The 136,163-nt window shown below is 42.8% G+C and overlaps 3 protein-coding genes and 1 long non-coding RNA gene across 11 annotated transcripts; 2 read left to right on the plus strand and 2 right to left on the minus strand.

The window, feature by feature from the left end:
- Positions 1–4,254: 4,254 nt before the first annotated feature.
- NDC1 (NDC1 transmembrane nucleoporin) lies at positions 4,255–51,713 on the minus strand. 2 transcript variants are annotated; one of them, XM_082688509.1, is made up of 18 exons: positions 51,111–51,713; positions 49,437–49,557; positions 47,046–47,147; positions 44,678–44,852; positions 42,416–42,554; positions 38,207–38,315; positions 35,776–35,827; positions 33,281–33,416; positions 32,436–32,528; positions 30,624–30,705; positions 28,435–28,590; positions 25,396–25,641; positions 25,180–25,295; positions 22,831–22,881; positions 21,039–21,102; positions 20,156–20,256; positions 9,553–9,713; positions 4,255–6,900 (listed from the first exon to the last, which is right to left on the minus strand). In XM_082688509.1, exons 1-18 carry the CDS (start codon positions 51,471–51,473, stop codon positions 6,837–6,839), a joined length of 2,331 nt encoding a protein of 776 aa, XP_082544635.1. In that variant the 5' UTR covers positions 51,474–51,713; the 3' UTR covers positions 4,255–6,836. The 2 variants fall into 2 exon arrangements, with proteins under 2 accessions (XP_082544635.1, XP_082544636.1); XM_082688510.1 differs by lacking the exon at positions 51,111–51,713 and adding an exon at positions 50,727–51,011.
- Positions 51,714–58,531: 6,818 nt separating this feature from the next.
- On the minus strand, positions 58,532–97,588 carry YIPF1 (Yip1 domain family member 1). 6 transcript variants are annotated; one of them, XM_082688513.1, is made up of 11 exons: positions 97,467–97,588; positions 97,110–97,181; positions 96,653–96,732; positions 91,453–91,613; positions 87,602–87,682; positions 87,273–87,360; positions 81,366–81,482; positions 78,020–78,186; positions 77,480–77,662; positions 72,010–72,105; positions 58,532–59,061 (listed from the first exon to the last, which is right to left on the minus strand). In XM_082688513.1, the coding sequence occupies exons 3-10, from the start codon at positions 96,681–96,683 to the stop codon at positions 72,022–72,024; spliced, it is 912 nt and encodes a 303-aa protein (XP_082544639.1). In that variant the 5' UTR covers positions 96,684–96,732; positions 97,110–97,181; positions 97,467–97,588; the 3' UTR covers positions 58,532–59,061; positions 72,010–72,021. The 6 variants fall into 6 exon arrangements, with proteins under 6 accessions (XP_082544639.1, XP_082544640.1, XP_082544644.1 ...); XM_082688516.1 differs by having other exon boundaries at positions 58,894–59,081; XM_082688515.1 differs by lacking the exon at positions 58,532–59,061 and adding an exon at positions 68,862–71,421.
- A 26-nt stretch (positions 97,589–97,614) lies between these two features.
- LOC309843174 lies at positions 97,615–102,334 on the plus strand. Its single transcript, XR_014299986.1, has 4 exons — positions 97,615–97,738; positions 99,198–99,450; positions 100,817–100,951; positions 102,108–102,334. It is a non-coding gene; the product is annotated as an uncharacterized lncRNA (long non-coding RNA).
- Positions 102,335–114,049: 11,715 nt separating this feature from the next.
- On the plus strand, positions 114,050–129,523 carry DIO1 (iodothyronine deiodinase 1). 2 transcript variants are annotated; one of them, XM_082688520.1, is made up of 4 exons: positions 114,053–114,429; positions 122,499–122,642; positions 126,398–126,597; positions 128,715–129,523. In XM_082688520.1, the coding sequence occupies exons 1-4, from the start codon at positions 114,108–114,110 to the stop codon at positions 128,805–128,807; spliced, it is 759 nt and encodes a 252-aa protein (XP_082544646.1). In that variant the 5' UTR covers positions 114,053–114,107; the 3' UTR covers positions 128,808–129,523. The 2 variants fall into 2 exon arrangements, with proteins under 2 accessions (XP_082544645.1, XP_082544646.1); XM_082688519.1 differs by lacking the exon at positions 122,499–122,642 and having other exon boundaries at positions 114,050–114,429.
- The last annotated feature ends 6,640 nt before the right edge of the window (positions 129,524–136,163 follow it).

Genomic DNA, 136,163 nt, shown 5'->3' on the forward strand with positions numbered 1-136,163 from the left:
ATAAACAAAGGTAAGCTTGCAGAAGCTATGTTGGCACTGTGAGACCTTTTCCCTCAAGCTTAATTAGACCCTTGAATACTTGACCCATTTGGGTTAATTTCTTTCAATGTGGAATGTGGTTGGCCTTCAGAAATGGCCAGTCTCCATTATATGAACTCAGGAGCTAGAGGGCAGCTGGAGCGAGTGGTAGGCAGCCAGTAGACAGGCAGACAGAATAAAGCACTGAAGCAGAAAGAAGCATAGAAGAACCATTTAGAGATCCTTAAAACTCTCCCGGTTCTTCATGGGACAGAAGCATATCTCTACTTGCGCTCACCAAGACTTTCCCCACACCCTTAGGATCAACTCCCCTTTTTACACTTATGCTAAAGTGGGGGTTGTGTCCTTGCAGCTAAGGGCCACAATGTTAGGGAAGGACTGGTGTTTCATACATACATATTTAAGATTTATGTATTTGAGAGAGAGAGAGAGAGAGAGCGTGAGGAAGAGGGGCAGGGAGGAGAATGAATTTCAAGCCCCGGGCTCAAGGCGATCCCACGACCCTGAGATCACAGTGCAAGCCAAAACTAAGAGTCAGATGCTTAACCAAGTGGGCCACCCAGCAACCCTAGTGTTTTATATTTTGTCAAGACTATAGAATACTAGGAGCGCCTGGGTGGCTCAGTGGGTTGAGGCCTCTGCCTTCGGCTTGGGTCATGGTCCCAGGGTTCTGGAATCGAGCCCCACGTTGGACTCTGCTTGGCAGGGAGCCTGCTTCTACCCGTCTCTCTCTGCCTACTTGTGGTCTGTCTGTCAAATAAATAAATAAAATCTTTTTTAAAAAAAGACTATAGGCTGGGGCACCTGGGTGGCTCAGTGGGTTAAGCTGCTGCCTTCGGCTCAGGTCATGATCTCAGGGTCCTGGGATCGAATCCTGCATCGGACTCTCTGCTCAGCAGGGAGCCTGCTTCCCTCTCTCTCTCTCTGCCTGCCTCTCTGTCTACTGTGATCTCTCTCTGTCAAATAAATAAATAAAATCTTTAAAAAAAAAAAAAGACTATAGGCTACTGTTACTAATAAGTTGAGAGACAAATCAAGAGTCGACATATCTTTGAAAGACTTTCAAGGTAAAGGCCTGTGATTTCAAGGCCACTTTCTAATGTTTTTCTGCCAGGGACATCCCATAGGTCTTCCAGAACTGCTTTACCACCAGGATCACTTGCAAGGCACAGTCAACCGTATCTGATAAGATATGTGCGTGTAGGTAGACTATGAGCAGTTGGAGGCAAGGCACAGCCACACAGCTCCTGCAAAATAATGCAAGCAGTGAAGTGGGCTAACACCAGGACACTGAGAAGATGCTGCATTTAGTGCCGAAAGGGTCCATAAAGGAGGTGGGCATGAATGCTAGCAATAACTATTGCTTGGAATAGGCTAGGAGCAGAACAGGTGCTCAATCAACCACAGCAATAGCAAGACACATCAGTTGTGTAAATACAGTTTTTTGCAAACAAGGGTTGCCTCCATTTACTTCTCCCACACAGGGTGGTGAACCCTCTGAGGACAAGGTCTATGACTTTGTACAGTCAATGCCCATCACAGGGTCTGATATACAGTAGGCAGTGAGTGAATGCTGAATGAGTGCACGGAAGAATTAACAGCATTTTACAAGAACCGGTCTACAACACCTTGTCTTAAATTCCTGAGGCCATACGTTTCAGAATAAAGAACTTTTCAGATGTGAGAAAGGTAACAATGATACATATTACATAACACTCTCATGGGGTCTGGGGCAGCACTTCATAGTCAAATATGCTACGACTATAAGCAGAGTCATAGTACATGGAATAAATTAAATATACAAATAGCCCCACATCCATTCAGGTCAGGTTTTGCTGCCAAATACATTTTGTCACCAAACTTAATCAATAAAAAAAAATGCTCTAGATTCCAGAATTATAAAGATCTGCTAAAAATGAAAACTCAAGGAAACCTAGAAAGGACCGCTAATTTTCACTTTTGTATTGGGAAACTATGGTTAGCGGCACTCATAGCCTACATGAGTTCACAGGTAAGTTTAGCTGCTGATTAGACCTGGTTAAAGAAAATGAAAGGTCAGGGGCGCCTGGGTGGTTCAGTCAGTTAAGCAGCTGCCTTTGGCTCAGGTCATGATTTCAGGATCCTGGGATCCGTGGAGAGTCTGTTTCTCCCTCTCTCTCTGCCCTTCCACCTGTTTGTTTTTCTCTCTCAAAATAAATAAATCTTAAAAAAAAAAAAAAAAAAAAAAAGGTGGGGGTAGGGCACCTGGGTGGCTCAGTGAGTTAAGCCTCTGCCTTCAGCTCAGGTCATGATCCCAGGGTCCTGGGATCGAGCCCCGCATCAGGCTCTCTGCTCAGCAGGGAGCCTGCTTCCTCCTCTCTCTCTGCCTGCCTCTCTGCTTGCTTATGATCTCTGTCTGTCAAATAAATAAATAAAATCTTAAAAAAAAAAAAGGGTCAGAAGGAACTATCCAGAATAAAGCTTAGAAAGTCAAAAATATTAAAATAGAGAGACAAGATGCAGACAAGACTGGAAGGAGAAGGAGTTCATAGTCTACAAGAGGACACGAATTTGTAATCGGTTAAGGTCCAAAGAGGGATGACAAAGCACTGAAAAAAACACATGGAAATCTATGTGAGAGGATCTGGAAAGGCTAAGCTCATTGTGAAGGATGGGAAGCGTGCCAAGACAGACATTCAGGCAAGGGAACATGAGCACAAGCACATAAAGGCATGGCAGGGCGACTCATGATCTATCACCTGCTCCGATTTCAAGGTAGGTCTATGAAACCTGACTATTTCTCAGCATTCCAACCTTACCTATGAGGTCTAACCATATTCAAGCTTTCCAATAAGTGCATCGGATGGCAGAAGTCTAACCTAGAGCAAAGGATAGTTCATGTGCTTCAGACACTCATCTGAGAGCCCCATGTGAAAGAGAAAATCCACCTGAGCTGCAGTGCAGTCTCCTAACTTGCAGCATTAGCCACTTGGCACTTGCTGGAAATACAAACTCTTGGGTCCACCCCAAACCTACTGAATCCGAAACTCTGGAGGTGGGGCCCAGCAATCCATGTTAATAAACTTTCCCAAGGTTCTGAAGCATGCTAAGTTTTGATTAACTCCTGATCTAAAGTATACCTTTCTCCCAGTACGATTCAGACCACTGCTTAGAATTTGTTACAAACATCTCTTGGGAAGCAGTCCAGACCTTCTGAAGCCACTGTGCTGCAGGGGAGCCCAGCCTCCACAGCTCCAACAGGGACTCCCTGTGAATTTCGTGCGTCTGATTCCAAGTTTCCAATGTTACTGCATTAGATAATCAACTTCTCAAGGGCAAGAACTGTCTTGTTCACAGTTCAGTTTCTTTCTAATAGTGGGGTGATAACAGACACTCAGTGACTGTTTTTAAATGATTAGCTAGCTCTGGATCAACAGGCACATTATTACGGCAATGTCAAGGTACCATGACTGGGAACTACGGGGGTATGTGCTTATCTGACCTTGTCTTATTTCCCGTAACACACAAAAAAGTTCAGCTGATTTTAAAATGGTGGTCAGCAGCTTGTTAAGAATAGCTGGATTGCTGGGGTGCCTGGGTGGCTCAGTGGGTTAAGCCTCTGCCTTCGGCTCAGGTCATGATCTCAGGGTCCTGGGATTGAGCCCCACATCAGACTCTCTGCTCGGTGGGGGGCCTGCTTCTCCCTCTCTGCCTGCCTCTCTACTTGTGCCTGTTCTATCAAATAAATAAATAAAAGAAATCTTAAAAAAAAAAAATAGGTGGATTGTTAACTGTGGAATTAAAGCTATTTTTGTTTTAAGCTCTTTGGTTTTAAAGAGGACTATAGGTTGGGAGAGCAAAAAAGGGAGTTGAGGGCCTTCGTGCAACACCTCAGCTACGTTGAGGTGAAGTTCAGACTAATTAGAGTAAAGCTGATAGACATAACTGTTAGCCTGGGGGAATATGATCCACTCAGAAACACTACTCCGGCCCGAAAAGAGATGGCTTTCAGCACCGCATCCTTTGTTTAGATTTGGAAGAAAGAGACCCTCAGAATTCAGGCTCCTTAGTTCTTACTGAACACAGGTCACCCACCATATCAGTTCAGTTAGAGGCAAGAGCTCCGCATTTCTCAAGAAGTTAAACCTGTTTTATAACCAACTGAGACTGAACTGAAATGGCTCAAGAAACACACACACTCCAGAAATTAAATAATTGAACTCGAGGATACACGTATTTTAAGTAATAGTCCCGTTCAGAAAAACTGTCAATTTATTTTTCTACCCAATTCAGTGTCAGTGATATACAAAAATATAAACAAATTACCATATTTACAGGAAGATATACAAAACAATCACCAAGGAACAAATCCGGCAAAGTGTCGAATTGTTGCTTATCCACAGCCACTCAACTGTATGTGGTTTATTGTAGGACAGTTGCCCAGTTCCCCGGGAAAGATGCTATGTGAATTCATACCTTCCATAAGCTCAAGCAAACACTACAAGAGCTGATAGAACCATGCTTAGCACTGACAGTCAGAGAAAAGCTTTTAAAGAACATGCTCTAATTTTCAGGCCAATGTTATAGCATCAGCGGGCTCACAGGCAGGATGTGGCTTCATCAAAGGAAATGCTTCCCTTCTCTTGGCCTTCCTAAGATCCTCTTCCTTGTATACAGGAGAAGCTCTCTTCGGTAACAGGTGATTGAGCAACACCCTACCCAGCAGATAGTGTGTAGATTATCAACACAATGGGGAAAAGGAACAGACTCTCTTCTCAACTAAATACAATCCAGATTTGGGGAGGCAATTTCCAAATCTCCAGCAGGCGGACATTATGTGACTTGTATTTTGTACACAGCACATTCCCTTGAGAGAAAATAGGATTGAGCACCTCAGAAGTGTTCCTATTGCTCATCAAATATATCTTTTCCCAAAGTATATGGGGAATGCAAAACCCTAAACCGAGCCAGATATTAAAGGAATCATCCCATCGTCATTCTCAGGAATCCAATGGGTCACATAGCACAATTCTTCTTTATTGGAAGCAGAAGGTTAAGAGTCCTTTTCTCCCAAAATGCCTCAGCCAGGGGCAGCACAAAGAGTGGAACACAAAAAGCTCAACAACATGGAACGCAACAGTTTTCAGTCAACCTCGCCACAATCTTCTGGTCATCTCCAAGACACTACCACATTCAAAATTCAAGTTCATATTCAAAAAAGAGAGCACTCTACTTCAGATGACAAGAAAGAGAAAGAGGGAGAGAAAGAGAAGGAGGGAGGAAGAAAGAGAAGGAGAGAGAGAAAGAAAGAGGGGGGGAAGGAAGAAAGAAAGAAAGCAAGAGAGAGGAAGAGAGGGAGGAAGAAGAGAAAGCAGAGAAAGAAACAAAGGAACGGCAATTAGCCCAACTACTCCAAATGCCGGACAACCGGGGAACTGCCTCCTGAAGACACTCAAGGCCAGCAGGATTCATTTATAATTTGGCATGTGCTGGCTGAAGGGGCAACAAACAAAAAGAATAAAGATATAATGCATCAAGTAATCAGACAAATGGTAGACATACATACCACATTAAAGATTCATATACAATACTGTGCTGATTTTAAAGAAGAAATTGGGGGAGAGGGGAGGGAACAGACAATAGGAAAAGAATTACAAGGGAGCGTTTCAGCCCAATGCCAGTCCAGTGAATACTTACCAAAGAAGTTGATCTGGTCAATTATAAAATTACCTTCTCACTTTTGGGACATACAACATACTCCCAAGTACAGTAAGCCCTCCGACATTTTGGTTTCACTCGCTATTTGATGACTAAGTTGTTTCTGGTTGTAAAGATTTTCCTAATATATTTTTATTAGCCAGTTAACACAGTAAAGGCTGCTCCCTCTGTGAGGCCAAGCAAGCTTCACCAAATAATTTGATCTAATGAAGATGAAGGGTGGGGGCTGGGGGGATGGAGAGGAAAAAGGGAAAGTTTCCTGGTTTTAGTTGCAAAACTTCTTCTCTCACTTGAAAACCTCTGCAATCACTTAATGTTTTGCTCCAGAAAAAGAAAGCAAAACTACTTGGGAAAATACCCATATACTTATTGTTTACTAGCATGATACAAAACAAATTCATAGTTGTCAGTCAATCTTCTTTTGAAAACCAAATGTGAATGTTTAATCTTGTAACTTAAGAACTGAATTTTCCCACATTCCTTTATATAGAGTTAGCATCTGTAAATTGAGATCTTTTTTGGACAATCATGCAAATTTAATTTGTCCCTGGAAAGAAAAACACAACCTACCAGATTAACAAAATATGTCCTTTAAACAATAATTTTTCTGCGAATTTTTCTGCACTGTTACCACTTTTATCCTTCAGTAAACAGAAACTACTCTTAAAAGGCTTATGGATTTCAAGTGTACAGAGAGTTAAAACTCTGAGTTAGGAAGAGTGAATCAAGTCAACCTATTTTACCTTCTGAGCGGGTTCTACTCAGTTCAAAAGTAAATTCTAAAAATTTTCCAGCTATTATTATTAAGCTAGAGAAGCTAGAGACATTTTTACTGCCATCGAGGCTTCTGTAAAATTGAATAAAGATTTTATTATACCACACACACAAAAAGCAATCGGTACAGAAAAGGCAGTTTTCGGTTATTCTGTTGAGAATTTCTTTCCATGATTTCTCCCATTAAAGTATAGTTTTCAAAGCAACCACCACGACAAAGGAAGCATCTAATTAGTCCATTTTCTTCTGATCCAAGAATGCTGAACATTTACTGTCCCATCTGTAGCTGTATCAGCAGTGTAATGAACACAGTTTATATTACTGAGCTATTCTTTGAACTCCAAGAACTGTTGAAGTCTTTTCTGATGTTCTGCAGATGCTTGCACAGCACTAAATGAAACATAAATTCAAAGCATAAGCTTTATTTTACATTAAGCATATTAAGTGAACCACAGAGCACAGAGTCAATATTTTTCAAAACAATTAAAAACAAATAGAAATCTTCACTTATTGAGTACTTCTGAGAAAGCTGGATGAAAACCCTCCTTAATCTAATGAGGAGGAGGGCTTGCATTCAGTAACGGCATGCTTCTACCTTCTAAAAGACCAAAGCAAATTAAGACTGACAAGGGAAAGCATCGATTTGAACCTGCTCTGCTGTGGAACCTGCTGTGCAGAGTTCCAGGCCTGGCAGCAGATTTTCTGGATTTTATTATTTTATTTAAACCAGATTCCAACATTATCTTTGAGTTGTGGAGTATTTGAATTGCCTTTAATATAAAATCCTTTAAACTAAAATGTTTGGTTAAAACACAATGGACTCCACTAATCGTTTTCAAAGGTAACAGCTTGGTGGTTTAGATTTAGTTCTCCCTTTGAACGTAGTCGTGTCTCAGATGGGGAAATGGAGTTCTCTCCCCACACTCGCCCCCACTAACGTACACTACCTTGATGAAATTAGAGCAAATATATCCCAAAACTAGTATATAACTTCCTTCTAAACTTTTGGGCAAAAACCGAATACAGTCAAAGATTCTCGTTTTCTGGCTGTTGAAGACGTATTATTAAATGATAAAATTCCAGATTACAGAGAGTCACCACTTTTAAAAGTGCCCCAAGAAAGTCTTATTATAGTAATTTCACTACAAATCATCCCCCAATTGCCTTACAAATACACATCTCTGCTAGATTCAACCTTGCAGCTGCCTCCCATTGAACCATTTCAAGTACTTTACTGTGTGGACTGGTGAAGCCGGATGACACACCTCTTCCACAGGAGGGTTAACAGAGGTAAATAGACCTTTTGTGAAAAAGCCAGAGGTCGAGACAACACTGCCTAGTAGTATAGTACAGACACCAGTGGACAGGCTCTGGGGTCAGAAGGATTTTAGTCTGACTTCTGATTCTGCATAATCACTGGGAAGTTAAACCATTTGGTAACTTGACCACAACCACAGATAGTTAATGATGTAACTAGACATAAATCAAAATGTTTTAACTCCACATCTTTTTTTCCCACCATACCGTACTGTCCCAGACGTACAAAATAGTCTCTGCTGACCTCATCAAATTTAAAACATGGCTCTTCCATGTTTTAGAGAAAAGAAACAAAGGCAGAATTTCATCCTCCTAATTTTTTTTTTTATCAGTCATTTATTCCCCTTTTGTATCTAAAACTCTCTGCGCCCCCTCTCCCTGTTCAGTACACATATTCCAGGTTCCACAGCCATCCAGCATCCCCCACCTGACATCTTAGAGGCAGTCCTGGGCACAGGAAGGAAAAGAGGTGTTTTAAGAGTAGGAAGATCGGATTTCAGGTTCCCGTTCTAACACCAACTAGATGGGGCTATTAGGCAAGTCCTTCATCTTCTTGAGCCTCAGTCTCTGCATCTGTGTGGTTATGATAACCTCTATACTTCAAAGACTCTTTAAGGAAATGAAACGAACATGGATAAAGTGCTCAGTTGTATTGTCCAGAACAGTGCTGTCGCAATAAACTTCCTGTAATGACAAAAATGTTCTAGACCTGAGCCGTCTAGTACAGCAGCCACAAGCCATATGTAGTTATGGAGGACTTAAAATATGGCCAGTGTGACTGACCCACTGACTTTTTAGTTAATTTAAATTTAAACTGCCATATGCAGCTATCATATTGGAGAACACAGATCTAGAAGACACTCAATAAAATTTTGTCTGTTTTTAAACAAGTGAATAAACCTTTCAGGGCTCTTTACATTCCCACACAGAACCAAGTGTTCCATAAAAACCTACTATTTCTGCTGTGTATTACAGAAGTAAAAGGAAATATCCTGCTGTTTCTAAAATCAGGCAGTTTGAGGAAGCTCTGAACTATTTATTGATAGTTCTGCATACAGGAAAAGCAATCTCTTGTGTCTTCTAAAGTTCATTTATAATTGTGATAAACACAGTTAATAAACTTGTATCCCTTACCCTGCCTAACTAGATTGTTTCATGAGAAGAAAGGAGTAAACATCAATGAAACTAAATATAAACAGGTCTGGCATTTGTGGTTTTCTCTCCGGTTCCGCTTCCGAAGGTGTTATGATCTGTCACTATTTTTCCAGTATGATTCACAAAGCACCAAGGACTCGTTTATGGAACACTCTGCTCACCCCAAGTCTTAACTAGCTAACCAAGATGTAATATCAGAAGTATTTTTAATGTGCTTTTCTGTAAAGGTACTCCATTTTTTGCCTTTTTTCTCTCATAAGGGTGTTTTGGTAATTTAAAAAAATTATATAATTCATAATTATATAGAATATAATGAAATTACATTTACTGCTTTTATTAACTTTCTATATCCTCTTTTTTGTCTGTATGAAAGAAGGCCCCAAAGCTTGTATGACAGGCCCAATTTTAAAATATAAATATTACTAAATCCAAACTGTTAATTCCCAGTAGGAATCATGAAAGCCCCAAAAGAACATGTTCAACATGTGAGCCTTTATAATTCTTGTATCTATTTCTCAAGGGAACTCCCGAAAGTGGATTCTTATCATGGATTAAAACAGGTAAACTTACTTCAGATGTTCACCAAATGTAGTAGTTATTCGATAGATGGCAGTTTTTAGTGATGCTCTAAATGCAAATCTTAATGTTTTATAAGAAGTGTCCACAAGACTTCCGGAAATCCGAGGTGGTTTACTGGAAGCGTGAGGAAGCTTGAAGTACTTGTCCACTGCCTAGATCAAAAAAGAAAGAAAGAAAATAGTTCAGAATATCAAGGAAGCCATTAGTCCAAAGGATTAAGGAGATTTTATTTAAAATAGATGGACAGAGATACACACATCATACAGACATACTAGACAACATTTATTCTGGATCACAATCAGAAGTTGGGGGGGGCAAAAAAAGAACAGTCTGAGATACAACACAATGGAGGTTCAGCCCCAACAGCAGTTTGCAGAGAAAAGTCCAGACCCATCCTCTAAAAAGGAGCTATACTCCAATGGCCTTGAAAAAGCAAAGCTGAGAAGTGAAACACAGATATCCTACTCCGCTTACGATGTGTGACCACTAAGAATACTTCTATTATAGATCTCAGTAAAAAGAGAGACAAGACCAAAACTATACGTAAATCAAGTTATTTACTAAACTAGCTTATTTTCCTTTTCATTTCTAGATGATAAAGCATCTATGAGCAAGAACAGGTGGGGAGGGCGCCTGGGTGGCTCAGTGGGTTAAGCTGCTGCCTTCAGCTCAGGTCATGATCTCAGTGTCCTGGGATCGAGTCCCGCATCGGGCTCTCTGCTCAGCAGGGAGCCTGCTTCCATCTCTCTCTCTCTCTCTCTCTCTCTCTACCTGCCTCTCCATCTACTTGTGATCTCTATCAAATAAATAAATAAAATCTTAAAAAAAAAAAAAAAAAAAAAAGAACAGGTGGGGAGAACTGACTTTATTTGTCCTTGATAAAGAGATTTAAGTATATCTTTTAAAGGTCCAAGGTAAACAATATAATTTCTATATAACTACATTTAAAAAAGGGAAAACTGAAGAAACAAAAGTTTAAGTGGATTAATCTAGTATAGCAAGATCATTTCTACAGGGAGAAGAAATAATAGTAAAAGCCTATTCTTTATACTTACGGATATAATCCCCAAAAGAACTAAAAACATTTAAAATGATTTCTGCCATCAAGTTTTTTTTGTTTGTTTGTGTTTGTTTGTTTTTAAACTCATTTGACAAAGAAAGAGACACAGCAAGAGGGAACAGAAGCAGGGGGAGTGAGAGAGGGAGAAGTAGGCTTCCCACCGAGCAGGGAGTCCGATGCAGGGCTCAATCCCAGGACCCTGTGATCATGACCTGAGCTGAAGGCAGACCCTAATGACTGAGCCACCCAGACACCCCTGCCATCAAGTTTTTAATTTCAAGAACACTTTTGTATCATCTGAGTGATCCTGTTTATTTTAGCATCCTAGTTTTAAGGACGCAACATCTATTTCTGAGGATTTTGATGATTTTTGTTGTTTTGGTTTTTTGATTTTGGTTCTTTCTTCCCTTCCTTTGCTTCTTTGGTCTCTATCTTCTGCGTTAGAGATTCTACTCAGAAATCTAGTGATCCCTGGCTCGAGACTGAGGGTGGGACCTCTTAAAAAAGCTGACCCAAGGCTGAGTACACAGAGATTACCGACAACAGGCTTCACAACAGGTGATCTGCATGGGTTTTTTTTTAGGGTGGGTGCCCAGCTCAGTCAACTTTTTCTTCTTGGATTAGTCAGAGTTCCCAGAGAAGAGTTTTCCAGTACACTGTCTGGAGGGCCTGTGCCCTATGCTTTTCAAACAAGACCCACAAATGTGTCTCTGTTGTTATCTACTCACAACGCTGCCAGCCCAGAGCCCCCGGTGTTCTACCCTCTCTGAAGGATAAACCTCAACTGCTGGAGGGAGAAGCACCAGTAGCAGAGAACCTAGGGATCTAACCGATTTTCAAACAGCTCTCAGCTATCCTTATTCTGGTACCTGTCCCTTCACCCTCGGTTCCAGAGGCACTTGGTGCCTGTCCCACTACTGATTTCAGATTTGCCTCTGAGATCTGTTAAGTTAGTTATCTCAACCATCTGCTCTCCAGCTTTGAAGACTCTGTTGCTGTTGTCTCCTCTCCTGTTTATGGATTTATGTCTTTTTAAAAGTCCTTTTACTGTAGTTTAGCAGAGCTTTGCGGGGAAGGAACAAGATTTAATGCGTGTGTTCAGTTTGCAATGACAAGTTCAAGTCCAATTATTTATTCTTTCAGTAGTAACTTATAAGAGTATTTCCCAAGACTGGGACATATTTGAGATCATTTTAGACAGTATGGGAGGTGGTATTCAGTGACACACTTAAGCAACATTAGATAACACTTATTCATAATGGATAAAGTTACTTCCTTTTCAATTTTTCTTGTAAACTTTCTGGCAAACCCTCATCAGACAAGGAAAAATAGTCATCATCATTTACCACCTGGGTCCAATAGATCATTTTTATAATTTAAGGTTATCTTATAAAAAATTTACCAGAAGAATGATATCATCAAAATGCAATATTTTAAAAAACTTTTGACAGGGGTGCCTGAGTGGCTCAGTGGGTTAAAGCCTCTGCCTTCGGCTCAGGTCATGATCCCAGGGTCCTGGGATTGAGCCCTGCATCGGGCTCTCTTCTCATCAGGGAGCCTGCTTCCCCCCTCTCTCTGCCTGCCTCTCTACCTACTTGTCACCTCTGTCTGTCAAATAAAGAAATAAAATCTTTTTTAAAAATTTAAATAAAAAATAAATAAAAACTTTTGACAGCTCATAATTTTGTTGAAGAAAGACTAGCCATTTTCCTTGTACCATAACCGGAAAACTTTTCATCCTTAGGTTTATAAAGAAAAATTCAATGACCAATCCAGTGAGTTTTTTCATTTCAATATCATTTATTTCCTTCCAATTACCTTTGTATACACCTTTGTATACCTTTAGCACTTATCCACTTATAAACCATATAAAGTAAATTTTGGTGTAACATATCACAAAAAATGAAACAATACTATCACATGTACTTTCGACCAAGTGGGATGATTCACAGGTTCTTATTATAAAATATTGTCAGACAAGTCTTTCCTCTTGAATGACTTACTGGATGGGAATATTTCCTTTTTCTCCTAAAAAATACATTGTTCTGTCATTTATACTGGAGTTTGAGGAAATATACCTAGAATATTATCATCTGAAGATTCATAGTCTGAAATTCCTCTTACATGATCACCATTAAAATCTAGAGCAGTGCTATACAGTATAGTAGCCACTGAGATACATGTAGCTACTAAGCACTTGAAATGTGGCAGCTCTCAACTGAGATATGCTTTTAAGTGAAAAATACATATCAGACCTTGAAGACTTAGGTGTTAAAAAATATGTAGATTATCTCATTAGTAATTGTGTATTGATTACATGATAAATTAAAATACTGTAGATTTACTGAATTAAATAAAATATATCATTAAAATTAACCTCATCTGTATTTTTTTTTAAAGATTTTATTTACTTATTTGAGAGAGAGAGAGAGACAGAGAGAGACGGAACAGAAGCAAGGGGAGTGGGAAAGGGAGAAGCAGGCTTCCCGCTGAGCAGGGAGCCCCATGCGGGGCTCGATCCCAGGACTCTGGGATCATGACCTGAGCTGAAGGCAGACGCCTAACAACTGAGCCACCCAGATGCCCTCATCTGTATTTTTTTAATGTAACTCCTAGAAAAGTTTAAAGTTACACAAATGTATTGTATTATATTTTGATTTGACAGGGCTGTCTAGAGTTCTATTTGCATTGTTCTGATTTACCTAAATAATTACTGAACATACTGGCAATTGTCTTCCCATTACCAGTGTGAACAAAAGATTTTAAGATTCTGAATTAGCAACCATATTCAATGAAAGCTTAAAATTTAAAAAAAAACTATAAAAATGTGTATCTAGGCCTTTTCTTGAAAGATGACGTAATACTATGTGATTTCATCATTCTCCTGTTTTCTCGTTGGTCTTTTTACCACAGTTGGAAATAACTGATGAGTAATGATGAAATAATTTCCTAGGATGATCAAAGAGTAAACTGTCTCAAGATACTGGAAATGGAAAATCACTAAGATTCCAAAATACATCTTAGATTTTAAAAGGGTCCTAAGGGTAAATGCAAAAGAATGAATTTTATTGAGTTGTTTCTTCTCTTTGTTCAAAAGACCTCTAGGAATAAAAGTCACAAGATATCAGCTCCTACAAATAGTTAGAACAGCTCAAACAAGAAATGCCAAAAAAAAATGAGTAAGGAACAACAGACCCTAAGGATACAGAGTTAAATGAGGAAGAAAAAGTCTGAGTCTGGAGCTGGTATGCTGGTATGTCCACAACGCATCTTTCATCCTCCTTAATCTCCTTTTTTTTTTTTTTAAAGATTTTATTTATTTATTTGACAGAGAGAAATCACAAGTAGATGGAGAGGCAGGCAGAGAGAGAGAGAGTGGGAAGCAGGCTCCCTGCTGAGCAGAGAGCCCGATGCGGGACTCGATCCCAGGACCCTGAGATCATGACCTGAGCCGAAGGCAGCAGCTTAACCCACTGAGCCACCCAGGCGCCCCTTAATCTCCTTTTACGACAAAGGATAAACAGGTTTCAGGTTCAGGGACTTCAGCAAACAGCAGTATCAACTAGCTAGAGCTTTCACTTACTGTCTTTTCTCACTTTGTCTTATCCTTAATAATGAAATCCAAAAAAGTCCTGAAAACAAAAACTTCTGTACTGTTTTGGTGGCAAAAGCTGACCTGACCTCATCGAGCAGTAAAGCCTGACCTGAGCTGACACGGGCTGTTTAGTCTTTATTTCACTTAATTTCACTTACTATGAATACTCAGATATTTCACTGGTGAAAATATTAATGTATTAAAGGGACTCTACCCCAGATTCTAGTAGGAGTATTATGTAATATATAGTATATATACAATGTTATATTCTTAAAATTTTTAAAATCTGAATTTTGAAATATTTCCTAGGGTATGAGATAAGGAACAGTACACCTATATTCTATTTGTAGCAACTCAAGTTAGTTGTCCTTTTACAAAAGTGATATAAAATTTCCTTTTAAATAAATTTAAGTTAAAAATGAACGACTTAAGGGGCACCTGGGTGGCTCAGTTGGTTAAGCCACTGCCTTCAGCTCAAGGTCATGATCCCAGGGTCCTGGGATCGAGTCCCACATCGGGCTCCTTACTTAGCAGTGAGCCTGCTTCTTTCTCTGCCTCTGCCTACTATTCTGCCTGCTTGTGCGTGCGCTCGTTCTCTCTCTCTCTCTCTGACAAATAAATAAATAAATGAAATCTTAAAAAAAAAAAAAAAAGACTTGGGGCACCTGGGTGGCTCAGTGGGTTAAAGCCTCTGCCTTCAGCTCAGGTCATGATCTCAGGGTCTTGGGATTGAGCCCCACATCAGGCTCTCTGCTTAGCAGGGAATCTGCTTCCTCCTCTCTCTCTGCCTGCCTCTCTGCCTACTTGTCATCTCTGTCTGTCAAATAAAAAATAAAATCTTTAAAAAAAAAAAAAGACTTAAAGTACTAAGAAAATAATAGTTCAGGTGGCATATGACTAAAATTATAATAATATATGGTTAGTAAACAGTTACAGCAAAAACTATGAAAGTCTTAAATGAATAACTTAAATCTAAGAAACATCAGTTTGTAATACTTAATGATGTGCCCCATGGTCAGAACTGAAGTACTCAATTAGCTGTGAGTTTAAACAAGTATCTCTGAGCACTCATTTTATGCGCCACACATGGTTCCTGGCCTGAGGACTCAGATCACATCACTGGTATCTCAAATACCTAGTTAAGGATTAACCCCAAATAATTAAAAGGGTAAGTGGTGAGTACAGTATACTACTGAACAATACACTCCTCAGGAAAAGTTAAAAATTCCAAGAAGGCCTTACCTTAGCCCTTACAGAAGCCTAAAAAAGGGCTATCCTATGAAAATGGACACTTTGGGCCCATTTGGATTTATATGCAGTACTAAATACGCAAAAGCCAAATGAAGATAAAACCGCAGTTGCTATTCTTTGAGTATTTATCTGTCAGTGTCATTAACAAATGTCCACTGTACAGAGCTTTCAAATTTCCTGGTCTCAAGGATCCTACTTATAACCCAGTTAAAACAATGGCTTATTCCACTAAAGCCAGAATCCCAAACAATTGGCAAGGATAACAGCTTTGTTATGGAATTTCCTTAATGGAAATCATGACTGCAGAGCAGAGTTTCTCAATCTCAGTACTACTGACATTTTGGACTGGGTGATTCTCTGTTGTGGCAGCTGCTCTGCACATTACAGGCCATTTAGCAGCATCCATGGTCTCCACACAACAGATGCCAGTAGCCCTCCCTTTCTCTGTGCCCATCACAATGTCTCCAGACGTTGCCCAAAGTCTCCTGGGAAGCAAAACCACCCCTGGCAAGAACCACAGCTACAAAATAATAAAAATATTAGATGACGATGCTGATAGCTACATTTACTGATTGCGGTTACTGTGTGCCAGAAACCGAGTTAACTGCTTTATGTATGTAATTTCATTTAAATAGTAAAATAATTTGCTAACAAAGCCATCATGCAAACATCACAACCATTCCATTTAATGAGATGTTTTTATAATATTAGCATCTGCTATGTATGCATACCTCTCTTAGGTTCTCTGATCATCCTGCATTTCTGTACATTGTGGTACTTATTATAATTGTAGTTAATTATTCCTTTTTGTCAATAATCTGTTTTATACTCTGTAAGCTCCTAAAGGGCAGGAACCAGGTCTGTCTTTTTCTATTCTGTATCTTAGCACATGGTAACCATTAGATAATTGCCAGGCAGCTGATAACTTGGCCAGACACCACTCCAGGCTTTTTACAGATATTATCTCTAACCTTCATAATAACCCTGCAAGGTGCTACATTTTAAAGATGAAGACACAAAAGGGTGCCTGGGTGGCTCAGTGGGTTAAAGCCTCTGCCTTCAGGTCAGGTCATGCTCCCAGGGTCCTGGGATCGAGCCCAACATCGGGCTCTCTGCTCAGCGGGGAGCCTGCTTCCCTTTCTCTCTCTCTGTCTGCCTCTCTGCCTGCTTATAATCTCTGTCTGTCAAATAAATAAATAAAATCTTTAAAGATGAAGACACTGATCTAAAAGATATTTCATAAGTTACCCTAGGTTACTAAGAAAGTACTGAAGGCTGGACTTGAACTGGGCAGCTGCTCGACACTGTGTCTCTTGGAATGCTTGCTTACAGTAGTTTTTTTACTTGAATTTAAATTTGTTCACTAACATATAGTGCAATATTGGTTTCCGGAGTAGATGTTAGTGGTTCATTGCTTACATTCAACACCCAGTGCTCAAGTGTGCTTACAGTACTGACTGTAATACTTTTTTTAAATCTTGAAAGACCTTTTCTCCTGTACACTATAAGAACAGTGTTGTACAACATGGTAATAATAACAAAGTAATAAAACCTTATATTTGCTGGCACTTAATATGGGACAGGTACCTTGGGTGCTTTACAGAGATGATCTCATTCAGAATTCACATCCCTGTTGTCAGGGATGAGGTAAGTACTGTTATCACTCCCTCCAATTTCCAAATACAAATGCTGACATTTAGAGATTCCTGTATTTATTGGTTATATAACATACTCCCCCCCCCCATTTTATAATTTCCGAGTTGGAGCTGTATCTTCTAATTAATGATATCCTGGACTCAATGAAATATGATAAACATTTTTCCAAGGTTGCAGAGCTAGGGAATAGTAGGAACCAGGATGTAGACACAAGTAGAACTGACTGTAGCTCTGTCTCTGGTCCTTCTGACACACTGCCATTCCATCTTAGGAAAGGAGGTTAAGAAATGCATACCTCTCCAAGCCCTCACAGAGGCAAAGGACTTGGGGTCTGAAAGCCTAGTTTTGTTTTTTTTAAAGATTTATTTATTTGACAGAAATCACAAGGAGGCAGAGAGGCAGGCAGAGAGAGAGGAGGAAGCAAGCTCCCTGCTGAACAGAGAGCCCCATGTGGGACTCGATCCCAGGACCCTGAGATCATGACCTGAGCCGAAGGCAGCGGCTTAACCCACTGAGCCACCCAGGCGCCCTGAAAGCCTAGTTTTCAAATCTGCCTCTACCATTTACTGAGCATGATCCTGGATAAGGCATATCAATAGATATAGACTTTTTGAGACAGACACAATCCTATAGTACGTTAGGTAGAGCAGCACACGAATCTAGCGGAACAAAGAATGAACTATGACATATAAGAGAAGATTGGTCAAGGGTCTCGGAGCCTTCAAACCCAAGGTTCTCCACTGCTAATGCCCTGCAAACAGCTCAGGGTCAAATCCTAGCTCTGCCATCTACGAGACTTGTATGTGAGACCTGAGGTATGTCACCATGCTCCCAAGCTTCCCTCATCTGTAAAACAGGCCTAAATATCTCCGTCCTACTTCCTTTACAAGACAGTTATGAGGATAAAAAAAAAACAAAAACAAAAAAACAACCAAGAATGGTATGAGTGAAATCATATAGCATTTGTCTTCCTCTGAATGTCATTTAGCATAATACTCTCTAGATCTATCCATGTTGTTCCAAATGACAAGATCTCATTCTTTTTTATAGCTGAGTGATATTCCTGTGTGTGGGTGTGAATGTGTGTTTGTGTCCCCACATCTTCTTTAACCATTCATCTATGGACAGAAACTTAGGTTGCTTCCGTATTTTGGCTGTTGTAAATAATACAATATACATAGGGGTGCATATACCTTTTCAAATTAGTGTTTTCATTTTCTTTGAGTGAATACCCAGTAGTGGAATTACTGCATCATATGGTCATTCTATTTTTAATGTTTTGAGGTACCTCCATACTGTTTTCCAGAGTGGCTGCACCAGTTTGTATTCCCATCAACAGTGCACAAGGGCTTCTTTTTTTCCAAATTCTCGCTAACACTTGTTACTTCTTGTGCTTGTCATTTTAGCCATTTGGACAAGAGTGAGGTCAGATTTGAGAAACAAAACAAACAAGGGGTGCCCGGATGGCTTAGTTAAGCATCTGCCTTCAGCTCAGGTCCTGGGATCAAGCCTGGAGTCAGGTTCCCAACTCTGGGCAGAGTCTGTTTCTTCCTGTCCCTCTGCCCCTCCCACTGCTCTCTTTTCTCTCTCTCTCTCTCTCTCTCTCTCTCTAATAAATAAATAAGATCTTAAAAAAAAAAAGAATAAAACAAAGAAAAAAGAGACAAACAAAAAACCCCAACAGACTCTTAGCTATGGAGAACAAACTGGTGGTTGCCAGAGGGAGGCTGGTGAAGGAATTGGTGAAACAGATGAAGGGAATTAAGAGTACACATATTATATGAGCAATGAGCAATGTATAGAACTCTTGGATCATTATATTGTAAACCTTAAACTAATAACACTGTATGTTAATTATACTTGAATTTAAAAAGTTTAATAAAATTTAAAAAATAAAAAATCCCAGAAGTTTGGTATTTAGAGAATTTAAAATTAAATCTTCCTAATTTAAAAAATAAAATAAAATAAAATATAAGAAGAAATCAGTCCATAGACTATAAACTACTGTCCTATTATTATTTTATTATAAACTACACTGGCAGCATGATGAAAAACAAACTCTGCTATGAATGTCAAAGATACACCCAAAGCCTGGGAGCCCGACAGTGTGGTTAGGCAAGGCGATTGTTAGGTGGTGTGCAAAATACTAGGAAATTCTTTCATTACAGAAAGGTAGCTGTGTAAGAGTATGAATAATAAAACTATTCACGTGTTCCCACATGTCTTAAAAAGGTACATGAAAAAGTGAGCGCAGAAAGAATTCAAAGGGGGAAAAACACAAATCACTGGCTTTGATGGGTAAAACTTTCTAAGAGGTAAAATAAATTGAGAGTTGAAGAAAGGAACAGCAAAACATGTTTTCTTTTCAGGCTTCCCAAGACCCAGAGATGCACCAACTGCCCTCCTTTCAACCTACTTCAACACCACTGCCCCAGAAAAATAGTGTGCAGCCCAGCTCCCACCTCAAGATGCTTCCGGCACACAGTGTTCCTATTTCTCATCTGACTTACAGCTACAGTGATGAGGCACCCAACATGAAGTCAGGAAAGGCAGCCTGTTCAAAGGCAAGAAACAGGTTTTCTCTGTTTTTAGATCTAGGACTAAAAGGATCTACCACTTTAAAACTGTGCACCCAGTCTGGCAGCAGGGATCCACCAGGCTCAGCTCTATCCTTCTGAGCCTCTGGCCAATAGGTAACATTTATCTGCATAGATAACTACAGGTCACTTTTAGTAGCTGTAAGTTGTGTAAGGAACCAAATTTATATCACTGAACAGAATCCTAATATCCTAAATAATCTTATTAATACCAGAGGGTTAGTAACTTCCTTTTTCTATTCTATAAAATTATTATTAACAAAGGAATTAGTTTCTCTTCCTGGTCTTTCTTAGATTGTTGATTTCCCAAGGGTGAGAACAGTACCATATTTAACTTCTAACATATGCTTCGTAAACATGAGCTATAAGAAACAAACCAGAAAACCTAGGAAGGAGAGAAAGACACAACCTCTCCCAAACCCAAATACTGCTTACCTCTTGCAGCGTCAACAAGGTATTAAGAATAGCTGGTAGTGTAGTCTGGACAACTCCAAATCTGTCTTCGGTAAACGATGCTGCTACTAAGTGAGACAGACCTCAAGAGGAGAAGAAAAAAAAAATTTAAAGGAAATCCAAATTAGGCACATCTATTTGCATCAGCTGAGAAACTATTACCATCCTGAATATGTAAAGAGCTTAAAATATTGGATGGGAGGGGAGTACAATAGAAAAATGGGCAAAAGACTGGAATAGGCACTGGAGAGGTGCTCAACTATATGGGGTCAGGAATAAGATGACAGTCTGCATTCTAGCACGAAAAAAAGCTTTTAAATAATATTGTGTTTGGTAGTGATGAGTGGTAGAAAGAAAACAAAGCAGAATAAGGGAAAAGAGTGACAGCTGTGAGGACACTTTTCACAGGGGGTCAGGAAAGGGCTCTCTGAGGAAGTATCATTTTAAGCACTCAGAAGGCAGGATCTAGGAGATGGAAAAAAAAAAACTCACTTCTTTAACAAATAAGTTTTTATATTCAAGCTAAGTTAAAAATGTTATGTCAATATAAGTTGACAGTTGAAAACATTCTATTAATTGCAGTTTTTTGAAGTAGAAAAAGACAAGCAAGAATCCCAGGCTCAGTTTCTCTGCTTGTAAACAAGGATAATTTCTCCCCAAATTAAAGTATATTTAAATATCTAAGGAAATTGATCCATATAAAACAAAGACATAAAAATTGTATCTAAAAATTCAAAGACTGAGGTCAAGATCCAGACCTGACTTTTCATGGATATACTTCAGTAAATTTTTTTTTTGGAGATGCTTCAGTATTTAACTGATAATTAAAATCAGAGTTGTATTGTAGTTCACTGTGATTGCTTACCTTCTAATGCCCAAATATGCATTTGGGCATCTGAAAAAACAGCCTGAATAGAGGCCTCTGGGTGCTACAAATACAACAGAAACATTTAAGTTCAGCTGGGCATTAACTCTGTTATTTCATCTAATCAACTAGGGAGCCTATAACAATAAAAAATTCTCGGCAGCCTCTTAAGAATTAAAATGTGAAATTCTTATATAATAGGATTTAACTGCAATAAAGCATTCTGCCACCAACTTATTGTGTGACCCTTGCCCAATCTCTAAATCTGTCTCAGTTTCTCATTTAAAATAAGAGTTACACACACTCAACTCACCTCAGATTAGTATACAGATCACCTCAGAGAATGGCTACAATGCTTTTTTTTAAAATCCCAGAACTGCCTAAATACATATTACCTCTCTTAATTGTCTACCCTCAGCCCCACTCAAAAGAAACACCATCCAACCTTCTTTAAGATAGCAAGGTCGAAGAGTAGGGAGCACTAATTGGTCCATTTAAACAAATGCTGATTTTGTGATGCACCCAACGAAGCCTATTAAGTACATCGGCATGTTAACATTTCTCAACACCAAACAGCAGCGTGTACAGCTCCTTATCATAAAATAGGTCCACTTGCAAAACTAGAATCAAAGGCAGCCATTCACTTCCACGGAAAAAGCAGATCTTGTTCAGCATCTGCTCTGCCACTTATTGGCTCCGTGCCCTTAGACTAGTTACTTGACCTTTCTGAGCCTCAGGTTTCTTTATCTGTAAAATGAGGACAGAGAGATATCTCAGAGGAATGCTGTTAGAATTAAATGAGGGAACTTAAGAGGAAACAACACAGTGTACATAAGACACAAGGATGAGTCCTCTTCCTATCCTCTGAAGTAAAACTTCGGACAACCCCTCTTCCTCTTGGTGGAAGACAAGACCCCTTCCTCAGGGGGGTGATGGTTGTCCCAAAGCTCTAATGGAGAGCCTAAAGTAGATTCTTTTTGGTAAACATCATTGCTAGGTGGGTAGATCTCCTCTGCCACCAAAGTGAGAAAACAGTTTCAAGCCCTTGAAATGATTCTTTGTTCTGTGTACCTATATTCTGTCAGAGTCACTCTTAGATCTCTCTCCCCACAGAGTAAAAATTAATGATGCATGCCAGTGCCCTTGGAGTACAGTATTAGCTAATACTGTAATATCTTCAGAACGAAAGAAGCCAGACTAAAGTAACTAAAACAAAACAAAAATTCTTTCCCCTACATATGGGCAAAGGTTTTGCTCATCAAAGGATTAACATACAACAGCTGTAGTGAGTGAAAAAGGAAGGATTCTTTAGCTTCTGCCATTCAGTTACTCTCCTGTGACAGCTGGAGCAGCTGACACACAAGATGGAAAGTCATTTAGTTTGTGGCCTGAATTACAACTTTTTATCCCACACAAGCTTAACATCTGCAACTTAATCCAGTCATCTCTCTTCTGAACACCAAACTGGCCACAAAGATTGTAGCAAGACAATGAGCCATGAGGGACTGCCATGGATTTGACCATTTTGCAGGAAGGGGTTGCCCACCCCCACAAAGCTGCCTGCAACCAGGAGACTCAGAAGTCCAAAAGAGTCAAGCCACAGGAAGTCCCTGGGATGAGATGGGGGTCTAGGGCAGCTCTTACTCACACAGAGGTACAGTGAAGCACTCTGCAAAGCTGTCTGGCTTGCTAGGATTGAGCTCAATATTTAGAAGTCAAATCCAGTCTGGTACTTCCTTTCTTCTCTCATTTCCTCTCCCCCCATTCCCAACACTGAACTATATATTCTTACCTTACTGAAAAAATACATTATCAGCACCCGTTTTGATAAGAAATTCTTAACCTGAGTTGGAGAAAAGGAAGAATGAACACATTTAAAGTTTTCAGTTCTATTCAAATATAATGTTAACACATTCCCATGTACTTGCTGACACTAAATTAAATGAAACGCTTCATATCTTACAGAGAAAGGACAGTATTTGCAGTAAACCATATAAGTAAATACCTTTCGTACGTAAGTTGGATAACCAAGATGGATCGTCTAACCTAAACTGACTTTCCATGTACACATGCTAACCCCCAAATTAGAGTTCTATGATAAAAGGAATTCAAAGTGGTTCCAGGGATATTTTCTTACTCACTTCTTGACAACTGTCTTGACCTTTAGCCTCTTAATACCAAAAAAGTGTGTGTTTCCCTTACCAAAAAAATAAATAAATAAAATAAAGAATCTTAAGATAGGAAATGGTTTTCTACTAGTTGACATTTACATGGAAAACAATTTTCTTAGTATTAAACTGAAAGCTACATAACCCAACTGACTTGAAAGTGAATTCATGATATGGCAGGATTTATGATATGTAAGGCAAATGGGATCCCGAAGTCTGTGAAATGCCCGCAGTGCCTCTATTAATCAATCATTCCATCAGCAAAGATGTTGTCATTCCTCCCATCTTAAAACATAAAACCCTTCCTTGACCCCTCAACTCCCTCCAGCTATTAATTACCCCTTTTCTTTGCACCCCTAATAGCAAAACTCCTTGAAAAATCCAGCTTTCCTTGTGGCCGGATTCCTCCCCCAATCTCTCCTGGCCCCATCCAATACGCATTAGTCCCATCTGCTCCACCCAGAAGCTCATCAAGGACTCAATGACCTCCACATTCCACCCCCCCACCCACCCCCCCACACAGATCAGTTCATCCTAGAGCTGCTCTCAGGCTACCCATCAGCAACATGTGGCACCACTCACTTCTCCTCTTCAGTTTTCTTCCCACCTCCACAGTCACTTGGTCCCCTCTGCCATTCCTCCTCACCACCCAGACCTGGAATCGCTAGAGGATCCCATTCTTGCTTCTTTCTTCTTCTGTAACAATCCCAAAGAATTTTCATGGAGTCTCATGGCTTTAAATACTGCCTGTATGCTGATGACTTCCAAATTACCATTTCTAACCCAAACTTTTCCCTATGCTCTAGATATATGTCTCAGTTCTTAGTATTTTCAATTGGTTGTCTAATAAGTATCTCAAAAGAACATAAACCGATCTCATCATTTCCCTACCTCACCTCTATCAAATCTCCTCTTCCAGAATAATCAGCTAATTGCAACTATACTATATCAGAATATACTCAGGCCAAAAATCCGAAAATCAACATTAACTCTTTTACGTCACAACCAGACCATAAGCAAATCCTATTAGGCCTGCTTTCAAAATATACCCAGACCTTGATTACATCTTGCAGTCCCCACCACAACCATCGATACCATCATCTCCCACTAGATTACCTCAACAGCTTTACAACTGTCTCTCTGCTTCTATTCCTGCCCTCCGAGAATCTTACCTCAACACGACAGCTAAAGCAGCATTTTCAAAATGTAAGGTTACATCACATCATTCTCATGAACAAAACCATCCTGTGCCTTTCCGTCTCACTCAGAGAAAATGTGAGTCTTCAAAACAACTAATGCGCCTGATAAACTCTGGGTGCTGCTACCTCTCTGACTTCCCCAACACCTACTGGTGTCCACACTATCCCTCACCCAAACCAAGCCCACTCCCACCTAAGACCTTTGCATTTTGCTGCTCTCCGCCTTCCGTTCAGGTCTCTAATCAGGTGTCACCCAAGCAACAAGACCTCTCGTAACTGCTCTATTCTTCTGTACAGCACTTAAGACATCAAATTTCTTCCCTTTTAAAACACATATTGTTCATAATTTGAATATAACGTATTGGGATCCATCTTATAATCAATAGCATAACATGATTGAACTGGAAAATTTTTCCTAACAGTACCCAAAGTAAGTCTTACCGTTAGTAGAATTTTTTAATACTGAAAGAGATACAGTTTAATACATTTGCTTCTTCATCTATTTCCCTTCACTGGAATGTAAACAAATAGTCAGGGGCTTTAGTTCAGTATTTTCCCAGTGCCTAAAACCACACTCTGCATATTTAAAGAACTCAGCAAATATTTCTTAGGTGAAAGAATTCACAGAGCAAAGGCATCGCATTAGGTGAAGTCATATGAAGTTGCAACTTATACAGCTCCAAACCAGTCAAATACCAGCAACTTCATATGAGTCAATCCTGGATGCTCTCAATGATACATGAGAATATAAATCCTACAACTCTATCACCCTACCTGCTCACGTTTATTCTGAATCCATGAATAAATCATACTGGGCTGTCTCGCTGTCTTACCCTCAGCACTAAGAGAGGTACATGGAGAAGGATTAGAAAATTCAGTCATTTGCTGATCTAAAGAAAACAAAAAACAAAACAAAAAACCAAGAAGGTGAAAACTCGGGTTATAAGTCTCTGTAACTACATTTCAAATTCTAGAAAACAGTCCCCTTACCAGAAGCAGAAGTCCACAATCTTGGCCCTCTTCTTATGAGCTGAGAACTCTGAGGGGACCCATAGCAGGTATTTACATCAAAAATTCCAGCCATCCGATTCACCACACTAGAGCCAAACGGGCTTCCAAGGGGACTGGCAACATCAGGCGTAGACAATTTGGAGGAAAACAGTGACATCTTAACTAATGGTGGCACTGAAGGCCGAGGCATCTGGCTGGATTTTGGGGTCTGAAAAGTAGCTTCTTCTGTAAAAGAACAGATCCAGTGCTTAAGAGGCAGCCCGAACAAACTGCACCCACCTCAGGTTTTGGTTTCATGCATTTACCCAAGGCTCAGGAGCAGGTTTCCTTTGGGTTTACATCCTCAACATCCAGCTTTCACTGCTGCAGCTCAGTGACCGCTCGTGGAGCACTCTGCACCCCCTTCTGTTAGATTGGTGCAGCCCCGCTTGTTTTCTCCCCGCAGAGAATATCTTCAGCTTCAAGGACAGTTTCTCTAAATCTAAGCTGTGTTGAATGAACTTACCAATTTATATTTCACTTTCAAACGGCAACTTCAATTACCGCACTGGAATATGCCCAGTGCTACCCCAAGTTCCTACTGCAGCTATCATGTGACTAAAGCAAACCTGTACTGTAAAAGTGTACTGATACAGGTGTTGCACACTTATCCATTTTCTACAGCATTTTTTTGAGTTAACAAAAGTCACACCAGAGATGAATTTGCCCAGAATCATCTACAAATATGATCTGTAAACACCTTGCTCAACAATTATCTTATAACCACCAATTTATAGATTCTGTTGTATAAAAACAAAGGAATATTTTTCCAGCCACTTCAGTACAAGGCACAAAGACAAATAAATTACACTAGTATTCTATCTTCTTAATAACACTGCCATAAGGAGTGCCTGGGTGGCTCAGTGGGTTGAGCATCTCAGTGGGTTGAGCATCGGCTCAGGTCATGATCCCAGGGTCCTGGGATCCAGCCCACGTTGGGCTCCCTGCTTATTGGGGAGCCTCCTTCTCCCTCTCCTTCTGCCCCTCCCCCTGCTTGTGCTCATGCTCATACTCTCTCTCCCTCTAATAAATAAATAAAATCTTAAAATATATACATACATATATAGGTATGTATGTATATATACATATATGTATATATAAAACCACCATAAAACATCAAATATTTAAAGTGCCCAAATTTGGAAATATTTGAAGAATCAATTTAAAAATTAAGACGGGGGCACCTGGGTGGGTCAGTGGGTCAAAGCCTCTGCCTTCCGCTCAGGTTATGATCTCAGGGTCCTGGGATCAAGCCCCACATCGGGCTCTCTGCTCAGCGGGGAGCCTGCTTCCTCCTCTCTCTCTCTGCCTGCCTCTCTGCCTACTTGTGATCTTTGTCAAGTAAATAAATAAATAAAATCTTTTAAAAAAATTAAGACAGAAGTTTTTACGTTTTACAAAATTAGAAACAAATTTTGACTGAGCAATGGAACGTGACAGCAACTTAAAGTAACGCACAATTCCTGTTTGATCAGACCCCTGACTCTCCCCACTAACCCAGGGTTACAATGATTTAACATGCTAATGTGATATAACTAGCCTATTTAAAATTCACTAATGGCACCCTATCCCTACAAAATACAAACTCCTACCTGGACACACAAGGCCGCCTTCTAATATCTACCATTATCTTACCCATTCAGACTCCTTTTTGACAGACATCTTTTTAGCAGTTACACTGTCTTCTCATTATTTATGTGCCTCCCACCAGAAGTAAGTTCTAAGAGTGTTTTTTCATCTTTGAATCTCTTGCTTCTAGCACATTGCTTGGTATATAGTAAGCATTCAATAAAATTTGTTGAAAAAAAGAAATGGTAATCCGAATGTTGAGAACAGAGACACTCTACAATCTTTTACAATCTGACATTCATGGTCTTACTTAAATCATTTTTCATTTGTAATCTTTTGTTTTTGGTCAATGGCCCCTCCAGAGTAATGATGCTTGCTATGACCCACACAGGGATTTTTTTTTTTTAAGATTTTTTATTTATTTATTTGACAGACAGAGATCACAAGTAGGTAGAGAGGCAGGCAGAGAGAGAGAGAGGAGGAAGCAGGCTCCCCGCTGAGCAGAGAGCCTGATGAGGGACTCAATCCCAGGACCTTGGGACCATGACCTGAGCCAAAGGCAGCGGCTTTAACCCACTGAGACACCCAGGTGCCCCCATACAGGGATTTTTTAAAGTATCAAGATCAATTGCCAATATTTAAAAAGTGGAAAATTTTACCCACAGTATTTTTAGCTTTCAGGCTTCACCTAATGGCAGGGAGGGGGGATGCGGCACAGAACACCAGGTCCAAATTCCCACAGGGGAACAGTGGACCGAAGCTTACCCTTTCCCCGTTGGGTGAAGCCAGGGCTCTCAAGTTTACCACATTCCTCACCCAGCCAGTTTTGCTCATTTTCATTCAAGGCCTGCCTCCAAAAGGCATGTGGACGTTAAGACCTTTCATCAGTCTAACATTCCTAGGTTTCTTCTACTTAAGGAATTTGGTCAAATAGCCTCTGTCCCTCCACCGTGCTTCTCAGCTTCCATCTTTCAAATATCCTATGAAGCTATCTTAAAACAATGAATGTGATGGCCCCATGGCGAGATTGCTCAGTCACTGCAGGTGCTCTCCTCTGGGCATTGTCCAACAACTACCTGTCTCAGGGATACTGCGAAAAGGACAGCAACCCAGTATGACATATAATGTTTCACCTGGCTCTGCACTTGAGGAAGCTAAAGGCTTCTATCAGATGGGCCACAGTTTGTTAACCTTTCTAACACCACGGACACAAAAGACCTTATTTCTTCAATCTATAGTGATACCCAGGCCTTTTTCTTGGTTCAGTATAATATTCTATGTATTAGATCAATTTTCCCTAAAAATAAATCCCTCACAGTCATGTATACATATCCTGAGATTAACTACTGCCATGTATCTTAGGGAAAAAAATGTACATGCTTTGCCTTCTCACAGTAATATAGGAACTACCTGGAGAATTTGATTTCTTGGGTTCCACGGAGTAAGAGGACACCATTCTCCCATTTGTAGCAGCAGCTTCTTGGTAGAGAACCAGTTTCTGAGTCATATCGTTTAAAAGATTCAAACACTCCCTTGAAATGGCTGTCCAGTTGTGGGGATGTCCACCTAGGAGGTCCAAATACCAGCTTTTAAAATGTACATAATCTTACAGTCACCTTCTCAAAGTGAGGAGAAAATTCAATAAGAAACGCTACATGACAGGGGCACCTGGGTGGCTTAGTTGTTTGGGTATCTGCCTTCGGCTCAGGTAATTATCTTGGGGTCCTGGGATGGAGCCCTGGGTCAGGCTCCCTGCTCAGTGGGAGTCTGCTTCTATGAACTCTGCCTCTCCCCCCTCCACTCATGTGCAAGTGCGCTCTCTAATAAATAAATAAAATCTTAAAAAAAAAAAATGCTATGACACTTTGCATCAGGGCCCACTTTACTTGGCTAAGCTACTATTTATACTCCTGTCATCTAGTACACAGCAGGAGTTCAATAAATATTTGGGCAAAATAATTTTCCAAAGACTCTACAAGCAAAAGCTTGCTATTTTAGCATAAAACAAAACCAAACCAAACAAAAAACTCTAATACTGGCTGCTAAAAATAAACCCACTTGATAACATGATAACAATCATACTTTACACTTAGAGAATTTACATTCTTTATTATTTAGTAAACTACTGCAATCCAAAATCTTGTAAAAATTCCCTTCCTTCTCATTATCTTTTCATTTTCTAAGACCTTATCACCTATAGCTGCCATGTAAAAATCAACCAACTAATCAATCTTTTTATGTTAAGAATAGCTGAGGAGTCCACTGAAAACTGGTTTCCCCAGCCTGGGTCACAAATAATGCTCCTCCCCTCACTTAGATCCCTCCCTAAACACTGTCCCCATTTACAGCTCAAGAGGAACACAACTTAACCTGCATGCAAACAAAGTACTCCATCAATAAGTTTCAAAAGGTTTTGTACTGCTCTTAACTCAGGACCACTAAAGAACTATGTAATGCTTGAGTTAAATTTTAATAATACGCCCTAGAATGTAAGTTCTCTGTCAGAGAACATGTCACCCTACTACAGTTTACTGGAATAACTGGTGAAAATATTTAATGCATAGAGCATTCCCTGGTGAACCTAAGTTTGACAGAAAAGACTTGGTTAATTTTCCACAGCATCAGCTCTGGATGTTTCATGCTACTAAAAAGAGAGTGGCTCAATCATTTATACTTTCATGTAACTGAATTTCATTTCCATGTAACACTTAACTATAGAGGTTTCTTTTAGAATGTGGGAATTGGCAAGTATAGTCAAATAATGAAAAGCTGATTACAGAGATGAAAAGCTACCTAGGTTCCCTATTCTCCATTGGTGACTGGGCTGAGATGCTTGCCATCCAGGAACAAGGGAGAGCACTGGCATAGTTGTAACAAGGAGTTTGTAACAAGTAAAAATGGAGAAGTCTTTCAGAGTTGCCAAGAGCATCCTTGGGTCACTATCAAATCTAGTACTCTTTTACTTTTTTTTAAAGGGAGGCAAAGTACATTGGGGAAGGTATGTGCTATGGTGAGTGCTGTGAAGTGTGTAAACCTGGTGATTCACAGACCTGTACCACTGGGGCTAATAATACATTATATGTCAATAAAAAATATATAAATAAAAATAAAAAAATAAAGGGAGGCAAGGTAGCATGGCAGAAGGAAGGAGCTCTGTACTTGGGAGTCAAAGGACAAAATTTCTTACTCTAGGACATTAACTTTATGTAAGACACTTAATCTCTCTGAGACTTAGATCCCCCATCTAGGGATTAGACCACCTGATTTTCAAGACCCTTTGTAGCATTAAAACTTTGAGGATTCTTAAACTGTACTCTTCTGCCCTAAAATTGTCAACCTACCTCATAATTTTTTCAGGTTAAGGGAATGAGGCTGCTGAGGAAGATAACATATAAGAGTTTAAAAATACTTTTCTGGAAATATAACTTCTACCCATAGCAGTAGTGGTTAGAATCTTACTTACATAAGATTTAAATCAATACTTCACTTAATGGACTCACAGCTGTGGGATATTGTATTAAACACATCTCTCTCACCAAAAACTTTAAGTGGAACACTTTCTGCACACACATGCCTGCGTCTGTTACTTTTAGCAATACCTGGCTGGCTAAGGCTAAAAACTTCTTGTCTTCGTGAAGGAGAATACTGAGAAAGCAACATCAGGTCCTGCAATGCCAAATACTAAAAAGAAAAAAAAAATACACATTACTTAATTTTTTTAACTTCTATATAAAAATCTTATTTATGAATTGGGCTCAGCATTATATATGTAAGGGGAAATTAGTTGAAATTTTTCATGAAGGAAATACTCTTCCACTTTCTAGACTCCCAGAACTTTCCTGCCTCTACCTTCTGTAGGCTGCCCCACTCACTGGCGGCTCCATCTACGGATCTCTTTGTGTCTTTTTTCCCACTTCTACGGTGGGAAACTTAAAACATCACTTCCTCCTGGAACTTCCCAGGTCCCCCCAGACAAACATATACTCACACAGCTCTCAACTATTGCACTAACATAATTTATTGTAACTGCCTGTTTCCTTGTCTCATGTGGTTCCACCCACTAAACTGTGAGGCAGGGATAGCATTTTACTTGCTACCACATCCAAAGGCAGTGCCTGGCACACAGCAGACACACAACATATGTTGTACTTTTTTACCAAAGATCGTCATTTTGCCTCCTGGCAAACCCCTTCACTCATCATTCAAGACAACATAACTTCTGTGAAGGTTTCTTGTTTTGGTTCTAAGCAGAATAAGTGGTTCCCACTGCACTTACCACAGTAAATTTTCATTAGTTTGTATATCTGCCTTTTCCATTAGGCTGTGCTACATCTAATTCATTATTATGCCTTAAGCAACTAGCAGTGACTGACATCTACCAAGTGAATACAGATTTGTTAAGTAACACAATGAGTACCTGATATATTTGTTTTATCTAATAAATTAGTCATAATTGATGTTTAAAGATAATCAGAACCTCAGTGGGTCATTTTCTTATCAATTTACAACTTTTCTAGAGTGTATTCCAAACTCTGGGTTCCATTTTCTTCAAATTCTTTTTTAAGCACTATGATCTCTTAACAGGATTACATATATTACAGATCTACTTGAAAATTTCAAAATGCAATTTAAATCCAAACAAGTTATTCTCACTTAGGTTTAATTTGTGAACTTACTACAGCTTCTTTAAACTCTTCTCATTAAAATTGATTTTAGGGGGTACCTGGGTGGCTCAGTGGGTTAAAGCCTCTGCCTCTGGCTCGGGTCATGATCCCAGGGATCGAGCCCCGAGTCGGGCTCTCTGCTTGGCAGGGAGCCTGCTTCCTCCTCTCTCTCTCTGCCTGCCTCTCTGCCTACTTGTGATGTCAAATAAATAAATTAAATCTTTAAAAAAAATAAAATTAAAAAAATAAAATTGATTTTAGGATCATTATGATTATCTATTTTGAGTTCACTGTGTGTGTACATCTACCTTTGATCATAACAGCCAACAATACTACATGAGTACAAATACATCTTGACTCATGATAAAAACAACAGCAACAGCAACAAAACAAACAAACGAAAGACGGTATTTTGTTTTGCTACCATAAGGAGTTTGTGAAAAGCAAACGCACATGGTTGTATATCATGGTATTTCATGGTTGGAACTATTTTTATATCTATCCTAAATACAGTTTAGTTTAGCTTGTACAAATACACTGAAATATATTCTTGCATTTTAGTCACTTGGAATAAAAACTGAAAAAGTAAACAGCACTCAATGTAGCATGTACTTGATTTTTTACAATATTGGTACTAGAATATTCTAGGCCCTCAAAAAATGTATCAAATACACTGCATATTAAGTCCATTCCATAAGACAAGTTAGAGGTGACTGTATGAAGACACAAAATGTACAGTTCAGGTACCTTAACGATAAGGGGAGGATTGCTGTTTAAAACCTTTGGGAGGCATTCATCTGACTCTTCGGAAAATGGTGGCTGAACAGGAAACAGATGAGCCTATCAAATATAATCAAATATAAAGACTATGAAATGATGATTTTCTTGACTTTATTACATTCAGTAATTTCACACTGACGGTAATTTATTACAACAGGAGATAACACAACAAATTAGTATCTTCAGTATTTTAATAACAGGTTGCATTAAAATTAAACATACCCAAATACACTACTTTCTAAAATGTTACTTTCCCAATTTTATTAGATCTCTGACTGCCAAAAATAGAAACAAATATTCTCTACAAACCTACAGAGATGGTAAAATGAAACATTCATTTTCTAAGACAAACACTTGGATGACAAAGACCATGGAAATCCCATTTATTTAAAACCATTTCAATATAAAATTTAAAACTTTCTCTCAAAGAACAATTATTGTCTTACATTAAATATTTTAATAGTAGTAATATCAATAGCACAGAAAACGGATTTAAAACTCACGCATTTAGTATGTGCTCAATAGAGAAAGGGAAACTTTCAGAATAGAATTACACTATAGATAAAACAAAGTAAGCTCCACTAGCAGTTCAGTTTAGTTGCCAAAAATCAAGAACAGTAACACTGTTTCTTACAGACAGACAGACAGCAGACACACAAATGATACATCCCTAACAAAGTCTTAGAAAAGAAACGGAAACCCAACTTACTCATAATGGCTCTGGGCACAAGAGCATACTGCTCAGTGCTCTCCTATAAATAAGTCTGTGCACTCCCAAACACAAAAGCATTAACAAAAAATTCATTACAAACCTCTGTGGCAAAGATTTTGAAGAGTATCCATGAGATATACCAAGTCATCAGAAGAAAGACACCACACAGCCAGACATGGTAGAGTAATGAGAGATTGAGGAGGCCACGCACAGTGTCAAGAGGCCTGTGAAAGTGCCTATGAAAGCAGAAATTACTGTTTAATCCTATGAGGAAAATACAATCTAAGCATTTAATAGACTTGGGCCTCATAATGAAAAACAAATAAATCTTACTTCTAAATAATAATGGTGATATAGATGCCTTTCCTTTTGCACCCCATAAAATTCTCTCCCTGATACCTTTTTATGAACTACATAAGGGAGCCTTAAAGGAAGAACAGACCTAAATTTGTGCTCAGTTTCTTCTGTTCCAAATCTTCACTGTCATTTACTATGAAGGAAGAATGAGTCAAGCCTATAAACCAACCCCTAGAGGCTGGGTAAAATTTTACTATTGTTACTTTGTAATTTGATACATAACCATTCAACAGGACTAGCACCTCTCCTGGGTCAGATTTCAGCTCTATCTGTACACCCTAAAAACAGTTCCACAATAGTTAACAGGACATGGCACTATCTAAAAATCACAATCTTTACTTTTAAAATAATTTAAGAAACTGTTAGAAGGCTAAAAGAAGGGGCACTTGGGTAGCTCATTTTGTTGAGGATCTGATTTCAGCTCAGGTCATGATCTTGGGGTCCTGGGATCAGCCCCATGGGGCTCTGTGCTCAGCGGACAGTCCACTCATCTCTCTTACTCTGCCCCTCCCCATACCGTACATGCACTCTCTGTCTCTCTCTCAAATACAATCTTAAAAAAAAAAAGCTAAATAAAGTGAACACTCACTGTTTTACCAAAACACTGAATAGATCAATAGGCAAAGTCCTCATAGTCCTACAACCACACAACTAGCAATTTTTTAAAAAGATATTATTTATTAATTTGACAGAGAGAGAGATCACAAATAGGCAGAGAGGCAGGCAGAGAGAGAAGGGAGCAGGCTCCCTGATGAGCAGAGAGCTCGATGTGGGGCTTGATCCCAGCACCCTGGGATCATCACCTGAGCCAAAGGCAGAGGCTTCCCACTGAGCCACCGAGGCACCCACAACTAGCAATTTTAAAAACAGGATTAGAACCTCTGGCTCTGCCATTTATCAGTGCTGTAATTATGTTAACTGGTTGACCTAACCCACCTCAACTTCTTCTTCCATATAATAGTGGCATATAATCTCTTTCTACCTCTTATGGCTATTAAGAGATTTGAAACACCTTATATTAGGAGTGCCCAGCATAGTACTTAACATTTCCTGGGAAGAAGCAAGTTATTTTTAGATTTTTAGTAAATTTTTTTAAGGTTTTTAAAAAATTATTTGACAGACAGAGACCACAGTAGGTAGAGAGGCAGGCAGAGAGAGAGGGAAGCAGACTCCCTGATGAACAGAGAGCCCGATGCAGGGCTCAATCCCAGGACCCTGGTACCATGACATGAGCCGAAGGCAGAGGCTTTAACCCACTGAGCCACCTAGGCGCCCCTTTAATAAATCTTTATTGAGGGCCCACCATGTATTAAGGACAGTATATTAGGCACTGCCATATGAACAAAATACATTTTAAGTGAAAGAAAGAAAAAAGTACTATATTAAATTATAATCAAATTATTATTGTTTTTCTTTTTCTGTTTGACCCAATGTAAAATTCGGATTAACATAATAAATGACCCATGCATTTAGTTTCATATCGAGCAATTAAGCAGAAGACAAAACTAAATTTTACCTAGGAATTTTTAAAGTTAGAAATTGAAATTCACAAAGTAGGAACCATAATATCTTAAGCACCCACAAATATAAGTATCTTCACTCCCAAAAAATGGTAGTAGTTAAATCCATATACGATGCAGAAAAAAACCTCACAGTAGAATAATCAATAACTAAAAGAACAAATACTACTAGAGAAATTTACACTTACTTGCCAAGTAAAGATTAAAGCTTTAACTATGGGCAAAGTACATTGGGAATAACTAGAGCAATACACCAGAGTGCTACCCCCTTGATTGACACTTAATGACCTTCAACTGGTCCCACGACCCTGCTCAATTATGGCTTCCTTAGAGGCAAAATTAGAATAATACCATAGCACTGTGCTCGCCTACTCCAACATAGCAGAGAATGATGACTGAGGAGTAAAGCAAAAGAGTGCAACTCAAGAAGCTCACATTTTCATAATATAAAAGCTGTATCTAATGAAGAACAAATTATCATTGCTGACTTCCAGGTAGAGGAACTGGATGACTACAGAGATTGGAGCAAAAGGATTCTTTTTAACTGTATAACCTGTTTTATGGCACTGGAATTTTAAATTATGCGAGCCAGGTATATTCCAAAATGAACACAATTATTTAAAGGCTAAATCTGAACACCACCATCTGGAAGTGGCAAACACCTAAAAAGGATGGAAACTAGCAGTGTTAAAAATCAGACTTTTCACCTGTCACTTACTCATCTATCTGAAGATCCATCGCAGTGCTAATCCAAGCTTTGGGAATATGGCCTGAAAGGAAAAAAATACCATGCTATGAATATAAAAAGTTAATACAGCAAATCTTAACCATGCTTTAGTATGAGGTTGATGAGATGACCACGCAGACACAAAGACCTTGGTCAGAATGCTACATTGTCTGATTATGAGTGGGCAGAAGGAGTGCCTAAAAGGCGCCATCAGTTAGGCATTCAATTCTTGATTTCAGCACAGGTCATGCTCTCAGCCCTTGGCTGTGAGATCAAGAAGCCTGACTTTCTGTGCTCAGCAGGGAGTCTGCTTGAGATTCTCTCTCCTTCTGCTCCCTAAGACTCCCACTCTCTCTAAAATAAAAAAATAAATCTTTTTTTTAAAATGGTCAGGAAAAGAGAATAATTTCTAAATACAGAAGTCCTTGCTTTGCATGGGTCAGATTACGTACATATTTCAGTCATATTTCAGTGGCAGTTAAGTTAAATCACAACAGTCCCCCAACAACACAATTCAAATTTCAGTTACCACAGTATATTTACTGTGAGCAACTGAACATAGTACTTCTAGCTTTTCAGTACACAAATCAGTATGTAGATAATGGATACACACCATAATTTGTGACTAATCACATCCCTTCTTACTAAGTCTGTTGGTGACCGGTCATTCAGTTAAGGCACAGACAGCAAAACGTGTAATTGTGCTGCCTCTTTGTCTCCCTGAAAAGCCCACACAACATTTTACAAAAACGAGTAACTGAAAGAGGACACTGGCCAAAAAGACCAAAGTGCAACAAAAAAAAAAATGAAAAGTGGAAACACTTGAAATGAAACCTGAATGGAACGTAAGTGGGTTATAGAAGATACAGCTGACCACGGAAATGCTGATTGGCTGCTACGTCAGCCCAATTGTACAATACAATTGTAGGAAACATCCAGACTCATGGTAGCAGGTTAATACAAAACAACCAAATGTTAACATTAAATGACAATTATAAGGGCAATGTAGAAAAATGGGTTATATAAACTACAAGTGAAGGAAGGAGACAACAGAATGGCCTATGCCCAGTGAGAACAACTCTAAAATTATTCCATAGGAAAAAGTAGGAGCAGAAAGTTATATAGGTATCCCCTGCTTTTCCAGTTTGTGTTATGTCACTTCACTTTTATGAAAGGCCTATGCTAGCACCTGTTTTCACCAACTGAAAGAAATCCAAATTTACAAATAAGGCACAAAAGGGAAAACAGCATTCAGCACTTGTTTTGTCCCAAGCCAGAGCTGTCACTGCACAGAAGCAGGGCATCCTGAATGGTGAGAGGGGTGCAGCCAAGTTCCTAACCTGCGAAGTACACTCAGCATCTCAGCATCAAGCCTCCAGAGCTTTCAACTGTGTCTGTGAGCTTCTGTGCTTTATCCCCATTTGCTCTGTGCATCAGTTAGCAAGATGTGTCCAAAGGCATTAGAAAAGCCTAAGAGAGGTTATTTTGGGGGTTTGAGATACTCAAAGATCTTTCCATATAAATTAAAGCTTATTGCTTCTTCACTTTGTGCCATTTGGCTTACAGAAGGCTTCATAGGAACTCTCTACTTTCAGATGGTGGGGGAAACCTATAGTCTGAAAAGAGTATTTTAGGATGTTGAATTTTGTTTATATATTATTATGTGTTGCTATTGAGCTTAATGTTTTCCACTCAACTTGAACTGTTCATCATATTAAATAAGTACATCAATTTTTGTACTTAGAATTCATGTTAACAAATTCTATAAGGTCTCCTCAGCAGCAGGATATTTCTAATATATTAGTACCAAGTTATAAAAAGCTATAAAAAGGAGTAGGTTATTTACAGAATATACAATATTTTTTAAAAGCATTTTTTATTGTAGTAAAAACCACATAACAAAATTTATCATCTTAACCTTAAGTGTACACACACTATATGCAATTTGTGCAATGGATCCGTGAACTTTTTTCTCTTGAAAATCTGAAACTCTCTACCCGCCAAGCAACAATCCTCCTTTCCCCTGCCCACACAGCCCTGCCAAGCACAATTCTACTTTCTGTTTCTAAGAGTCTGGCTACTCAAATAATACCTCAGATAAGTAGAATCATGCAGTATTTGTCTTTTTGCAACTGGGTTATTTCACTTAGTATGTCCTCAAGGTTCATCCATGTTGTAGCTTGTGACAGCATTGCCTTCCTTTTTTAAGGTTGAATTATATCCCATTGTATATACCAAATTTTCTTTAACAATATTGTTAACTAAGTAAATACTCTATGAAAATCTAAACAATGAATCAGTTGGACTAATCACATACCTACAATTAAGAAACATACAAATACAATAAAAAATGGCTTTGCAATTGACATTTTCTGAGCAATGAGATAACACATACACTGTATCAAAAAACAGAAATTCTTACCAAGAAAATAATAAAGGATGCAAAAATTCCTAACCAGGAACAGTGATTCCACACAACTATGCTTAACTAACAAGAGCAGAGATCTCCTGAAGCGTAAGAATTTGTATTGCTATGAAAAAAGAAGAAAAACAGAATCAAATGACACATCCAAGTAGAGGTTCAATTTTATTTTAAAGCAAGCACATAACTAAAACAGTCCACATATAAAAAGCATAACCACTGTATAAAAAGACAAAGTTTATTCCAGAGGTTAAAAAATCAGTAATTACTGATGATAAAATATTTAATATTTACATTATACAACATCTCATTGATACGAGAGCAGATATGACATAATTAACAATACTGATCTATACTTACACTAAGGACTACAGAGACGGAGTAAGCACAAAAAAACATATGACCAGAACAACAGCAGTTAACATTCTTTGGTTCTTTAGCATGTACCAGGTACTATTCTAAGCACAACCCTATAGAGAAGGTTCCATTATTATCTGCATCTTATTTATGAGAAAACCAAGGCATACTGAACCAATTTACCAGCTAGCAAAAGGAAAACCTGACATTTTAATCCAGGCAGGCCAGTTTCAGAGAATGTAATCTTAAATATAAGGTACACACTGCCTCTACACTGTTTTTAAATGCTATCTTCAAGAAAAACAGGAGGCAAGACACTAGACTGAGTCAGGAGACCTGAGTTCTAATGCTTCTCTCTACAGCACTGAGCAAGGCATGTCTCCAATTATGTGTGCAGTAAGAAGGCTGACCCAGCTGAACAGTGCACTAATGAGTAGTACCTTCAATTCTAACTATCTAAGAAAGAAATATCAATTAAGAAAAAATGTGAAATGCTTTTTTCCTGGTAAAACTAAGCTTTTGTGAAATAAAGAGTATTTGCCCCCCCTCCCATTCCTGCCCCAAAAATACCAATGGAAAAAAATATTTTTAAATTATTGGAAAGAACCTAAGGAAATTTAATGCAGCAAAGATGAATTTCCCAAATTCTAGTCTTCTTTTATGCTTCTATTATGACTGATCCTTCTTTAAGGAAATTCAGAAGCTAAAGAAGAGCAAATAATTACAGTACACAGGTCAAAGTTTTATCTTCATACCATGTCTGTGAACTCCTACAGTATCTTTGCCAAAAGCAGCCCATATGAATACTTGGTTACTAACCACACAGCTTCAAGAATCCTGGTTTATTTGGATATATTCAAAGTCTGAGATAAGGAACTGCACAATTCCATGCAGCCACTGGATGCTAACCTTCTTATTTGACACCACCGCCACCCCCTCACCCAGTAAAAAGAGTATAGTTCCTATACTATTTCCACTGAGGCTCTCACCTCAACCATTACTCACAGGGTCCAAAGAGGAGAGGGAAGCAGGTAGGCATTTCAGTAGATATGCAGAGAATAGCTAATATACCCTCTTATTGCTTCCCAGCTGAAGTGTTTTTCAATTCCCTTTTTGGGTTTCTTCTGTTATTTAGCTAGAAACTACCCTCTACTGAGGATTTACTACATGCCAGGCTCTATAAATCTTATCTCATCTAATACTTTCAGTCTTGTTGGCCTCGAACTTGCCAAGCCCTGTCTTGTTGTTCATCCACTTCTTTGTCCTCTCCTCCTCGCTAATGTTCTGCTTTTCCCTATCAGTCTGTCATTAAGAGTTTGATAAATGGAATTGGCTTTAGAACTACAGGCTAGTTTAAAGAAAAATTAATAAGCTAATGGTAAACTGGTTAGAATTAGATCTCCAAAAAGACATAATCTTTCAGAGGTACGTGAAAACAGTGGTTACTGAATAATAGGAATAATATAAAACTGTTTATGGAAGCTCCACCTGACAAGATACATAATGCTGGAGGCATTCTATACGTAAATGTACAGGAAAGGGTCTATACTAAACTGGTCACAATTATCTCTGAGGTAAAGACTGAGATTGGCCCCAGAATGGCCAAAGGAATTTTCATTTTATCTATACTATTTGAATATTTTTTAATTGAAATGTTACCGCTATACTCTTAGGAAGTAATCTGACATCACAAAAGATGATGATGATGCTAATAATAATGGTTGTTACTGTTTGTAAAAAAATAATAAAAAATAATTTTTTTTTAAGGTCTAACATTCCCTGGTCAGCTTGTCCAGTTAAAGAAAAAAAGTAAATGGCTATTGCCATCATATCACTTTATGGAGGTTCAGAAGAAGAAATAGGTCTGATCTTACACTGAGCTTACAATTTCCTGAAAAATCAATCCTGCTTTCCTTAGCAACTTAAAGTACATAAGGGAAGGTTATATAACGTAGATCAGGCTCTGGTATGCTGGAAAGCTAAGGTATGGTGTCCTTCTTCCCCCTCAATCTTCTGAGGAGGCAAATATATCCAGCTGGGCAAAGGCAGTTACAAACGTGACAGATGAGAAGCTATGATCCTAGGCACAAAGATTCATCATTTCAACTGCTCCTGCCAAAATCCTGACCTCCCTTATTCTACTGCACCCACCCAACAAAACCCCTATCCCGGGGCACCTGGGTGGCTCAGTGGGTTAAGCCTCTGCCTTCAGCTCAGGTCATGATCTCAGGGTCCTGGGATCAAGCCCCACATCAGGCTCTCTGCTCAACAGGGAGCCTGCTTCCCTCTATCTCTGTCTCTGCCTGCCTCTCTGCCTACTTGTGATCTCTGTCAAATAAATAAATAAAATCTTAAAAAAAAAAAAAAAAAAACCCTATTCCAACCATCCCCAGGCTGGAGAGAGCACCCAGCTGGGCAGACCAAATAGCACTATACACTTATGGTTCCAAGAGATGCCCCCAAAACATATTTTGGCCAAATAGTGAATGACCAAATGTTAGAAGCTAAGCTTCTGCCAGAGTTGAACCTGAAGTCAAAGCTAAATATTACCATCAGAAGAGAAACTTCTGGGATACAAGAATAAAATTTAGCCAAACGAAATTACAAAAAATTTAGTAGGCAAATGTGACATTGCATAGTAGGAGCAATTTATTTGTACTGTCAATTACTGGCCTGCCCCTACATTTACTCTACTGCCTATATGTGAAGTTAAACAAATGGTCACTTTCAACTGAGGTTCAGGAAGGAGCAAGGTATTTGGGGATATTTCATTTTTCTCTAACATTTTTCTTCTTCATATTCCTAATTATATTATTAAAAAATGATTTAGCATGAATATTTCTGTACAGAATTTCAGGGGTTTTCTTCCTTATAAAATTTTAAAGTGGTAAAGCTGATACTCCGCTTTTAATTCATGTTCTCAAAATGTGAAGAATTTCTAACTGGGACTCTTTCTTCATACACTCACGGTCTGCAGGGAGGGAAGGGCCAGCTCCTTTTCTGTGAGCACTCCCTCCTGCAGTATGTGGATTTTCAACAGACTGCTCTTCAGGGAAACCAGGAGAAGCCTAATTTAAACACACTCCCTTACTCTCACATTGTTCACACATCACTCCCTCCCCACCAGACTGGGTCCTAATGGGAAGGGGCTGGTTCTAAGACTTTTGCTCCAAGGCCCAGTCCTCGGCCTGCCACAGGACAGGAATGAAGCAACTAAGAACACAGCCAGGAAGAGTGGGAACAGCCTGGGGAGAACCCTGACCCCTTAGGAGAAATCTTAACTGATACTTCTTTCTCCTGCTTTAGAAGGTAGTCGTAGTTGCACAGAAGGCTCCTACCAGATTAGATTTTTAAAAACCTAACTGAAAGAGAGTTCCAACTGTCCTAGTCAAAACTGTTTTATTTATTTATACACATCATGCCTTGTTCTAGAAAAGATCTGAGGCAGTAACTGACATTCTATACTTACTTGCATATCGTCAAGCCCATGAGTTCTTAGGTTCAAAAAGAAGCTGGCAGCTGCATAGAGGTACACTGCATGAATGTCATCATCATCCTCCCCCAGCCCTGCTAGGTCACAGCCACTGCCATTACCTAGCAGGGAGGGAAAGAGTGGGCCAAAGCAGTATTCTCAGAGCGGCAGTGGCAAGGGCAGTGATAGCTCTCACACATATGCTAAAATCTCATGAAGACAAGTCTCTCCTCTCCAAATGGCATTTTGATGATCTCAGTCCTAAGTTTTACTGACCACATGTTGAGTTAATCAGATGAGGCCAGTTATATATATATACATCAAGGCAAGTTTACATCTGCCAAATTCTGACATAAGGTAACACCCAAATGCTATCTTACCTGTATGATGGGAAATGGCAGATAATTCATGTTGTTAATAAAATACAGGAGACTATAGCTGTAGCCCATAAATGCTCCAGCCAGTAGAAAAAAAAGGTGATACTCATTTAAGCAGGTCTGTGCAGCAGGGCTGTTTAAACTGGAGAGAAACAGGTTATTAATTCGACAGTCAGGGACACATATCACTTCTTTAGGCTCAAACTTTGACTTAATCATTTATTAAATGTCCCAAATTCTAACAAAATAGTTCATTTCAGGTTCAATGCGGGCAAGAGATGAACAAAACCATCTCCCTGATGCATGAGAATTTGACCTCTCTAAAGGTTAACATGTTAGCTCTTCCTCTGGAAATCTGAAAAGGGTATGAATGTCCCCAACGCTGCTTACAGGTAGGTATGCTGTATCTAGACAGAGAGGAACTAGAACTGAACGTTATGGACCTGCTAGAGATGCCATCACTTTGGGCTTCTCTCTGTGTTGTCTCTTATAACTGGGCAATCCTTCACAGGGACCCTTCTCACTAAAGAAAACTTGAGTGCTAACTTGAGTGCTAGCTTGAGTGTCCTAACTTGAGTGATAGCCACGGTGACAAGAAACGTGTGGGGAATAAACAGGCATCATGGAAAAAAAAAAAAAATGGGGCGCCTGGGTGGCTCAGTGGGTTAAGCCTCTGCCTTCGGCTCAGGTCATGGTCCCAGGGTCCTGGGATCGAGCCCCGCATCAGGCTCTCTGCTGAGCAGGGAGCCTGTTTCCCCCTCTCTCTCTGCCTGCCTCTCTGCCTACTTGTGATCTCTGTCTGTTAAATAAATAAATAAATAAAAATTTTTAATTAAAAAAAAAAAAAAAAAAAACCTTATGACCCAGCCATTCTACTCCTATGTACTTGCCTCAGAGAAAAGGGAATGTGTATTCATGTAAAGGCTTATTAAAAAAAAAAAAACACATTAGGAGAAAAAAAAAAAACCCTGCCTTATGTAATAGTAATTGAGGGACAAAAAGAAATTAAATATTCATTAGTATAGGGGCGCCTGGCTGGCTCAGTCAGTTAAGTGTCTGCCTTCAGCATCAGATCATGATTCTGGGGTCCTAGGATAGAGGGCTATCCTAGGACTCTATCCAAGATGGGCTCCCTGCTCAGTGTGGAGTCTGGTTCTCCCCCTCCCTCTACCGCTCCATCCTACACTCATGCTCTCTCTCAAATAAATAAAATCTAAAAAATGAAGAAGAAGAAGAAGAAAGAAAATTGGGAACTTAAGATTACTACCGTAATCTTTTTTTTTTTTTTTTAACTTACCTATTTGACAGAGAGAGAGAGATCACAAGTAGGCAGAGAGAGAGGGGGCAAGCAGGTTCCCCACTGAGCAGAGAGCCCAGTGTGGGGCTCGATCCCAGGACCCTGAGATCACGATCCGAGATGAAGGCAGAGGCTTAACCCACTGAGACACCCAGATAACCCTACCGTAATCTTTATTGATTTTTAAAGTTAGAATATCAACCTGAAATTGGTATTAATGTCATGTGTTCAAGAACTGTTAACAGTTTATGGGGTGCCTGGGTGGCTCAGTGAGCTGAGCAACCAACTCTTGATTTCGGCTCACGCCATGATCTCAGGGTCATATGATCAAGCTCCACTGGGCTCCGTGTCGGGTGTGAAGCCTGCTCAAGATTCTCTAAGATTCTCTCTCTCCTTTCTCTTTCCCTGACCTATGTGTGTGCTCTTTGCCCAAAGAACTGTATCAGTTTCAAAATTATACAAGTACTCTACTGAAGAAGGTAGTTGTCATTATTTTAAAGTTTTTTTCTTCATTCTTCCCATACAATCCTTCCTTAAACTCCCAACCTAAATGCCACCTCCTCCAAGAAGCCAGGGATCTTCCCTGCCTCCCAAACTGCCACAGGTTTACGTGCACATCTCACTTTCTTATTACAGCCCATGTCACAGAAGTTCCTATTTCTCTCCTATCACACCCATTTGTGTCCATGGCTTAATTCCCCTCCTGTTCATAAATCTCAAGCACCTTATAGTTTATGCATGAATCCCTCTCATAAATCCAACAGCACCTACCACAGCGCCTTGCAGAGATTATGTCTTAAAAAACCTGTTGAATTCAGCAAACATAAATATCAAAAACATTTGATATTAAATATAAAAGCACCTTCCATAAAAGTCTCGAAAGCAAAGAATGTCCATAAACTATTTATCTGTGCAGGTCACCTTAGTAACTAAACAAGGTTCCATAAAAAGAATATATTTACTATTACCTCTCAGTACCAGTGCAGGGAACCACAAGGAAACGGTATTGACCCTTGGTTATCACCACAGCACACCAAGCCACCAGCATTCCCATTGCAGCATGGACAAAAGAATGCATGAGCTGCTGAGGGTGAATGATCTTCCCTATCAGTGCCAGTCTGGAGCAGGGAATGGAAGGCACAACTGTAAACAAAGCACATTACAATGGCTTTAGGCTGCAGCAAATGAAGTCAGAGGACCTGAACTATTACTCCCTCTCATACTTGCACAAATATTCCAAAGGGGAGGAAGAAACAGAGAGTCAATGTAAAGTACAGAAAAATTCTAAGTTAAATATTTGAACCTAAAAGATTTTGAAAAGGTTGAATACACAAAGATGTACACAAAAAAGAAAAATCAAAGATTCTGAGAGATGAAGCCTAAGGATAGCATGATTAACATTTTTCAGTTCTTTTTAAATAAAATTTCCTGACAGTTCAAATAGTGTCTACTCTGCCACTCTCTTAGGTGCCAGAAAAGAAATAATCATAATTTTTAAAAGACAGTGCTTGACCTCTGACAAGTTATTTTTACTTCAGCATTTGAACTGGTCAATATATAGTCCAACTGTGAAAAAATAAACCACAAAATACATAAATAATGACAATACTGAATACCAAAATAAATGTTTGTATAGGAATTTCTAATGCCTCTCAGATAATCAAAATAAGTTTTCTGGGTGTATTCGGGTAGGTGAGTGTGGGTTGGAGGGATGTTGACCCTTGAAAACAGCTAGTAGAGGGTTTCCTGATCTAACCATATACATATCCTTCTTTTAATATATTCCAAGTAAAGAGACTGTAGAGAGATGGAAAATTCATGTGAAGGGAGAGGGCTTAGGTGCTTTACACTTTGAGAAAGAGGCTGCTATCACCTCTCCTTCCCCCCAAGAAATGCCCATTAGACCTACTGAGTGTGCAACTGGCTTATAATGCTCTGAACATACCAAATCTTCTCGTGTGTCTAAGCCTTTTTATGTGCTATCCTTTTCCCTGGATCATCATCTTCCTTCTCAAATTAATACAATTCATCCTTTTAGCATCACCTCCTCCAGGAAACTTCCCAGGCTGGGTAAATGGTGCTCCTATATTATATATTCCCATACTATCCAGTGTATTGTAATTAAATATATTTGATGTTTAGTCTGTCTCTCTATTAATTGTGATCCTCTCAGGATAACTGGGACCATAACACTTATATCTTATCCCCACACAATGCACAGCACATAGAATGCTTGTTGAAGGAATGAGCCAAAGTGACTAATCAGACTTTAAGAATGACAAGGCAGAGAGCCCTAGTGTGGCATCTACATCAAGAAGACCTAAGTATGTGGGACCATGTAAAAGAGCACGTGCTATAAGCCAAGGAGATCTGTATATGGCTTGAATAGAAAAAGATATCCAGCAGTTAGGAGTGAGGGACGAGGAAAGCAAAGGAAAAGGGTATGTGTTATAACCCCCAGAGTAAGATTGGAAATTTTATACCAGCTCTAAGAAGCAACTACTGAAGAGCTAAAAAGAGGAATGATGTTATACTCGAATAAGAAGCTTCTCACTGTACCGTAAGTACAGACACAGGAATCAGAAAAGGCACAAAAAGCAAAAAGAAAAACAGGAAATAAAAAGCTCTGGAATCTAGCAGGTGATTCTCCCAAGGCAAAACATACAACTGGGTTTTTTTAAACTATAGAATTATAGACTTTTATATTTGAAAAGGACCTTAGAAATCATCTGGTCCTGATCTCCTACCCTATAAAGGAGTTATTTTTATAATACATCTGCTGAGTCACAGCTTTAACAGCAGCTGTTAACTATTAAAAGGTCTAAATTTTTTTTATTGTGGTAAAACACACATAAGTAAAGTTTGCCATGTTAACCATTTTTTTTTTCCATTTTAACCATTTTTAAGCATGTAGTTCTGCGGCATACATACACTCACACTGTTGTGTAACCATTGCCACTATGCACCTCAGGACTTTCCCCCCAACCTCAACCACAACTGTGCCCAGCAAACAGCTCCCCAATCCCTCCTCCCCCAGCCTGTGGCAACCACCATTCTACTTTCTGTCTTTAAGAATCTGACGACTCTAGAACCTCCTATGTAAGTAAAATCATACAATGTTTGTCCTAAGAGCTCTAAATATTCTTCAAACAGAAACGAACCTTCACATAAATTTTTAGTTAAAACATTCAAAGCAGATGATTCTGTATGTACACTTTAGGCTGACACAAAACAAGCCTGTTACACACATCCACATACTAAACACGCTGAGCCTGCCATTAATAATAATAATATAAATTCACATACTTTTAAGATGATTAACATCTGAAAACTCACCTGCATAGAACTCCACATTAAAAATACTTATTATTACTACTACCACTGCCAGCAGCAGGAGGTAAAAGATTACATAGGAGCTATACAGATCACTGAAAGAATCTAAAACACAAGAGAGATGAATTAGTAAGTTCATTCAGTCATAGTCATGATCAGTATATTGCAACAGGAAACGGGTTTGAACCACAACTGTAACTTTCCTTTTAAAAGTTATCTTTTCTTCAAGAATTCACTCATCCACTGTTGACAGGTCCCACAGGACATCAGCTCAAGAACTACAGTGTGAGTTATTTGGACCAAGCTCTGGGTCCTTTAAAATTATACTAGAATTTCTTTTAGATGACCCAGATGTTAACATCAGAAAAATACTACCATATGCAAATGTCTTTACTCATGTGAAACAGAGAAATACCACATTTAGTAATATACCAACAAGGCTTCTTTTTACAATATAAATAATATTTTTCAGATCTCTTCTTAACAAATGCAATTAACTTCTATTATGAAAAAAGTAACATTTCTGGAAATAGCATAATCCATAAATCATTCAAATGCTGAATTAAAAAAAAAATCATGATATCTTTGTAAAAATACTAATATATTCACATTTTAGAGTAGTTCAACAAGCAATATTTCATTTAAAAAATCTGGCCAAGTTTAAAACATATATACATATATGTGTGTGTATACATGTATACACATATATATATAAAACAAAACAAAACATAAATAAAAATAAAAACATAAATAAGAGAAATAAAAACAGCAAGGAACTACATTTGCTGAATAGACTAAAACTTAATGAAATCAATAACTTTTAAGAGAATAATTTATTGACCTAAACTAATAAGAATATTTATTAAGGATTCACAATTAAACCCCAACATTATACTGAGCTAAGAGAATGAAAGAACTGATTCATGTGACTGGAAATAAGTAAGGGAAGAGTACAATTTCTCTAAAAAGACTTTGTGAAGCAAAAGTTGAAAGAGATGAGTAACATTTGATGAGAAAAATGGCATAAATCAAATCTCATCTCCAGATAAAGTATTATTAGGATTAAAAATCCCTGGCCCATGAAATGGCAAAAAGTTTTTTCTTGAGTGCCAAATCTGAACAATGGGTAATGGTTCTAGATTTTAGGACTGAATATTCCAAGCTTGTGACCAGACCGCTGAGATCAATGAGGGATCCAGGCTCAGAGAAGGTGGTTACAGAAATACCTGGCATTCCTGTGCTGGCTCATGGCTTAATTTTATCTGCCCTATAGGTCCCATGCAAGAAGTGATTGAGACCTTTCAACAAGAACGTAACACTACTATGATTCTTTAGCAGCAATAGCTCCAAAGACCACAAGGTAAAGCTGCTAACTCCTTGAAAATTAGCACTTTTTTTCTGAAAATTAAATTAACAACACACTTTCCACTTCTCTAGGCAAAAGGAATTTGTTATTGTTGTGGAGAGGGAAATAAAAAGAATTTTGAGAGTATTTGTGCTTTTTAGCCTTAGGCAAGACTTTTTAAAAGAGTTCAAAACCTACTCTGGCAACACTTCTCTCCAATTCCAGTTGGCATAGTGGAAAAACAGGCTTTGAAGTCAGAGACCAAGGTTCAAATCCTGGTTCCGTTACTCACTGACTGTATGTCTACACAGACTTCTATAATCTTAGTCTCAGCTTCTTCATTTATAAAGCAGAGATAATATCTCTTTATTATATAGGGTTGTAGGAAGAATAACAATATACTTAAGATGCTTAGTACGGTACGTGGCATGCAGTACATGGCAATAATTGGAGGTTATTATTAATTAACATGATCATAATAAATTTAGTAATTTTACTTTGATCGCCACATTTAATCTGCTCCAAGCTTTTCTTCCTCATCAGTCTTTGTATTCACCTCCACGCTTCTAAGTCTGTACCTCCTTCCTCCTGTTCTCTCTTCTCATCTTTTTATTAGCCACAATACAGAAATGAAGTAGTCTTATTTTTAGGCAGGCTTTTTAAAAAGATAAATGTCATTATTTTCTACTCAAAATATTTAAGTAGACAAAGGAAACAGTCCTGGTCCTTAAAAATGAAAACATCAAAAAAGCAGTCAAAAAAGACAAAGACATAAAAAAATTAAGCTAAGTTTTCAGTTATGCAGTCTTCTAATAATCTTTTTGCTCATGTGATAATACAGATCTCTGACCGATTTACTAATCTTATAATTACACAGTGAAAAGGTGATCTATAAAGGGAATGCCTTAAGGTCACCTCCAAGGGGAATGTTTTGCCATGTCCATCAATACGGGCAGTGATTAAAAACAAATGATCTAAAACATAACACAACTTTTATGTTGAGAAATAGGTCCTGTAAATTTGATTTTCCCAAACTGAGCACCACTTACCAGACAGCCACTGAATAGGATGAAATAAATCAATGCTGCTGAAGATGATAAATACTGTGGTACAGACGGGTAGAAGCAGCACTGACCAGATAATACTCGCAACTATCCTCCAGCCCAAAACCTATAATTAAACAAACAAAATCCCTCAATCATGAAGTCAAGCTACTTCAGTTATTTCAGTTATGCAAATCCTATCTTTTCATATGGGAAGTCAATCACTAGTATTTACACTAGATCATAGCCCAGGCAGCTATAAGCTCCAGTGGTTACTCCTATTAATAACATGACATACAACTCCCGAATCTTATAAGATCAGGGAACTGATGCTTGCGTTTAGACCAGAGTCAGACGCTACATTGAACATCACAGTCTGAGGGAGGAGAGGAATTGTCTTAGTTTTATAACTGTATTTTACAACAACTTATACTTGTCTCTCTCTCTCTTTTTAAGATTTATTAATTTATTTGACAGACAGAGATCACAAGTAGGCAGAGAGACAGGCAGAGAGAGAGGGAGAGGCAGGCTCCCGGCTGAGCAGAGAGCCTGATGCGGGGCTCAATCCCAAGACCTCGGGATCATGACCCCAGCCAAAGGCAGAGGCTTTAACCCACTGAGCCACCCAGGCGTCCCAGCCTTATACTTGTCTCTTTAGGTTTAATTGATTGATATATCAATATCTAAAAGCTGTACACATTTTATAGGGATCATCTGCATACTGTAATTGTGTTTACAATTATTAGCTATGGCAGTTATTGGACAATTAGCACAATGTATTCATGTGTGAATCACCAGAGCCTACCACTTAAGAGATACAAGATACGCTACTGAATAAGTGAGTAAAGAAGAGATACTGAGGGGTCTGAAGCATGAAAGACTTTACTTTAATCGGATTTACATTTTGGAAGGTAAAATACTCTTGGGTTTGGAAGGTGCTTATGATGAAGGTGGGTCAGAGGGGGCAAGACCCACACAAGAGACAACTAGGAGGCAGTCTACTACATGTGCCCAAAGCCAAAGTTCTCAGTGTACAAAGGAAGGCAGTGGCAATGGGAAAGAAAGGAGAAAAAAAAAAAAAAAAAACTACAGTCATATTTTCTGAAGTACATCTATAGAAAATCAGTAATTGATAATATAGGTGGTAAAGAATAGGCAAGACTTAAGGACTCAAAATTTTAGCTTGGGATACAGCCTCTGCTGAGGCCACATCATATTCTTTCTAATTCTAGATATTCCTACCCCAAATAAGACACTTCTTACCTCAAGTGATCAAATTATTCATTTTGCACCTACCAGATACTCCATCCTTGCATAAAACTCTTGACAATCCCTCCCCCAGTTCCCATGCAGGTCATCCCTGTCATTCTAAACAGCTTCCACTCAGGACTCCTCTCCCACCCCATGACAAGTCTGCACTCAGGACGTCCCGCCACTGCACACTAGTAACCAGCTTTCCCTAGCCCGCCCCGCCCACCCCACAACCAGACTCCACTCGGGACACCCCCCCACATCCCTGTAATCACTCCCTCTGGCCGCCCCCTCCCCACGCGCTCCCCATGCTACACAGAAGCCGGTCCCTTCCCCGCCCGGCGCGCACGCGCGCTGAGAGCGCGTCCGCCCGCCAGGCCCGACTCCAGCTGCGGGCCGAGCGCACGCCACAGAGCGCGCAGCACTCACGCGCCACAAGATGTCCCGCGACCCGCCGGCGTAGGGCCGACTCGCAGCCGTGGCCATGGTGATGGCGGTCCCGGTTCTGAGGGGTGCAGGAGACAGTGCGCCCGCCCGCCACCGCTGTTCAAAGGGAGAAAGGCCCCAGGAGGACCCTGTTGGGGCTGCCTCAAACGCCGCCTGAGAGAAGCCCGGGCCAGGACCCAACCAGTCCCTTCGAGGCTTCGTCTGGACAGGCCTAGCGCGCCAGAAGTGGCCCCCGGACACGTCCCCCAGAGGGGGCTGGGATTTCAGGACCCGCCCGCTGGAGACCAAAAGGTCTCTCCGAAGCAGGGTCCAGCGGGACGCCAGAAACCAGGGGCGACGCTGCATGCTGGGAACTGTAGTCTCGATGGCGCTCTGGGCGCAAGGGAGCGTTGCATTCTGGGACTCAGAATTCCAAAGTACAGCATGCTGGGAGTGGAAGTTTTCCCAGAGGTACCTTGTGACGTGCTGGGAATCGTAGTCTTTTATAAAGCCCCTAAGAGTTAACAGTGTCCATTGGCCGGATTTTACACTTAGATCTGGCAAAATGACTCGCGCTTATTTCTCCCTATTTTCTTTATCGACTGCCTGAAAGTGAAATCAAACAATGTTGTGACCCTCTCCAGAGAGGTACTCACTGATTTTACTGAAATGGAAAATAATCTATATGAAAGTGAATCTGGGGGCTTCTGGGTGACTCAGGTCAAGATCCCAGGGTGCTGGGATCAAGGCCCGCAACCGGCTCCCTGCTTCCCTGGAACGCTGCTTCTCCCTCTCCCACTCACCTTGCTTCTGTTCCCTCTCTCACTGTGTGTCTCTCTCTGTCAAATAAATAAATAAAATATATTTTTTTTTAAAGTGTATTTGGTTTCCTAAGATCTGGTTCCTAGTTCCGTCTCTGCCACTTGCTAAATGGAATGTCTTGATCCTATCTGAGACTCCATTTCTTAATCTAGAAAAAAAGGATAAAAATAAAGATGGTATCCATCGATGTTGTGAAAATATGAAAATGCTACTACAAATACAGATTATCCTTAATTTCCTGCCAGTAAGGAAAAAGATTTCTACCGATCCAAGTCCCACTTAATGAAGTCTTCTCTGATTGCATTAGCCCTCAGTTAGATCCCTGGAGGTATACTGCTAACACCTTTTAATACCCAATTATATACCACAGTCAACATTCAGTACTCTGTAAAGACAGAGAGATTTAGTGATTTACTGATTCTGGAGAAACTCAGTCTAGTGAGAGAAATTGACATCAAACACAGTGCTCTGTAATGTTTGCTATACTGTTGCTTTAAGATTATATTCATTTCCGGGGCGCCTGGGTGGCTCAGTGGTTTGGGCTGTTGCCTTCGGCTCGGGTCATGATCTCAGGGTCCTGGGATTGAGCCCCGCATCAGGCTCCCTGCTCCGCAGGAAGCCTGCTTGCTTCCCTCTCTCTCTCTCTCTCTGCCTACTTGTGATCTCTGTCTGTCAAATAAATAAATAAAATCTTTAAAAAAAAAAAGATTATATTCATTTTCAAAAACATGTTAATATCAATCATGTCTGAAGCCCTGCAGAATAAACTGGGAATACAAAGGTAGATCAAGTCTCTGCCAAGAAGAAACCTCCTTTCTGGTGATGGGAAAAGATAATCATTCTAAATGAGTGTCATTAAACACAGACAAGGTCACTTGCTGTCAGTTTACTTTGTTTAGTTCCTTTAGTACCTGGTTCAGACTACTAGTTGTCTACCCCAGCATTCTTTCTCCTCTACTTCTTAGAAATAGAATCCCTGATTTTTAACTGGGCATGTGGCTACATTTCCTAGTCTCCCTGGCCGCTAGGTGGAGCCAGGTGACTGATGAGTTCAGGCCAATAAAATATAATCAAACTATTGCATGGTAGTTTCCCAGAAACTCCCCTTAAAAGAGAGCTAGCCATGTCCTTTGCCACCTTATTAATCCCTTCCTGCATCCAGCTGCATAGAATTTGGATGTGTCACACTCTAGGCAAAATCAAGTACTGAGCTCAAAGTAAACCTGATTACTGAAGCAACCATACCAATCCTAGCTACCTGCCCTTACCTCCTGACTTCATTTACACAACAGAGACAATTATTTATTGTTTGTGCCACTTTTATTTTTAGAGCAACTAATCATATTCTGAAATCATCGTGTGTAACTACCTATTTATTGTCTGAATTCTAACTAGCACATAAGTGTCCCATGGGCAGAGACTTTGTCTATCTTGTTTATCATTGTTTCCAAAATGCTATACAGGAGAAGGTAGTCAATAAATGTTTGCTAAATGAACAGAAGAATGAATGGAAGGAACTGCAGCAGAAAGTGTCTATTCAGGACAACAAACTTTGTTACCTAATTCAAAGAGGAACGGAACCCAGGGTATAGATAATAAAAGTGTTCAAAGGGCTGAAAGGGCATAGGGGAGAAAGAATAGGGCTGTAGTAGCAAAGGGAGAAGGGAGTTATCCAAATATCATGAAGGTGCTACTCCTTCTACATTAGAGCCCACCAGCACACTCATGATGTGGGGCTGCTGGGGGGAACGCCAGTACTGCTGTTACAACTACACCACTGCTGTTGAGCAGGAACTTGTATTATTTCCTTAATTTGCTTTAGTTTATTTTGAAATCTTACGTTACAGTTTTCATCTGGTTTTGTGGGCATGTCTTTCCAGAATGTTTTCATATCATTAGGGATATTATTCAGCTCCATGTTTTCACTTTTCCTATAATAACTTCATTATGAGGTTTGATTGCAGTCCTTTCTGCTGCTCATTTTTATATGAAATTCGTTTTCCTGCACATTTAGGAAGGAGGGGTGAGTTAGGACAGCTTTGCTAAATTTGAGACTCTATCACTTCTTTCTCTGTTTCCAGGAAGTGTTCAAAAATATGGCTTCAAACTTTCTGGATCTTCTGGCTCTGTTCCCTTCCCCCACTTTCATCTGATTTCCCTTTTCTTTGCCCCAAATATCCCTGGCCTACTCTATCTGTATTCTAGACCCTGAAGTTTCTACTCTGATGTCCTGGAAAGATACTTTGGCTGGTTTCCAGAGCCCAACTTCTTCAGATCCTTCTTCAGACCCCTTGCACTCATCAGCTGAAAACTGGGTGGTACCAAACTGCCCCCAAATCTAGCTGCTTTTCTCCTATTGGTCCACGGTACTTTTTAGGGAGTACCTCTTGGCTATTTTGGGGTTTTCTTATTTTTAGATTTCTCAGACACCCAGCTGCTTCCTTTGCCTCTTTCCACAAAAATGCTGATACCATGCAAGTCTTTGAGTGGCTAGTGGTTTACATCTGCTTGAATTTTGGGGTATGTGGTGATATCTTGTCACCCAAGTTTGTTATTGATATTGTCCACAGGTTTTTGGTTTTGCTATCCCAGATACTCTATTTTTATGGAGGAATTTGGGGAAATTCAAAAAATGTCACTGCCATCTTTCCAGAATTCTTTTCTCTTAAATCCTTTTTTTTTTTTTTTCCTTTTTTAGGTAGGCTCCATGCCCACTGTGTAGCCCATGAGGGGCTTGAACTCATGACTGTAAGATCAACCCCTGAGCTGAGAACAAGAATCAGATGCTTAAATGACAGAGTCACACAGGTGCCTCTTAAATCTTTATACACAAACCAGTGAAATCAAACTGACAATGGAAAAACCACCATCCATTAACTTTTCTAAAAGCAGGGTTTCCACGATGTAACAGTTATGTGTTTCAAACACATTCTGGCTTCATTCAGGGTGGCAGTGTGCCCAGCTAAAGAGCATTTCCCAGCCTCCCTTGCAGCTAGGGATGACCATGTGATACATTTCTAACCAATAAGATAGAAGTATAAGGCATTAGATGGGGTTTGGGAGAAAGCTCATTAAAAGCCAGGTCAATTCAACTGGTCAACGCTCTTTGCCCTTTCTCTTCTTCCTGCCTGTCAAAAGTGGAACTGAGCTGGAGAGAGCTGAGCTGCCACTGCTCAGCTGTTCACTGTTCACCTGTTCACTGTCTGAGCAGTGAAAGTGAAAAGTTACAGTCAAGTCTTTAATCAGTTACTGTGATGTTATAAGCAAGATATGAAATGGGAAAAGCATTGGTTCCCCTTATGTTCCATTTTTCTCCATGGCACAGTGCCACACAAGGGTCAGGTGGGTTGGTGCAGATGTGGGCACACGTCTTACTGCCTAAACAAAAAACTCCTGCCATTTTATAGTTTAGGAGGCAGAAGGAGGAAGCGGGGAGGGGCGGTGGGTGGAAGAGTACTGAATACTGGGTCAGAGTGGAAAAGACATCTTTAAGGACCCCCAGTCTCGGCAAAGGCACCTGAGAGAGGCCATGGCTAGGGCCCTCACCCCTTAGCTCCATTAGGCCTCCAGAAGAAGGAAGCTGGGCTAGAGATGGTAGATTTGCCTAAGAACAAGTTTGGGGTGATGGTAAGGTGAGGCCAAAACCACTGACCACAACTCCCCACAGAGGGTGCTGTGCTCAGGCTGTGCACCTAGTCTGGTGTGTGTAGGGGGCTTTCCCAGGAGGCCTGTCAGGAGGTAAAAACCTTCAGGTCCATAGCCCCTAACTGCCCACGATCAGGCCTGAAAGATCACACATAGGGTTCTGGCTTGGAGCCAGACTCTTCATTGCCTATACTTTGCCAGAAAGCAGCACACGTCTTGGGATCAGATGATGGCAAATTCACACTAAGGACTGCTGAGCGGAAGAAAAATTTTAAAAAGCCAGAATCCTTAATGACATCATGGAGTAGCTGTATTCATCTGGGTGGGGCTAGCTCTAAACTTCTATTTCCATGCGAAAAGTACAAGTGCTGATTTGTTTAAGCTACTGCTTTCAAGAGTTCTCTTATGGTTGAATACGATTCCTAAGTGCTTCAAGGGGATCCCGAGTAGGGGCTCCTAAAGGGTGGTGCTGGCTGGTTCGTGAAATTTTCACTGGTCTTTGGTAGGTGAGAAAAAAATGAGCAAAATAGTCAGCTTTCCAGAAAGCTCAATTTATTCAAGTTTTTAGTACTGACATTATATCCTTCCAGATTATTTGAGATTATGATAGCCTCTCTTTTTATAAGATGATGGTTCTAATTTATGATACTGATTGTGTCTGGAATCCTTACTTTAAAAATCCTGACCTCTGTATTAAAGAATCTCTAAACATTTTTTAAAATATTTTATTTATTTATTTGACAGACAGATCACAAGCAGGCAGAGAGAGAGGAAGGGAAGCTGGCTCCCTGCTGAGCAGAAAGCAGGCTCCCTGCTAAGCAGAGAGCCTGATGCAGGGCTCAAATCTAGGACTGTGAGGTCATGACCCTAGCCGAAGGCAGAGGCTTTAACCCACTGAGCCACCCAGGTGCCCCAAAAATCTCTAAACATTTTGGGGAGAAAACTTTACCAGTTACACCACATAAATACTCAGTAGTAACTAAATTCCTTCTCAAATATCCTTCCCAGGATATTTACATGTGCCTGGGAAAAACTCACTGCTTTCCTTTCCTTTAGCACTTACAACACTTCCGTGACCAGATATGTGGATCTTCCACACCAAGCAATTCTCACACTACCTGCCTGGAGGTAGTGCAGAGCCCAGAGGGTAAGGGCACAGTCCCCCAAGACTGCCCCCTTGCTTCAGTTGTCAATTGCAAGCAGTGGGTCCCCAGATTACCCATGAGTTCTGTCCAACTTGGCTACAAATTAAGAGGCTCCCAAGGCCCCCTCCCTAGGTTTGGTAATTTGTTCCCAGGACCCAGAAAAAGTTTACTCACTATTGCTCATTTATTACAAAGGATGTTTTAAAGGATATAAATGAATAGCCCGGTGGAGAGATACATGGGGCGAGGTCTGGAAGGGTCCTAGGTGCAGGAGCTTCTGTCTCTCTCGGAGCTGGGGATGCACTACCCTCCTGGCAGGTGGATGTATTCACCTACCTGAAAGCTCTCCAAACCCCGTTCTTTTGGTATTTTTATGAAGGCTTCATCATACGGGCCTGATCGATTATTACCTCCATTTCCAGCCCCTCACCTCTCTCCAGAAAATGGGGAGTGGAGCTGAAAGTTCCCAGCTTCCAGTCATGGCTCGGTCTTCCTGGTGACCAGCCCCATCCAGATCCCACCACCCCAAGAGTCCCCTCTTTAGAAAAAAAAATGCTCCACCAGGAAATTCCAAGAAATTTGGGAGCTCTGTCAGACACTCTATCACGTAGGAAATAGCAAGGCTCTTAGCAGCTCTGTCGAAACCGTAGCAGAGGCATATATATATACATATATATGTATATATATATATAATTTCATAGTATCCTTCCATTCTTTAGTGGAGAAAAATACTACCACTTTTGGTGAGACACAGGAAGGGGAGGTTGCAGAGGGCAGGTACCAGCTCACAGGGCCCACATGCGTAAGAATCACTGCCCTGGGCAGCAGGAGTTAGGTGTTAATGAAAGAACACCAGGGTACCAGCTCAGAGAGGGTCGGGAAGGTAGAGACACCAAGTTTTCCGAAGCGTCCCTGAAGACAGAATAAACACTGAGCTGGTGGGGGGTGGGGGGGAGGAGGACAGAACAGCTGCTTTCAAACATCTGAAGTCAACAAAGGGAAGAAAGCTCAGACTAGATCTGAGAGGCCCAGGGGAAGAGCTCAGACCAAGTGGCAAAAGCTGCAGAGATGCGCGCACAAGGACTTGTTCCAGGAGGAGACAGCGACCTTGAAGAGGCTGAGGCTGGCAACCCCCCAGACATGATCGTGTTGCCCGCAGGATCCCTGGGATCAGGGACCTGGTCTTTTCTGTTCACTGCTCCAGCCCCATCACCTAGAATGCTGACCACATATGAGCACTACCTGCATTTGTGAAGTAAATTCATGGAGGGGAGGGTACCCTGTGTTTGACGGGAGGTTTGCCAACTTGACCTTAAGCTCATGGTGGCCTGAATTTGTGTGCCTCTTCCTTTTTCGGTGTGACCAGCCTTTTAAGTCCACGTGTGTCTTTGTAGCTGTCTCAGAAATACACTGGAAATTCCTGGCCTGAAGAGGACAACAGAAACAGTAGGGGATCGGCAATGCTGACCCGGCAGAAGCCCAGCCTCCCAGATGGCACACATTTTGAATAAAAAAATAAAATAAAGTAACTGAACTGTCACTTGTTTCTCCCTTTTAATGCACTATAGCCAGGAGTCATGCCACCATGAAGAGGTGCTCAAAGTGCCCTAGAAATTTTTTTCTAAAATCTCTGTGTTGAAATATGTTATAAGGGAGCAAGTTCTTTCAACCCTCTGTTCCATACTTACAGGAAGAAAAATTCTGATGTCCACTTTAATCCCCACATCTCATTAAATAAATCCAGATTTACAGCAGCTTCCAGCATGCTAAAGATAAAACATCAAGGAAGAACTCGAGGTCAAAGTCATGAAATGCAGACAGACATTCTATGAGGTATTTATTTTGCAACAATCAGGTTCAGTTGCCCAGTGTCAAGTCACCACAGACAAATTGTCCGGGCTCCCAATGAATCCAAACCAAAGTTCATACAGTTCGGTCAGTTTATGATGGCAAGCACTGGAGAAAAGAGGATCACCTTAGAGGATCATCTCTATACAATTCCGAAGAAAGTCATCAGACATTAGGATGGATCCATTTCACGTGTTAAGGGCATCCTAGGACAGCGAGAGGCAGATGGCAGGCACACCTACCACGTTCCCTTGTATTTTGTCCTAAATCGGTGCATAGTTACAACGATAACAGACAGGTGAGAAAGAAGAGCCGAAAGACACATGGACTGAACAACATTTAGTTACTATTTGTTAAATTGGGTGATGAGACTTCAGCGTGGCACCTTACAGCTGCCGGAGGGTGGGCCATGCCATCAGTTTTCCCACGGGCTTGCTTCCCTGCAGTAGATGCCATGTCCCAAAGAACAACACTTCAAAAAGCAGAAAAGAGAACTGAAAAACAAAAAGAGTCACTTTTAAGAAAAAGTGTAATATCCCATTGGATATTATAATGGACTATTACTCAGCCATCAGAAAGGATGAATACCCACCATTTGCATTGACATGGATGGGACTGGAGGAGATTATGCTGAGTGAAGTAAGCTCAACACAGGAAGACAATTATCATATGGTTTCACTTACTTGTGGAACATAAGGCATAACATGGAGGACATCAGGAGAAGGAAGGGGAAAATGAAGGGGGGTAAATCAGAGAGGGGGACAAACCACGAGAGACTATGGACTCCGGGAATCAAACTGAGGGTTTTGGGGGTGTGGGGGATGGGTGAGCCCGGTGATGGGTATTAAGGAAGGCATGGACTGCATGGAGAACTGGGTGTTATATGCAAACAATGAATCATGGAACACTGCACCAAAAACTAATAATGTACTGTATGGTGACTAACATAACATTAAAAAAATTATAATAATAAAGAAAGAAAAAGACACCCCCCCCCAATATTTAGAAAGGACCTAAACTGTAGGAAAGGGTACTTATTTATGTTCAGAGGTATAGCTTCAATACCAGACAACCTGGAGCCCAGAGTCACCAACTCCAAGAAGACTTATTATGGGAGGGGAGACGACATTTTAAAAAGTTTTCCTCTATTACTTTGGAAAACCAGTGATTTTCCTCTGCCAGATCCCATAGCTACCTTCCCCCATCCTTCTTTGTCTCCCTTCTTTGTAACAGCTGTGTTAGGTGCTAGAGGAGGAATAAAGTAAATATGGAGGGACATGAAAATATTTAAAAACTGGAGAGCTGTTTGTGGTTGCTGAAGCACGAGGTTGTGCAGGGGACAACGGCAGGATATGATGTAGGACAAACAGATTAGGGATTGATCCTGCAGGGAGTGTAGATTTTGTCTTTTAGACGATCAGAGGCCAAAAAAGAAAAAAAAAAAAAAAAAAAAAAGAAGAAAAAGAAGAAAAGAAAGTTCTTAAGTGACACAGTTTTATAATTTTTTGAAAAGTGCTTTGGCTATGCATAGGATGGATTGGAAGAAAGAAAAGAAAAGAGATAGAGAATCCCACCAAGTTACTATCATAGTCCAAATGTGAGATGATTGGGTCCTGAACACCAGGAACATCAGGCATAGTACTAATAGGACAGACCTGAGAAACATTTCAGGGGTAGAATAGACAAGTTGTACAGAGAGGTAAGATACTGAAGGTTAGAAAGGGGATTCTACATTGATGATGAGGTTTCTAGGGTGACCAGGTGGATTTCTTAATTATTCCAACAAATAGTGATTGAGGACTCATGTGTCAGATGGGTTGGGCACTGGAGTACCATGATGAATAAAGCACCATGGTCCCAACTCTCAAGGAAGTTACACAGTCTGGCAGTGGAAACTACCGGGTAAACATATACATAACATATTACTTATGTAATTGTAATTGTGAGGTACTGTGAGACAGTATAATAAAGAACCTAACCTAGTCTAAAGTCAGGGGCAATGTGGATGGTTGTGCCATTTACGGAGACAGGAAAATATAAGGATCTGGTTGCGTGGGAGATGGGTTTAGTCTTGAACGTAATGAATTTGAATCATCTGTTGGTACACCTAGCTGGCGACTTGCAATAGATGAAAATTTGGGAAGAGGTCCTAGATATAGTTAAATCCAGGGTGGGGATTAAAAAATGTGGCAGAGAGGCCGTTTCCTAATAAATGGCCTCCAACCTAAGAGAATGTGCCAGGCCTCCTACTACCCTCGGGGGTAGGATCACAACTAGGAAGGTGCGCCTAAGACGGCGGTATCTGCCTCAATGTCCCGGATCTAGAAAAGGGAAATGTTGTCAACAATGTATCTGTTAAAAGTGGTTGAAGAAGCATGAATGCTGCAGTTTGCTGGACTGGAAGAACTAACAGTCCTTCCTCGCCTTCTGGTAAACATTAGCTCGGGCTTCTGAAATGCTAAATAAAGGTAGAGACAAACAAGCCCACAGGGCAGGCACTGAAGATTTTATTTTCATAAACATGCTCTCTTTCTCTCATCTCTCTAGCTGTCTGTTCCAAATTAATGTCAAGACCAGAGGAGGGATTCAAGACAGAAAATTTCTCTTGCCCGGCTGCCAACCTTTAGTAGGTAGCCTGACAGAGGCTGGGGATTCCTGGGGCTTAGCCCAGAGGGTGGTGAGTAAGATGACACTGTCCTTTGTGCCAGACTTGGTCCCTAATGCCACCATTAGCCAGAGCTCCCCTGCCTCTTGCCTACCTACAACCCGATTCCTGGCCACTTCAGGCTCCGCATGTTGGGTGGCCCTACTGTGACCCAGGCCAGCCCTGAGCCCTCTTCGTGGTGGTACCCCTGCACCCAAGCCTGATCGGGGGTGTTCAAACCCAAAGTTCCCCAAGTTAGGGTTCCCTTTTTAATTTAGCAGGGCCTTCTAGTCTATCTGAAACCTGAGATAGAAAATGGGGTGTAAAATCTGGGAAGGGAAAGTCCAATCTCCACTGTTGACCCCAGTGACCCAGCAAATGGTGGCCAAGGGTAGGCTCTCAATGAACAAACAAGTAAAAAGTTTTCAAGTCACCAGGCAAAAGAACAAAGCATGTGTGCATGTGATGGGTCTATGAACTGTCAAGTTCAAAATCAAGCTTTCCCCAAAGCCTGTGGGATGCTGCAGCTATACTGGTCAATAAATCTTCCCTTTCTAGGGATTCCCAGTCTATGTCCCTGTGAATAAGAGAATTGCTCTAACAGAGGAACATACAAAGAGCTTTAGGAGAACACAGAGGAGTAAGTAATTTAAACTTCCCCAAGGACAGGCTATCTGAAGTGCATCCTGAAAAATAAATAGTGGGCTTCCAAGTAAACAAGCCAGGAAGGGGAATTCCAGAACTTAAAAACCTTAAAAAAAAAAAAAAAAAAAAGCCTTAAAAGATTTTAAAGCAATGTTTCCAGTAATTAATAGGAGTGCTGTTGTTGTTATTATTGGACTGTTGCTAGTGCCTGGATAAAACAATTAGGTACTTATGTGCTAGCCCAATTCTATCTCTGCTGGTATTGTTGTAAAGTGAGATTCCCAGGAGGTAAGAAAGGAGATACAGATATAAGATAAAAGCAATTTAGAAAAAACTCTGTAGTGCTAAATAAGAATTCAAAGTATGAGTATGAACCCACATTGCATTTCCTTTAAAAAAGGAATCAAGCACACAACACATATATTTCCTGACTCTGAACAGTGAAAAGGCCTGTGAAAAAACAACCCAATGGCAATGAGTACTGCTAGTGTCCAGATTGTGACCTGGTATGACTATCTCCCTAATGAACAGAACCAAGACTCCTTCAAGAAATGACTCAGTCTGGATCTGGGACAGGAAATGTCCAAGATGAGCCTGGAAAAGCCTGGAAAATTTTGTTTAACAGATAATAACACATTTATCAGAGATTCTTAGGGCTATGCCAACAGGACTTGAGCAAATTTGAAGAGCTTCCCATTAGTCAAAGAAGGGACAACTTGAATATTGGTAAGCATAATACTTGCAATGGACTGAAACTAACTCGTCATTGTTGCTGAGTGCTAGCAAGCCAACTACTAGTTTGAAAGTAGGTGGGAAAAAAAGCAAAAGAATCATTTATCCTGCTTTTCTCCAGGAATTACATCACTGCTGAGCCAAATAGTAGATAAAGGGAAGTTTTTATGAAAGAAGTATTCTAATTAATAAAGAAAGAAGCAAAGATAGAACTGAAATATCACCATTTTGAAAACCCTAATGATTTAACACATGTAGGCATCGCTTAATTACTTTAAATATCAAAAAGCAAAAGATAGTTACATATTATGAGTTTATGGGTGAAAGCATTTAACACCACATATCAAGTAGTCCTGCCAAAACCAACCAACCAACTAACCAACCAACCAAGGCTGACTCTGACCAAATCTTTGGATACAATCACCAGTTTACAGAAAACAAAGGCAAAGCAACATGATAAACAACACCATAGAAATACAATCAGCAAAATCCAGATAGTGAAAAACTATAGGATAAATAATTCTTCAACAAATATATGGGAAAGGGAAAGGGGGGAGAATGGAGTAGGAATCTACCTACCATTTAAAAAACACTTAAGAGATACATCAACAAACTGCAAGGTGAAATTCAAACACTGAAGTACATATGATGCCTCAAAGAGATTGGGGAGACACTCCAGAGCAAGGCAATAAAGTGGATACCACAATAAAGTGAATACATGAACTTTTTGGTTTGCCAGGGCATATAAAAGTCATGTTTATACTATACCAGAGTCTACTAAGTGTGCAATAGCATTATGTCTGAAAAATGGACATAGTTTTTTCTCTGACATAATTTGTCAGAGTCAGAGTGAGCATGAACAGGGGAGAGGAGCAGAGAGGGAAGCAAGCTCTCTGCTGAGCAGGGAGCCCACTGTAGGACTTGATCCTAGGACCTTGGGATCATGACCTGAGCCAAAAGGCAGATGCTTAACTGACTATGCCACCGAGGCATCCCAAAATGTACATAGTTTAATTAAAAAATACTTTATGGCTAAAAAAAAAATGTTAAGCATCATATCAGCTTCCAGCGAGTCATGATCTTTTTACTGGGGGAGGGTCCTGCCTCAATGCTGATGGCTGCCGACTGATCAGGGTGGTGGGTGCTGAAGGCTGGATGTGGCAATTTCTCGTAAGACGGCAATGAGGTTTGCCACATGGATTGATTATTTTCACAAATTTCTCTGTAGCACATGATACCATTTGATAGCATTTTACCCACAGTAGAACTTTCAAAATTGGAGTCAATTCTATGAGACCCTGCTGCTGCTACATGAACCAAGTTTCTGTGATATTGTGAACCTCTGATGTCATTTCAACCACCTTCATGACATCTTCACCGGGAGTAGATTCCCTCCCAGGAAACCACCTTCTTTGTTCATCTGTAAGAAGCAACTGCTCACCCTCAAGTTTTACCCTGAGAGGGCGGCCGCGCAGTCCCACCTTCAGCCTTCGCTTCCCGCTCTCTTGCTTCTTCCGCCCCATCTGCAGTCACTTCCTCCCTGACGTCCTGACCCCTCAGAGTCACCCATGAGGGCTGGAACCAACTTCTTCCAAACTCCTGCTCATGATGCTATCCTGACCTCTTCCCATGAATCACGGATGTTGTAGGATGGTGAATCCTTTCTGGAAGGTTTTTATTTCACTTTGCCCAGAGCCAGCAGAGGAATCACTATGGCAGTGACAGTCTTATGAACCGAATTCCTTAATCAGAAGGCTGGAATGACTCCGTGATCCATGGGCTGCAGAACAGATGCTGTGTCAGAGGGATTCGAACACTTACCTCGTCTGTCTCCCTCAGGGCTCTTGGGTGACCAGATGTACTACTGTCAGTGAGCAGGAATATTTTGAAAGGAATCTTTTTTTCTGAGGAGGTCTCAACAGGGGGCTTAAAATACTCAGTAAACCATCTTGTAAACAAGTATGCGGTCATCCAGGCTTTGTTGTTCTGTTTACACAGCACAGAAAGTATAGATTGAGCAAAATTCTTGAGGGTCCTGGAGCTTTATGAATGGCAAATGGGCACCAGCTTTAACATAAAGTCACGAGCTGCATGAGCCTCTCTCACTCGAGTCAGCCCGGCCTTTGAGGCTTTGAAGCCAGGCGCTGACTACAGCTGTGGATGTCTCACAGGGCATCTTCTCCCGACAGAAGGCTGCTCCGTCTACACTGAACATCTGTTGTTCAGTGCATCCACCTTCATCAATGATCCGAGCCGGAGCTTCCGGATCACCAGCTGCGGTGTCTACACAGGCACTGGCTGCTTCACCCTGCATTTCCAAGTTATGGAGGCAGCTTCTTTCCCTAAACCTCACGAACCCACCTCTGCTGCTTCCAACCTTCCTTCTGCAGCTTCCTCACCCCACTCAGCCTTCACAGAATGGAGGAGGGCTCGGGCCTTGCTCCGGGTCAGGCTTGCCTTAAGGGAATGTGGTGGCTGCTTTGCTCTTCTATCCCGGCCACTCACACACTCTCCACGTCGGCAGTAAGGCTGTTCCACTTTCTTATCATCCGTGTGTCCCCTGGAGCAGCACTCTCAGTTTCCTGCAGGAACTTTTCCTTCGCTTTTGCAACTTAGCTGTTTGGTGCAAGAGGCCTCGCTTTCAGTCTGTCTTGGCTTTCGACATCCTTCCTCACTAAGCTTAGTCATCTCTAGCTTTTGATTTAAAGTGAGCGATGTGTGACTCTTTTTATTTGAACACTCAGAGGTCATTGTTGAGCTATTAATTGGCTCATTTTCAATATTACAATTTTTTAATAGGGAAGCCCGAGGAGAGGGAGAGAGACAGGGGAATGGTCGGTCAGTGGAGCCATCAGAACACACATAACCTTTATGAAGTTTACCATCTTACATATGGGTACAGATTATAGCACCACAAAATAATTACAACAGTCACACCAAAGACCTGTGATCACTGATCACCATAAGAAACATATTAATAATGAAACAGTTTAAAATATTGCAAGCATTACCAAAATGTAACACAGAGACACAAAGTGAGCAACTGCTTTTGGGAAAAGGGTGCTGATAGACTCAGCTCAACACAGGACTTCCACAAACCTTCAATTTGTAAAAACAAAACAAAAACCAAAAAACAAAGACACACACAGTATCTGTGGAGCGCAATAAGCAAAGCTCAGTAACACAAGGTATGCCTATATTTAGAAGATACAATTTTTTTAGCTGTGACTGTGGTATTACAGTTATGTTTTTAAAAGTTTGAAAGTGTCTTTTATAGATCCAGGATTTAAATATTTATGGATCAAATAATACATGTGCTTAAATGTGCTTAAAAATAATAAAGGGTGGGGCATCTGGGTGGCTCAGTGGGTTAAAGGCTCTGCCTTCGGCTCAGGTCATGATCTCAGGGTCCTGGGATTGAGCCCCGCATTGGGATCTCTGCTCAGCAGGGAGCCTGCTTCCTCCTCTCTCTCTGCCTGCCTCTCTGACTACTTGTGATCTCTCTCTCTGTCAAATAAATGAATGGAATCTTTAAAATAATAATAATAATATGGGGTATTAATCTTAGATGTGCTTCAAAATAATATGGGGGTATAGATGGGTGAAATAAAGTTGGCTGTGAGTTGACAACTGTGCAAAGTAAGCAATGGGTACATGGACATTCACTATACTATTCACTCTGCTTTTGTCTATGTGTAAAAACTTTGCACTAAATAAGTTTAAGCAAGAATAAAAAGTTACTGTGTTGTGTGCCTGGGTGGCTCAGTTGGTTAAGCATCTGCCTTTGGCTCAGCTCATGATTCCAGGGTCCTGGGATTGAGTCTTGCACTGGGCTCTGTGCTCAGTGGGGAACCTGCTTTGTTTTCTCCCTCTGCCTCTCCCCCTGCTTGTGCTCTCTCTCTCCCTCTCAAATAAATAAATAAAATCTTTTTAAAAAATGTTACTGTGCTGACCCACTCTCTAACCCGGTTCTTCCGATTGACTTCAAAGAGAACCAGGAAGAAAACTGATGGAGAAACAGCACAGACACTGAAACTGGGCTCTCTGGGCAGGGACATCTCAGATGTGGTGTGAACAAGAAGGGGCTGGTGGAAAACAGCTTTAGTCATGGTGGTAAGTCATACAGTCTGGATGCTCTGTTAAAGAGGATTATAGCATTGAGTTAAAACTGATTTCAGAATAAAAGAATTGATGTGTATAAACATAGTAAAAGGGTTTGTAGCTTTGGCTTATAATATGAACACTCTTAACAGGAGTGAGTGAAAGGATAATTGCACATAAACCCTGTGTATCAAATCAGGAGGGTTTTTTAATTACAAAGAAATCTTCTAAGGCCCTTTGCTCATCTCTTACTAAAGCCCAATCACACCGCAGTGTAATTACCTGCTGGCCACCCTCCTCCAGACAGACCCACTTGTCACAGCTCCTGGGAAGGCAGCCCCAATACAAATGCCATCTTTCAGATACCCCATCCCACAAGCCAAAGTAAGACTCCCAAGGCACAGTTTCCAGGCTTCCCTAGGGTCTTGGCTCAGAGAAGAAATGGCACTGGCCCTCAGGTGATAATTTAATTAAAAAAAAAAAGGAAGTATGGGGCGCCTGGGTAGCTCAGTGGGTTAAAGCCTCTGCCTTCGGCTCAGGTCATGATCCCGGGGTCCTGGGATTGGGCCCCGCATCGAGCTCTCTGCTCTGTGGGGAGCCTACTTGCGATCTCTGTCAAATAAATGAATAAAATCTTTAAAATAAATAAATAAATAAATAAATAATTTTTAGAAAGGAAGGAAAAGAGGGAAGAAGCAAGCCAGATATTCTCTGTAATATCTCTATGATTTATATAGGGGTGGTTTCCCTGATCGTAAGTCATTGGAGGCTCCTCTGTGATCCCAAGTTTCCAGGGAGAGAAGGGGTGGATGTTCTCCTAGTAATCCGTGCCAGGCTAAGCCCTCCAGTGTGCAGATTTACATGAGGAAGGTTATCTGTGAGATTAGAAGCCATTCTTTTTCAGTGAAAGCTGGGAGTCTAGAGATTACAGAAGAAGGCGCAGGCAGCTCATAAATCCGCAGAGCCTGGGGCTCTGGACAGCCCTTGTTGGCAAAGCGATTGATGCTTCTGCCACGGAAGCTCCAAAGAAACTCTTCATCACTATCTCATTTGGAGACCCGACACCCAAACGGAGACACTGATGCCCAAGTTTATAGATCTGAGCAAAGCCCAAAGGTGTCAAATCTATATAAATCAGGATGGGAGGTCTGCAAAGGCCCGCAGGACCAGGCTTTTCTCAAACGCCAGCTTCTGACTCTCTGAAGGTTTAGAGTACATGGGCTTCTGGCCTGGAGCCTTCATAACAAAATGCAAGGAAGAAACTTGAGTTCTAACATAGGAGAAGCCTGAAAGAGGCCCTCCCTAGGTCGATGTCAGGTATTTTTGGCCAAGAGAGACCCAAGCAATGGCTGCTACTGTGGGCATAACCTCTGTCCTCCAGCTGGGCTCAGATTTTCTTGTTCCCAGGGATATGAGCCCACATCACATCACTGTGTCCCAATGAACCTAAGACTTCACCTTCCCAAATGCCATGAGAAGCTAACTACTCTCTTCAGAAAAATTGGTAACTGACTGCTTCTGCCCAACCTTCAGGGTCCAGCTCAAACAAGACCTATTGTATGAAGCCTTCCCTCAGGCCAGTGAGTCACAGCTTCTGTGCTCCCACCAAGCTCATCAATTCACAATTTGGGTCTGGCATGTCTCTACAAACACTGTCTGTTTATTATCTGTTTAGCTGTTTTACCCATGGACCAAGGCTCCCCAAGGCTGACTATATTTGACTTTCTAGGTCTCCAGTTTCTGGACCACGGAGGCCACAGAACAGCCTCAAGTAAATGCTGAGTGAAAGAGTAAATGAGGGCTCCGTGAGCCAAGACACCTCTGATAAAAGCCCACATCCCCCCTCTTTCCTTAATTTTGCAAATTAAGGTCACCACCTCCTTGGGTCACCTCCAGCCACCCAACATTAATTGAGCACTTGCTCTGTCTGTGCTAGGCCGAGCACTGGGGAGTTCAAGTCCAATAAGACTTAATCCCTTTCCCATGGACCTCAATCTCAGGAAGAGACCTACCTTGCCCCAGGGCCTTCTCTGCTAACTGTCAATGAAATCCATCTGCAGGAGGAGCTTAACAACTATGTAGACAATCAAACCATAAGGCAAACAAGCTACCATACGCTCATTCTAAGGCAGTGGACTGTAAAAACCACCCACTGAGGTAATGGAAGAAAAATTTAGAACTTCTATTAATATTTATTTTTCATCAAAAAATAAAAAATTAAGCTTTAATAGTTACTATATGGATTGACAACAATGTAAATATTTCAAATACATACATATTACTAGGGTGTGTGCTTATGGCGGACAGACTACACAATGGCCTCCACACATGTAGATCAAATCATCACAACCTTTACTTTAAGTAACTTACAATTTTCTTGTTAATGATACCATAATAAAGCTGAAAAATAGTGTAAAATAAAAATGCCCTCCTATCGCTTCTCGGCCTTTCCCCTCCCACTGAGTGTGAGCAAAACTTATAACTTTCAGCTAAGATCAAGTGAAAAATGCCCTCCAATGATCCCTGCCTCCACGTACTCATGTCTTTGGGTAATCCCCTCCCACTGAGTGTGAGCAAAACTTATAACTTGCATCTCATCAAAAGAATATAGGAAAACTGACAGATATCACTTCCATGATTACTTTACATTATCTCTGTCTTCCTAATAGACTGTCGGTTATCTCCACTTACGGCTTTGATGATGTCAGCCATCCTATGTGGCAAGGAACTGGGGATAGTCTCCAGGTGACACTTAGTAAGGAGCACCCTCAGTCTAACAGACCACAAGGACGTGAATCTTGCCAACAACCTGGTGAGTCTGGAGGAAGATCCTTCCAGTCGAGCTTTCAGATGAGACCCCAGCCCAGGCCAACACTCTGAGTGCAGCCTTGTAAGAGAACCTGAAGGACAGAACCCAGCTAAGCTATGCCCAGACTCCTGAGCCACAGAAACTGAACTAATAAATGGGCATTGTTTAAGGTGCTAGTTGAGGTAACACTGTTAGGCAGCAATAGATAATTAATACAGCCCTCAAATTCCTGGGAGGTTGTGCAATCCAATAAGTATGGATTCTCTGAACTGAACTGAAGCATCTCTAGAAAAGCAAAGGAGGGTTCAAAAAAGAAGCGAAAGTCCAGGAGTGAGAGCCTGCAAATTTTAGGGGTAAAAAGAACATCAGCCTTAAAAGTGGGAAAGTGGAAAAAACCTCAAGAAATGGCTCCAAAATACCTGGGTTTGAGTCCCAGCTGTGCGTTTTAAGAGACAGGTGATTGGGCACCTCGGTGGCTCAGTGGGCTAAGCCTCTGCCTTCGGCTCAGGTCATGATCTCAGGGTCCTGGGATCAAGTCTCGCATCGGGCTCTCTGCTCGGCGGGGAGCCTGCTTCCTCCTCTCTCTCTCTCTCTCTCTGCCTGCTTCTCTGCCTACTTGTGATCTCTCTCTCTGTCAAATAAATAAATAAATAAGATCTTAAAAAAAAAAAAGAGAGACAGGTGATCTTAGTCAACTTAAACTTCTTAAGTTCAGCTTCCTTATCTATACGATGGGGTCAGTTAGGCTGCTAACAGCGGACAAAGAGAGAGTGATCTAGATGGTATTTTGTAGAATGGAATGTGATATACTCATGTTAGTTTGCCACAAAACTCTGGGATGGCCTTGGACAAGGCACTGTTCTCTCTTGGCCTCAGCCTCTTTATGGTAAAAAGGAGAGAAGAGCCCACCCTGTCTCCAAGGGCTCTGACCTTTGATTCTGACATCATCACATCCCCATGTGAAGAGGGGAAGAGGGGAAGGTGGGCTGTGATATTTACAATAGTTCCTTAGGCATTCCATTGGCCAGGGCAACTGTCTTACCATCAAGATGGCCAGAGGTGTCTTTGGCCAACCATATCTTGTCAACTTGCAAGGCCTACAACCCAAATTCCTCAACTAAGAAGGAAAGTCCATTTGGTTTTACAAAAAGGAAATAAAGGGTCAGGGTAAAGTCTATGAGAACCACCAAATTTCAACACAAATACAGACCTACTCTCAGAGGGCCAGTAGCTTGATTCTGTCATTGAGCATCTTAACTATGAGCCAGGAGCTTTTATAAACAAGATCTCTAATCTAGTATAGGTTGTATCATCCTTCTGTGACAGTTACGTTGGTTGAAGCTCAGAGACAGTAAGCTCCTTGTCCCAGGTACATTGGTAGTACATGGTGAGGCCAGGATTTCATTTTTGTTCCACTTGACTGCAAAGGCCCTGGTCTTCGCACCACACCCTGTTGCTCTGGGAAAGGAGAAGGTCACCCTGCGATTACAAAACAGACTAGAGGTTCTCCATGGGCAGGGAGATCATGTGCAGAGTGTGGCTTCATTCATTCACTGCACAAACATTTACTAAGCACTCCCTATATACCAGGTCTTGTGATGAGCAACAAAAATGCAGGATAATACCCATTTCTTGTTCTCATGTTGCTGAGTTGAACTGGAGAGGCATACTGGTCCATGGAGGACAAATGAATCAATGAATGAACAAATGACTATGCAGATGGACACACAGACAGTGAAGAATTCGTGCTTCCAGCACCATTAACAGCGATGTATAATACAAGGTATCAGAGGACCACAAGGAAAGTGATGACTGCTGGAATAGAGGGAATACTCAGATATCTGGAATGGCAAGTGCAAGGGCATGTCTGTTCTGGTAATGGCAAGAAGTTCAGCATGGCCGCAGCCTTGGTACACTGAGGATCTGGAACAGGGAGGCAAGGAATAAACCATGGAGGATTTGTCTCTTCTTCCAGGACGCAGACCTACTGAGCCAACCAGTGAAACAGAATCATCCAAGAGGCCAGAGAGCAAATCAGCCATGAGCATTGGTAGGCTTTGGGAACCCTATGAGTAATTCAAGAGAAGTCACACTCAGGGTCTGAGGCCAGGTTGAGAAGTCACAGGGAAACTAGGAAAACCACCAGGAGTGTACCCAAATAGAACAAACCATACTCTGCTCCTGGGAAGAGGACAGAGCGCAGAGGAGAGGGATGTTGGGGCCAAAAGGCAGGAGCTCCTCCAGTGAAAAAGCTAAGAGCTCACATCTCCCAAATCTATCACGCCAGGACCATGCGGATTTCACAACGGAGGACTCCGGGTGGCGGGCTGCGTAGATACAGACATGCTTGTGCCCAAACACCATAGTGAATCGTACGGAAAGACAAAAGGGTCTGGCCCTCTTGGTTCCTGATGTTAACAATTTTGGAAGTGACACACTTGCCCATTTGTTACTGTACCAAACCTCAAAAAAAAAAAAAAAAAGGAAAGAAACAATAATACAGTCTCTTACTTTCCTCTTTAGCTACTTGGCTGCCACAACTGTTTGGTTTGGAGCAACTGTAGCTGTTGGGAGGTGGTCCATCTCTGGCGCATCAAAAAAGTATGCCTGCAGGAAAAGGAAATGCATGCAGGCAGTTAAAACACAACACAACAGTCTGCTCAAGTGTTCTAGACTCCATGCTAAGAGTATTTGTAATGGCCCCTATGTTTCCCTCTGCCATGCTTGTCATCCCACAGAACCCCAAGCGACTCTGTTTCTGTCCATCTCACTTACTCAGAGTTACTTTTTTAAAATGTAGCCACTGGGGCACCTGGGTGGCTCAGTGGGTTAAAGCCTCTGCCTTTGGCTCAGGTCATGATCCCAGGGTCCTGGGATGGAGCCCTGCATCAGGCTCAATGGAGAGAAGGAGAGCCTGCTTCCTCCTCTCTCTCTCTGCCTGCCTCTCTGCCTACTTGTGATCTCTGTCTGTCAAATAAATGGATAAAAATCTTTAAAAAAATAAATAAATAAATAAAATGTAGCCACTGTTTATTGGCTACTTCCTGCCTAGGACTTAATCTGCATAAGAACCCTATCAGGCTGCTATGATTATTCTCCTTGACAAACGAAACGGAGGCACAGAGAGGCTGTCATTCAATCCGGCGCAGATGGCTAGTGAGTGGGAGAGTTGGGTCTTTCTGACTCCAAGGTTCAGCCTCTTCATCGCTACCTTACACAGTCTCTCTTCCAGGCAAAGACAGTATTCTTCCTGTCCCTATGTCACCAGCCTCTCACTCAGGGCCTGGCCCATGATGTAAATAACCGAAACTCAAGGGAACTGAGGCACAACAGATTGCTGCTAAACCAGCTGGCTTGGGGTAAAGACCTTTACAAGAAAGTACCAGGCAGGCCTGACCTCATAATTCTCCAGCTTGGAAAAGAAAGGTCTGATAAGTGATTCCATTCACCATCTACGACTTCACTGTCAAAAACCAAGAGGAGGCAGGGGTGTCTGGGTGGCTCAGTGGGCTAAGCGTTTGCCTTTGGCTCAGGTAATGATTCCAGGGTCCTGGGATGGAGCCCTGCATCGAGCTCCCTGCTCAGCGGGGAGCCTGATTCTCCCTCTTCTCCCTGCTTGTGCTCTCTCTCTCTATCTCTGTCACTATCTGTCTCTCTTTCAAATAAATAAATGAATAAAATCTTAAAAAAAAAAAAAAAATCAGGAGATAGAAGAGGGAAAAAAACCAAGGAGGATCTTCTGATCTGTCTCAAAGTCTGAGAATCTGGACTTTAGCCCAGGAAAATACCTAGGTCCTTCAAAGTAAGGGGAATAAGTCAGGGGTCACTGCACACTTGCGATTTCCCCCATGGAGTCAGGGCAGGAGGAAGATAAAAAGACAAAAACCCAAGTGAGGAACCATTTCAACAGCTCTACTCTCTATCAGCCAGAAGGGGGCACCAAGATGACGCACTGGAGCTTTCCCCAACACACTCAGTGTGAACTCTTCAACAGTCCATTTCCAAGTTTCTAGCTGCAGAGCCCCCCTAGCTTGTCACATTCCCAGAGGAATCCTATTAGCTCTAAAAGCATTCTTCCCAGGACCCATTCTGGCACTTGCTTTCTGAGGTGGGAAAAAAAAAAGTTCTTAAGGGGGTTAGGGACAGCGGCCTTGCTCCCAGTGCTGGGCTCCTCCGGCTGTCTCGAGGGTGTACAGAGCTACAAAGCACGCCTCCTAGTGAAGGAATTGTGCCTTTCTTCCAAGCTCTTGGAGGAGGCCCTCATCAGATAGAAAGGAGCAAGAGGCCAGGGTCTAAACTTGGCTTTGCTAGTAACTCACACCATAACTATGAAAAAGTCACTCTACCCCTCTGAGCCTCAGTTTTCTAACGTGTAAAACAAAGGGATTGGAAAAAATGATCTCTAAGGGCCAGCTATAATTCTATAACTCATTAGTTCAAGAATGCCACAAATCCTTAGTAACAACCACAGTTACCATTTGGGGAGTGCCTACTGCGCACCAGGCACACACTTGATCATTAATAACAGGCAATGATAACCCCATTTTAGAGATGAGCAAGTGGAGGCTCAAAGAGATGGAGATTTTCCCAAGGCTACACAACCCTGTGTCTGAGCTAGGGTATCAATCTAGCAGTGTCCAGCCCCAAGACAACGCTCTTCTCTTCTGTGGGTGACCTGCAATTTGGCACCTGACCTATGTGCCCCATCTAGATCTAGGCACCGCAGAAGTGTCGGGATGAACCATCAGGCTTTCTAGAAGTCAGGCCAGGAGTGTCACCTGGCAGAGTATGAGGGCACAGGACAGTCCGCTATCAGCAGTAACCCCTGCAAACACAGGCTTGTACAGCTCAAACACGCCAGCCAAGCACACACCCTCTGGGGCTTCCTTAGCCATCCTGGCCAGGAGTGTCCTGCTACCAACATGGTGTACAGCCGTGAACACCCAGGGGCCCTCAGCAGGTAGAGGGCCGGCATATGCTTCAGAACACTGAGACAAAAATGCAAATCTGTGCTCCCCAGGGCAGAGTGGGAAGCCAAGCTGTCTGGGTCAGCTTGTGCCCCTCTGCTGCCAATTCTTCTCCCTGCCCTTCAATAAAACAACATCCTGAGGTGCCTGGGTGGCTCAGTTAGTTGTTAAGTGTCTGCCTTCAGCTCGGGTCATGAGCCCAGGGTTCTGGGATCAAGCCCCACATTGGGCTCCCTGCTCATCGGAAAGCCTGCTTCTCCCTCTCACACTCCCCCTGCTTGTGTTCCCACTGTCACTGTGTCTTTCTCTGACAAATAAATAAATAAAATCTTCAAAAACAACAACAGCAACAAAAAACCATCTTGCATGTGTTCGGCTTGTGTTGTTCATGTTACATATAACATTCAGTCTTTGCAAAAGTAAAGATGCTCCTGCAGTTCCCTTTTCTCAGTGAGGAGGTGCGGTCCAGAGAGGGGAAATAACCAAAGCAGGGGTGAGGGGGGGTGCCTGGGTGGCTCAGTGGTTTAAGCCCCTGCCTTTGACTCAGGTCATGATCTCAGGGTCCTGGGATCGAGCCCCACATTGGGAATCTTTGCTCAGCAGGGGGCCTGCTCCCCCCCCTCCCCGCCCCCTGCCTGCCTCTCTGCCTACTTGTGATCTCTCTCTCTCTCTGTGTCAAATAAATAAATAAAACCCTTAAAAAAAAAAAAAAAAGGAGAGAGGTCGGGAACTCTGTGTGTTATGTGTAGAACATACTCAATCTTCAAAGCAGGGGTGAGGGAGCTGGAGCCAGACCCCATCTCCGTCACCTCTGCTTCAGCCTCTCAGCCTGCACATCTCCAGAACAGCACAAAGGAGGCCATCTCTGGCTGGAGAACGAGACCCCAGGCTAAACACCTGATGATAGAATAGTTCCCTTCTTTGAGGAGGAGAAAACTGGCTTCCCCTCCAAGAAGGGGTCCTATACCTGTAATTCCCTCTCTGCTCCATCATTTAATGCGCCTGGCTCCCCAGAGTCCCTTAGCAGCGAACCAGGCAAGGTCTTCTCTCCTGCCTCCTTGTCTTCGCCAACTTCCCAACCAAGAGTATGATGGGAAAGACATTCTGGAGAGGCAGGAAGATGCCAGCGAGAGGCACCAATGGAAGGGCCCCGTCTTTCGAGTTGCGTGGCCTTGCACCACCCTTCCTGAGGCACTCAGGAGGGATGAGCAGCAGAGGGCCCTGGAAGCTTCAGATGACATGAAACTCTTCTAGTAACTTCTTTAAATCTGAAGAACCCTTCACAGCATATGAAGGGCTCTCACAGCCATCTCACTGAGGGTCACAAAATACGAATGTCCGTGACAGAGGAGGAAGCCAAGTTTCTGAGAAAGAGGACTCTCGCCTAGGATCACAGTGCAGGGCTCTTTCTGCTTCCCTCTAATTGTTCTCTTCCAGCAAGTTCCTGAGCAGCAAGATGGGCAGGTTAAGTCCCACTGTCTATGTCATTTATCCCAAAAGAGAGGAACAGGCATAGAGGTAAAAAATTCCACCACACACAGACTGATTCTTAGTAACACTACTAGATTGAAATGAAATAGATTCTTAGCAACACTCTTACCCATTAACCCCTCCTCCCTGACCCCAAGTCTGACGTGCCATGCTCCCCTTGATTCTTTACGCAACCGAACAAAGAAGCGCTTCTTCCTGCCTCCTTCTCTCCATCAATGACTCAACTAGATATATACAGAAGAAAATTCAAGGGAGACACGGGGACATGCCAGTGAGAGGGCTACAGTGAGAAAGGACATTCTTCCTCAGCAGACAGAAGGGTCACAGAGGGTTGCAGCAGCATTACAAGGGATCAGCCCAGGGGCTCCAAGTGCCAAAAATTAACGGTGTCACTCTGCCATGAGTCAAAACAACAGTCTTCCGGAAGTCTCAAAATTTAAAGCTCAGACACTTGGAAAGTATATGTAAACCGGCTGTGTGTCTCAGAACCCGGCCCTTTTTATGTGACTGGTTCAATGATCAAGTATCAGGATCTTATGCATGACCCAGGCTGTCTACACAAAAATCGTATAGATCAGATGGTGCCAGAGAAATATTTACTCCCACAACTGTAAAACCTAACCAAGGGTCTAGACATCCGTCATGTGGATGTCCTCCCGTGGGCATGTCCTTTCCCTTCATCGGAGACCTTAACATTTTTGGACTCAAAGTTCTTTCAAACCCTGCGTCAGGACTTTTTAAGGCCATGGACTACAATTTTTGTGTACAATGTGCACAGAAAATAGAAAATCATGTCCCCTTAGGATCAAGGGAAAGGGACCTAATTTACAGGCATTTATGGGACAAATTCTACATTAAATATTTTATATGTACTATTTTATTTTAGATTTTTTTATTTAGATTTTTAAAATTTATTTTATTTAGATTTTATTTTATTATTCAGAACAACTCTCTGGGGCAGGAAATACTATGTCCATGTTATTGATTAAGATGTTCAGATACAGAGAAGTTAGGTGCCATGGCCAACCTCACATAGCCAGTGAGTGACAGAGCCAGTCTCTGCTCTGGGCCGGTGCAACTCAAATGACATGCTTTCCCTAAAAAGACACCCAAATACAAGGCTCTAAGACTCTTTTAAACGTTATTCACTTTAAAATATATTTCCCCTTTCCTAATTTGACTCCATCTTCATGCTTTTCACCTATGAAAAGAAAATTTAAATTTCAAAACTCTTTCTAGGTATGAGCAGAAAACCAGCAAAGACATCCAAAGGCCAAGCTTGCCCCCATCCCCGCCCCCCAACCTATTAGAGACACTCAATTACCTCCACTTCCTCTAGCCAGACTCTGAATCATAACCAAATTTCAGAAATTAGGTAAAGCCAGAGAATACCATCAAATTCTCCTAAATTTACTACTTCTCATTTAGGACAGTCTATTTAAAACAATGTTAATTTTATGGAGCTGGTTTCAAAGGAATCATTGTGAATAACAGCAGGAAGATCACAGGAATGAGACCATTACCAAGCATCCCACAGAAAGCAGCGTGTGAAGGAACACAATTGTCACAATTGTGGCCAGGGCAATGCGCCGGTTATCCTCACGAACAGCTGGCCAGAACGTCATTGCCAAGACAGAGCCTGAGATCCCCAGGGCAATCATGACTAGAATCCACCGAACAGCCTTCTGGGGGATGATCCACAGTACCTGAGAGAAAAGGAGGGAGAGGAGGGCTTTACTGGAGGCATTTGGGAGACGCATGTGTTCATTCCATGCATCTGTGTTTATAAAGTCCCCTGAGCTCATCAGCAGGCAGGCGCCCCCTCACACTCTGGCCTCTCTGTCCCAGCCTGGAGAAATATCCCAACACACAGATTGAGGTGAATGCTTTCAGATCAAAGGGCCTGAGGTCCAGCAAAGGCATCTGGCTCCCTATCCCCTCTCCTGCTGACTTTCTAAATTCAAAGGATATTTCAGGTGCCCATCGATGCGAGGCTAGAAATGATGTCATTGGCTGATTTTCCACAAGCCCAGGGCATCACGCAGAATAAGTGTGGTACTTACGGCTGTGGGGATATAAATGAAGAGCGAATATCCATAGACGCACACAATCTCCAAAAACGAATAGGAAACGATGTTCATAACTTTGCTGTTTCTCCACATGAGGAAACCCCAGAGTGCGAGAGGAACCAGCCAGGCGTAGGCATAGATGATGGTGGCCGCTATGGACACTGAGGAGGACAGGACAGAGGTGGTAAGCCCCGTGTAATCATGCCTTTAACTACTATCAGAGCACGTCTCCTACCTCATTTCCTAGCATGTCCACCTGCTTTGTGGGATTGTGGGGTCGCGTCTCAGAGCAGACACCCGAGGACAGTCCTGATTGATGAATCTTCAGCACCATCTTTATGGTGATGACCAGTGGTCTCTCACGTAGCTTTTATAATTTGTTTAATAACAACTAAAGTATTAAACAACTGCATTATGCAACTGAAAGACTTCAGAGGGCCTCACAATAAGTGTTGAAACATATTAAGCATTTCGAACAAAGGAAAGCCAACTATGCCCTTAGAAGAACACACCCTCTTTCCTAGTATCACAAGGGCTGATGTTGATTTCTCGAGCAAATTTATTAAAATCTGGGTACAGATTAACTAGCTCTGCATGCTATTTGGAGTGCCTTCTGTCCTTGAAGTAGGGAGTTTCAGTTCACCGAGGAACTCGACTCAAAAAGTTCCTCACTTTCGCTTTCTGTGCTGGAAATGCCAGCTAGCAGCTCCTCAGGACAGCAACGTTCAGTATTCTGCTGTCCCTCCTCCTCTCCCTCCAGGAGCACCATGCTCCAGAGGCTTCGCTCTCCCTCTTCTGGAGTGGAGGAACAGTAAGCGCGGCTAAGCCCATGGCACCAGCCCTTCCTACAGGAAAATCAGTAGGTGACGCACTTTACACTCTTGGCAAGCACAAAGGCACCCCATGTAATTGTAGTCAGACTCTGGTGAAGACATATGATTGGCCAAAACATTTTTAGCTCCCAGGGGAGGTTTTTTTTTTCACATTGGGAACTCTCTCATTAAGCCAAATGTAATTCTCCTGATACACTGCCCCCCCCCCTTTTTTTTAATTAGAGGAAGAGGAAGTAAATTGCCTCTATGCCTACAGCCATCCACTAGGTGTCAGGCATTCCACTAAATACATTACTGAGAGACTGAGAGGCAACACTGTGTAATAATAGTCAAGGGCACAGATTCCATGTGCGAACTCCACAGGTTCTAACCCTAACTCTGCCATTTGTAGCTAAGTAACTCTGAGTAAGTGAATTACTTAACTTTCCTGCCTTAACTTCCTCATCTGTAAAATGGGAATAAACACAGTATACAATCATATAAGATTAGTAGAGTTAAATGAGTTAAAACAAATATATTTGGAACACTGATTGATAAGTAATAAATGCTCAATCAAGAATTAGCCTTTTATATTATTAACTGATACATAAATACATTACTTCACATAATGTACATCTTCATTTTAGAGATAAGGAAACAGAATCAAAGAAGCTAAGTGGTTTGGCTAAGGTCAAATAATTAACAAGTGGTAGAAGAAGGATCTTACTTTGTATATTTATGTAAATACTCTTTAAAGTATTCTATAAAGTATGTAAAGTATTTATGTAAATACTCTTCACATAAAATGGAAAAATGTTTAGGGGAGCCTGGGTGGCTCTCAGTCAGTTGGGCATCTGACTCTTGGTTTTGGCTCAGGTCATGAACTCATGGGTCATGGGACTGAGCCCCATGGAAGGTTCTGCGCTCAGCGGGGAGTCTGCTGGAAGATTCTCTCCCCGCCCCTCCCTCCACTTTCTTTCTCTCTCATAAATAAATAAATCTTCCAAAAAATGGAAAAACGTTTATTGATAGAGTCAATGACTATCTTACTGGTACATTTCTATCATGACTCCCAGCCAAGGAGGATAAGAAAAGATAAAAACCTTCCTGAGCGTTCAGACCCCCAGGCAGGGAGGGCCATTACTCCTTCTCTGTCACTATACCTACACATACGTCTGATACAAAATTTAATACATCCCACTTAACAGCAATATTCACTTATCCATCTTTCTTTATTTAACCTCTGTACAACTTGAAGGCAGGGTTTATATCTCATGAATAACATTTATTGAGTTAAACCAGAGTCATTTGACAAAGACAACTGAATCCAAGTCTGACTCCATGTAAACGGGCCAGGAGGGTACAAGGAAGGGGACAGGGGGACACACACAGGTACACAGGGAGACAGACCATGCACACAGAGGGAACTATGTATCTCCCTACACACACACGTGTGTGCATGCGCAAGAACTCTTTTTTGTGTAGGGCATTATTCCAACCTCTTCACAAACCTCAATTCTTCATTCTCCCAACAGCCCAACAATATAGGTATTATTATTCCCATTGCACTCATAAGGAATCTGAGGCCAACAGCAATGAGCTAATTTGCCCAACCCGTAGAAGCTAATGAGTGGTGGAACTGGAACCTGAAGCCTGTCATCTGGTTCTGGAGACTGTGCTCTTAGCCTCATCTATCTAGAGCCTCTCAACAGCAGGCCGGCAGAGAGGCAAGAGGAGGGAAGGAGAGGGCAGAGGAAGTGACCCACTCAATCTCCTACAAAGCCAAACGTCCTCGCTGGGGGGTGGCTGTCCTCTGCAAGTCTCCAAAAAACTGTCTGTTGCTTTCTTTGTGTAATAATCCAATATTGCCACAAGAAAGGAAGTTTTAAAACAATGTCATCCACAAGCCCATCGCTAGGACAAACTCCTTTCTAGGTTCTCCCTGCGAGACCCTCTGACCATTTGCAGACTTCTCTGTAACAATGTTGCCAATAGCAGAGGCATAATTTTGGATTATCAGTGTCCCACATTGTTCTAAGTGCTTCATGATTAGGGGCTACCGACCCAGCTAGTTGAGTCACTGCAACTTAAAAAACAATGCCCCTATTGTTTCCAACATCTGGATAATACAAATAATGCTACAATGGAGACTTTCATGCACACTGCTTTTTACTTACTTTGCACATTTTTCTTTGGATAAATTCCAATTGCTACTCGGCCTTGCCTTCCAGCGTCCCAAAAGAAACGCGGATTCACAGTATTGTGCATGTACTCAAGGCCACTGAATGGTATACGTTAACAGAGTTAAAATGGTCAATGTTATGGTGTGCGTATTTTACCACAATAAAATAAAAGGTTATGTAGATTTATATAGATGGGTGGTAATTCTGAGATGGTAAGTATGTTTGAATCCTTAAAGACAAAAAGCTGGGGCTGCAGCACCTAGAGACAGGGGCCCAAGGGCTCAGTAAAAGGAACTCATGGTTACATACTGAAAGCCTTCCCAATGAGTCAAGCTATTCACCAACCTTTTCGGAATTCGGGCACATAATGGTATGTCTTCTCTCCCAGATGGATTAAGAAGTTGGAAAGATTCCCACTAATTGCTATGGCAAAGACCAGTGTGGCACAGATCCAAAAGGGGCCTGCAGAGAAAACCAGAAAATTCAGTCAAGAAAATGAAGGCCTGCTTCTGGACACTTACAGAGTAATTTCTTATCCCCCTCTCCCTATTCATGTAAGCAAGGGAAAATGAATTTTAGATGCAATCAATACTCATTTAATGGGAATCTTTTTTTTAAAAGGTCAAACACACAACTCAGCAATTAGGTGCATTGAAGACGGGAGACTGAATGAAAAGGCCAAAACACCTTCCACAATTAGGTGAATAAAGACACTAATTTGTTTATAACTTCTTTCATTAGAGGATCGTCCAAAAAATCATGGACATTTTGTTAAATCTTCACCATCGGGGTACAGGAAGCAAAGGTTACTTCCCTTATCTACGTGCCAAATGTTAATTAATGCCAGAGAAAAATAAATCAGGCAGGTCCTTCTGCAATCTAAATGAAAGAATAGGGCGAGCAGAACACTTTGGAGAAGAGTTAATTTAATCTACCAGTTTATCATGGGTGTGTGTGTGCAATAATGTGTGTTTAAGGCACTGTTTTTCTAATGAAAAAGTAATAAATGCACATAGTTCAGTGTTCAAAAGGTAAAAAGGGAATCTAGAGAAAAATAAACTTCCTTCCATCTCTCTCTGTTCCCTAGCTCTGTGCATTCCTCCTCCCCAGAGCTTGCCGCCATAACCCGTTTCTGGCAAATCCTGCCAGAGATTTCTACATACCTATAAACAAATGCATATGTGGTGTGTGTTTATATAAACGAAAACATACATTCATATATAAGTGTGTGTATATATAATATGTACATATATATCTTGCTCTGTACTATTTCCACTTTAATATCTAGAGATTCTACCATAGCTATTCATAAAAATCAACTCACTCTTTTTTCAGTGGTTATCAAATATCCCACTGCACGAACAAGTACATCATGCTTTGCAAATCCTTTTCACGATTTCACTTGATTTCATGAATGCCACCCTTGTTTCTCCCTATCTAGAAAAAGTTCTATGTAGAACAAACAGATTTTTTTTTTTTAAGAATTTATTTATTTGAGGGGTGCCTGGGTGGCTCAGTGGGTTAAAGCCTCTGCCTTCAGCTCAGGTCATGATCCCAGGGTCCTGGGATCGAGCCCCGCATTGGGCTCTCTGCTCAGCAGGGAGTCTGCTTCTCCCTCTCTCTCTGCCTGCCTCTCTGCCTACTTGTGATCTCTGTCTGTCAAATTAATAAATAAAATCTTAAAAAAAAAAAGAATTTATTTATTTGACAGAGATCACAAGTAGGCAGAGAGTCAGGCAGAGACAGAGAAAAGAGGAAGCAGACTCCCTGCCAAGCAGAGAACCTGATGTGGGACTCGATACCAGGACTCTGGGATCATGACCTGAGCCAAAGGCAGAGGCTCCAACCCACTGAGCCACCCAGGTGCCTCCAAACAGAATTTTTAAATCGAGAGATTCCTAATAAATTTTAGGAATTTAATTTTCCAATTTCACCAATGTTTTGGGACACCTTTGGGAATAAATACAGGCGCCGTGACATATCACAAAATTCAGAAAATTACTGTGCTGTGGGAGATGCCTGGCAGAAACGGGTTAGCACTTCTCCAAGCCAGGCTGGCTCCTGACAGTGGGAAAGGGAGCACAAGCAACCGACTGAGACGCTCCAAGACTCACCAACAGTGGCTTTCCACTAATTGCTACTGACTCGCTAGCCTACACGCTCTCTGCTACGGGACCAAATCTTGTTCACTGTATTATTCTGTGTACTGACCATAAGAGGCAACAAACAAACAAGACCAAAACACCTCCTACAATTCAGCAATTTAAAAACCCCCCAAATCTCTGATGAACAAATAAACAAAACTGACCCTGTATTGTCAATGGGCCACGACCATAAGTGGCCCAAGTATTATACTTTCTATCACTAGAAAGCAGAGAGCATCATATCCTACTGGCCATTACTTGTAAGAACCCACTGTCCTCTAGACCCGAGCCCGGGTGCTGGGGACACCATGATGCACAACAGATACAGTCACTGTGTCCTGTGCCTGCGGGCACATAGACAGCTCGGATTCCAGAGGCACACAACCGCCCACACATCTTAGGGCCTGCCAGGTTGCTTCATATGCCTTCTCTCTTCCTCTCTCCTGCCAAATTCCTACTCTTATTATGGGGCGGGGTGGGAGGGAGCCTTAATTTAGTTGCATTATGCATTTTTATATTATAAAATATTTCTAACATCCAGGAAAGTACAAAGAATGATAAAACCTACCCCGGTGTACCCGTCATGCTACTTTTTCAAGTCTTTTTAACGGGGTCAAACTTCTCACATCCTTCTATGATGTGCTTTTTTTCATTTATCTTTTGTTCTGAGATTTAGCCACATTGATGCGTGTCGATCTCATTCATTCTTAAAAACTGCAGATTCTGTGTATGAACACACCGCAGTTCACGTCTCTTCTCCTGATGATGAATACGCGGTTGCTTCTGAGTATTTGCTCTTGTAAGCATTGCTGCTGCAGTCAATATTCTTCTATGTCTTCTTTTGTATTTGTGAGTTTCTCTAGGACCACACATCTAGGAGTGGAACTGCTAAGTGGTAGGGTATGAGCATCTTCCAATGGCTCCCTTTCGCATACTGCTTACATCCCCACCAGACACACAGAAGTTTCCATTGCTGTGCACATTCTTGACAACTCTCGGTATTAATGTTTCTGATGCTCTGACTTAAGAGTACATCATTCCTGTGCTCAAACCCTCCAGTGGCTTTGCACTCACGAAAAAGCTGAAGTCCTCTTTGTTGCCAAGATTCTACACAACTTACCCCTGCACTCTGCCCCCTGACCTCATCTACTAGGTCCCCTTCTTCCTTTCTGCCAGGTTACACTAGTCTCTGCTGTTCTCTGAGCATACCGAGCCAACTGTCTGCCTCAGGGCCTTTGTGCTTACTGTGCCCACGGCTTCAGATGCCTTCCCCTTAGATATCTACATGGCTTGCTGCTGATTCCTCCAGACCTTTAGAGTAAATTCACCTCTTAAATTTTTTTTTTTTTTTTTGAATTTCAAATCCCCCCACCCACCCAAACTTTCTGTCCTTTAAATTTTTCACCTTGGCCTTTAACACCAGAATTTTTTTTTTTAAGATTTTATTTATTTATTTGACAGAGAGAGAGATAGATCACAAGTATGCAGAGAGGAAGGCAGAGAGAAAGAGGGAAGCAGGCTCCCTGCTGAGCAGAGAGCCTGATGCGGGGCTTGATCCCAGGACCCTGAGACCATGACCTGAGCCGAAGGCAGAGGCTTAACCCACTGAGCCACCCAGGCGCCCCACCACTAGCATATATTATCTGACTTTTCTTACATGCTTACTGCTAAGCTCAGTAGATTTTAAACTGCCTTAAAACAAGGACTTTTGTCTGTTTTCCTCATTGCTCTGTCTCTGGTGCCTAGAATAGTGAAGTGCTCAATATTTGCTGAATTAACTGAATGAATGAAGACAAGCCCATTTGGACATGCTAGCTAAAATGATGAGCTTTACAATATACACCTTGTTTTGTTTTTATTTCTGTGATTACAGGTGGGACTCAGCATCTTTGCATGTTTTTGTGGGCCATCTGGGTTTCCTTTTCTGTGAATTGCTCATTTTCCCCCAGAACTTATAACTGGTTTTATTCTCATAACTGGTAGGAGTTCTAAACATATTCCTGCTTTTCTTCCTTTGTTGCTTATGAGAATTGCAAATATTACCTCTGGTCTGTCACTTATTTATCTTTTTTTTCCTAATTTTTACTTTGCTTATGGTTTATTTTGTGGCACAGAAATTTTCTATTTTAGTTTACATGGAGTCAAATTCACCAATCTCTCCCTCCAATTCTGCAGACTGGTGCTTCTGTCACCTTTTTCCAGACCACTACCTCCACTTTCCTGCCAAGGCCCAGTCTTCTCCTCTACCGAGCTCTTTACCTATATGGTACCTCCTCTTAACCATGTCTATGGGTCCATGAGGCTAATGCTGTTGTGAAGGAAGTAAGCTTTAGGTTCAAATCCTGACTTTGCCATGAAAGGCAGCATACCAGAGAGATGAGGGATATCAGTTTCAAGAGCTATGGTGCTGATCTAAAAACCGAGCTCAGCCACTCACCAGCTACAGGATCTTAGGCATGGTATTTGACCTCTGCGTGACTCAGCGTCCTCCTCCTTATCCATACAATAGGATAATAAGAGTAACTGCCTCATAACATTCAGGTTGCCGTGAGGATGAAGTGAGTTAATCCAGGTTCTCCCCCAATGACAGGGACACACAGTTTGCTAGTGTCATTTTCATGGCTAAGTCTGTGACTGTGGGCAAGCTCTGCTCCCCAAATTTCCATTTTCTCTTTTGTAAGACAAGGCTACCTCAGAGCGGGGGAAATAAAACTGTGAAACAGTAACACGGAGCTGAGCTCTTGGCACTTGGCTCAACAGATGTTCTTTCTCTCGTTTCTCTCTCCTTGGGAGTGGAGACTATGACTGCATCTTTGAATCCTCGCACAAAATAGGGTGCTCAAAAATTGTTGGCGTGCTTCCTCTGGCCAGGTGCTGATGGCACGGATCACTCAGACACACGGCCTCTCAAAATCTCGGGCTAGAAGAATGAATGAGAGAGCTGGAGAGAGACCTCCTTGACAACACTTCGACGAGAGACATGGGCCAAGGCAGGATGTGTGTGCGGCGCTCCCTGGTGCTCCAGGCGCGGCACCGACATCTGGCTGGGGCTGTTGGTGCTGCCAGAGAGAGAAGCCAGCTGGGAGGTGCCTCTCCTCAGCCTCCCCCGCAGCCATTCCCCCTTCACTGGCTCCAAAGACTGGACATCTATGCCAGGTGATAAAAAGGTCCTGTAGCTTAAAATCATCAGGCGAAGAGAATAAAAATGGGTTTTATGGAACACTGAGCTAGTTCTAGTTCGACTTTTATTTTGGTTTCCTCATAGGGAAAAGAGGGATAATCACACTAGAGTCTTGTTGAAAGGACTAAACAGTGAATGCAGTCATTGGCACACAATAGATCCTCATGAATTCCTTCTCCTCTTATAATCAACGTATGTACAAAATATGCAACATATTACTCTAATACTTATTTAGGACTAAGCATACATTTTCCTGAGCCTCATCGAGCTTTGGCTTCCTCATTTGAGAAATGCAGATAATGACATCTACCCCAGAGAACTAAAGGTGACCATGCAAACAGTCTTGTGCAGAGAACCCGCACACAGAAAGCACCCAGAGCCGTTGGCTCTCTTCTCTTCTTTCAAACACAGAAGGCCACGGTTGTGGGAGTCCTTGCCCTCAGGAGCACTGGGTGGGGGCCTCTCACCTTCCTTCAGACAGCAGGGAGATCAGGGCTGACAGTCATCCCCCCGTCCGCTGCTCTTACAGACTTGCAGTGCCACTGGCTGAGTCCCACCGGGAGTCAGCTCATCGGAGCGACAGCTGGGACTCGGCATGCAAATGAGTAAGTGCGAGAGTCCCGTCCCCACACTTCTCTCCACCATCAAATCCTCTAGAGTTAAAATCAACAATCTCTTCTTAGAGTGACTTAATTCGTCTCAAGTTTGTAGTGTCATTTGAAGACTTTGAAAACACATACTAATTACTTGTCATCGCAGCATTCCAGGAACACAGAATTGTATTTCCCCCAAAAAGATTGTCAGAAGAGCTGAATAAAATGTCCCATGGCCTGCCAACAGTGCCCTTTTCCAACTTCTCAGGCAACCCATGGGCTCATCTGGATTCAACTGGTACACGGTAAAGAATCAAAACGATGCTATACGTACCATAAAGATCAGGATTGCTGCGGATATACAGCCGCACGAAGTTTTTCCCTGGTATCGGCAAAAGAGACCCTTTTATCCTGTCAAAGACCTGGAAAATAACACAGCGGTAAGTCTACTGAAGATGTCTTTAAAGTTTAATAAATTCAAATACTGCAAAACTGAAACTCTGTTATTACAGCTCTTACAATAAGAGTATTTTTAAATGTCAACCTTTACTTTTATAAGAACATATCCAGGATACAAAAGCTTTCACGTCATGTGACTGTTTAACCATAAAAGACAAAAGTTTCCACTACCAGTGAGAAGAAAGGTGAAACTGATTTACAAACCTGGTAAGTGTCTACATCAAAGAATGTTTGATAGTATTCAAATGTCCAGAAGGGGGAGCTTTTCTTCTGTCCAGCAAGTAACTGTCAGAGGTAAAATAAAATGTAATGAACACGGAAGTAATTTCCTTCTATCACCTACATAGACACTGGGTGCTGATCTAATGGCAAATCAAGACGCATGGAAGATGGAGCTCTTCGGCATTCATCAACTTTGCAACAGCTGTGCCCAGCTCAGCCTGATAGAAAACAAGCTTCCGTTTTTTGAAGTCACACCGAAAGGCTTCAATTCCTGATCCGTCCACCAGGGAGAGACTTATCAAATCACTAGACTGTTCTCCCAAAAAAGCACTGTGAACAAGATCCCCCTTTCAGGATTATAAGAAGGCCTGGCTCAGTTCTATATAACCTGTATCAGGTACAGTAACATATATACGCATAGATACACATGAACATGTACAAACTTCCTCAAGATTCTTACACTATCACCACCTGAATTCTCAAAAAATCGATCTACTGATCTACTTTCACATACTAAAAACTTAAAATATACTCCTCTGATGACAAAAAAAAAAAAAAATACATACACACAAACCAAAGAAGCTAAGAAAACAAAAAAGAACATTAAAAAAACCAAAAAACCCCACAAAATTCTAATTTAGAAGAGGCACATGAGGGCACATCGGTCCTAACAGCACAGCTATTCGACAGCAGAATGAAAGCCCCTTGCCACTTCAGGTCTTTCATGAGGAGTCACACAGCACAAGGCACAGATGGCCTATGAGGAGTTCTGCATGACAAGGGAAGGTGCTCCAGTAGGTATTTTTTGTTCATTAAAAGGACAATTTTTCCATAATTTAAGTTGCCCAATAATGGCAGTGGCCGCTTTCCATGGTAATGAACAGCCTGCTTCTGGAGGTATTCAAGTGCTGTCTTTCTGACATACCACAGATGGCATTTATATCCTGGGAGGAAAGCTGAAACAAAGGAAACCGAAGTTTCTTTTGAACTCTAGTATTGATTGATCTAGTATTGATCAAGATATTGAATTGCACATGTTCTGTAAGTTAGGACAAGGAATTCAGTATCTACCATAGACTATTGGTAACATCTTCCCAATTCCTAGACGAATTAAGATAATGGATAGAATGTTTCAGTTTTAAGATTTCTTTCCCCTTACACATTTCTTGAACTTTTGATGCCTGCTGTTGCTCAGTGTGATGGTTAATTTTATGCATCACCTTGCTAGGTCACAGCGCCCAGATATTTGGTCAGACATTATTCTGGATGTTTCTGTGATAGTGTGTTTGGATAAGGTTTACATTTAAATTGGTGGACTTTCTGAGTAAAGCAGATTGCCCTCCACAATGTGGGGAGGCCATAGCAATCAGGAGCAGGCCTGAAGAGAACAAAAGTCCCTCTGAGCAAGAGGGACTTCTCCAACAGGCTGCCTTTGGACTTCCTCTGCTATACCAGCTCTTCCTGGATCTACAGCAAAATGTCTTTGGACTCAAACTCCAACTCCTTCCTGAATCTCAGCCTACCAGCTACTTTTATCAGATTTTGGATGCACCAAGCATCCACAATCACATGAACCAATTTTTTAAAAACAAACCTCTTTCAGGATACCTGGCTGGCTCAGTCAATTGAGGGTCCAACTCTTGATTTTGGCTCAGATCATGATCTCATGGGTTGTGAGATCAAGCCCCGGGTCGGGGAGTCTACTTGAGGATTCTCTCCCTCTGCCCTTTCCCTCACTTGCGCACTCACATGAAAGAAATATTTTTCAAATATTAAAATAAATACAGGGGTGCCTGGTCAGTTAAGCATCTGCCTTTGGTTCAGGTCATGACCTCAGGGTCCTGAGATTGAGCCCTGAGTTGGGCTCCCTGTTCAGTGGGGAGTCCACTTCTCCCTCTGCCTCTCCCCCTTCTCATGCTCTCTTTCTCTCTCTCAAATAAATAAAATAATTTTTTAAAAAATTAAAATAAATAAACCTCTTTCTCTATAAATATACATTGTATTGGTTCTGTTTCTCTGGAGGACTCAAATTAATTGTGTATACAGAGGCAAGTTATTTAAACTTTGTGCCTCAGGATTCCCCTTTGTAGAATGAAGATAAGAATAGTTCCTTGTATATGAGTTGTTTTGAGGATTCAATAAGATGATCCAATAAGGAACTTTAAATGGTGTCTGCAGCTATTAAACACAGAATGAACACCAGATATTGTAATGATAATGATGACAATAGTCAACATTGCTATTTTCTTATATTTCAGATGAGGAAACCCAGTTGTAGGGAAGTTCAAGTACCTTACCCAAGACCAAATAGCTATTACTACTGGCTGGGCCAGGATTCAAAGTTACGGTCCTAGGCCTAAGATCTTTTTTTTTTTTTTTTAAATATTTTATTTATTTGACAAACAGAGATCACAAGTGGGCAGAGAGGCAGGCAGAGAGGTAGGGGGAAGCAGGCTCTCTGCTGAGCAGAGAGCCCGATATGGGGCTCGATCCCAGGACCCTGAGATCATGACCTGAGCTGAAGGGAGAGGATTAACCCACTGAGCCACCCAGGTACTGCTCCTAGGCTTAAGATCTTGCCACAATATCTAGTATATAAGGATATTTAATTTAGCATAAACTTCAATACTTATTTTGATATTTCATGGAGTTCCACAAAGACCACCTGGCACCTAAGAGCTAAACTATTTAATAAGCCTCTGGACTCAATGCTATAAACGGGGTACTCCTCTAGGGTATTACAGTCATGTCTGCATTTATAAAATATTAATAGAGGGATGCCTGGGTGGCTCAGCTGGTTAAGCCGCTGCCTTCGGCTCAGGTCTTCATCCCAGGGTCCTGGGATCGAGTCCCACATCAGGCTCCTTGCTCATCAGGGAGCCTGCTTTTCTCTCTGCCTCTGCCTACCCTCTGCCTGCTTGAGCCTTCTCTCTCTCTCTGACAAATAAATAAATAAAGTCTTTAAAATATTAATAGAAATACTATTTTCCAGAACACACCAATAGTACACACAGAAATAAATCTTTGTGCTCAAAACCAGCCCCCTGATATTTACCATCCAACCAGATACAGAAACCTTTAGAGGTCTTCCTAGAACCCTCTGTCTCCCTCAACCATTTCCCACCAAGTCCTACTGACCCCACCCCCCAAAGCACCTGTGTCCAACTCTAGTTCTGGCTTCATCACTTCTAGCCTAGACCACCTCCAGGGTTGCCTTCCTGGCCTTCTGGCCTCCAGTCCATCTCCTTCCAATTTATACCTAAAAAGGCCACAGTATCTTTATCTTTTAATTTAGCTGGCCATATCATCTAAAATCTTTCAGTAGCTCCTGATAGCTTTCAGAATACAATTCCTATTTATTCGATTGGGTCCCTGCCGAGCCATGTGGCCTCATCTTCTGTCTTTACCTATATTTTGTTCCCAATGTAAGTGAAGACAGGAAAAATGCTGTGTGTGCCATGTTCTTCTCTGCCTCTTTGGCTTTGCCAAAACAATTCCCTTTGCCTAGATCACCCTTCCCTGCCTTCTTCCCTTGGCCACCTCCTACGTTGGTGCCAAGACTCAGTTTAGGGTTCACTACCTCCCCAATGCCCTCGCTCTGCTCCCACAGCCCTGGTGTCCCCTCTACCAGCATGCTTCTCATGGGTAACAATGCCCTGGGTACCTGTCTGTCTCTCCCCCTACCCCCACTCCGAGGCAGAGGACACATGTGACCCACCTTTGGGTCATCACTGCCCAGCACTCTGTGTGGTACCAAGGAGACAGTGAATAAATGCATGAAGAAGTTTTTAAAACGTTAAAAGGAAAAACCAATTTCAAAGGCAAGTTCAAACCTCAGTTTTGTCGGAGTCATCGTTCCCCAGCAACTCATCGTCCTCTTCTCCCCCTGAGCCTCTGGAGAGTCCTGGTTGGTGTGCCGGGCTCTCACTAGGACCCTCGATGTGAATCGTAGTGGCACCAGGGTTTGCTGCTGAAGTGGCTTCATCACCGAATTCTGAAAGCAATCCGAGGCCTTACCCACACTGGAAATGCTAGACTTTTCATTTAAAGGCAAGCTGTTACAACCCCTGTTTAGCTATAGACTCTACTTGATACAAATGGCAAAAGGCTCTGAAGAAAAACTCATCTAGAAATCAAGCTTGGAAAAAGGATTACAAACACAACACAATCTGGAGTCAGACCTGGATTTTAGTCCTGGTTTAGTTACTTACTAACAAATGGCAAAAGGCTCTGAAGAAAAACTCATCTAGAAATCAAGCTTGGAAAAAGGATTACAAACACAACACAATCTGGAGTCAGACCTGGATTTTAGTCCTGGTTTAGTTACTTACTAACAAAATGAGCTTGAGTAAATAACCCAATGCGGATAAGCTTTGGTATTCTCATCTACACAAAGGGGAGAACAATACTTATCTTCAGAGAACAGTATCTACAGAGAATTTGGGGAAAGTTAGAAATCTTACCCGAGTCAAGTCCTTAGCTGAGTGGCTGGCCCACAGCAAGTACCCAATCTAAACCTCTCTTCTTTGATTCAAGGTCAAAAAATGTTAATGCAAGTTATTTTTTCCGAGAATTCCTATGTAATTACCATGGAAAACATAGGGTCAAAAGTGAAAGTAGAAACCACAGAATAAATATCACTCACAGTCCTGCTCCATAAAGGCAAACACTAATAATTTTTGGTATGTTTCCTTCTCTCTACACAGTGAATCCATAGAGTCATGCCAGTGACGAACATTCATTCATTCAACAAATATTTACTGCACGTCTACAGTGTGCCAAGTACTGATCTAGGATGTGATACTACATAAACAAATTTGTATCCTGCGCTGTTGACTAGAGATTATAGAAAAAATGATTTTTTCATTTTATATCAGTCTTTACAACAATACGTTCAAAAGAACAAAATCTTCCATCAGCTTCCATCAGGGAGGTGGAAAGAGTAGGAAAGACTGTTAAATTGGACATTTGGGGTGTTTCCAACTTTTCATTACAAAAATAGCACTGTAAGAAGTTTCTGCAGAGAAAAGCCCTTGAGTTATTACCTATGAACACTGATCACTGCAATCACCAGGACAAGGGGTACAAACCATTCATAAGGCTCTTAAGCCATGGTGATAAATTGTTTTCCAAAAGAACCTCAACTGCTGACAACCACCAGCAATGATGGAGACTTCCTGTCTCTGGGTATTCTAACAAACTTTATTTAGCTGCTCTTGAATAAAACTCAAGGCAGCTCTGAACCTTGGAAGGATTAAGGAAGAGTACTGGCAGGGCACTATTGTAAAACTACAAAGCATAGGGGCGCCTGGGCGGCTCATTTGGTTGTGCCTTTGTGCCTTTGGCTGAAGTAACAATACTGGGGTCCTGGGCTAGAACCCCAGTTGGCATCCCTGCTCAGCTGGGAGTCTGCTTCTCCCTCTCCCTCATTCCTCTGCTCGTGTGCTCATTGGTTCTCTCTCTCAAATAATTCAATAAAATCTTTTTTAAAAATTAAAAAATAAAACTACTAGCATACACGAATCCTACAACAGGCAGTTTTGTCAAGCGCTTCAACAGTGTGATGCTAGTTTTTAAAAATTACTTAAAGGTAATTTAAGTATTATTAAGTATTATTTATTATTATTATTAATTATTATTATTATTAAGTATTAAGTATTATTCTTCCAGAGAGTAACACCCTAAGGACTGGATTTCTCTGTGCCTACTTTATGATCAGAAATTCTAGTTGATTTACAAAGAAGCAGTTTTGTGTGCCATTCATGCTGGTCTTTTTAACACTGCTTTAAGCTTATTGCAGTATATGTATTGGGATTTTTCTGTAAAATGGGTGTGATTTTCTCTGAATACAGGTATGTGACAACAAGAGAAGTTGCTTGCATACCAGTTCAAATTGTTCTATATAAAAATGCTGTTAAAAGATACAGCTAGGTTACCCTAGTACCTTTTTTTTTTACTTGAAATGTTAAATCCTTTATAAAGACCATAGCAGGAAAACAGTGTAATTTTTTTTCAATTGCTAAATATAAAATGTTTGAGAATTTTAATTTTCTTTTATGTGTGCTGTCTCAAAATATGGGGGTAATATAACAAATCAAAACTAATTTTTTGTAGACAACCATTACATTTTTTAAACTGTTTCAATGCCAATGTATGTTCTACAGAAGAGAATGGTTCTAGGATAACTAGATGGGAATGGGCCTCTAGGATAACTAAGCCCACTCTTACTGTCTTTTAGCTATGTAAACAGTTTTATGGTGAGAACCAGAACGACTAAAATTAATTAGGTGGCTGGTGTGTAACAATTAGTCAAGCCTCAGTCTGCAGTGTTGGAGTAGCACAGTGCTCTGGAGTGAGAGGGTCCTTTGTTTAAGTTAAGACTAACACTCCATGACCTTGGGCAAACGCCTCTGTATCTCTGAGTCTCTGTTTCTAAAAGGCAGATAACACCTATCTTACAGAGAGATTTGGGGAATGATATGAGATAATAATAAATATTGTCATAGCTATCATTTGTTGACTGGACAGGACACTAACATTTAAAAAGATGGTCACAACTGAGGGAGTCAGACAGAGGAAGATACACTTAAGTCTCATATTTAAAAAGCAGTAGTTCAGTGGGCAGTCTCATATTTAAAAAGCAGTAGTTCAGTAGTTCAGAAGGGCATGCCAGAAGAAGGAAGAGAAGTCACTTGAGAGGGAGAAAGGACAAAGATATGCAAAGGAGGATGATGAGTTGCCTGGGTGGCTTAGTCATTAAGCGTCTCCCTTCAGCTCAGGTCATGATCCCAGGGTCCTGGGATCAAGCCCCACATCAAGCCCTGAACCAGACTCGTTGCTCAGCGGGAAGCTTGCTTCTCCCTCTCCCACTCCCCCTGCTTGTTTTCTCTTCTCTCACTCTCTCTCTCTGTCAAATAAATAAATAAAAATAAAAAATAGAAAGGAGGATGATAATTCCTCTATTTGAGGGGATTAAGAAGGGCTTCTCAGAGGAGATGCCACACAAGGACAGCCAGAGGTGGGGTAGGGATGGCACTGCACACAAAGGGCATGTGAGGAGCAACAACCAGAAGATGGAGAATGTGTGCCCTGTTTGAGAAACAGCAGGTAGCTTGGTTTGACTGGAAGGTAGCGTGTGTACCTCTCACTGTCCACACGTAATGCCACATATGAGTTATTCGTGTCCATCTCAGCTCCTAGAGGGCAAGCCTAGTGTGTTCTTTATTTCCGTCACCAACATTCTCTGGTTCTACATGCTGGCATATCCTGGCATACGCTCTGTGTGGTCTCTGTTCCTTTTCTGACACAGTGTCTCCCACCTGAAGGGACCTGATCTCCACTTTCTCACCTGAACTACCATCTACCTCAGGAAAGCCTTTCATGACCTCTACAGCATCCTGCGTTCTCTTCTAAAGAGCACAATCCTAAACACCATTTATCCCATCCTCTGTGATTTGGCTCTGGCCTCATCTCTAACCTCCCCTTGTGCTAGTGTCCCTGGCCGTCTGTGCTCTGGCAGATTGGCCTTCCTTCAATTACTTGGGAAAAAAGTCAAACTTCTGCCCTCCTCAGGGGCTTTGCATATGCTGTTCTCTATGCTGAACTTTCTCCCACTGTACTTAGAAAGGATGACCAAGGAGGGCCTCTCAAATGAACTGAGATTGGAACAGAGTGAGGGAGCAAGCCCCATGGCTATCTGGAAGAATTCCCAAACAGAAAAACGGCACAAAAGAAAGGGTGTACTTGGTGTCTAGGAGGGACAGTGACAGGCCCATGTGGGAAGGGCAGAGAGAGAAAGGGCAAGAGTAGCAGGAAAGGAGATCAGAGGACGTGGAGGGTTGGAGCACTTCAGGCCTCCTAACACAGAAAACGCTCTGGCTTCCATTCCTAGTGAGATGGGAGCCACTGGAAGGTTCTGAAGGAATGACATGATCTGACTTAGTTTCAAAGGACTACTGACTGCAAAATACAGACTGCAAGGAGGCAAGGGAGGAAAGCAGGAAGACCAGAAGGAACGTAAGGGCTGTAATCCCCACAAGAGGCGATGGTGACCTTGAGCATGACTAGAGGCAGAGGTGATGAGAAGTGGTTAGAAGCTGGTTGTATGTTGAAGATGGAGGTGTATTTCTCTTTAAACATCCCATCTCTTCCTCAGATAACATCGGCTGTGAAGCCAGGCTGCCTGGGTTCAAGCCCTGCTTCACCACCTGCTAATTATGTGACCATTAGGCAGATTACTTAATTTTTCTGTGCCTCAGTTTCCTTGCTGGTAAACAGGGAGAATAAAATAACTATTTCCTAAAGTTAACATAAAGATCAGATGAGCTAATATTTGTAAAGCAAAACAGCACCTAATATACAGTAAGTGCTGTGTGACTGTTTGCAAGACAAATAAGCATTTGTCCATCCCTAGCCTAGGTCAGGCTCCAGGTTATAAGTGATGAACTGCTCCATCAGCACTTTCATAGCTTGTGGATATATATTTAAGTGATCATTTACCAAATTAACGGCTCCCCCACTAGACTGAGAGCTACGTAGGGGAGGGAACTGTCTTGCTCACTCTTCTATCCCTGATAACTAGAACGACTGCCTGGTTCCTAATCACACTCATGAGATATTTACTATTTCAATGAAGGAATGACCTGATCACCTTTCACCATGATTACCTTTTTACACTTTTATCTACTCCAGCAAGGTAAAAAACTTCTCTTTTATCTTTATATCTCCTATATCTAGTAAGTTAGAAGCACAAAGTGGGGGCTCAGTAAATGTCTCTTGAACTAAAGCAGTAACTCTATAAATGTTTTTTGTAATCACTGTGTTCAATTAATGATGTTACCAATCTAAAGGGCTATTTGGCAAAAAAAAGAACAGCGGGTGTAGACAAACAAAAGACCTGGATGTGGCCGACATTGTTTTACCAAGATGTTTGAAATAATCTTTTTAAATATAAATGCCAGTCTATCAATGAAAACCCATCTCTGTGACTATGGAAATAACTGATCATAAAAGGTGGGCACCCAGCTGATGTACCTTCAAACTGCAAGTCATCTACAGCTGCCATTCAGCCAGTGGGTCTTCTCCCAATTATTAAGAAGAAAATGTGCAGAGGTCTAAAAAGGAGAAATAAATAAATTTCATAGGATACCAGAATAAATATATGCAAACAATTCTTATTTCACTGTTAGAAATGGTACTGATTCCCCCGCCCCCCCCTCCTTTTTTTAGTGGGGTGTGACACGTCCTGTATAAAGACAACCATTTAGCGACAGATATTATGAAACTGTCATAAATAAACCAACCCCGGGGGATCAAAGGTTCCATCCAATATCACTCACTCTGTTTGTGTTGAAGAACCAGGTACAGATTGGAGATTTAAGGGTGAGGAAGGGGAGGCTACAGTCCGAGAGATGGTCATGAGCACAGTGAAGAGCAAAGGCAGGTCAGCCTAGCCAATGGTTAAGGGCACAGGCTCTAAAGTCAGACAGACCTGGGTTTGATTCCCGATTCTGCTTCTCCTCGCTGTGTGACTGTGGGCTCCTCGGGGCCTCAGTTTTCTCATCTGTAAAATGGGTTCGTAATGGTACCTACTCACAACGTGTCGGAGGCCATTAAATGAGACAGCGAGTGTAAGGCGCTTAGTGCACAGCCGAGCAATTAGTAGGTGCTGAAGTGAGGGCCACCCTGCAGCCTGGGACACACTGAACCCCAAGCAGGTCTGGGAAAAAGCTGCCCAAGAAGCAGAGGCAGTGTTTCAGGGGGAGGAGCTGGGCTGCAGCTCGCCAGGCGAGCAGGAGATCGCGGGCCCCCTCTGTCCCCGGCGGGCCGGCAGACCCTGCCGCCTCACCTCGGGGGCCTCGGAGTCCAGCCTGTCGTGGGAAAGCTCCGGACTCAGTTCCTCCGCTTACGTTCGTGCCCTGCCAAGTTGCCGGAAGCCGGAGATCCGGGGGGCGGGACTTCTCCGCCTCCTCCGGGGAGAGCCCCGCCTCCTTAAAGAGCCCCAGCACCGGGACACGTCGTGGCCCGGGACTCCAGAGCCGGCACTCCTCCCTTACCTCCCCACCCGCCGCGCTCCGTCGAGGCAGAGGTTCGGGTTCTTAAAGAGACAGACGCCGCCAGGTCCCGTGGGGAAACTGTGGGGTTTGGGGTTGGGGGTTGGGGGTGGGTGCACAGAGAATTCTCAAGCGTGTGGGGTCTTCTTCCTGTTTATCTATACCCTTTTCTTTATTGAAATATAAAATACTATAACGAAGGACGGTTGTCAAGAGACAAAAAGTCATCAATATTCCTCACATTCTATTTTGGCCACAAAAATTTAATTAACCGGTGATGGAGCGGATTAGTCAAATCGCTACCGAGTTGCGAATGGGTGGGTGATCGAGGGCTGGTGATGTCTATTCACGTGGACGCCCCCCAGTAAGTGTGGTACTCCCGCGCCCCCTCCTTCTGTCCCGGGTGGGGGCGGGGGCGGGGAAGCGGTCGGCTATGGCCTCCCGCACCCCCTTTTCCCGCATGGCGCTCACCGCCACCCCCAGCCCGGCAGGGACCCAGTAAACCACGGCGGAGGTGCACTGGCGGACCTGGTGAGAAACGTTTTGCCTTGCCTTCTGTCTTGGCCTGGTTACGCCTACACTGCCTTCCAGCTTGGGGGGCCATTTTCTCCTCACTGAGAAAGCCCGCCTTGGCCTAGGACCTCGCCAGAACTTCGGCGCTCCCCTGTCTCCTGGGCTTGCTTCCAGCACCGCGACTGCTATTGTCTGCCCACCTTTACCAGCTTGGGAGCCATCGGATTGCAAGGGCCAGGAACGTCTCTGGTCTCTGGGTGCCCAGAGCCCAGCACGCAGTACTTGTTCACTGAAGGTTAACTGTAGAGTGGACAGGTTCTGGCTGTCTGAGTCCCAGAATCCTACTTCCGGGCTCACACAAGGTGGAAACTGTGGCTTTGGCCTCACCACACCCGACCCTTGTGATCAACTTAGAAGACTTGACATCTGACTAATCAATATATATATATGTATTCTTATGCGTACACACATACAATGTATTTGCTGAACTGACATCATGATCAGACTTTATGCGTGCAGGATCTCTAATTCTCAGAAAAATCTTGCAGGCTTGAGGTGACTCTCCTCATTTTATAAAGAGAAAGTTGAGGCTTAGAGTATGTGCAGGGTTCTTTGGTTGTATAGGTACCAGGAATGAACCACAATGCACAAGTTCAGGTGCCCAAATATGTCAAACGCCTCTTATGACCCATTTCAGGTCCTCTTGGCCTCACCTGCTGCTTATTTCACCACTGTGGACATTACTCGGGCACCAGGAGTTAGAACCTAAGTGAGCATCTCCTCAAGTCCATGCCTCAGGCTTCTCACTTGCATCATGGCTTGTGTCTTGGCGGTCATGGGTCTGCTGTAATTGGTCAACATGGGGACAGGAGAAACCCAGGATTGCAGGGGTGGGCAGCAGATGATGCGTTATGGGACACCTCTTTAAGTAAGAGTGAACAACTGATGCTTCTCTCTTTTTTCCCTTCAGAAAGACCCTCCTCAGATAGTTCATAAAGCTTTCTCTCTTGCAGGATCAAGCAACAAATGCCTTAGGAAGTGACCGATTTGATAATGTATCCTTGCCATGGCTGTCCTTCCTTCCCTGCTTTAAATCCCCATGCCTCACTCTTGGCTCTTGGACTCACACTTGCCAATAAAGTCCTCGTATGAGGAACTTACATTAAGGCGTGCTGGTACCAAGAATGGCCCCAGGAATCAGCCCTCAGGTTGGAATTTCCGAACTGGCCTGGTCAGTGGTGAGATGGCCAAAACCCCATTGCTGGGGTAAGTGTGTGTGTTGTGGGGGGCAGGTGAGAAAACCAAGTCTATGTATTTCTTCTCTTGGAAACAGAAATAAAAGTTATATGGATATATTAGTCATAGTGATATACAAGTTTTGGCTCAAAATGAGATAAGAGTCAAAGATGACTGGTTTAACTAAATTCTCAACTGCAGGCTGTTTTGCTCTGAGGGGGTATTTGGCAATATCTGAAGTCATTTTTGATTGTTGCAACTGGTGGTATGCTACTGGGGTGCTCCTGGTCACCACAATTCTCAGCACCCTACGGGCCACAGGGTAGGCCCTCACAACAAAAAATTGTCTTATTCAAAATGTCAGTGGTGTCAAGGTGGAAGAACTGAGCTCAAATGTTCAGATGTCCTTATCTTGTCTGCACAAGTAGTTAAGCCCAAGTAGGTGAGCTCAGCGGGTGATGCGAACCACTTAGTAAGGGAACCCACTCTTGCTGTCCCTTAGTTAGAAGGAGAGAAGAAAGAGAGGGGAGGGGGAGCTGAGAAGCAAGTCTTGCACTGATGGACAGGGAAGTGGGGTGGACGGGCCACTCTGGTTTGGCATGCATGTGAACCTGACCGAGTCCCCCAGCTTTCTACTGGTGATCACACAGCTGAGCCATGCTCCAAAAAGCATCCCTAACACCCTATGAGTGACACCCATCCCAAGGAGCACTGTGGGAGGATCTCACCCTGACTCTTGGGGTGACAAATGAGGGATGAGCAGTTGGTACCACTTTATTTTGTTTTCTTTTGGGTTTTCTAACAAACAGTACTCTTGTCCTTTTTAAAGTGTGCCTCTGATAATCTCTTCCCAGTTCCACAGGCCAGTGAAACCTCCTTTGTAGTGGAAAGTCAGCAATGGTAGAACTAGTTACATTACAAAAATTAGCCAATGCTACATGTAAGGGGTTGATTTGTTGTAATGTTAATTGTCTAGACCAGGGCTGGTAGTCTTTTTCTAGAAAGTCCAGAAGAGTTAATATTTTTAGCTTTGTGGACTGCATAGTCTTTTGCAACTAGTCAACCCTACTGCTGTAGCACAAAAGCAAACATAGGCTAAAGTATAAGTGAATGAGCAAGCTGTATTTCAATAAAGTTTTATTGACAAAAATAGGCTAGAGGGCCAGATTTGGCCATGGCCCACAGTTTGCCAACCCTGTTCTAGATTTACGAAAGTGACCGAGAAAATGTTGAAGTGAAGGTTAAATCTAAAAGTATGTGTTGTGCCTGTAGTAGTAATATTCTGAATAACACATAAAATCGAGGGAGTATTCAAAAACAAGTTCCTCACATCTTGAACAAATAAGTCCAATTTCGACATATGTATTCATTTTCTCGCTTTTATCTTCCTCCTTAGCTTAAAGGAAAATACTACCAACATTCATGTCCAAATGATCGTGTTCATCATTTGCAGTTACTGGCGAGCTGCAGAAAAGTGTTCAGCAAAAATCAATGAATCCTGTGAGAATCAACTGGCTATATGGAATTTGCAGTAAGGAACATTTTATATGCATTTTTAAAAATTTATTTATTTATTTTAGGGAGGTGGGGGAGGGGCAGGGGGGGCGTGTCAAGCAGATCCATGCTACTCATGGAACCCCACTTGGGACTCAATCCCATGACCCTGACATCCCAGCTTGAGCTGAAACCAGGAGTCTGATGCTCAACCAACTGCACGCACCATCCAGGTGCCCCGGGAATATTTTATATTTTATTATAATTTGTATGTCAGTAAAATTTATAACAAACTTACATACAGACATAAGCTACTTTTTTTCCTAAGAGAACCGGTGGTTAAACCTCTAGATTCCAGGCCCAGATTTCTCCATGAAGCTCACAGGCCTTCTCCTTCCCTGGCTGTAGGGCCTGAATCTAGTTGATTCTCACAGGATGCATTCATTGATTTTTTGGTCAGTCTCTTATGACCCCAAACTTGCATCACTACCCCAGGCAATTATACTGTTAAAGAGTTTCCACTGATTGTTTCAACAAATGCCCTATTTTCCTGGAGTAAGCTCTGAGTCAGGTCCAATGGGCCAAGACTTCAGGGAGCCTGCTTCCTCCTCTCCCTCTCTCTGCCTACTTGTGATCTCGCTCTGTCAAATGAATAAATAAAAAAATCTTTAAAAAAAAAAAAGACACTTTGCAGATTATTGCAAGCTTTTCTTTAGTTAATTTAAAGAATTCTGAAAACAGTTGATTTTGACCATTTTTGCCAGTGTTCTCATTGCCTTTATGAAGGAGTGGACTTTCCAAGACCCTTATGCATCCATTCCAGAAGTGCTTCTAGCTCATTTACAATAAATGCAATTATTTTCTACATTTAGACATTTCAGTCATCTTTCTTCGTATTAATTACTTCTTTATATCTGCTTTCCTATTTTCCATTAGCTAGATTAATTTTTTCTTGCTAACTCGAAGTTATACATCTCTTATTTTGGTTGTTGCTTCTAACTCATTTTATTTTTTCATATCGGCTTATTAAGCTTCTTATCATACATATACTATCCTACTGAACAAGGAAAGACTTTAACACATGCCCTAGGATTTTAATTCTGTATTGTTATTATATAATATCATTGTTTGTTCTGATACTTGCTCATTTAGATGATGATAAACTTCACAAACATATTTCTTATTTTCCTTAGCTCATGGCATTTTCTTAGATCCACTTCTCTTCTTGCTAAAGAACGTCCTACAATGGGGGCGCCTGGGTGGCTCAGTGGATTAAGCCGCTGCCTTCAGCTCTGGTCATGATCCCAGGGTCCTGGGATCAAGCCCCGCATCCTCCTCTCTCTCTGCCTGCCTCTCGCCAAGTTGTGATCTCTGTCTGTCAAATAAATAAATAAAATAAATCTTAAAAAAAAAAAAAAAAGAACGTCCTATAATGATATTTTCAAGATGGGTCTCTGTGTGGTAAACTTTCTGATTCTTCTACATGCCTCATAATATCTCAGATTTATTTTACTCCCGTGTTTCAATATTAATTTAACAGAACATGAAATTCAGTCACTTTCCTTCAAGGAAGCTCTTTTCCTTCAACACTTGAAAAATATTATTGCATTTTCTTCTTGCCTCCAGTGGTTCTTACCATTATTTTACTTTTTTGTAGAGATCTGCTGTTTTTCTGGGTAGGACCTGTATATTGTATTGTATTATATTGCATCTGGATTGTATTTTTTAGAGAAGTTTTAGGTTCCCAACAGAATTGAAAGGAAGGTACAGAGATTTCTCCATATCCCTTTCCCCCTACATGTGCATCAACATCCCCCATCAGAGTGGTTCATTTTTACAGCGGATGAACCTACACTGACACATGATAATCATCTGAAGTCCATGGTTTACATGAGGATTCACTCTTAACGTTGTATAGTTGTTGGATTTGGACAGATGTGTAATGGCATGTATCCACCATTGTAATACCATCCAGAGTACTTTCGATGCCCCCAGATCCTCTATTGTTCCTCCTATTCACCCTACCCTCCCCCTGATGTTTTTCACTATCTCCATAATTTTTGCCTTTTCCAGAATGCTCCATGGGTCAAATCATACAATACGTATATCCTTCTCAGATTGGCTTCTTTCACTTAATAATATGCATTTAAGTTTCCTCCATTTCTTTTCATGGCTCCTTTCTTTCTAGCACTGAATAATATTCCATTGTCTGCATGTATCACAATCTATTTATCCATTCATCTACGGAAGGACCTCTTGGTTACTTCCAAGTTTTGGCAGGTATGAATAAAACTGCTATTAACATCTGGGTGCAGGTTTTTATGTGACGTTAGGTTTTCAGCTCCAAGATAAATATCAAGGAGTGAAATTGCTGGATTGCATGGTAAGGATATGTTTAGTTGTTTAAGGAACTGCTGCACCATCTTCAAAAGTGGCTGTACCATATTGTATCCCCACCAGCAAAGGGTGAGAGTTTCTTTTTTTTTTTTTTAAGATATTTTTTATTTATTTGACAAAGAGAGAGAGGTCACACCTAGTCAGAGAGGCAGGCAGAGAGAGAGGAGGAAACAGGCTCTCTGCTGAGCAGAGAGCCCGATGCGGGGCTCGATCCCAGGACCCTGTGATCATGACCTGAGCTGAAGGCAGAGGCTTTAACCCACTGAGCCACCCAGGTGCCCCAGGGTGAGAGTTTCTGTTGCTCTCCATCCCCACCAGTATTAGGCAGTGTCAGTGTTCTGGATGTTGGCCATTCTAACTGGCGTATAGTGGTATCTCAAGGGTATAGTTGTTGCTTTAAAGAGTTATTTATTTATTTCAGAGGAAGAGAGCATGAGCAAGAGGGGCAGAAAGAGAGGGAGAGAGAATATAAAGCAAGACTGCACTGAGCGGGGAGCCTGACATGGGGGCTCCATCCCATGACCACAAGATTATGACGTGAGCTGATACCAAGAGTTGGACGCTTAACCAACTAGGCCACCTAGATGCCCCATGAATCACCATTTTATACACTTATTTGTCACCTCTATGTCTTCTTTTTCTTAAAGATTTTTTTTAATTTATTTGACAGACAGAGATCACAAGTAGGCAGAAAGGCAGGCAGAGAGAGAGGGGAGGAAGCAGGCTCCCTGCAGAGCAGAGAGCCGGATGCAGGGCTCCATCCCAGGACCCTGGGATCATGACCTGAGTCGAAGACAGAGGCTTTAACCCACTGAGCCACCCAGGTGCCCCTCATCTCTATGTCTTCTTTGATGAGCTATCTGGGAAGGTTTTTGCCCATATCTTAATTGGGTCATTTGTTTTCTTGCTGTTAATTTTTTTTTGAAGATTTTATTTATTTATTTGACAGACAGAGATCCCAAGTAGGCAGAGAGGCAGGCAGGGGGAGGGGGACGTAGGCTCCCCACCCAGCAGAGAGCCCAGTGTGGGGCTTGATCCCAGGACCCTGAGATCATGACCTGAGCCAAAGGCAGAGGCTTAACCCACTGAGCCACCCAGGTGCCCCTGAATTTGTATACTTTTAAAAAGTGAATAGTAGCTCAATAAAGCTGTTAAAATTTTGGTTTTGTAGCTAAAAAATCATCACCAAACCCAAAGTCATCTATGTTTTCTGCTATGTTATATTCTAGAAGGTTTATAGTTCTGTGTTTTACATTATGTCTGTGAATCTACTCTGAATTATTTTCTGTGGAAGGTATAAATAAGGTCAGTGTCTAAATATGTTTTCCCCTCACGTGAATGTCCAGTTTTTCCATCACCATTGTTGACAAGACTATCTTCTCTCCTTTGTGTTGCCTTTGTTCCTGTGTTAAAGATCACTTGACTATATTTATGTGGTTCTGCTTCTGGGCTCTCTATTCTGTTCCACTGATACTTATCTATTCTTTTGCCAGTACCACACTGTCTTGACTATTATAGCTTGATAGTAAGTCTTGAGTTTGGGTAGTATCGGCCTTCTGGCTTTGTTCTTCTTCTTCAACATGATGTGACATCTGCTTTTTCTCTTTAGAAACTTACAGAAATTTCTCTTTGTGACTGAGGTTCTTAAATTTCACTATAATATGACTTGGTATTTTTTTTTAATCTTCCTTTCTATCTGAGGTCTTACATATTTCTCTAATTATAGTGGTTTTTTAGTCAGAATTTCCCCCAGACCTCTAGTTGTTTCCCCTCTGGGTCTGTGAATCAGGACCGACTCAGTCAAGCAGCAATAACTGATGACCCTGCCCCCACTGTGTGCTTTGATGCAGGTTGTTCTGTTGAATGTCTTCCTTTATTGTAGCTGCACTCTTAAGACGCTATCTTATTTTTCTGAATGAACTCTTACTCCCCTAAGGGTTTTGGTCCCTGTCCTGGTGACAAATACATGAGAGAAAAGCCTAAAAAACTGTGCTCTATGGGATGAATTGGAAGGGAAAGGTGTGGAGAGCTACCGAAGAATGGAGAGGGAGAGAGCTGCTGTGTTTTACTCTCTGTCACTGTCCTGGCACAGCTTATTGTCAAAACACTGCTCTCGTTAGCTGTACCCACCTAGTCCTTGGAGGGATGGAGACAGATGGCAGAAGTGGGAGCACTTAGTTCTGGCCAGCCTGCCAGAAACTCAGTTAACCATGCCCCATTCTAGTCAGGTTCAGGCAGTAGTGATGGGCTGGCTACCACTTGTGTGTGTGTGTGTGTGTGTGTATCTGTGTGCACATGTGCATGTGTGACAAGAGGGAGTGAAATGGTCTACCAGTGAAATGTAAGGTACAGCAAAGGACACACAGAAAGAGGGTAGTCCACCTTCTCTCCAGTCCCCAGTGCCCAATCTTCTCAGCTCAGCTGTTGTCCGCTCTGTCCTATACCCTCACCGAGACCTGCTCACCCTTTGTTGCCCAGGAAGTTACCACGCGTCCACATGAATCTGATAATGTGATCAACCGCTTTGGCCTCTGGGGTATTTTCAGAGTCTCCATCCTCTTAGGAATTATAATATTTTTATCAACATCAATCAGTTTTGAGGAGATAGTGCACAAGGCTTTGTTCCTATTCTTGTTTTTCCATTTAGACAATATTTCTTTAGATTTACCTGCATATTTACCAGTTTCATTGTCACTATTCCTACTGGCATTTTAGACATCCCCCCAGGAGCATTTTCCTTCTTTCTGGAAACCTTAGGAGTTATTTTAATGAAGTCTGTGATTGTAAACTCAGTTTTTATTTATTCAGGAATACTTTTTTTTAAAGATTTTATTCATTTATTCATTTATTTGACAGGCAGAGATCATAAGCCGGCAGAGAGGCAGGCAGAGAGAGAGGGAAGCAGGCTCCCCGCCAAGCAGAGAGCCCGATGCAGGGCTCCATCCCAGGACCCTGAGATCAAGATCTAAGCCAAAGGCAGAGGCTTAATCCACTGAGCCACTCAGGCGCCCCAGGAATACTTTCTTTAATCCCCATTCTTAAAAGACAGGCTGGGCACACAGTCCTAGACTGCAGGCTATTTTTTTGCCTCAGTATTTTGAAGATATTATTCTGATTTCCATTGTTGCTGCAGGACTCCACTCTGGTGGACGCTGTTGGTGCCCACCTAGATCTTCATTACTACTGGTACCTCCATTCCCCACCTTTCTGTGTTGACTGCTAGAGGCTCAGAGCTCCCTTTTTCTCTGGAGAATTACCCTCAGCCGAAAGACGCTGTTTTGCTGAGAATGCCTCGGAGGTTATACACGCAGCCAGTAACTGAGTGATATGGGTATACTAATGGTTGACCCCTCTTTGCCTCAAATTGGTACAACTCAGTGGTGCTGCTCATGATCCAGAACTTCCTCATGGAATCAAGGAAAGACTAGACCTCACCTGAAACCAGCCGTCTTCTGAAAGAAGCTTCCTTAGCTTCTTCCCTTGTCCTATCCTGTTTTCCTCTTCCTTACAGGTTCTCCTGAGAGCACTCCCGCTGTAAATTTTGTGCCAACCAATCATGTCTCAGGCTCTGCTGCTAGGAAAGCTGACTCATGACTGCTGTCAACGTATTTCTTATTCCTTTGTAGGTGATAGTTTCTTCCCTTGACTTTTTTTTTTTTTTTTTTTTTTTTGCCTCGCTTGCTTGCTTGCTTGCTTTTGCCTATTTCCTATCCCCCAGGCCTGCTTCTTTTTTTTTTTTTTTTTAATTTTTATTTTTTTGTTTATTTTTTGTTTGTTTGTTTTTAATTAAATTAATTTATTTATTTTCAGAAAAACAGTATTCATTATTTTTTCACCACACCCAAGTGCTCCATGCAATCCGTGCCCTCTATAATACCCACCACCTGGTACCCCAACCTCCCACCACCCCCGCCACTTCAAACTCCTCAGATTGTTTTTCAGAGTCCATAGTCTCTCATGATTCACCTCCCCTTCCAATTTACCCCAACTCCCTTCTCCTCCCTAACTACCCATGTCCTCCATGCTATTTGTTATTCTCCACAAATAAGTGAAACCATATGATAATTGACTCTCTCTGCTTGATTTATTTCACTCAGCATAATCTCTTCCAGTCCCGTCCATGTTGCTACAAAAGTTGGGTATTCATCCTTTCTGATGGAGGCATAATACTCCGTAGTGTATATGGACCACATCTTCCTTATCCATTCGTCCGTTGAAAGGCATCTTGGTTCTTTCCATAGTTTGGCGACCATGGCCATTGCTGCTATAAACATTGGGATACAGATGGCCCTTCTTTTCATGACATCTGTATCTTTGGGGTAAATACCCAGGAGTGCAATTGCAGGGTCATAGGGAAGTTCTATTTTTAATTTCTTGAGGAATCTCCACACTGTTCCTCAAAGAGGCTGCCCCAACTTGCATTCCCACCAACAGTGTAAGAGGGTTCCCCTTTCTCCACATCCTCTCCAACACATGTTGTTTCCTGTGTTGTTAATTTTGGCCATTCTAACTGGTGTAAGGTGATATCTCAATGTGGTTTTAATTTGAATCTCCCTGAGGGCTAGTGATGATGAACATTTTTTCATATGTCTGATAGCCATTTGTATGTCTTGATTGGAGAAGTGTCTGTTCATATCTTCTGCCCATTTTTTGATATGTTTGCCTGTTTCGTGTGTGTTGAGTTTGAGGAGTTCATTATCTTCAATAAATGGTGCTGGGAAAACTGGACAGCTATAAGTAGAAGAATGAAACTCGACCATTCTCTTACACCGTACACAAAGATAAACTCAAAATGGATAAAAGACCTCAACGTGAGACAGGAATCCATCAGAATCCTAGAGGAGAACATAGGCAGTAATCTCTTCGATATCAGCCACAGCAACTTCTTTCAAGATATGTCTCCAAAGGCAAAGGAATCAAAAGCGAAAATAAATTTTTGGGACTTCATCAAAATCAAAAGCTTCTGCACAGCAAAGGAAACAGTCAAAAAAACAAAGACGCAACCCACGGAATGGGAGAAGATATTTGCAAATGCCAGTACAGACAAAAGGTTGATATCCAGGCCTGCTTCTTTTAAGATCTTTTTATTGTTGTTTTGTGTGTGTATTTATTTCATAGCTTCACTAAAACTGTGCACTGATTACTTCTTAAAAAATCTTACTCTTGGGGCACCTGGGTGGCGCATTTGGTTAAGCTTCCAGCTGTTGGTTTTGGCTCAGGTCATGATAATATCAGGGTCTTGGGATTGAGCCCCACACCAGGCCCCATGCTCAGTGTGCATTCTGCTTGTCCCTTTCCCTCCCCCTTTCCTCCACTGCCCCTCTGCTCCTTCCCCTGCTCACTTACAAGCCCACACGCTCTCCCTCTCTTAAATAAATAGGTTTTTTAAAAAATCTTACTCTGAATTGCTTAATTTCTCTGTCATGTTCTCAAATAACATTTTTTCATGCTTTTCAAATCCTTTGATTTGTTTGTATGGCGTCCTGAGTAATTTCTTTTATATCATTCTAGCTTATTAATTCTTTCTTCAGGGTTCCTAATCTGCTATGTAAACCACCTCCTGAGTCTTTAACCCAATTATGTATTTATTGTCTGAAAGTTCTGTTGGGTTCTTTAAAAATCATTTTAGATAACCTATGAATGCTTTTTTTTTTTTTTTTTTTTAAATCCAGTGAGGCAAATACTTGAATAGCTTGCTGGTAGGAGCTGCCCTGGCCCCTGTGAATGAATTAAACCTTTAATACACAGTTACAGTTATTTAAATAGTCTGCATTTGATAACTCCAAAGTCTGGAATTCCTGAGGATTTAAGTGTTGTTTTTCTGCTGACTCCCTTGTGGCCACTCACGGAGGTAATCTTTGTGAGCTCATATCAGTTTCATCCTAATGTATGGAAATCCTCAAGGTCTAAATATTTTGTCTTTTCTAAAAGTTCTATTTGGCTCTTTTTTCAAATGTACACCATCATTAACACCAGGGTGCAAGAGATAACTTTTCAGAGAGGAGTGACTATTGCTTCTTCCAGAAGCCAGAAGTCCCTGCTGATATGGGACCACTTTTATATCCTTCCAGGAGTCTCTGTCTTAATGTAGGAAACTCCAATCAGCAGCTCTATTCTATAACATATTTAGGACTTCCTTGCACAATCACAGAGCTGATATTGGTGTTTTCCCTCAGAGCTGCTCTAACTTTTGCATTTGCTCAAGACCATTTTGCCCAGTTCCCTATTTTGGTTTTACCTAATGATAGTATTCACATGTGTTTATACTTATGTGTGGGTGTTTGGAGATTTTCCTTTTTCTCCCTTGAAAGTAGCTCATTAAAATAGTTTTTTCATGGAAAAGCTGGTTGTTTTGTGAGCAGAAAGCTGACATACTGCTAGAAATGAATTTTTCAAATATTTTTTCTGTTATTCAAAATTCCAAGCATGCACAGAAACTAAAGGACAATACAATGAAATCTCGCATACCATCGCCCACATTCACTTACCACAGTTTTGTCATCTATCCTCCTTTCTATGGTTTTGTGAGCCCACTTCCTTTTTTTTTTTTTTTAAAGATTTTATTTATTTATTTATTTATTTGACAGAGAGAGAGATCAGAAGTAGGCAGAGAGGCACACAGGGTGGGGGGGGGGGGAAGCAGGCTCCCTGCTGAGCAGAGAGCCCAGTGCGGGGCTCAATCCCAGGACCCTGAGATCATGACCTGAGCCAAAGGTAGAGGCTTAACCCACTGAGCCACCCAGGTGCCCCAGTGAGCCCACTTCTTAAACTTAAAAATATTTATTTTAAAGAGAAACTTCAGGGCACCTGGGTGGCTCAGTGGGTTAAAGCCTCTGCCTTCGGCTCAGGTCATGATCCCAGGGTCCTGGGATCGAGGCCCGCATCGGGCTCTCTGCTCAGCTGGGAGCCTGCTTCCTCCTCTCTCTCTGCCTGCTTCTCTGCCTACTTCTCTGCCTACTTGTGATCTCTGTCTGTTAAATAAATAAATAAAAATCTTTAAAAAAAAATAAAAAATAAAGAGAAACTTCATATTGACTCTATGAAATGGAAAACCATGATCTTTTGCCATTAATAGAATGAAACTATAGGAAATACAAGGAAAATCGAAGTTATTAAAAATTAAGAAAATGAATAATAAAATATAAAAGCCATAATTAATTGATTTATATATACATATCTACAAAGTTTTTCAGTGAGGAAAATGGAAGAACACATGATCAATCAGTTATAAACATATATGAAAGCTCATTGTCTCTTCATTTAAGATAAGGATTAGTTTCTGAAATAACTGCATGTCCAAAACTGTTCCATCATCATACTACATAATTACAGAAGCAACAAAATAATTTTAGGGTATTTATAAATTTGAAATTTTTTAGGCAAATAGTCTGATTTCCAGAAAATATTGAAAATTACTTAAATTTTTAAAGAAAATTTGAGAATATGGAAAGCTTAAAGAAGAAATAATATAATGATTTTGTCCTTTGGTTTCAATATTATAGCACCAAGAATCTCAACTTCCCACACAAACCTGCAATTGGAAAGGAAGAGCAAAACATATTTAGTCCCTTTCTAGGTTTCAGTGATAACATATTTTGCATACCTACTTTGCATTATGAGTAATCGGCAGCTTCTGAAGTGATGGTTAATGTCTCACTGAAAATAACAGAAGTACCTGAATGTTTGAAATATTTATGGGCTGCCTGTGTAACATGGGTATCACAGATCCAGCCCAGGATTCACTGATCCGTAAGCAGTCACAGAGAACTGTGCATATTGTCCTACTCAAAGCCATGCTTTCACAGCGAAAGAATATAAAACAAAATCAGCAAAGGGATATGGGGCAAAAGTCCAGAGAAAACAAAGTTGTGACAACACATGTGAAATACTATCTCCCAAGGACGCACATCAGAGACTCAGTTCCCAAGGGTTTTACTGGAGACTGGTCCCTTAGCCAGCACCTACCCAAGTTCCAGAGTCTCAGAAGGAACACAGCTGTTCAGCATCAGGTGCTCCCATTGTTTTCAAAAACGTTTGTGCACAGGGAACCACTATGAGCAGTGGTGAGAACCCTTCTAAAATCCCAAGTTCCCAGGCACTAGCAAAGGACCAACCTTAAAAGCAGGACTTTTTAGGGATAGTAGTCTCAGGTCTGCTACGTTAACTTTTCTCTGAAGACATAGCTCACTGCTATACTATCTACTTTGGTCTTATCCTAAGTGATAATACCTATGAAATCACAGTTTTGGTGTGGCTTTTATATGTAATATAAATTGAAATAAATATATAAGTATTAAAATTTTAAATGTTAATGTGTGTACCATCTCATACCCATGGTATGGGATACATGTGGCTACTTTAAAACAGAACAAAACAAAAAAACAAAATAACCAGTGTTGGTGAGGATGTGGAAGAATTGAAACCCTTATACACTGGTGGTGGGAATGTAAAATGATGAAGCCTCTATGGAAAACGGTTCCTAAAGAAATTAAAAATGCAACTACCACTTCCATTTCTGGGTATATACCCAAAAAGATTAAGATCAGGCTTTTAAAGAGATATTGGTACACACATGTTCATAACATCATTCACAGTAAAAATATGGAAGGAACCCAAGTGACAATCAACAGATGAAGGGATAAACAAAATTTGCTAGATATATACAATGGAATATTATCCAGCCTCAATTTAGGAATGAAATTCCTTAATATGTTGTAAGATGGATGAACCTTGAGGACATTAAGCTAAGTGAAATAAGTCAGTCACAAAAAAAAACAAACAACAAATACTGTATGATTTTACCTATATGACATACTTAGAGTGGTCAGATTCATGGAGGGAGAAAAACAGTGGTGGTTTCCAGGAGCTCAGGGGAGTGGGGAATGGGGAGTTATTGTTTAACGGGTGTAGTTTCAGAACTGCAAGATGGAAAGAGGCATATGGGTAGATGATGGTGATGACTGTACCATAATGTGAATGTTCTTAATGGAAGTGTATGCTTAAAAAGAAGTTATCAAGTCCTGAAAAGACATGGGACATATTATTAAGTGAAAGATAGCAGACTGAAAAGGCTCCATGCTAGGTGATTCCAACCATGTGACATTCTGGAAAAGGTCAAACTATGGACACACAAAAGATTAAGGGTGCCAGGGGTGCGGGGAGAGGTAGGGATGAATTGGAGGAGCACAGAGGATTTTAGGGCATTAAAACTATTCTATATGATACCGTAATGTTGGATACATATTATTACAGATTTGTCGAAACCCATAGATCATACAATTCCGAGAGTGAAGTCCAGTGTAATCTGTGGACTTTGGGATACTGAATTGTAACACGGCCTCATCAGTGGTAACGCATACAACACCCTGCTGCGATTTGGATTATAGGGGGGCCTCTGCGTGTATGGAGATAGGGGTTATTTGGGGACTCCCTGTACTTCCAGCTTAATTTGGCTGTGAATCTAAAACTGCTTGAAAAAATACAGTCTATTTAAAACCAACCAACAAAAATACTTTGTATGGCAAAATGCTATGTGCACACGAAGGGCAGTTACTGCTTACAGAGGCAGGTGCTGTACTTTGGGGGCACAGCTCGACATTTCCAGGGAGATGCTTAGAAACAGAACATCTTTTGGAGCTGTTTTTTTCTTCTCTGAATAAAGTTAGTGTGCTAGAGGCCAAGGACAACACCTTTATAACGGGGGCAGCCAGCTTTCCCGTGTTCCTTCCTTTGGCCCTCAAACACAGGTATGCGACTGGAAGCTTCATGAACTGCAGAACTGGCCTTCAGCCACTTCCTCTCTCTGGGCTTCAGTTTCCCTACTTGAAGGGAAGGACATTTTAGATGTTTTCTAAAACGCTTTCCAGCTCTGGGTTTCTAGGAATCTTCTTTTAATTTTTCCATGGGCCCCTGCTTTCTCTGGCTTCGAGGCCTCTGGACATGTGGTTCCTTCCACTAGGATCACCATCCCCACTTGCCTGGCTAATGGCTTGCTGTTCCGCCTTTCTGATCTCAGCATCGGTATCACTTTGGGGAAGTCCTCCTGACCTCTCTACACAGGACTAAGTGCCCTTCTCCATGCCAGGAGATCCCCACTCATCCTCTGTTTCTGTGCTTAATATACTAAATAATAACTTTCTGTTTACTTGTCTCCTCCCAATTCTAGACCGCCCCCTGCTGAGTGTAGGCTGTTGTATTTATATCACACACACACACACACACACACACACACACACACTACAGGGAGTCTCAGGCCCAGATTTTCTTGGGGATGGGCCAGCTCTGTCTCTGCTTGGGGAGCCTCCAGACCCAAATCCTCCAGGAAGGACTATGCCTCCAGAAACACTCAACCATCAGCTAGAAGCTGTGAGTGGAAGAAACATCTTTCATCCATAAAGGAACACTTTACATTATTAAAAGAATCATTATTATTAGAACTCACTTGCAACAGAGCCTTTCTAAAGGACCACAGGGTCCCTTTAAGTGTGACCTTTTTACGTATTTGTTTTTAAAAATTTATCAGAGAGAAGCTTTAAGTTCTGCAGTCTCCCAGCCCAAGGATCTCTCAAAGGTTAAGGTGAAGGATCAGAAATGATAATAATTAGAACAGACCTTTGAGCACTTGGTTTGGAATTTTCCATTGCATTGACAGGAAGGCAGACACCTTCTGTCCTGGTACCTTCCTGCTGTCCCGGGTTGGCTTCGTCCACCCTGCACCTTTGTTCAGCTCCGCCCAGTACCGCCTGGCTGTGTCCTCTCTGCCCACCGGCCTCAGAGCCAGCTCTGGGTGTGCCGAGATGGGGCTGCCCGGGCCAGGGCTGTGGCTGAAGAGGTTCTGGGTCCTCTTGCAGGTGGTGGTGCACGTGGCCGTGGGCAAAGTGTGCCTGATACTGTTTCCGGAGAGAGTCAAGCAACACATCTTGGCCATGAACAAGAAGAACCCCCACTTTTCTTATGACAACTGGGCCCCGACCTTCTACAGCATGCAGTATTTCTGGTTTGTTCTGAAGGTCCGATGGCAGCGACTAGAGGACAGGACAGAGCCCGGGGGCCTGGCACCCAACTGTCCCGTAGTCCAGCTCTCAGGACAGAGATGCAACATCTGGGACTTCATGCACGGTGAGGAGACAGTTGCGAACTTGAGATGTGCTTGGAATGGGGGTGTGGAAGTGGGTGGGGAGGTGGGTTGGGAAGTCCAGAATTCTCCTACTCTAGCTGCTCTCTTTTTTGGTTTCTTGTCCTCTTCTCACTTCCTGAAACTGAGACTTCTAGATTCTGTTCACCTTCCCAGGCCCTTAACCCGCAAACCAAACACACTGGCCTTCAGCGCCTTCCACACGCTCTTCAGCTCTGCCTGGTGGGCTCCTGCTCACCCTTCACACTGCCGCTCGGTGACGCTACCTGCGATGAGCCAACCCTGGATCCCCCAGACTAGCCCAGCCCCTCATCCAGACTTAATGTCTTCAACTTTTCTTTATCACGTCTGACCGTGTAGGTAGTTACACATGGGGGTGTTTGGTTACTGTATCCTGCCCTCACTGGCCTGCACATTCTGGGCACATAGAGCCCTCCCGTGGATGAAGCCCAGGCCCAGCCTTGTATTCAAGGTCCTTCCAGGCCAACTCCTGCTCCTCTTCCCAGTTTCACCTACAGGTTCCCCCTCAGTTCTAGCCTCTGGAAGAACCCTTGAGCCTGGCACATCCCTCGTACTCTCCTTTCTCTGCCTTGCTGATGTTGTTGGCTCTTCCTGTATCTCACCAACAGTCCAAAACCCCACACCAGCCGGGCCTGCTCTCCTGTCCCCCTTCCGTGAGGCCCTCTCAGATCCCTATAGCTAGGCACACGCTCTCTCTCCTGGGCTCATGGCTCTGCATCTGCCCCTCTCCACAGACTCTGAGTCTTTCCACCCTGCCTCTGGCTGCCAAGCACAAGTGTTTTCTTCCCACCTGATGGGGAGCCTCATGACAGAACTGTGTCTCATTCATCTCTGAGTTCCCAGGAACTAGACCCAGCAGACTGAGTAGAGAAGGTTCCTGAGGCAAGTTATAATAGGCAACCAAATCTAGTGGTTTTCAAACATGTTCTTTGGAAACCAAAGCCCACGGATAAGCTTTACCACACTGAGTTTCCTGACTGAAATAGTTTGGGAAACCCTGCACACCCTACCCTCCTCCTGGAAATTCATAGAACACACACATACTTAAAAAGCTCTGAGAAGCCCTGAAGCTTAAAAACAAACAAAACTTGAAAAAACTGAGAAAACACTATCTGATTTTCCTAACATACAACCCCTGACTTTCCACCTGAGGAAATGCCCAGGTTCCAAAGAACAACCTTTGGGAAACGTTGGCCTAATCCAATCCTCTCACTTTAGAAGGGAGATGGAGTGAGCACTAAGAGGCAGACGTAACACAGCTAGGGAGTGACCAAGTCAGACCCAGAATCTAGACTTCCTTATCTCATTCTTTCCAGTGCACCTTGGCAAACACTCATTAGCCCAGTCCCCAACTAGATGCCAGGGGCTAAGAGTTAGGTAAGAACTTCATCCTTCCCTCGATGAGTCTATGGTTTCATAGACTCATCTGTCTTCATAGGTTGATGTCATAAAGAGATCCTCACAGTTCTGTGAGATGGGGGAGGCTGTAAAAGTATAAACTTTGCCTGCAGGGATTGGAAGGTTTCCTGGAGGAAGTGGGTTTGGAATGAGGCCTTGAAAAACGAGAAAGATTTTTGTAGCTTAGGAAGGGAACAGTGTTTCGAACAGAGGGAACGGCACGGGTTTTTTGCTCCTGACTCTACAACTGCAGTACACAAATGACCTCCCTTCTATTCAATATCCACTAAGTGACCCCTGATAATAAGAGCAATGAGAATAACCACGAATTTTTATGGAGTATCTCCTGTGGGCCAAGCATTGTGCTGGAACCAGGCCAGTTTGCCAAATATCCATCTAGTGACCAGTTATGTGAAAGCCAACTTGCCTCACGGCAGTTTCCAGAATGTACTTGCTTCTTTTAGCTGTTCACTTTTGTGGACCAGTTTACATTTTAAAGACTGTTCTATTGGTCTCTGCTCCCTGCTATTGCGACTGAAGAATGGAAAGAGAGGGAGACCAAGAGACAAAAGAAATATCTACCCATAAAACAGAGTTGGCTTTTGGCATATGGACCCAAAAATAATGGTACTGAATGGTGCTGAAATAGTAGATGCTGGTGGTACAGACCTCAGCATGATTGGTCTCTGCCCTGGAAAATCTCATAGCCTGGAGGGGGAGATGGTGTAGTGAGAGAGGGAACTGGAGGGTTCTGGAAGAAGTGGGATGAGATAGGGAGGCAGGCAGAGGAAGGCTTCTTGGAGAAGAGGATGGTGAGCTGATTATCTAGAGACAGTGAAACCTTGGGATGGGTGGGGAAAAGGGCAGTGGGGAGCAGAGCAGGGCAGAGGAGAGGAACTACAGAGGGCCGAGCTGTGGAGGACCATTGGTCAGTTTTGGCAGAAGTGGGGCTGTGGCGGGCATGAAGATGGGGAAGATTGAGGCTGGACACGGCATCAGGGACCAGTGTTTAAAGGATCTTATGTGTCTTATTGAAGAGGGTAGACTTCAACCTGACAGTATTGGTGAATTCTAGAAGAATTTCAAGCAGGGTGTTAACAATGATCAGGTATGCCTAATAGAAAGCAATCCAGTAACTGCTTTGGAAACCCACCAGCCACTAAAAAAACTCTGATGCTTTGGGTATAAATCTGAACTCATTTTACAGCCAAAAAGCAGAAGGTCCAGAAGACTCTACAGGTAATCTGAAGCAGTTCTTTTATTTTTCACATACAAAGGCCCAGAGAAGTAAATTACTTGCTCAGAGTCAGTCGTATGGCAAGTGTTTGTAGAGCCTGAACTAGAACCTGTAGCTTCTGGCTCTCCGGTAGTGGAGTTGTTGTTGGATAAGATGACAGAGGTCCAGAGGAATTCCCAGCCCCTTCCTATCCCCTGGGTGTACACACATGAGGTACACACGCTCCCAGAGCAAAACACAGTTTAACTGGTGAGTGGTGGTAGAAGGCAAGTCTGGACCATTTATTTTCTAGGTACTTGGGAGTAAATAGGAAACTGGATTTATTTCAGCCCCTGTTTATTATCTTCTAAAATCTCCCCAAGTGTACTTAGGAGAGGTCATCTACTAATGATAAATGGGCTTTCTCTGTTAAGAGAGCCTGACCTGGGGCACCTGGGTGGCTCAGTGGATTAAGCCTCTGCCTTCGGCCGAGGTCATGATCTCAGGGTCCTGGAATTGAGCCCCGCATCGGGCTCTCTGCCTGGCAGGGAGCCTGCTTCTCCCTCTCTCTCTGCCTGCCTCTCTGCCTACTTGTGATCTCTTTCTCTCTCAAATAAATAAATAAAATTTTAAAAAGAGGGAGAGAGAGAGAGCCTGACCTGGCTCTCATAATGGTGAGTTCAAGTCCAGGTGCTACAGGGCTGTTTCCCCATTTCTACAGACAAGATGGACTTGACAGTGCTAGCCCAATGTCTGAAATGGTGTCCTCTGCCCCGTGGCCTGTGCACACAGGCAGACTGCCAGTCCTCTGTCCTGTCATCTCTCTGTCCCATCACCCCCTTGCACCCATCCTTCCTCTCTGCTATCAGGAAAGCAGGGAACTAAGCTTAAACTTTGCCCTCCATGCTGATCACTGCACCCAACCACACTATAAATAATTAAACACATGGCTCTGTCTCGTCCAGTTTCCTAATCAGTGATGTTGAATTTTTTTTCCAGTTAAAAACAAAATTCCAGATAGCTAATATTTAGCACTGGTCCTGACGTTAAGTCTTGGGGTTCTTATCAAAAGCATGACTCTCTGGGGTCATTGGAGGCCAGTGGCTGGCCACTTAGTCTTGACTTGCCTCTGAGACTACCCTGATGAGGCCCGGGCAGTTCTGTCACATGGGCAAGGACTTGTGTAATCATCCAACAAGGACTGGGGCCCACTCAGTGCTCCCTAGGGCCTCCTAAGGGAAAATCTATGAGCCAAGGACAAGGAGAGCTTTGTATCTCCTTGGCCAAATTTCTCCTTATGTACTGAAAAATGAAGACTCTATAATCAATCCCTTCTCTCTTTACTTGGCCACCAGGAAACTCAATCAAATATTAGTTCAGTTATAATGAATACATGCGACTTAAGACTGCTTTGTTTGCCATCTTTCCCTTTTGTTTTGTGCCTCCCAGAAGGGCATGATTTTTTTTTAATTAAAAAAATATTGGGGCGCCTGGGTGGCTCAGTGGGTTAAGCCACTGCCTTCGGCTCGGGTCATGATCTTGGGGTCCTGGGATCGAGTCCCACATCGGGCTCTCTGCTCAGCAGGGAGCCTGCTTCCTCCTCTCTCTCTCTCTCTCTCTCTCTGCCTGCCTCTCTGCCTACTTGTAATCTCTGTCAAATAAAATAAATAAAATCTTAAAAAAAATATTTTACTATACATATAACTTCTTCAAACCCATTGCACAATGAGGTGAGGGTCTAACTAACGAAATACCCCATCAGCAAGTTAAGATGCCCTCGGTTCCCCTCCATCAGCAAGTCCTGTCAGTTTCATCTTTCACCTTCTCCGCGGCCCTCACACTAACCTGGGCTCCCATTATCTCTCACGCGCATTTCTCCTGCACCCCCTGACTGGATCCTTCCACTTCCATTCCCATCCTCAGGCCTTTCCCCATAGAGCGATCTTCAGGTGTAAATCTGACCACGTTTCATTATACCTCTCTACCGTGGGAGTCAGGGGTCTGGCCTGCAAGTCACAGAAGCGTACTCTGGCTTTCCTAGTCTCACACACACATACACACACACACAAGAACATATTAAGAACGTGTTACAAGACCCCCAGAATTAACCACACCTGGAGCGCTGGGCCTGGACTTTTAGCATCAAAAGTCAGGCCTGGATGCTTCTGTCACTCTGGTTGCCTTGGGAACTGACACGCCTGCCCCCAGGACTCCCCCAACCCAGACAGGAGCCCTGCCACTGGGCCACGGACCAGTTCTGCTGTCTCAGTGACTTCAGGACCAAAGATCTCTGTGGGATGGTCCAATCAACCCAGCTGGGCCACTGCTTACTTATGCCTTGGCTGCCCGGGACAAAGAACAGACCTGGCCCCTCTGTCCTCCATAGAGGCGTACGCTCCTATTAATACCATACAAAATAGGGAAGTCCACCTAGGAAGGACGACTAGGAAACAGGCAGCCAAAAATGCAATAAATATCCACCGTCCTTGCTTTATATCTCCACGAGGTCCCACTGTACCCAGAATAAAAATCCAGATTTCTCACCAAGGTGTAGGAGAGCCTGCCCTCCCCCACCCCTGCTCATACCTGCTTCTTCGGTCTTGCCTCTTGGGATCCGCCCTCCCCCTTCCACCTTCCACCCGCTCCCCGGGCCTGGCTCTGGTCATAGTGGCCTTGCAGGTCCTTGAACTCACCAAGCTCTGTCCTGCCTCAGGGCCTTTGTACAGGATGGAGTCCTTTTGCCTGGAATGCCCTCCTCCTCCCTTTGCCCATGGCTGGCTCTTTCCTGTCCTTCATTTCTCAGGTTAAATAGCATGTCCTCAGAGGCCTTTTCTGACCCACCTGTCTAAAGTAGGTCACTCCTTTATGGACTCTTTCGAAACACTTATCACAATTTGGAATTACCACATTTATGTGTTTACTTGTTTTTTTGCCACTGAATAGACCTCAAATTGCATGCAGGCAGGGGCACCATGGTGGCTCAGTAGGTTAAGTGTCCACCTTTGGCTTAGGACATGATCCTGGGGTCCTGGGATCGAGCCCTGCGTCAGGTTCCCTGCTCAGAGGAGAACCTAGTTCTCCCTCCCCCTCTGCCTACCTGTGCTCTCTCTGTCAAATACATAAATAAATCTTAAAAAGAGAAAAGAAAAGAAAAGAAATTGCATGCAGGCAAAGCCAGGCTGGACTTGTTCTCTGCCGAACCGCTCCCCAGCGTGTCGGGGGAGGGCTCTGCCCTCCAGGGGCAACAAGTAGCCTGGGCGACACAACTCCCTTACGGGACATGTCACAGTGCATGACCTGCTATGCTCTACCTGCTGTGCTCTAACAGAGCACACCTCAGTGAGGCGTCCACCGTGTCCGCTCTGGCCACAGGGACCCCCAGGGTGCTGGCAGCTCCCAAGGGCTACTCCTCCTTGAAGGTGGGGCAGTTGTGGAAGGCTCCCGCCCAGGGTTGATTTCATGGGTGTGGGACCAGTGAATCACACAGGGGAAGGCCCTGTGCTTGGGGTTTAATGCTCTGCATTAGCAATCTTGAAATCCTTAATCATTTTGTCTTGGAATTTACATTTTTTAAGGGAAGCCTCATGGGACAATGGAAACTTCAAGGGACTTGGAGCCCTGGTCATGTGGGATCCGGCCTCCCACAGCCTTCTTGCTCCCTGGGACATGTCTGCTCTTCCACCTTCAGAAGCAGGGCTGGTCCCGCCTCCTTCCCGCTCCTTCCCAGTAACTGCCACCACCTTCTCACCCCAGAAAGGACCTGGACACAGGCACAGGAGAGGCTGGGGTGGTTGGGTGTGTGCCTCCGGGAGCCTCTCAAGGCAGGGCATGGAAATGGCCATCTCCATGCTGGGCTAACGGTGCCATGGGGCAGTGTGTCAGGTGACTGGGGGAAAGTGGTGGGAGAAGCCTCTTGCCTCCTCCCCTCCCCCAGCAAGGAGCCTAAGCATTCCTGAATGGCGGCTGTGATACCCTGTGGGTGGTGGGTATGTGGGGAGGGTAAATGTCTAGTTCAGTTTCTCATGATACGGTGACTGGGGCATCGTGCATTGGCCTGCTGGCTGGAGGGAGAGGAAAGCTGGTAGCCGGTCACCATAGTCACACAGGCACATATGCACTAAGTTTTAGGGTTCCTGGCTGACTATGAAGGACTGCATTTGCCCTATGACTATCCCTATGTCTGTGAGAGTCTGACATTAAATGGTACCTAGAAAATACCATGCCAGTGCAAGAGAGAGGCCACAGAAGCAAACCTTTTTATTTTCATATATTTAACGGCAATTCCCCCACGCACTCCACTTTTTAACAAGGGGCCCAGCTGTCGCTCTCGCCAGCAAGAACGACACGGAGACACGCGTGGAGTCAAACTTCTTTAATGGCTTCTTTTTATCTTCTTCCCCCTCTGGCGCAGCACAGCACGCAGCTCCCGCCGCCGCCATGGTCCGGGCTGCGACCCCCTCCGGCCGGCGCGGCGCGGCCTGGCTCCCCGCGGCCTGGCTCCCCGCGGGCCCGCCCCTCTACAAGTACATTCAAGCATATATACACCGGCAGCTTAGCCCGCCTAGCCAATCACCGCAGTGCTCATGCACCTCCCGCGTGAGTGGACCTAAATGAACAGTCAATCATATTCAGTCCCTTACAGCTCTTATAGTAGGCCTCCTGTACTGGCTCCCGACACCCAGCATTTTCAGTTTGCACTGAACCAGCAAATAAATCATGTAGCCAGTCTTGGGCCTCCCCCTCATTCCCCTTTGTGGCATCCCCTTCGCTGCCTGTTCCACTTCCTAGCTCAGGGACAAGATAGCCGATAACAACAGCCTACATTTATTGAGTACCTACTATGGGCCAAGCACCAATTTAAGGCCTTATCTGTACTCCCTTATCCGTACTACCTATGATCCTTATAACAATCCTATAAGGTAAGTATTATTATTATGTCCATTTGTGAATGAGGGAACAGGGGCTTTGTATGAGAAGAACTCTGAATTGAGCGTCTAGAAGCCAGAGTACTAATTTTAACTCCACACTTGACCTGCTGTGTGACCTGAAGCAAGTCTGTAAACAAGGAGAAAAATGGCCTACCTTGCGGTATTCTAATCTCATCACCTGAGAAGACAGATCTGTGCCTACCTCATAAACTGCCTGGGAGGGACCCTCACTATTTGAATTACCACCTTGTAGCTGCAGGTGGTCCACTGAGACCCCCTGATAAAATCCCCTCCTTGTGGAGAGGAGTAAACTGGCTCCAGCCTCTGCTAAGTCAGGCTCTATAGGTATCTGTCCCCTCACTGTGGCCTGGCTCCATCTTCGAGGGAAAAGGAAAGTACCAGAAGTAAGAGCATCCAGAGCGAAGATGGTACTGACAAACTAAGGCTGTGGGCAGAGGACTGGTTGTTGATGATTCCATTCCTGTTTCAGGCAACAGGCCACTGGTGCTAAATTTTGGAAGTTGTACCTGACCTTCGTTTCTTTTCAAACTTGACCAGTTCAAGAGACTTATTGAAGACTTTTGCTCCATGGCAGACTTCCTCATCATCTACATCGAGGAAGCACACGCATCAGGTACTGAGACACTCCTTGCCTCTGCCTCTGCCTACCTTCTCTTTCCTGCCTCACTTCCCCAGGCCCAGGGTCAAGGTTGGGGAGAGAGGGGGAAGAGGAATGAGGGCATGAGCTGCTCTGCATGGAGTACCTACTTCTTTCGGTGCCTGCTGCCATTACCCACTACTTAGTAACTTCACAGTCTGTGCTTTCCACCAGCACACGGAGCAGAAAAACTGGAGGTGGCGCCGGGGTGGCTCGGTCAGTTGGCTTCCGCTTGGGTCATGATCTTGGGGTCCTGCGATTGAGTCCAGCGCCCAACTTCCTGCTCACTGAGAAGTCTGCTTCTCTCTCTGCTCTCTCTCTCTCTCTTCTTCCCTCTCTCTCTGCCCCCCCCCCCGCCGTTCCTTCTCTTTCTCTCAAATAAATAAAATAAAATAAACAAAACAAAAAACACCCTAGAGGGACAGGTCCAGTGGAAATCAAGGAGGAGGAGCTAGTAGGAGGAATTTAGACCTGAAACGTCACAAGGGAAATGCCCACTCCATAGCTACATGTGCGACCCCTCCTAAGACTCTCCAGACTCAAAGGGACACTGTGGTTCCTCTCCGTCGATGGTTCCCAAGCATTAGCGAGCGTCAGAAGCACCTGGAAGGCTTGTTAAAACAGACTGCTGGACCGCCCCATCCCAGAGTTCATCAGTGAAGTCTGGGATGGGGCCTGAGAATTCACATTTCTGACTAGCTCCGGGTGATGCTGATGCTGCTGGTCTGGGGGCCACACTTGGAGACCCACCGCCCCAAGCTAGCTTTCATCCAGAGCAGGCATTCTTTCTTCACCCCTGACAGGTGGTCACACATTTTTATTACTTCACGGGACATCTTATTCCTTTGCTGGAGAGTTCCATTCGGGAGAGCTCTCCCTGAAACTCCTACAGCTTGTGGGCTAAGCCCGTTGAACTTTACCAGGTGGTCCACTGATCCCACAGGGCCTGGGGCCCAAATCAGGTTTCCACACACCACCTGTTTCTCCAGGTAAGTTAGGGGGAGGCATGAGGCATGGTGGGAAGGACATGAACTTCGGAGTTTCAGACCTGATTATGGGTCCTAGCTCTACCACGTGACCTTGGGGCACTCACTTTCCATGCCCACTTTTGCAACAGTGACATGGGATGACAAGACCAACCTCACAGGGTCACTCATCTGACAATATTTAAGGAGCACTTGTGCTGGGCCTGGGGATATTGAGACAAAAGATACACACAGCTCCTGCCTCTCAGGAACTTACAGTTAAGGTTGGGGAAGCAAGTTACTGTTCCTCTCCCGCCCTCCATATCCTCATATGCAGGATGAGGGGCAGAATCCCAGTTTAGCCTCCCCTAGGAGGCCCTTGTGAAGTTAACAGTTGCACAAGACTGACTGCCTAAACATGACACGAAGGTAAGCTGGCGTTGTCATCTACAAAGTTCCAATGTCTTGGGGCAGGTGATAGTTACTTTACACCGTGGCCAGGCACCTGTATCTTGATGTGAATTTGTCCCGAGAGCCGGCTTCTCTAGGAGGAAGTTTTCTGAGCGGAGCACGTTAAAGCACCAAGGAGGTGGGGCCATTTCTGCTGATAAACTTTTCCAACTTCCCTTACCTTGGGAAGCAGCTATGACTGTAAACACAGGCCACGTGGCTTCCGAAGGATCCCATGACCACATTAACTGGGTCCAGGCTCCCCAGAAACGGGGCAAGTAGAAGGGCAAGCCCAGTATTTTTTTCAGCCCATTAACATTAGTACCACTTCCTGTAAGAAGGCAGAAGGGCACCTTGGCAACAAGGCCATTTGAAAATCCCCTTCCAATCAACATTAACAAGCGGCCTTAAATGGGTTTGATTTGGGGCAACTCCAGAGCAAAGTAACAGAATACCTGTGGCATGGAATAAAACTGGCTTCTTTCCTACCTGTCTGTTATTTGGGGGAGTCAGGCAAGATAAACCCGTATTTTATTTTTATTTTTTTTTTTTTTGTTAAAGATTTTATTTATTTATTTGAGAGAGAGACAGTGAGAGAGAACATGAGCGAGGAGAAGGTCAGAGGGAGAAGCAGACTCCCTGCGGAGCTGGGAGCCTGATGTGGGACTCAATCCCGGGACTCCAGGATCATGACCTGAGCCGAAGGCAGTCGTCCAACCAACTGAGCCACCCAGGCGCCCTAAACCCGTATTTTAAAAGCAGCTTCTGTGAAACAGGCCGAGTACTAGGAATTCTAAACAAGTTACCTTACAGTCATCTGCAACGCTGGTCCTATTAATCCCTTTACAGATGGGGAAACAGAGTTAACAGAGGCTTCAAGAGCTTGCCCCCTAACACATAGCTGCGTGTGTCAGGAAAGGCTTCCTGGAGGAGAGGGGTTTAGAGCTGTGGTTCTGAACAGAGGGTGATTTATGTCCCCCAGGGGACATCTGGCAATGCTTTGAGATGTTTTTGGTTGTCAAAAACAAATTGAAGGGAGGGCGGGGTGCTTAGTGAGGCCAAAGACGCTGCTCAATGTCCTGTAACACACGGGATAGCGGACCCGCCACAAATGTCAACAGTAGCAACATTGAGGAGCCCCGTGTTAGAGCTGAGGCTTGAAAGGACAGGTAGGATCTCAAATATGGAAAAGATGCTAAGGAGACAGGGAAGAGGGGGTCAGACTCATTTGAGGAAGTCGCTTCAGCGAGATATGGAAGGACCAGCGCCCGTGACTAGAAGAGCAGGTAGGGAGAGATGGTCGGCATCGTGACATGTTTGCTAAGGAGCTGGTCCTGTCATTGGTTTTCAAGCAGAGAAAAAAATCTCATTAAAGTTTGTGTTCGTAATGTTGTCAGAGATTTTTGGATGATGAGTTAGAGGGTAGCAAGATCAAGAGGTAGGAATACTCCTTAGGGGTTGAAAGGAAGGGTGGTTGTCAGGCTGACAGTTGTCCTTGGCTGTGAGCTCACCTTGAGGGGCACGAAGCTGTCATGAAGCTGTCCGTAGAGCTAATGGCAGCCATAGTGGCCGAAGTTGCAGGAGAGAGAAGCTCCTGTTCTCACACTGTAGGTGGAGGCAGCCCTGTGAGGAAGAGGGTGGAAGTGAGAGGCAGCTCGGGGGTGGTGGGTCAAGGAATCCCAGGTGTTTCACCCATCGGCTGAACAGAGGCTGGAGGTGTGCAGGGCAGACAGGCCAGGTCACTGGGGAGCTTGGGATTTCTCCTGCGGATGACAGGGAGCAGGGGAGTGACATGGTCAGATTGGCCCTTTGGAAAGATCATTCTGGTGGAGAATAATTAGAAGAGGGAGATTGTCTAGACTAGTAGTTCGTAGACTTCTGGTGTGTTGTTAGAATCATCTGGAAGGTTGTTAAGACAGATTGGTGGTCCCCATTTCTTGTCAGTCTAGGGTCGGGCCCAAGAATTAGCAACAAACTCCAGGTGATGCCCACTAGATCCTCACTGATAACCTGGACAGATGAATCAGAATCTGCCTTTAACCGTTCAAATACACATTCCAGTTCAAGAAGCATGGGACTAGTCAACTCTTCCATGCTGAAGAGCTGAGAGTCAGGAGTCCTGGGCTTCCATGCTGGATCAGTCAGTAACTCCCTATGTGAGCTCGTGTCTTCACTCATAGTAGGAAACTGGGCCCAATCGAGCTAAGGGCTCCTCTATCTGGGACCCTCAGTTAAATGTGGTGGGGATGGGGGTTTTTAATGGGCAGAAAATAGCGCCCTGCCAGTTAGGCTCACTCCCCATCTCTTCTTTTGCAGATGGCTGGGCTTTTAAGAACAACGTGAACATCAGGACTCACCGGAATCTCCAGGACCGCCTGAGGGCCGCCCGCTTGCTGCTGGACAGGAACCCCCAGTGCCCTGTGGTGGTGGACACAATGGAGAACCAGAGTAGCCAGCGCTACGCAGCGCTGCCTGAGCGGCTCTACGTGCTCTGGGAGGGCAGGATCCTCTACAAGGTGACCAGGGGTATGGGGTCCAGGATGGGGATGGGCAGAAAGGGCTTTGTAGCATTCATGTTGCTTCCTGGCCATGTACCAGCCATGTGGCCAGCGCCAGGTCCTCTCCTCTCGTGGAGTTTCAGTTTCCTCTTCTGCAAAAGGGAGGTACCCTCACCTCACAGGAGGTGAAATAACGCACAGAAAAGTCCCTAGCATTTGGGCTGGAGCTGCAGCCTCTTGTTGCCTTCGAACCCAGAAGACTGGCCCAGCCCTAGCTTAGTTTGGAGCTGAACAAGAGAAGGTTGTTTCCATTTCATAAACAATGCTCAGAGAAGGACACTGACTTGCCCAAGGTCACACCTCACTAGGCTCTGATTCCAATTCTAAGTCCTTTGGATGGGGTGAGCCAGGGGTGGGAGGGTCTGAAGCCACTCATCTCTGAGGCCTGAACCTGGAGGGGGTTGTAGGAGTGGGAGCAGAGCAAACCCTACAGGCAGCAGCTGGAGATGCTGAAGCAGGGATTCGAGGCAGGAGCGGAGTCCCGGCTCGATTTCTGGTGATTGTGCCCCTCTTAGGGCTTCCAGCCTGGCCAGGGTTGGGGACAGAAGCATAGCCTCTGGCCACTTGGGCACCGTTGGCCACCCCTAAGAGGGCAGGAACTGTTTCATAGCTGCAGAAAGGATTTCAAACCGTGGCCCCTGAAGCCCAGCCACACGGCTGCTCCTTGCCCACGGGTCAAGCTGACCCTACTGTCGCAGGGAAATGGGCAACAACTTGCAGATGAATTCCCGAGGTGCCAAGGGTCACAGCACAAGGATTCAGGTCCTTCTTCCTTTCTCCTCCCTAGAGACATGGCTCTAAGGTGGCATGGTGGAGGCCAGCAGGGCTAGGCTCCAAGCCAGTACTGGCAACACAGGAATGAATTGCGAATGGCCCACCCCTTACTTTGAGTGCTCCGGTGTCCCCAGTACTAGGAGACTCCAGAACAGGGATCGGCAAACCTTTTCTGAAAAGGGCCTGATTATAAATATTTTTGACTTTGTGGGCCAAATCATCTCCGGTTACAACAATTCAATCCTGCTGCTGTGGCACAAAATCGGTGTAGACGAGACATCAATGAGTGTGAAGCATCAGGACAGACTTGGCTCTCAGATTGGAAATTTCCTGACCCCTGAGGAAGGGTAGGCTCTTTAGAGGTGAGGACAACTGCGTGGGCCTCAAGGCCAGGAAGCCAGCCGTGTGAGCGGGGTGAGTGAAAAGCATAGCAAATACAGGGAAGAAGGTGGGCAAAGGCACAGAGGCAGGTTATGGCAGGGTGTGAATGGAGAATTGTCACCATGTCCCCAGTGGTGACAGGAGTCTCATTCTGGACCAAGGAGTTCAGCGTGCCTCTTGGGACAAAGGAGAGCCACTGACGAGTTTTGAGCAGAATCGAGGCATGATTGGATCTTATTTTATTTTTATTTTAGTTTTTTAAAGATTTATTTATTTAGTAGAGAGAGTGTGTGCATGTGAGTGGGGGGAGGGGCAGAGGGAGAGAGGCCCAAGCAGACTCCCTGCTGAGCATGGAGCCCAATGTGGGACTCTATCCCAGGATCCCGACTGAGCACCCCAGGTGCCCCTGGATCTGTATTTTAGAAAGATCACTGGCTCCTGGGTGAGGTGTGGACTGGAAGGAGCAGGGATTGAGGACTAGGAGAAGTCAGGAGGTAGGATGGCTGTCCAAGTAGGAGATGAAAAGGGCTGAACTAGGGCATTGGACTGGAGAGGGAGAGGTGGGTCTGATTTAGGACGGGTGGTGCTTGCTGGGAGGTGTAGAGAAGATAAGGCCTGTCTGAAGGTCTAATTATGGAAGATAATTATTTGTACAGACCCCTTTCTCCTCTTGGAAGTATTCACTTCACCCCCTCTGGTCTTCCTTGTACTTCTCGGTCCAATCTGCCCATTAAATATTGGCACCACTCCACACCCTCTCTCTGGTGACCTCATCCACCTGAGGGTTGTCTCTGCCACGGAGTACACCATCCTGACAAGTCCCACGTAGCCATCACCAGCCCTGTCCTTTCAACCCAGATCCAGACCCACTGATTCCTGCAGGCTGGAAATCTGGGAACACTGGTTCATTTCTCTTGCAGGGGAAATCGGGCCCTTGGAACTACCATCCAGAGGAAGTTCGTGCTGTTCTGGAAAAGCTCCACATCGAGTCTGGAAAGATCCCCCAGTGCTAGGTGATCAACAGGAGGGCTCCTCAAGTTCTGGGGTCTCCTCCCAGCCTAGGTGGCTTTCACCTCTGGACTCATGTCCCCTGCTGGTCAGACTGGTCTCATCTAACCAAACAGTTGTAATCAGAAAACAAAGCAGCAAGTAAGCAGAATGTTAAAATACCCCCCCAATGCTGTCCCCACAGAGACCACATTCATCGCATGACATCCCCACGTGAGAGAGGCCCCACTCCACAGGCAGCCTACCGAGGCGTAGCATCTCTCTCCAGCCACTCTGACACCAAGCGGTCAGAATTGGCGGTCCTTATGTGAGGTAGACTCATTTTCCCCAGTTTGCCATTTATGGACTTGATCATCTCAGACACTAAATTGGCTTTTAGAACCAAGCACGGGGAGAGCATGCTGGTTGTTTAGAGAGAGAGAGAGAGAGAGAGAGAGAGAGATGAGGAATTGAAAGCCGTTGTTCTTTTAAGCAGAAGCTCACACTGGAAATGGTTTCTCTGATGTCTTTGCAAGTCTCCTAACGGTCATTTGTGTTTGATTACATCAGACTAATGGATCGCCATTGCTATTCATCTGTTTTAACTCTGCTTCTTTTCATATTTGTCTATGACGGCCACAGCCTAAAGTACACACAGCTGTGACTTGATTTGAAAGAAAATGTTTTAAGAGGCAGCAAGCTAATACAGAGTGATTAAACTATCTCAGGCCGTTTGAGATGGCTTCGGTGTGATTCTTACATTTTCTTTCCCAGTTTGTGTCAGCCTGTTTTATCTTGCATTATAGCCCAGTGTAATCTGATCAGCAAAAATACCATATGCTTGGGAGCGCCTCATTTGGTGGGAAGAACATTCCTTCTCCGTGGGTTACATATTAAATGTCCCTTTGTCTTGTGAATTCCTGCTAAAGAATGTTTTACATTGGATTCAAACTACCTTTACAACACGACATAAAAGAATGGACTTGGGAGACATTTTTCTACCAAGAAAACACATTCTCCTTGGGTTGGCCATTGTTACTACAATGTGAACACCATTAATGCTGCTATTTTATTCTTTGGTTTTTTTTTTTTTAAGATTTTATTCATTTATTTTACAGAGAGAGATCACAAGTAGGCAGAGAAGCAGGCAGAGAGAGAGGGGGAAGCAGGCTCCCCGTTGAGCAGAGAGCCCGATGAGTGGCTCGATCCCAGTACCCCAAGGTCATGACCAGAGCAGAAGGCAGACGCCCAACCCACTGGGCCACCCAGGTACCCCTATTTTATTCTTTTTAAAAGTCTTATCATTAATCATCTACCAGGCACCCATGTTCAGATATATTAAGTCCTCTAGTCTTCGTATATTTCAAAGAGGAGATTATTACCCCCATTTTAAAGATGGGAAGTCAAGGCTCAGAGTTGAGGAATTTGTGGAAGGGCTTAGATCTAATAAGTAACAAGCCAAGATTCAAAGCCCATCTCTAACTTCAGCTAGCTGTGGGACTTTGGCTAAGCTGCCTTGGTATCTTGAACTATAAAATCAATTACTAGTAATGCCTTCTGCCTAGAGGATTTGTAAGTAAAACACTCAGAACTGTGCCTGCCTTGGAGAAAATGCCACGGACAGGCTATTATTATTTTAAGTCGTTCCACAACTGCCTCCTTGGGCCCCCTTTTTAGGCAGTGGGAAATGGTAGGAAGGTAGGACAGTAGGGACAGTAAATCAAAATTCTTCATCCTGGGGGCACCTGGGTGGCTCAGTGGGTTAAAGCCTCTGCCTTCAGCTCGGGTCATGATCCCAGAGTCCTGGGATGGAGCCCTGCATCAGGCTGTCTGCTCAGCAGGGAGCCTGCTTTCCTCTCTCTCTCTGCTGGCCTCTCTGCCTACTTGTGATCTCTGTCAAATAAATAAATTAAATATTTTTTTAAAAAAACTATTCATCCTGCCAAAGCAATGCATGCATGAGTTTATGTGGGTACACGAAGAGCGAGGAGCTGGGCAGTGGGGCTGGAGCCCAGCCGAGCCCTGTCCTTCCTAAGCCCCGTTTCCATAAAAGGAGACAGCGGATAAGCCTGTGCTCCTCTGAATCACTCCTCAGATGGTCCTCCAATTCATGCCTATAAATGCAGAGAAAGTTCCCAGTTTTCAGTGAACAACAGTAGCTAGAGCTGAGTTTTCAGAATGGTGAAGTAGACCCCAAGCGTTCCAAGTCAGTTCTCTTTGGTTTAATGCTTCAGACTGTCATTGGGCACCGATTCCTTACTAGGTGCTGAGCAATGTCCAGGAGGACAAGGTCCCGCTTAACCTCACGGGGGACTAGGCATCCGTGGCAATGACTGTGATTCAAAACGAGGATGATGGGGGAGAGCTGAGATGAAGACTCACTGCTCAGGGAGTGCAGACAGGAGGGCAATTGTGTGGGGCTGGGTGGGACTGGGAAAGCCTGGAGGAAGTGCTAGCATTAGGCTGGGGCCAGGCCTCCCACAACCTGCAATGGGAACGTGCAGAGCACGGGAAGGGAAAGGGACATTTGTGGGGTAACTCCGCATGGCAGAGATGGCAAAGAACTGTGCACGGTGCTCAGCAGGTTTGGACTCTCATTCTACTAAACTGGCCACGGATGACTTCATTTCGAGTAAGTTCCGCCATGACATTCAGCAGGTGCGTTAACACATTTTGTAAGGCATGCGTAGATGTCCGCTGAAGAAGGATTCAGGATACCTGTTCTGCCATATAGATGACATCACTGAAAGTCTCAAGTAGTTTTTTCAAGAAGGGGCCACGGTGGCGCCTGGGTGGTGCAGTGGGTTAAGCATCCAGGCACAGGACGGGATCTCAGGGTCTTGCATTCGAGCCCCATGTTGGGCTCCGCTCTCAATGGGGAGTCTGCTTGAGATTCTCTCTCTTCCTCTCCCTCTCCCTGCCCCTCCCCCAGCTCTCTGTCTCTCTCTCTCATAAATACATTAAAAAAATAAAAATTAAAATTAAAAAAAAAATGGAAGGGCACATGGATGCTGTACTCTGGGACATCTGACATGCTTGCCCCCACCAGCCTGTCATCTGAAGCCCACAGGATCCCTGGCTGGGATTCAGACTCTTGTATCTCTGCCTCTTTAGCTCAGAGATTCGCAGACCCTGCTCCCCTGTGGTCCAGCAGTCATGAGAGGAGGAGAGTGAGGCCAGCCCGAGTGATTGCTCCCAGCGCTTGTTTTGCTTTTGGAGACGTGGAGACCTGTCAGATTCTTTCTTCAAATCTGAGATTCAATAACTTCAAGACCTAGTCCCAGTGTCGATTGTTCCTATATCAAAATTTCTATAATACTGCTAGACTCTGAAGATTTGTGTCCCCCCGGAATCATACCCTGAATCGTAAAGCCCAGCATGATAGTGTTAGGGTAGGACTGGGAGGAATGTGCAATGAGGGACCCCTTCGGAATGAGATTAATGCTGTTATAAAAGAGCCCTGAGAGAGCTAGCTTGCCCCCTTCCTCTGGGGGAGGATACAAGCAGTCTGCTGCTCCAGAAGACATCCCTCACCCGACACCCTGATCTCAGCTTTCAGGCTCCAGAATCCTAAGAAATGTTTCTACTGTCTATAGGCCCCCCAGTCTGTGGCATTTTTGTTACAGTAGCCTGAACAACTAAGACAAATATGTAACCTCTTCTGGTCTAAGATTTAATTCTTCTTCTTCTACTCTTAAATTTCAGGAACATTCTCTTCAGTTGCCTTGATCATCTTTTCCTTGTATTTCGTCCTACTCTCAGGAAGTAGAATTTGGGGTGTGTTGTATACCCTGTTCTTCATAGCTGCTATCTTCTCTGTAACTATTTTTTTATTTTTAAAAAAAATTTTTAAATTTTTATTTATTTGAGAGAGAGAGAGAGAACATTAGCAGGGTTAGGTGCAGAGGGAGAGGGAGAAGCAGACTTCCCGCTGAGCAAGAGCCCAACCTGGGACTTGATCCCAGGACCCTGAAATCATGTCCTAAGCTGAAGGCAGAAGCTTAACTGTCTGAGCCAGCCAGGTGCCCCTCTGTAACTATTTTTAAAATCCGTTCTTGTCTATTTCATTTTGTAGTTTTTCTCAAGCTCTCTCCTCCGACCCGATTCTTCTTAAACTGGGTTCAATACTGTGCCAGTTTCTCAGCTCTTCCCTGTTCCCATTTGCCCACACTCCCCTCTGGATCTCAGGGAGCCAGAAGCCTGGAGGCCGCATTCTGATTAGGTTTTGCCACTGGAAAGCACTGGTGGGAACTTAGAAGGTGGGCAGAAGAAGTAATTTTTTTCACTTCTGGCTGGAGAGATTGCTGTGCTGCTGTCACCAGCCAAGGCAACGGGAGGCTTCTGCTCAGAGACAGCGACGTTGCCTCCACTGTCAACAGTGAGTGTGGCTCATGGGTGCCACCTCAGGGTCACATCCCCTCTCCTATTTGTTTTCCTAGCCTCGACAACATTTTGTAACAAACCCTCTTCATTAGTTCCCTCTCTGCTTTAAATAGAGATCGGGAGCCAATGTAGTTTTCCTAATTGAACGCTGACTGCTACAATTACTGTCATTATCCCTTTGCTGCTTGCACGGCTTTAGCTCTGAAAGGGTTTGCTTTCTTGCTTCCGTTTCTTTTCTTAGCGCTGGCAGCTCACTGTTCATCTTCTGTGCCTTATAATTTTTTTCTTTAAATCCTTGTATCTCTTCACTGAGCTCTGCCTTTTTAAGAGATAACCATGAGTCACGATTCTTGTCTTTCACTTCTCTTGCAACGTATGTTGTGTATCCGCCTCATTTTTGTTATTTTCCCCCCCTCCATTTCTTTCAGTCTCTGGTTACAGTTCCCTATAGTACAGTGGTTCCCAAACTTTGGCATGATCAAAATCACCTGGAGGGCTTGTTAAAATACAGATTCATGGGTCCTAAGCTCAGCGTTTCTTTCTTTCTTTCTTTCTTTCTTTCTTTCAAGATTTTATTTATTTATTTGACAGACAGAGATCACAAGTGGTCAGAGAGGCAGGCAGAGAGAGAGGGGGAAACAGGCTCCCTGCTGAGCAGAGAGCCTGATACGAGGCTCAATCCCAGGACCCTGGGATCATGACCTGAGCTGAAGGCCCAGGCTTTAACCCACTGAGCCACCCAGGCGCCCCAAGCCCAGCATTTCTGATTGAACAGATCTGCAGTTGGGATAGGAGATCTGCATTTCTAACAAGTTCTCAGGGGAGAGGCTGCGGCCACTGTTGCAGGGACCCCACTCCCAAGAGGCACAGCTCCAAGTGGATTGTTGCTGGGGACACACCTGGACCCCTCTCACCAAGCCAGTGCACCCATCTGCCACAGCTGCTTTGAGTGTTTGAGGCTCATGGCTCACAGATGCCCCTTTTCCTGATGTTTCCTCAACGGCAGCTCTCCCACCCAGAAATTCCTGAGAGATTATGTTCCCCTGGGGGTGACCGGCGATGGACGCGTTTGTCCTACAAAGTCCTGGTCCCCTGACTCTAGGTGAGAGTATACCTACTGCTCAGGGGCCATTCATGATCCAGAGCTTCTTATGGGATCAGGCTGGGGGCTCCAGCTGAAGCCGTACCTTTTTCTTCTCTTTTAAAGATTTATTTATTTATTTTAGTGGGGAGGGCCAGAGGGAGAGAATCTTCAAGCAGACTTCCTGCCGAACATGGAGCCCAACTTGGGGCTCCATCCCACGACCCTAAGTTCACAACCTGAAGGGAAATCAGGAGTTGGACACTCAACTGACTAAGCCACCCAGGCGCCCCTGAAGCCATATCTTTGGTTAACTTTCTCCCCTTGCTTCATCCTGCTTCCCGAGAGCACTTACTCAATAAAGCACTCCTACAAGAGTCCCTACTTCAGGCTGTTTCTGGAGAAACTGACCGAAAGCGGTCCCCTTCTGGGTCTTTTTTGATCACTCTTTAACGGGGCTTATTTTTTGCTGGGAACAGAGTGTAGAAGGATGAAGAGGAGTCAGCTGGGGCAATCTGCAACTTTCATTTAGATTAGCTGTCTTAAATACCTTCGTATTAAGTTTATTACCTCCTTTGCAATGGGGCTGCTAGAAATCCCCTTCAGTCACACGCTCTCTGCTTCGATTGCCTTCTTACCACCTGCCGTGCAGAGTTCCTATGTTGTAGCTCTAACCCCCAATGTGACTGTGTTTGCAGAGAGGGCCTGGAGGTGGTGATTAAGGTTAGATGAGGTCAGGCTAGGCCACTGATACTAGAGGATCCGTGTCCATTTAAGTAAAGACACCAGAGAAGGGCACCTGGGTGGCTCAGTCAGTTAAGTGTCTGACTTTGGCTCAGGTCATGATCTTAGGGTCCTGGGATCGAGCCCTGGGTCAAGGTCCCTGTTCGGTGGGAAGTCTGCTTATCCCTCTCCCTATCCTCTGTTCCCCCACCCCTGCTCACACTCTGTCTAATAAAATCTTTTAAAAAAGAAAAAAGGGACCTCAGAGAGCTCTCTGCCCCACTCTGTACAAAGAAGAGGTCATGTGAGCACATAGGGAGATGGTGCTCATCTCCAACCTAGGAAGAGAGGTCTCATGGGAAACCAACCACACTGGCACCCTGATCTTGGCCTTTCAGTCTCCAGAACTGTGAGAAAATAAATGTCTGCTGTTGAGGCGCCCTAGCCTGTGTTATTGTTACGGCAGGCCGAGCTAAGACGCCGTCCAGCAGGCTTCCTCCAACAGTCCCCTTTACTGTGTCTTCCTGTCTCTCCTTCAGCTCCATCACCCCTGCCATTCTGAGTTAGTAACCTCAGCCCTCTGCGGACACTCCCCCTCCTCTGAAGCTACCTGCAGGCTGAGAAAGCTTCAGTCCCAATAAAAAAAAATTGTTCTTTTATTGAATGTGTCTGTGACGTTCTCTAGTTCTGGGAGAGCATAGCAGTTCTCAGCTTTTCACCAAAATCCTGATGTCACAGGACTTAGTGAAAATCCTTTCTCATAGGATTTTTTTCTTTCTTTTTAGAATTTTTTTCTTTCTTTTTATAATTCTTTTGTTGTGTGTAGTGAATTTTGAGAAAGGGGATGGAGTAAAAATCCCTTTACTCCACCATCTTTAACCAGAAGTATCCATCCTATATTTATATATGATTAATATCTCTTGATAAAGTACGATATTTGATGTCTATATATATGCTTTCTAATGTACAAATGCATAGTCATTTCCAGCTCCTGCCCTGAAGAAGCATTGCTATCAATCTTTGTTCATTTGTCACTTATCTAATTATTGCATTAGAATATATTCTTAGAAATAGAATTTGTGTCCAAAGCTATGTGTATGCTTAAAGCTGCATACTGCCACATGTTATTTTTTAGAAGGCTTGCTACAGCTACAAAAGGCTGTTGGAGCATCACTAGATGCTCCAGCATTTACTA

This window comes from Mustela nivalis, assembly GCF_964662115.1.
Source record: "Mustela nivalis genome assembly, chromosome: 10".
Lineage (NCBI taxonomy): Eukaryota > Metazoa > Chordata > Mammalia > Carnivora > Mustelidae > Mustela > Mustela nivalis.

Bases quoted from the DNA above. Each gene is read 5' to 3' on its own strand.
- YIPF1 (XM_082688514.1), bottom strand. From the start codon at position 96,683: ATGGCAGCTGTAGATGACTTGCAGTTTGAAG. The intron at 87,683-91,452 runs GTTTGAACTTGC...TACCTCTGACAG, and splicing joins ATGACTCCGACAAAACTGAG to TTACTTGCTGGACAGAAGAA. The intron at 72,106-77,479 runs GTAATGGTCTCA...CTTTTCCTGCAG, and splicing joins TGCTTTCTGTGGGATGCTTG to GCATACTTTTTTGATGCGCC.
- DIO1 (XM_082688519.1), top strand. From the start codon at position 114,108: ATGGGGCTGCCCGGGCCAGGGCTGTGGCTGAAGAGGTTCTGGGTCCTC. The intron at 114,430-126,397 runs GTGAGGAGACAG...CTTCTTTTGCAG, and splicing joins CATCTGGGACTTCATGCACG to ATGGCTGGGCTTTTAAGAAC. The intron at 126,598-128,714 runs GTGACCAGGGGT...TTTCTCTTGCAG, and splicing joins AGGGCAGGATCCTCTACAAG to GGGAAATCGGGCCCTTGGAA.
- NDC1 (XM_082688509.1), bottom strand. From the start codon at position 51,473: ATGCAGCGTCGCCCCTGGTTTCTGGCGTCCCGCTGGACCCTGCTTCGG. The intron at 33,417-35,775 runs GTAAGTGACAGG...CTGCTTTCATAG, and splicing joins ATGGATCTTCAGATAGATGA to GCACTTTCACAGGCCTCTTG. The intron at 25,296-25,395 runs GTAAGGGGACTG...TGTTTTCTTTAG, and splicing joins ATTGTGGACTTCTGCTTCTG to ATCAGCAAATGACTGAATTT.